Below are 107,100 nucleotides of genomic sequence, written 5' to 3' on the forward strand. Positions count from 1 at the left end.
ATGGTGTTTACGTTGAAATGAGACTCGAAGTCCTTAGCTATCCGTTATACACCAATCGACTGTACTACTACTACATGTACCTGTTTTTATAATACTTTTACTACATTTAATACATTACTACAACCAAAACTAACGATTAAAATAATAATCCTTATATTTATTCTATTTATACTATCTATTATCTAAACCTATTGTAATGCTGCCCTTGGTTGTGTTCTTTGAAGGTTTGACGAACTTTGTCCTTAGCACTATCTGAAATATTAGTGTCTGTTAACCTTGATTTTCGCTAGAATGCAATGCGCATGCGCATCCGGATGTTTAGAATTCCCGAAACTAAACTCCTCGCTGCAAGTTGTAAAATATCTCAAAACTCCGTTATAAGAGTTTATATTCCGTGACAACAATGTATGCATATTCTTTATTATATATTTATTAGTTCCTAATGCCACAACAATATAAAGCCAATAGTCTTGTATGAAAATGTACATCTCAAATCGGCATGATATTAGTTTCTTACCCCACCCACCTGAGGCTAGATAAAACTGTTGTGGAACTTGTTATCGTAATTTTCAGGCATTTAATGGCCACACTCCAGCTGCTATTGTTTCTGTTTTCATGTCCTCTGTCACAGATAACAATAAAAATATAATATCTAAACACAAATTAAAAACATACAAAGGTACATCACGTATTTCCTTAAAAATATGCAAAAAAAGTCACCGAAAAAGTATGTCTTAAGTCGTTTTTTGAAAGTGTCTATTGAAGTACATTGTCTGAAACTCAAAGGTAGGTTGTTCCATAGTTTTGGACCTACAGTACTAAAGCTTCTATCACTTAATGATCTTTTCTTTTTGAAAGGTACATTAAAACAGCCTATTGATGATGCTGATGATCTAAGATTACGTTTAGAAATCAGAGTGGATAGAAGTTCGGTCAAATAGGCAGGGGCATTACCAATTGAACAGTTAAACATGTATGTAAGAGTTTTGAATTTGATTCTAGCCTTGATTGGCAGCCATTGCAGGTCATAAAGTGATTGTTTTGAACTTTCACTTTTTCTACGGCTCAAAACCAATTTTGCGCACATATTTTGAATACACTGTAGTTTTGCCAGTTCACTCTTGGAGATGCCGTACAAAATAACGTTGCAATCGTCCGAATGGGAAATGACTAAAGAAAGAACTAGTGTTTGTGTGGCTTCTTGTGTTAAGTATTTACGAATGCTTTTTATTTTGAAATAATTTAACATTGCAGATCTACACTTTCTCTTAACGTGTTCCTTAAAGTTCAGGGTTTCGTCCAAAAATGCGCCCAAATATCTTATGCTACTTTGTCGCTTGATCTTGTCACCACATACATCAATGTCCTGAGTGTTACACTTGTTTAATTGAGGGCGACTTCCAAACACTATGTATTCAGTTTTTGAAGCGTTCATTTTGAGCTTGTTACTGTTCATCCAATTGTTTATTTCTTGTGTACAATCTTCTAGTTCGTTGATGGCTTCAGTTTCTTCCGATATAAACAGATCCTACACTAAAAAAAATAATTCCCGACCTACCAACCCTCATTTTTTTGAGCCCGTAACCTAAAACAAACACTTTTTTTAGGCCTTATTGACAATTTTGTTGCTTGAAGGCTGGTATTTTCAACTCCTCCTAAACAAGGGGGGAGGGGGTCTTAGATGGACTTAAAAACAGACATTTCCACTGCAACAAGTTTTTGCAGAATTTTGCCCCTTTGTCAGTTTTTCCGCAATGTCATTTGTATCTGTTGAATTTGATCCAGCTCTCATAATGAATACTCTGAAGATTTGTAAGTGAAAAGATAAAAAACATGTTCCATATGTCAATCAATAGTTGAATGTCATTTCTTGCACATACCTACACAAACAGGATTTGAATTTCAATACTTTGATAAATTAATTGCTAGATTTAGCTCAAAGCATCCACCAGCTTATAGTAAACATGTACATGCATCAGTGTCTGAGGCACATTCCTAGCTTTCATTCATATTGCTTTATATTAATACATGTGTGTTCGGGGTATTTTTCATCACTTATGTGACAAGCTCTAGTTTTGTTACATGTAACAAGATTGTATGTGCCAGTCTTGTTAAGATGTTGTGAATCATGTAATGATTTACTCTACAATATGTTGGAAAATTTACAAATGATAATTAAAATTTCTTGTGAAAGGCATCATTTATATGAAAGTAATTACAAGCAAACATAATTTGTTAAATTTTTTCTTGAGCATTATATTTTTTTTGTTTAAAGGGGATGTAAAGATTTAGCAAGGGCAAGAAGAGATTTCCAATTATCAAGCTCCAAAGGCAAAAAAAAATGAAAATTTTACACCATGGCCTTTGTTGTTATTATTTATTATTTTCTCTCAGCCCATTTGTTATTAATATTGTGTAAATAACAGCCTTTCCATACAATTTACAATTGCTAAGAAAGTTTGTTTTCGTGACAGTGTTTTAAAGAATATCTCATTAATTTGTTGGAACATGAAGATTAACACATTTTTTCTGAAAATGTCTATCCATTCGTGGGAATTTCTAATTGAAAACACAAAAATGATCTAAATTATATTTATATACTTTGTTAGATATAATTGAAATAAAATTAAGATATAAAAATCTACAGAAATTGTTTATTTTTATTTATTATGCCCCCCTTCGAAGAAGAGGGGGTATATTGTTTTGCATATGTCGGTCGGTCCGTCCACCAGATGGTTTCCGGATGATAACTCAAGAACGCTTAGGCCTAGGATCATGAAACTTCATAGGTGCATTGATCATGACTGGCAGATGACCCCCATTGATTTTCAGGTCACTAGGTTAAAGGTCAAGGTCACAGTGACTCAAAATAGTAAAATAGTTTCCGGATGATAACTCAAGAGTGCTTAGGCCTAGGATCATGAAACTTCATAGGTACATTGATCATGACTGGCAGATGACCCCTATTGATTTTCAGGTCACTAGGTCAAAGGTCAAGGTCACAGTGACTCGAAATAGTAAAATGGTTTCCGGATTATAACTCAAGAATGCTTACGCCTAGGATCATGAGACTTCATAGGAACATTGATCATGACTGACCGATAACCCGTATCGATTTTCAGGTCAATTGGTTAAAGGTCAAGGTCACAGTGACTCGAAACAGTAAAATGGTTTCCGGATGATAACTCAAGAATGCTTACGCCTAGGATCATGAAACTTCATAGGTGCATTGATCATGACTGGCAGATGACCCCTATTGATTTTCAGGTCACTAGGTCAAAGGTCAAGGTCACAGTGACTCAAAATAGTAAAATGGTTTCGAGATGATAACTCAAGAATGCTTACGCCTAGGATTATGAAACTTCATAGGTACATTGATCATGACTGTCAGATGACCATTTTTCAGGTCACTAGGTCAAAGGTCAAGGTCACAGTGACTCGAAACAGTAAAATGGTTTCCTGATGATGACTAAAGAATAATTAGGCCTAGGATCATGAAACTTTATAGGTACATTGATCATTACTGGCAGATGACCCCTATTGATTTTCAGGTCACTATGTCAAAGGTCAAGGTCACAGTGACAAAAAACGTATTCACACAATGGCTGCCACTACAACTGACAGCCCATATGGGGGGCATGCATGTTTTACAAACAGCCCTTGTTTTTTATCAAATTGGGAATTTTGTTTAACCTTTTTGCTTTGGGAAAATAACTTGAAAGCAAATGGCTACTATCCTAAGACGGTGAGTGCCACTGTCTCCCTACCTGTTATGTCATACTTAACCTCAAAATATATGTATTACACACAAGTCTTGTGCCCCTTAGACCAAAGGTCAAGGTTGTACTAAAGAACAATGGTCAAATATGTTGATATTACAGTTCTTTAAATAACAATAGACTCAATATTTTGCAGAGATGCATCTAGCCTTATTTTGCAGACCAACAGGTCACCCCAAAAGCTATGTGTTTATTGTTTAATTGTTTTAGTTTAGTTTAAACCTATTTATTTTAGCTCGATTGCGTCGAAAGCCTTAGGCTTATATAAACGCTCTCGAGTCCGTTTCCTGGGCCTAGAACCAGTACTTGGTGTCTTTGGGGGAATCTAAAGAACGCTCCCACGGTGGGGATCGAACCCGTGACCTCCCGGTCGCAAGGCGGACACCATATCCATTACACCACGGCGACCTTTAAATTTTAATTGTTTTAAGTCAGACGTTATATATTCATGAGTTGCTTAACATTGCTTCTTTATTAATTGATATTATATCATTTTCTGAGACAAATTCTGGGGCAATACCTGAGACATAAGACTCTTTATATTTTACAGAACAAAAAGACTATGGATATGTCTTGAATACCCACTAACCAACTGAACAGCACAATGACAGATGACACTCCACCTAGTTTACCACCCAGAGTAAGACAGCACATCACCGGCCATGGGGACCCTTCAGCACTGCAGCAGCAGCAAGATATGCATATGTGGCAGCACATCTCACTGTCACAGCCACAGACCGCACCAGGCATCCAGGCATTGCCCATCGGCATGGGCTTCAACAGTCGCCCACAGCAGCAGGTTTGGCAAGATCACACTTCAGCATTTTCCCAAAGGGGCTGGCAGCCATTCCCACACGCCCACACACAGCAGAGTCCACAGGAACCACAAGACTTGACTAGATCTCAGCCACAGAGTTGGGCTGGTGGCGATATGAACCGTACTCCAACTGTACAGCAGCTGCAGCAGCTGGTATTCTTGCAGCAACAGCAGACCTTGCAGATGCAGCAGCAACAGCATCAGCAACACCATCTCACTCACGAACAGGGACTTCATCATTTAGACCCACTTGTTCAGCATGATGACCGTCAGCACGATAAATTTACAAAGTCTCCATCACCACAGATTGAAGAGAATCGGAATTCCCCAGCCGTTGGTCGACCCTTCATGCATAACATGACAAGCCCCCAGCAGCCTGCCTGGCAACCAGTGTTGCATCAGTATGACCTACCACATGCAGAGCCACAGCACTCTCAGGCATTTTCCTCAGTGTCCCATCATCAGCCCCTGTTTGCACAACAGCAGTATGTACATCAGCCCGTATGGCAACACACACCCTACAGCCAGCTTCCAGTGCAACATATTAGACAAAATACCCAGCCCATGCAGCAACAGCCATTGCAGCAGCAGTTTCTGTGGCAGCAACAGCAGCAATCACAGCTTCAGCAGCACCAACTTCAGCAGCCCCAACGACAACCACTAGCTCACCCTGCGCTCTCGCAACCAGATCCACAGCCACCATACTCTCCCCAATCATCCTCTTCTAGCAGTTTCACGGACAGACCTACCAGCTTTGAAAAGAAAGATCCTGACTCTCAAGCCAACCATGCAAGCATGTTTAACAGAATGCCAACCAATGATCACATCAGCATTCTAAGTAGGAAAGACAGACTCAATCCTGCAGATTCTAGCACCGGACTTAGTCCACTGAACTCACATGTAAGTATGAACTCAAACTCACCAAAACCACCAATCAGAATATTGAGTAAATCGCACCAAAATGGTGAACAATTGCCTGGATTTAACCATTCTCCAAAACAAGTGGAGCAGAACTCACCCTCCATAAGTATTGCACAGAATATAGTACAGAGACCAGTACATGGTGTCGGTTCTGGATTGAACAATACCCAGATGAGTATGCAAAGTGCATTGAAACCACAGAACTTCAACCCCAATCCAAATACAAGTCCATACCAAAGCATGACCTCTCCTAGCCCAATGCCAAAGGGTGTGGGAGTTCACGGGAATCAACAGTCTCATCCAAGATTCCAGTCTCCTGGTAAAGAACAGCCATCGGGTCCCAGACCGAACCAGTACAGGCCCCGGTCCCCAGCAGCTGTGGTTAGAAGCCATCAGCCTCAGGGTGTGGTCATTAATAACATCTACCAGAGAACCGGTCCTGTATCCAACACTGGTAAGTTACTTGCATGCAATATGTTTTTTATGCGCCCGGTAGATTGGCATATTGCATTTGAACTGTCTGTCCGTCCGTCCGTCTGTCCGAAAACTTTAACATTGGCCATAACTTTTGCAATATTGAAGATAACAACTTTATATTTGGCATGCATGTGTATCTCATGGAGCTGCACATTTTGGGTGGTGAAAGACTGAAAGGTCAAGGTCATCCTTCAAGGTCAAATGTCAAAAAACAAAATCCAAGGGAAGTAACAAGCTTTTAAGGGAGATAATTTATATTTTATATCATTTGGCAGGTACAGATCATTTTCACAAGGGAAGTAATAATTTTTTAAAGAAATACGGTCAAACCTGAATTCAGCGGTCAGTCAAGGGAAATGACCAAAGTGACCGTTATCCACAGGTGACCGTTGAATTCGGATCACAATTTTAAGATGCTTGGTCAGTTGGTAGTATTGCTAAGTCGTTACCCCACCCAGTCGTTTGCATACAGTGTAAAACAAATGCTCATTGTCGTTAACCAGGGCTTTCCTTTGACCCGAGCTCCCGGGTTTTGACGCTTGAAAATTACAGGAGACCCCTTTTTGACTCTTGAGAAAATTATGTCATGCGTCACATTTGATCCGGGGGAATATACCAACTTGCGTCAACGAGATCAAAAGTTGTTAAGACTAAGCGATAATTGGCTCGGGGCGGAGTATCTCATTTAGTAGACGCTAATTGTTAACGCCCGCTTCCAATCATCGAAGCACAAGTCCACCCAGTAGGCGGAGTTTGGTTAATTGAGACATCTAGTATTGACCAATTAAAACACTGCTGGTTCGATGACGTGTGTATTAACTTTCCATTATTTATCATAGCCTTTGTTATCAGCTGTTTGAGGAAAAGACGTGTATTAAACCTACCTAGTTGTAATAATCCAACTCCCAGGTATTGACCCTCTGAGCTGTACGTATGTACTCATAAAAGCTCAGAGTATTTAAGAAGAACTATAAACCCCCCAAAACAGAATGGACTCATCCGCGTCAGTTTTAATAATATTCAATATAAAATAATAACATCCATATCCACAGTACACTGTAAAGCATATTTTGAGATATTTCCAGAGTATGTCAGAATGTATTTCCAAAGCTGAATGCACCCATCACTGCTTTACTTCATGTTTGCTCAATTCAAAGGCGCGCGAAAGTTATGCTGTCATATGTCTACAATGTCAAATTACACGCTTTGCATCAAAGTTGCTAAAAATAACTATAGAACCGATATAACTTACCTTGTGGCAAAGTGACAATTTTCGCATGTGCTAATTGATTACAAAATACATGTAGGCGTAATAATTGGCCGTTTGAGAAGGCATAGAAAATGGCGTGTTTGTCGCACGTCTTCAGTGAAGATGGCACATGAAATCATTAAAGGGTGTTGGAATTTTTAATGGGATTAAATACGGAGGCACCTTTATCGGTGAGTAGAAATAATTTCCTTTTATAGTTTACCGATTTATATAGGCTATTGTGTTAAGGTGCCACCCGTATGTTTTTTTGTGATAGCCAGCGGAAATGTGTTTTTTTAACATTTTGTATTTCATTCTTAATTTAATAGTCAAGCGAAACGGTCAAACAAAGTTATTGGATCCCAGAATCTGTTATTCCATCCCAGAATGTGCTGCGCAGGTTTCAGGACATGTGCAAGAGAAGAAAGTGATAGTTTGCTTGTTTTATGCTAGTTGTGTGTGTGTGTAGTCATAGTGTTGTTTTATTACCTTTTCTTTACTAGGGGCACCCATTTGAGATCACTCTTTAAATGCATGAATGATTTATTTATTTGCTCAAATGATTGTTAGTTTGTAGGACATATGTCATATTGTTTTGCTGTATACATGAAGTAAATGTTGTATTAGAATACATATTTTGTATGCAATCTTTGAGATGTTTTGTAGGACATATGACATATTGCTCTCTGAGATGTTGTGTAAGACATGATATGACATATTACTCTTTGAGATGTTGCTTACAACATATGACATATTACTCTGCGGTATACATGAAGTAAATGTTGTATTAGAATACATGTTTTGTATTTATTTATCATTGAGATATTGTGTTTAAATGCACAGTGTTGTAGTGACAGTACAATGTAAGAAATAAATGTTAACATATCTTTTGATTTGTTGCTTTTTACATATTATATCTCAGTAATTTGCTTAAATTGCAAAAAATCATTGACTCTCCTGGGTTATTATTAGGACTCTTATAAGTTTGATTTTGACTCTTGAAAATATGGTCCCAAGAGTCCTTGACTCTTGAGATTTGAGGTCTAAGGAAAGCCCTGGTTAACTAAGCATAATAACAGAATTTACTTCCATTGAATAATACTGAATAATATCTTATAGATTGATTTAATTTCATATTGTTAAACTAAAGCAATGACTTTATCAACGCTAGTATAACTGTTCACTCATGCATCTCGTTCATTCAGTAAATAAAGCTTGTCACGTGCCATTGACGTCACATCCGTACAATTCTAAAAAGCGGATTCGCTGTCATAAACCGATAGTACGGTCTAACTGTACCGTTCTCATTCAAAGAAAAACACGCAAAAAATTTGTTAAAATTTATTCGTTCGCAAACATCACACAAACAGCATTTTCATTCAACAACCTCATTTAAAGTACAAACATTCATTCATTCTTTATAACAAAAAAAAAACATAGCACATCATGCACAAAAAAACAAGATAACTTATCATGCGAAAAACTTCAAAACACATACAACAATTATCACTCGCAACAATCAAAACAATTCACTCCACGCTAAAAATCTCGCTAATTTTCTTTTATATACTAGAACACTTGGCCCGGTGCGCAAAGAATTCATCTTGAAATTTCATGATTGAGTCAAGCATTACCTGGTTATTCCTTGACAAAGCAACGTTCTTAAAGCGATCGATGCACTGTCACGTTTCGCTGACGGTGCTGACGGTGCTGGATGGTGGAAGTGCAGAGTACTAATTAGCAGTCATTTAATTGGCGATAATTACTTTAAACGTGTCACAAACGCTGACATATTTTCTTTTGAAGATACCCCCACAATTATCCCTGGAAAACAAATCTTCTCAACACCTTATTATTTGTTTACTCGCAGCGGGCCGCCTTTATTATATCAAAGGCAATAACCGCTATCAGACGCTTTAAGCGCAAAATAGACGGACAAATGATGGGCTGTGTTTTTAAATTTTGCGACTCGAGACGGCTGATGCCTGACCGTTTATTTCAGTTCAAACATGAATTTCGGAGTGGAATATAGAGGCCATTGGCCATTATGGACAGGTGGCCGTTATTTTCAAGTGTAATATAGTGTTTTTCGTCGGGGGATTCCAGACTGACCGTTGTCTGCAGGTGGCCGTTAGGTCAGTTTCAACTGCATTATTAAAAAAATAATAATTAAGCGGCGAAGTAGGGGGCATTGTGTTTTTTGACAAACACATCTCTTGTTAAATTCTTATTATGCCCCCCTTTGAAGAAGAGGGGGTATATTGCTTTGCACATGTCGGTCTGTCGGTCGGTCTGTCGGTCCGTCCAACAGGTGGTTTCCGGATGATAACTCAAGAAGCCTTGGGCCTAGGATCATGAAACTTCATAGGTACATTGATCATGACTCGCAGAATACCCCTTTTGGTTTTGAGGTCACTAGGTCAAAGGTCAAGGTCACGGTGACTCGAAATAGTAAAATGGTTTCCGGATGATAACTCAAGAACGCATACGCCTAGGATCATGAAACTTCATAGGTAGATTGATCATGACTCGCAGATGACCCCTATTGATTTTGAGGTTACTAGGTCCAAGGTCACGGTGACCCGAAATAGTAAAATGATTTTCGGATGATAACTCAAGAACGCATTCTCCTAGGATTATGAAACTTCATAGGTAGATTGATCATGACTCGCAGATGACCCCTATTGATTTTGAGGTCACTAGGTCAAAGGTCAAGGTCACAGTGACCCGAAATAGTAAAATGGTTTTCGGATGATAACTCACGAACGCATATGCCTAGGATCATGAAACTTCATGGGTAGATTGATCATGACTCGCAGATTACCCCTATTGATTTTGAGGTCACTAGGTAAAAGGTCAAGGTCACGGTGACCCGAAATAGTAAAATGGTTTTCGGATGATAACTCAAGAACGCATATGCCTAGGATCATGAAACTTCATGGGTAGATTGATCATGACTCGCAGATGACCCCTATTGATTTTGAGGTCACTAGGTCAAAGGTCAAGGTCATGGTGACCCGAAATAGTTGAATGGTTTCCGGATGATAACTCAAGAACGCTTACGCCTAGGATCATGAAACTTCATAGGTACATTGATCATGACTCGCACATGACCCATATTGATTTTCAGGTCACTAGGTCAAAGGTCAAGGTCATGGTGACCCGAAACAGTAAATTTGTTTCCGGATGATAACTCAAGTACACTTTTGCCTAGGATCATGACACTTCATAGGAACATTGATCATGACTCGAAGATGACCCCTATTGATTTTCAGGTAACTAGGTCAATGGTCAAGGTCACAGTGACAAAAAACGTATTCACATAATGGCTGCCACTACAACGGACAGCCCAAATGGGGGGCATGCATGTTTTTCAAACAGCCCTTGTTTGAAATATAGTCCTATATGTTAGTCTTTTTGCTGAATAGTTCAATTAATATAGCACAGATGTAATTTACTTCACAAATTTCTGTGGTGCACTAATATATCAGTGTCTGTCATTCTGTCAGTCTCTCTGTAACTCTTGTGTCCACTTTATCTGCTATACTCTCCAACGGATTGTCATGAATGATGAAACTTATTTAAAATGGTTAGAGCATTAAGACGATGTGCCGAAGCTATGATTATGCCTGCTCAAGGTCAAAGTTTTATTTAAAGTTAAATGATTTCAGCTTTCATCGTTGTGTTCACTCCAGATCTCTGATTCCCTTTGAAGGATTTTCCTGAATCTTGCATCAAATGTTAAGGGACTTAAGTGGATGTGAAAAGCGTCGGGATATTGTGGTTATCTCCGCTGTCCGTCCCTCTGTCTGTCCGTCCTGGCTACTATCTCCTCCTACACTATAAGCACTAGAACCTTGAAACTTACACACATGGTAGCTATGAGCATATGTGCGACCCTGCACTATTTGGAATTTTGATCTGACCCCTGGGTCAAAAGTTATGGGGGTTGGGGTGGGGCCGGGTCAGAGATTTTCACTCATTTTTTATGTTATTTTACATTTACTTCTTCATTTCTGCACCGATTTACTTCAAATTGATACTGAACCTCTCTTATGACAATACGGTCAATCTCAACTATGCATGCCCCCATTACCCACCCTGGGGCGCCCCGCCTACATAGACCACACCCACCCAAAATTGCCTTTTACTATATTTTCTTCATTTCTACACCGATTCACTTCAAATTGATACTGAAATTCTCTTATGACAATACGGTCAATCTCAACTATGCATGACAATACGGTCAGTCTCAACTATGTATGGCCCCATTATCAACCCTGAGGTGCCCCACCTACATAGGCCACACCCACCCAAAATTGCCTTTTACTATAATTTCTTCATTTCTACACTGATTCACTTCTAATTGATACTGAACTTATCTTATTACAATACAGTCAATTTCAACTATGCATGGCCCAATCACCAACCCTGGGGCGCTTGTCCAAATAGGCCACACATACACAAAATTGCCTTTTACTATAATTTCTTCATTTTTACACTGATTCACTTCTAATTGATACTGAACTATTCTTATGACAATACGGTCAATCTCAACTATGCATAGCCCCATTACCAAGCCTGGGGTGCCCGCCCACATAGGCCACACCCACCCAAAATTTCCTTATACTTAACTTCTTCATTTCTACACTGATTCACTTCTAATTGATACTTAACTTCTCTTATGACAATACGGTCAATCTCAACTATGCATGGCCCCATTACAAACCCTGGGGCGCCCCTGGGTCAAACATGCGGCGTGGGGATACGCGTCGGCCTCTGCCGCGCCATTTCTAGTTGATACAGAAGTTGTATTTTCAAATGAACAGCAAAATTTTACCAATGGCTACTGTTTGTATGTCTGGCAACTAAATGAGTGGCGTCTAACACAGAGCTTTATATTTAATATGCAGAACTGAAATGTGGCAAGCAATGGGAACATACAGACCATGGAAATCCTTGTTCTTTCAAAGCGTTTATAATATGACTTTATGTTGATGAAAAATATTTTGTGCAAAATGAAAATTATTGTATGTAAAAATATTTCAGATTTGTGAATTTTGATATAGTCAAGGGTTTTTATCTGATTTTGGGGAAAGGGCCTGGCCTTTTTTGAGGGGAAAAAAATCGCGTGAAACGCCGGATTTTAGAGGGAAAAAATCACACGAAACGCCGGATTTTGGGGGAAAATAAGGAAAGTCTTAAATAATCAATTAAGCATATTTTACTGTTTTTAAAACAAATTCAAGGAAACAGAAAATTTAATTATGCAATATTTTTCTATTGTCTACACTGGATCAGGTTAACTTATATATTTAAAGGTTAAAAAAAAAAAAAAAAAAAATTTTTTTTTTTTTAGGGGAAAATGAAATCTAGGGGAAAATTTACCAGCTGAGGGGAGCAAAAAATCGGAGGGGAAAGGGCTGATTTTTCGGCGGGTCACAAAGAAGGAAAAAAAAACTGATAGTGTTTCAACTATTTTAATTGTAGTCATGCAATGGAATAATGCAATTATTTTGCCTTCTCTTAATTTTCTTTATAAATGTGCAGTACTGTAAATAAATCAAGTTTTGTCTAGATTGCATTTGTGCTATTTTGTGAGTTTGTCATAGTATTTCAAAACCGTGGCTCTAAGTAATTACCAGCCATGGTTAGTGGTTTATAGTGTATACAGCAACTGAAATTTATGCCATACGTCCTTATTCATTGACTTTTTTTCCCAATTAGGAAAAGTACTAGTACCAGCCCATTTGGGAAACTAGAAATGGCGCGGCAGAGGCCGACGCGTATGTCATAACAGATGTTCAGTATCAATTTGAAGTAAATGGGTGTTGAGTTGAAGAAGTAAATGTAAAATAACCTAAAAAAATGAGTGAAAATCTCTGACCCTGCCCCACCTCAACCCCCATTACTTTTGACCCAAGGGTCAGATCAAAACTCAAAATAGTGCACTGTGGCACATACGGTATGCTCATACCTACCATGTGTGTAAGTTTCAAGGTTCAAGTGCTAATAGTGTAGGAGGAGATTGATGCCAGGATGGACAGACAGACGGCGGAGATAACCACATACTAGATTTTAAAACCTAAACGCGGACCCTAAGGTCAAGGTCACAGTGGTAAAATATTTCATGCGCATGGAAAGGTCTTGTCCAGATACACAATGCATACCAAATAAGAAAGCAATATCTGAAGGGACACAGCAGGTATGAGCCTTTTTGGAATCGCAGTCGCAGATTTCTAAACCTGAATGCTGACCTCAAGGTCAAGGTCACAGGGGTCAAAAATTGTATGCGCATGGAAAGGTGTTGTCCAGATACACATGAATACCAAATATGAAAGCAATATCTGAAGGGACACAGAAGTTATGAGCCTTTTTCGAATCGCGGTCGCAGATTTCAAAACCTGAAAACTGGCGTCAAGGTCAAGGTCACAGGGGTAACAATTTTTATGCCCATGGAAAGGTGTTGTCTAGATACACATACATACCAAATATGAAATCAATATCTGAAGGGACACAGTAGATATTAGCCTTTTTCGAATCGCGGTCGCAGATTTTGAAAACTTAAAACTGATCCAAAGTTCAAGGTCAATGTCATAAGGGTAAAAAATTGTGTGCGCATGGATAAGTGTTGTCTAGATAGACATGCATACCAAATATGAAAGCAATATCTGAAGGAACACAGTAGTTATGAGCCTTTTTCGAATCGCGGTCGCAGATTTGGAAACCATGACAACTGACCCCAAGTTCAAGGTCAAGGTCACAGGGGTAAAAAAAATTATGCGCATGGAAAGGTGTTGTCCAGATACACATGCTTACCAAATATGAAAGCAATATCTGAAGGGAAACAGTAGTTATGAGCCTTTTTCAAATCGCAGTCGCAGATTTCGAAACCTGAAAACTTACCCCAAGTTCAAGGTCAAGGTCATAGGGGTAATAAATTGTGTGCGCATGGATAGGTGTTGTCTAGATGCACATGCATACCAAATATGAAATCAATATCTGAAGGGACACAGTAGTTATGAACCTTTTTCGAATCACGGTCGCAGATTTCGAAACCTTAAAACTGACCCCAAAGTACAAGGTCAAGGTCACAGGGGTAAAAAATTGTATGAGCATGGATAGGTGTTGTCTAGATACACATGCATACTAAATATGAAAGCAATATCTGAAGGAACACAGTAGTTATGAGCCTTTTTCGAATCACGGTCACAGGAAAATCTCTGACCTGGCCCCACCCTAACCCCCATAACTTTTGACCAAGGGGTCAGATCAAAATTCAGTCGCTTTCACCGTCGCTCATATGCTCATAGCTACCATGTGTGTAAGTTTCAAGGTTCTAGTGCTAATAGTGTAGGAGGAGAAATTGGCCAGGACGGACGGCGGAGATAACCACACAATCCCCACTTTTTCTCCGAAAAACGTGGGGATAAAAAAAAATCAGTTCATCTTTCTATCCAGCTCTATGAGTTGAATCTTATCAAAGATAATACTGAATATGATTTTGTTCTTAATTTTTAAGTATATGTTTATAAAACAACCAACACCGATTACCCAAAATTAGTTAAAGTGATGAGTTTTTGCCCCAATCCAAAAGGGCTAGGCCCCGTTCCCAAATTAAAAAAAAACACTGCAACATCATTAGTGTTTCAGAATAATAGGAATTTTCATTATTTTATTGTTACATGCTTGAATGCAGTTATATAATATGCATTGTTTGGCTTGACAAACACCTTGACAATTTTGTTTCACTCTTTTAGTCTTTAATTTGATCTTATGGTATGCATCTTGTTAACCTGGTGCTACTGCAAGGATATAAATTACCATGAACCTGTGAGCCATTGCCCATAAAATAAGATAAAAACTCATAGAGATCTATACAAAAACTTTGTATTCCCCTAATATCAACTTAATCAGGACAAAAACATACAGCAAATGAATTAAATATAGATGTAAATTACTTATTAATTTCATTGTTGTTTGCCAGTAGACCATTTTGTGTAATATGTAGTTATTTCATGTTCAACCTTAATTGGTGCCAACTAACTCCTGCTATAAATGAAGATTCTGGGAACTCCAAAAATTAAATTTGTAATAAGCTTCCTTGTTTTGTCCTGTGGTATTACCATTTGTAGTGTGTTGTTGCGAGGAGTGTCTACCTGGGGTTAAGTTGTGTAAAAGAATTGTTTTGTGATTTAAGTGTGATCTGTTCATAGTAGTCCTCAATGTGATAAAGTTTGTGCTTACTTTAGAGAAATGTTAGAAGGTAAATAACTTGTTTCTTGAATTTTCATACCTTTATTCATGAATTATTTTGTTAATATCAGTTAGTGGTAGGAAACATTCAGATGTGTAAATGTTGATTGATTTCTTTCTAATGCTTATGCTAGATAATAAAAAACACCTGTCCAGTTGTAAAGGACATGCTCACAGGTATTTGTATATGTAGTTAGAGTATGGAAACATGTAGAAGCAATTGATATACAAAAATTATTTGCATTAGATATTCAAATCATAGTCATCATTCAACCATTCAATTATTTGCTCTAGTAGCATAATTAGATCAATAACAGTATTGAAATACCAGTATAACATTTTGTGACAGTGTCTTATGTTTATTGATCAAAATTAGACTTCAGAATGAGCTAGATGTTGGAAAGTAGAACAACACACATTTACCTTGGCTGACATTTTAAATAATATGTCTTATTAACTATCAGGGCTTTCCTTTGACCGGAGCTCCCGGGTTTTGACGCTTGAAAATTACAGAATACCCTAGTTTGATTCTTGAGAAAATTACGTCATGTGTCACATTTGACCCGGGGGAATGTACCGACTTGCGGCAAAGAGATCAAAAGTTGTTAAGAGTAATCGATAATTGGCTTGGGGCGGAGTATCTTTTGGTAGATGCTAACCGTTATCGACTGTTTCCAATCATTGAAGCACAAGTCCGCCCAGTAGGCGGAGTTTTGCTCCTTGAGAAATCTAGTAATGACCAATTAAAACACTGCTGTTTCGATGACGCGTGTATCAACGTTCCATTATTTATCTGAGCGTTTGTTATCAGCTGTTTGCAGAAACGACATGTATTAAACCCACTAAAACAGAATGGACTCACCCGCGTCAGTTTTAATAATATCCAATATATAATTATAACATCCATATCCACAATATTTTGAGAAATACTTCCACAATATGTCAGAAGGTATTTTCAATGCTGAATACAGTGTACCCAACCCTGTTTTATTCCATGTTAACTCCGTTCAAAGACGCGCGAAAGTTATGTACTGTCTGCAACGTCAATTTACACGCTTTGCATCTGAGTTGCTAAAAATAACCATAGAACTGGTATAACTGACCGTGTGGCAAAGTGACAAATTTGGATGCTGCATGTGCTAATTGATTACAACATAGGTGTAATAATTGACCATTTGAGACAGCATAGAAAATCGGCGTGTTTGTCGCACGTCTTCGGTAAAGATGGCACATGAAATAACTAAATCCAGATTTGAGCCGTCCAGGGTCGATTTTGAGATAAATGTAAATCCAATTAGTTAGTTTAAAGAGGTATTTTGATGGTAAACGGCTGGCACTGACATGAGCAGTAACTGACGAAACATCTTCGCTACTCTCCGAAAACCGTACCATTCTACGAACGTTGCTAATGTCCGTCAACTAATAATTATCTATTAGCAAAGTAAAGCACTGCAATATCATACTTAAAACAATATGTCAACCGAATTATATATTCATTGCGTTTTTGCTAGGTTACTTATTAGTTATTACTGGCTTTCATTTTTTGCAGACAAACAAAACACATTTTATTTCATTCGCAAACGATGTATCTCTACCTGTTTTCAGACAGTCGTTTTCAGATACGGTATGGTTCGTCGATTTTAATTTATTTCCAACATTCTTGATAACATTTTTTATAGAATGACGAATACACATGCGGTGTTACGGATGGTCTGATTGATAAAATTTTGCTTTGTACTCACAAAAAATTGCGCATAGAAAGAAAATAAAGAATAACAATAAGCAAGGGCTCGAGGGGCTCTGTCCTCTATTCCCTTTATCCTACGGTCTCTGAATCTCTGCTTAATTTTCCGTATGTCGAATTTGGGACAATTGACACCCCTGATAAATATTATGTCACTACAAGTGCGAGTGTTTTTTTCGTATTGATTTCACTATGCTTTCAATGTTGGTCACAATGTATGTTTACATTATCTCTTTTATTGACTGGAATATAAGAAATAAATGTTTAGATATTTGTAAATTTGTTGCTTTTTATATATTATATCTCAGTAATTTGCTTAAAGTACAAAAGATCATTGACTCTCCTGCGTTAAAATTATGACTCGTACAAATTTGATTTTGACTCTTGAAAATTTGGTCCTAAGAGTCATTGACTCTTGAGATTTGAGGTCTAAGGAAAGCCCTGACTATAAATATACAAAACGACCATTAACTCTTAATTGATGTCAACATTTTTATATCCTTGGCAGCAATTTGTTTTTTTATGCCCCCGGATCGAATGATCAGGGGTATATTGTTTTTGGCCTGTCTGTCATTCTGTCCCAAAACTTTAACCTTGGTAAAGTTTTGCGATACCTTTTGCAATATTGAAGATAGCAACTTGCAGGGCTTAACACTAAGGCACGTCCGAACGACATTCACTGCCTGTACCTAGGTCCGGGCTAGCCAATGTCCCAGTAACATGCCCGACCGGTCGTGTGTATTTTTGGCGGGATTATGTGTTCTATATCAATAAACTGCATTTTAAATAAGCTTTTGAAAGATGCAAAAATCTTAATACAGTATGATCAGATGACAATTAAATCCCAGAGTGAAGTCGGAGACTACAAACAGATCGTTACTCGAAATAGATTTGGAACCCCCTGATTGCAATCAAAAAGAGGCCGCCAATTCAGAAAATCCCCGGCGGTTTTCCTGGTAAAACACGTCAGTACCTATTTTTAAACAGAATTCCGCTAGATACGGTTTTGATTGGTTTCCTCGAAGTGAAGTGTTTTCTCGATAAAAATACATTTTTAACTAAAAGCCGGGATCGCCCAGGATTGTCCGGGATCGATGAAGGTATAAAACTCGACATTAACACAAATTTAATATAAAATTATTATTGATTTATCAATTTTAAATAATTTTAATTTGTTTGATCGATTAGAAGTGTTTTGACAATCTTTTTTACGCAATTCATTTGGCAAAACTAATATTAATGGTCGATCCCAGCTTTTAGTAAAGAGTTAACCTTGTACAATTGTTACGACTACCGTAACACAATATTTGTTATTTTGCGATACCTAAGATTCTATTACCGTTTGTTGTCAGACGGCAACCGCGGCAATCAATGTAAAAAGGTTTTAATGTTCATGTGGTTGTTTAAGTTTGGCTTTACAGGTGGAAATGGGGGTTCTTCGGATAAGAAAAGAAAAGGGAAGGAGGAAAGTAAAAGAAAGTATGAGGAAAAAAAAACAAGGAAATTTCTCCCGAAATGGCGTGAAGATTACAAATAGATGTCTTAAGTAGATGAATATTGAATTCATTAGCATCAGTTAAGTAAGGCAAGCTGATAAGAATGATTGAACCATAATTGCACATCTCCACGCATAAGAAAATACAAGTTAAATGATAAATATTTAGGTTTTGATGATACTTTGGTCAGGGCACATGAAAGATTGGTCAGGGCTAGTAGGTTCTGCATTTACTAGCCCGAATGGGCTAGTTGAAAAAAAAGTTAGTGTTAAGCCCTGACTTGATATTTGGCATGCATGTGTATCTCATGGAGCTGCACATTTTGAGTAGTGAAAGGTCAATGTCATCCTTCAAGGTCAAAAGTCAAATATATGGCTTCAAAGAGGCGCAATAGGGGGCATTGTGGAAATGTACCTATATGTACACTAATTGGGAAAAGTTAGCGAGAAAAACCCTGAAATTGGGGACATTTGTGTCATGAAATTTTCAGATTGTTTTTTTTAATTGCTTGGTAAAAATTGCTTAAACAATTCAATTATTCATTCACATGCATTTTGGCTTGAAATTCAGAGCTCAATTCATTTGTTCACTTGCTGATAATGCACTTTTGGAACAAATTGACAATATTTTCCCTCAATGTGGAAATCTTTCAGATGGCAATTTTTGGAATTGCGTATTTTTTCCTCATTTGGGAAAGTACTTATACATGCACTTTAATATGAAGAAGGGAAAAATCACTGCATGAATAAGATGGGTTTTTCCATAGTTTATACCCATGGTTTTACCAAAGATTGTAGGATCCCAATTACATCTCATGTATACTTGTTATAATTTAAGATTATCGATCAATAATAATAAAAAATCTCATTATTGACTGTTCTTCATAGTGCCTGAAGGATGATCAAGTTGGGTTTTCAAAATTGCGAGCTGTGTTTCACAATATTATCAATTAATTATTGTGTAGCATAATTTTGCATGCATGCTTTCAACAACATGTAAAGACAAGGGGGATTATTTCATAAGAAGCTTAAAAGGGCCTTTTCATGTTTTGATAATTCACAAAATAAAAAATAAAAATTTCAGATTCGCAAATTTTTGTTGTGGTTATGATAATTGTGAGGAAATTATAATACTTAACATTTACCATGCTCTAAAATATCCATTACTTGTATATGCATCTTTTGTCGATTTAAAAACCTACAAACCTAATATCTCAGACGCGTATAGTCAGGTCATTCTGCATCAGTGATTTTCGAGGGAGTTATTTGCATTTGTATAATAACTTGTTTGCATATAATATCTCGGACTTATATCATTGAAATTTGAAATTGTTGTATTATGCAAAGGCTAGACATGCAAATCTTGTCACATTATTCTCCCAATGTCAGGTCAACGTCATTTTTTCAGTCTGCTGATCTTTCAATAAGTTATTGTTTCCAATGTCTTCTTGCTTTCATGTTACCCATTAATTCACAAAGCGCATCAACAGGGAGATTTTATAAGTTTCAAACTGGCCCAACTTGCTTAGTTGGCAGAGGGCTGGACTACAAGATCATGGGTTTGATCCCAAGCCCCGCCATTTTCAACTTCCTGTGATTCAAGGGCCGTTGTCAGTTCATGGCATCATTATGTGCATTTAGCACTGATGACCCAGCTGCCCTAGGAAAAGTGCAAGTTGGTCAACTGACTGCCATCTTATGACTGAAATACTTTTGGAAATGGCAAAAAATCTAACAAAACAAACCAAACCAACCAACAGTTTCACTGATATTCTGTCTATTTATTATGCCCCCCTTCGAAGAAGAGGGGGTATATTGTTTTGCGCCTGTCGGTCGGTCAGTCCCTCCGTCTGTCGGTCCATCCACCAGATGGCTTCCGGATGATAACTCAAGAAAGCTTAGGCCTAGGGTCATGAAACTTCATAGGTACATTGATCATGACTGGTAGATGACCCCTATTGATTTTAAGGTCACTAGGTCAAGGTCACAGTGACTAGAAATAGTAAAATGGTTTCCGGATTATAACTCAAGAATGCTTAGGCCTAGGATCATGAAACTTCATAGGTACATTGATCATGACTGGCAGATGACCCCTATTGATTTTCAGGTCACTAGGTCAAAGGTCAAGGTCACATTGACTAGAAATAGTAAAATGGTTTCCGGATTATGACTCAAGAATGCTTATGCCTAGGATCATGAAACTTCATAGGTACATTGATCATGACTGGCAAATGACCCCTATTGATTTTCAGGTCACTTGGTTAAAGGTCAAGGTCACAGTGACTCAAAACAGTAAAATGGTTTCCGGATAATAACTCAAGAATGCTTACGCCTAGGATCATGAAACTTCATAGGTACATTGATCATGACTGGCAGATGACCCCTATTGATTCTCAGGTCACTAGGTCAAGGGTCAAGGTCACAGTGACTTGAATCAGTAAAATGGTTTCCGGATGATAACTCAAGAATGCTTACGCCTAGGATCATGAAACTTCATAGGTTCATTGATCATGACTGGCACATGACCCCTTTTTATTTTCAGGTCACTAGGTCAAAGGTCAAGGTCACAGTGACTCAAGGCAGTTTTATGGTTTCCTGATGATAACTCAAGAATAATTAGGCCTAGGATCATGAAACTTCATAGGTACATTGATCATGACTGGCAGATGACCCCTATTGATTTCAGGTCACTAGGTCAAAGGTCAAGGTCACAATGACAAAAAACTTATTCACACAATGGCTGCCACTATAACTGACAGCCCATATGGGGGGCATGCATGTTTTACAAACAGCCCTTGTTACTCTTATGTTATACAGCTTGATTAGTTTTATGAGGATCAAGTCTCTTTAAGCTTTTATCAAAATGGGACTGATATGAACCTTTAGAACTTTATGATGTGATTTTATAAATAAAGCTGATACCTTGTTCAGTTATTATGCTTCCCCAAAATTTTTTGGGGGAGCATATAGTCGCCGCTTTGTCTGTCCGTGTGTCCGTCCGTCCGTGCACAATTTTTGTCCGGGCTATTTCTCAGCAATTAATGACCGGAATTTAATGAAACTTTATGGGAAGCTTCACTACCAACAGGAGATGTGCATATTATCAGCCGGTTATGGTCGGATGATTTTTCACAGAGTTATGGCCCTTTGAAATTTTCCATTGTACATATAGTGCAATTCTTGTCCCCCCAACTACTGACCGGAATTCAATGAAGCTTTATGGGAAGCTTAACTACCTTGAGGAGATGAGTATGTTATTTGTGGGTTCTGGTTAGATGATTTATTTAGAGAGTTATGGCCCTTTGAAAATTAATTATTTTGTCCAAAGTTATGCCCCTCAAGACATTTCCTTTTATCTGAATATATAGTGAAATATTGTGACAAAAAAAACCTTTGGGGAGCATCACCCGTCTCCGACGGTTTCTTGTGTGAAATAAAGTGTTTGTGTTCTACTGTCATTTCATTTTACTTTGTCTTTGCTTGATTGAAAATCTTCTTAATATATGACAATGTTCTAACTTAACATTTTCTTGTCCTTAGGTTCCAATTTCCACCGGATGGAGAACATGGTTGTGTATGCGTTTGTGCAAGGTCTGGACCCCCGTACTCAGGCAGAGAGCATCCGTAACTACTTTGAGATTGTTGGCAAGCCGACAGCTGTCCAGGACAATATACTGTTCAGCCTTGACCACACAGAAGCTCTTGTTGTCTTTACGCAGAAACCAGGTCAGGTGAAATGTGGCATGCAGGCTGTCATAGTGTTGTTCGTTTATCTAACGGCTGTGAATGTGTACATGTGCTCATTTTGTAGAAGGAAATTCTCAGGTTAATAGGTCATCTTATTATTTTCAAGAGTTACATGAATTAAACAATTTGTTGCCACTGTGGTATACATGTAGGTATACTCAAACTTAAGTTTCTGTAACATTCTTTTTTTGCCCCCTTTCGAAGAAAAGGGGGTATATAGTTTTCACACTGTCCGTGTGTCTGTCATTCTGTCACACTTTTCGTGTCTGCTCTCTAATTCAAATAGTTTTCATCCGATCTTTACAAAACTTGGTCAGAAGTTGTATCTAGACAATATCTAGGTCAAGTTCGAATATGGATCATGACGGGTCAAAAACTAGGTCAAGGGGTCGAAAAAACAAATCCAAGGGATGTAATAAGCTTTAAATGGACATAATTATCTGACCTGCCAAATTATATATTTTTGTTAAATAAATCAAAGTGGCGCAGTAGGCAACATTGTGTTTCTGACAAACACATCGTGGAAATATGTCAAGGTCAAGGTTATCCTTCAAGGTCTAAGGTCAAAAATACAAATCCAAGGGAAGTAATAAGCTTTAAAGGGAGATAATAATTCAATATTGAACATAGCAACTTGATATTTGGCATGCATGTGTATCTCATGGAGCTGCACATTTTGAGTGGTGAATCTACAGTCACGGTAGTGGCTTTTAATTATTTGCTACTAAAAATAGAGATTTGTTAGAGACAATTATTTTCAAGGGAAGTAATTTATATAATTATAAATCTCAGATTATATATTTCCTTACCAAGAATTTAAGTTCTTTTCACAGTTACTGTACAGATATTTTATTTTGATTATTTATAACTCAAATGATTGATTTGTCAAAGGTTTTTTAAGCTCACCTGATTGCTCAGGTGAGCTTTAATGACCGGTTTTTGTCTGTCGTTTGTCCGTCCTTCCGTCCGTAAACATTTGCTGGTAAACACTCTAGAGGCCACATTTCTTGTCGCATCTTCATGAAACTTGGTCTGAAGATTGGTCCAATGAAATCTCGGCCAAGTTTGAAACTGGGTTGTGCCGGGTCAAAAACTAGGTCACTAGGTCAAAGAAAGAAGAACCTTGTAAACACTGTAAAAGTCACATTTCATGCCCAATCCTTATGTTACTTTGTCAAAATATTTGTCTTAATGATGTCTTGGTTGAGTTCAGAAGTGGTTCCGATCCGTTGAAAAACATGGCCGCCAGTGGGCAGTCAGTTTTCCTTATTTGGCTATAGAGAAACCTTGTAAACACTCTATATGTCACAATTTTTGCCCAATCATCATGAAAATTGGTCAAAACATTGGTTTAATTGATGTCTCGGACGAGTTCCGAAATGGTTGAGATCGGTGAAAATACATGGCCGCCAGTGGGCGGGGCATTTTTCTCTATATGTATATAGTGGCAGTTTTCCCTATTTGGCTATAGAGATCCCTTGTAAACACTCAAGAAGTCACAATTTTTGCCCAATCATCATGAAAGTTGGTCAAAGCATTGGCTTTATTGATATCTCGGACGAATTTGAAAATGGTGGGGATCGGTGAAAAAACATGGCGCCAGTGGGCGGGGCATCTTGGCCCTCTTGTTTAAATGATTTAATTATCATTTCTTTCCTGTACTAATTTGTGAATAGTAGGGTTCATTACACACCTGTGGACCCCCCCCCCCCCCCCCCCAATTAAGATGAAGAAAAGATATATTTCCATACAGTACAACTTTTTACTGATAAAAACCTTTAAAATAGTAAAAATAGAAGAATTATGCCATAGTAAGGCAAATTTGGCTGACAAAATTTTAAGCCAGGCAAATACCTGCCAATATTTTTGTGTTTACACTGTCTTGTAGACACAATGAAATCTTTGTAAGCATTTGTGTTTAACAAGATTTTCAAAACGCATATTTTCATGAAAACTTCATTTAGAAATGGGGAGACTGAAACAAAACGTGCATAACCGTAAGCTAGATGGCAAGACCTTAGAGGTGTGTGAGATGCCAGCGCCTACAGCAAAATACATGGCCGCCAGTGGGCGGGGCATTTTTCTCTATATGTATATAGTGGCAGTTTTCCCTATTTGGCTATAGAGAAACCTTGTAAACACTCAAGAAGTCACAATTTTTGCCCAATCATCATGAAAGTTGGTCAAAACATTGGCTTTATTTATATCTTGGACGAATTTGAAAATGGTTGGGATCGGTGAAAAACATGGCGCCAGTGGGCGGGGCATTTTTATCCCCCGCCAGAGGCGGAGGGATATTGTTTTTTATCCCCCGCCAGAGGCAGAGGGATATTGTTTTGGCGTTGTCCGTCCGTCCGGCTGTCCGTCCATCCGTCCAGCTGTCCGTCCGTCCGGCACTTTTGTGTCCGGAGCCATATCTTGGAAGTTCTTTGGTGGATTTCATTTAAACTTGGTATGAGTATATATATGCATAAGAGGATGATGCACGCCAAATGGCATTGTACACCATCTGTTAAAAACAGACTTATGGCCCTTTGTATCTTGAAAAAATGCTTTTTAGTGTCCGGAGCCATATCTTGGAAGTTCTTTGGCGGATTTCATTGAAACTTGGTATGAGTATATATATGCATAAGAGGATGATGCACGCCAAATGGCATTGTACACCATCTGTTAAAAACAGGCTTATGGCCCTTTGTATCTTGAAAAAATGCTTTTTACTATAGGCACTTTTGTGTCCGGAGCCATATCTTGGAAGTGCTTTGGCGGATTTCATTTAAACTTGGTATGAGTATATATATGCATAAGAGGATGATGCACACCAAATGGCATTGTACACCATCTGTTAAAAACAGACTTATGGCCCTTTGTATCTTGAAAAAATGCTTTTTACTATAGGCATTTTTGTGTCCGGAGCCATATCCAGGGCTCGAATTTAACTTTTTTTTCTACTCGCAAAACATTGCGAGTAGCTTTTACACCAACTCGCAAAATCAAAAGGGTACTCGCAAATTTTGCTAGAAACATAAAAAAGCAAGTTTGGACATTAGTTTTGTACTATTACAACAACATAATAAGTACTTAACATACACATTTTATTTATCAACAATCATACAAAGATATCATTCAGTTCCTTGGACCATAAGGACCCACATCAGGTCTTTTGGGTCTCTGTCCACTTTGGATTGAACTCTTCACCCTTGCCAGTAATTTTTATCCGCATAAGCTGGTCCATGCGTTCGCTACTCAGGGAGTACCTCCAGTCATTCTTCATGTGTTTCATGATCGAGAAGGCACGTTCACATGATGCATTACTTAGTGGATATAAACTGGTCAAATGAATGACAAGCATAATGTTTGTGTACTCTTCCCTCCCAATGTCTTCGTGGCTAACTCGTTGGTAGATATTAAATGGGTTTTGTCCCTTAAAATGTTCTCCTCTTCCAATATAAAATTTCAGATCCTTCCATTCCGACATCGCTGAATCTATATCACAACCCGCATTTAACAATGGAGATTTGAAATGATCTAACAATAACTTTATGCTGTCATTACCATATAAAAGTATTTTTTGGTCAGCTACACAAGGCCAATTCTTCGGATCTAAAACGAGGCAGCTCAAATATAGCGGGTCACTGTCAATATTATTAAGTCTACTCTGTAAACAATCAATAACTAACTGCACGAGTCGTCCCTTTTCATTGTCAAGTGTCTCAAAATTTATAACATTTTTCAAAGTTTCATCTTCATACTGGTCCCCATTTAGTTTGATTTTAAAGTCCTTCAGACTATCGCCATCATTGTCAGCAAGATGACGCAACAATTCATTAGATGTTTGCAGTTTATTAACTACACTTGATAGGATTAGATCTTCTTTCTGAAATTGAAGTGAAACCTTGGCTATTTCAGTTAACAAGTCTTTCATAAAATGAATAAACCAAATAAATTTAAATTGCATCATTTTTTTAAGGATTCCTTGAGCTTTTGCGCGATATTGACCAGCATTGCTATCGTCCTGGCTGTAACTCATCATATCCATGACAAGGATTTTCCAGTTTGTGACGAGTTTTGATATTGCCCTCAGCTTGTGGTCCACCCAACGTGTTCCATTGCATCGCTCCGGCTTTGTAAAGTGTGTATCCATAAGATCAGCTATTTCCTCCGCTTCCCTGTTTCTTTTGGCTGAACCCCTGTAGAAATAGTAAACACTGGTTAGTACTTCAATAACAGTGTCTAAATATTCTTCCTTAAAACTGTCTTTTAAAGACAGTTCTAACCTGTGAGCTGAACACCAGACAGACAAGATCCATGGAGAAGGTCCCTGATCTTTTATTTGCTGTATTACACCTTGCTTATTCCCCATCATCACTGATGCTCCATCAGAGCAAAACCCGACAGTTTTTTGCTTATAATCCGGCATTTCAAATTCATCAAAAGCCAAGTTGATGGCAGAAACAATGCCATCAGCTTTGGTATTAGGGGGTTCTTTTAGTTTTAGGTAGCAAATTTTGGGATAAAAGTCATCAAGTATTTTCACTAGTAGGACCTCCTTCTCTGAATTGGAATTGTCAGTGCTTCCATCACAGTATATGCTTATGAATGGAGACTTATATAGTTTTGTTTTCAGGTCATCAAACAAACATCCTTCAATGTGGCCAATAAAATCAAAACAAGCCTTGTCATTCAGATATGTGTCACCTAAACTTAGGCCATTGTCAATTTGAAGTTTACACAATCCTTAAAATCAGTAAAGGGCTTAGCATTATAAGCAATATAAAAAGCAGTTCTAAAAAGTTTCTCCATTTTTTCAATTTGAACTTCATCAAGTTTCATCAGGCCTTTAATTAAAGAACTTGGTGCGCCACTTTTTTCTTTTTCCTGGGCTGCTTTTGAATCAATGGACCTTTGATGAATGACCGAATCCCTGTGATACTTGACAGACTCCTTCTTGATTGATGTGCATCCAGTCACAAACTGAAATTTAAGTTTAAAATAAATTATATGCAGCATTTTGAATTATTTTCCAACGAATTTATTTATGCCGGTGCATTACAAAGTCCAAATGGCAGTGTCTTATACTCGAAAATCACTCGTTCATTTTTTATACGATAGGGTCGCGTTTATTAGGGTGGATGCGTTTATTAGGATAAAGACGGTATTTGGAAACGTCTTCTATACTCCGATTTATTTAAGGCTATTCTAGGAAATAGGAGTGTGACGTCATCAAAATACAGATCATACTACGTCACCAAAATACATATCATACTTGACACCCGTGACGTTCTTTTTCAATGCAAGCCATATAATTCTTAGCAGCTCAATTACAACAATGACATGAATTATTAATTATGTATAAACAATAAGTACTTCTCGATATATTATTACATACCGATGACGTCTGGTCAGGCATAAACTGCACACAATCCTCGCAGAACATTTGATTGACGTGATCATCTTCATCAACAACTAGTTTAAGTTTAATATTAAGTTCTTTCTCCCACTTTTTAACGGTTTTCATTGAAGGATTTAATTTCGTTTTTTTTTGTGACTCAACGGTTAAGTCTGAGGATTCGTTTGTATCGTTATTATTGTTATCCGTTGGCAAAAAGAAACTCGTTATTTTTCGCTTCGCCATATTTGTTCTAGTTCAATGAACACGTGTAAATAAAATGTGTATTAAGTATACCAGTCTACATACAAGCTGCGCGCTTCCGCATACGGGTATTCGGCCGTCCTATAAATAGACCTACAGTTTAGCGTTCACGATGTCGAGCGCATTAAGCATTTTTACTCGTTTTTTTTCACTTTTTCTTTACTCGCAAAAAAATACTAGTGGCTTAAAACTTAACTCGCAATCGGTATTTTTCACTCGCATTTTGCGAGTGTGCGAGTGTTAATTTCGAGCCCTGATATCTTGGAAGCGCGTTTTTGTGAAAACTCACGACTTATTAATTCACCTAAATAAATTGTGAAGGCTTAAGAACCTTCCTTTGACTTAGTTTTGTGTTATTGTCCTCCGTCTGTCCATCTATCATTGTGTTCATCCGTCCAATTTGCACCCATCCTCAAACAAAGCATATGTTGCGGGGGATACCTTGGGCCTTTCAGGCCCTCTTGTTCTCTATATGTATTTTGTGAAAACATGTGAACACAGTGGAAGTCACATTTTTGGCCCAATTTTCATGAAATTTGCTCAGAACATTTGTTTCCTTGATAAGAGAGTTGAGTTCAAAAATGGTTCCGGTCAGTGGCTGCTGAGAGGGGGGCAGTTTTCTCATTATGCCCCCCCCCCCCCCCTTTACAAAGATGAGGGGGTATATTGTTTTGCTCATGTCGGTCGGTCCGTCCACCAGATGGTTTCCGGATGATAACTCAAGACACTTATGCCAAGGATCATGAAACTTCATAGGTACATTGATCATGACTCGCAGATGACCCCTATTGATTTTCAGGTCATTAGTCAAAGGTCAAGGTCACGATGACCCGAAATAGTAAAATGGTTTCCGGATGATACTCAAAAACACTAATGCCTAGAATCATGAAACTTCATAGATACATTGATCATGACTCACAGATGACCCCTATTGATTTTTAGGTCACTAGGTCAAAGGTCAAGATCACAGTGACCCGAAGCAGTAAAATGGTTTCCGGATGATAACTCAAAAACGCTTATGCCTAGGATCATGAAACTTCATAGATACATTGATCATGACTCGCAGATAAAGCCTATTGATTCTCAGGTCACTAGGTCAAAGGTCAAGGCCACGATGACCCGAAATAGTAAAATGGTTTCCGGATGATAACTCAAGAACGCTTATGCCTAGGATCATGAAAGGTCATAGGTACAATGATCATGACTTGCAGATGACCCCTATTGATTTTCAGGTCACAAGGTCAAAGGTCAAGGTCACGGTGACCTGAAATAGTAAAATGGTTTCTGGATGATAACTCAAGAACGCTTATGCCTAGGATCATGAAACTTCATAGGTACAATGATCATTACAGATGACTCCTATTGATTTTGATGTCACTAGGTCAAAGGTCATGGTGACCTGAAATAGTAAAATGGTTTCTGGATGATAACTCAAGAACTCTTATGCCTAGGTTCATGAAACTACATAGGTATATTTATCATGACTCGCAGATGACCACTATTGATTATCAGGTCACTAGGTCAAAGGTCAAGGTCACAGTGCCAAAAAACGTATTCACACAATGGCTGTCAAGGTCACGGTGACTAAACTTAGAAAAATGGTTTCAGGATGATAACTCAAGAATGCTTACGTCTAGGATCATGAAACTTCATAGGTACATTGATCATGACTCTCAGATGAAATAATGATGAAACTTGACCAGGATGTTTGTCTGGACAATATCTAGGTCAAGTTTGACATTTGGTAAAGATTGAATGATCCGACTCCTCTCAGGTGAGCGAACTAGGGCCATCTTGGCCCTCTTGTTTAAATGATTTAATTATCATTTCTTTCCTGTACTAATTTGTGAATAGTAGGGTTCATTACACACCTGTGGACCCCCCCCCCCCTCGTTGGATTGGACAAAATCCAAGGGAAGTAATAAGCTTTAAAGGGATATAATTTCTATACCTGCCAAATGATAAATAGAAATTTTATTTCAAAGCTGCGCAGTAGGGGGCATTGTGTTTTTTACAAACACATCTCTTATTTACAATAGTTAGAGCTTTCTCTGCCATACGTCAAATTGCTACAAATAGGCCAATTAGGATGAAGAAAAGATATATTTCCATACAGTACAACTTTTTACTGATAAAAACCTTTAAAATAGTAAAAATAGAAGAATTATGCCATAGTAAGGCGAATTTGGCTGACAAAATTTTAAGCCAGGCAAATACCTGCCAATATTTTTGTGTTTACACTGTCTTGTAGACACAATGAAATCTTTGTAAGCATTTGTGTTTTACAAGATTTTCAAAACGCATATTTTCATGAAAACTTCATTTAGAAATGGGGAGACTGAAACAAAACGTGCGTAACCGTAAGCTAGATGGCAAGACCTTAGAGGTGTGTGAGATGCCAGCGCCTACAGCAATAGTGGTGAGCAGTGATCACCAGATACGCAGCACTGAGACGCTCAAGCACTACTTTGAGCGTGACGTGGTCGGGGGGCCCTTGAAGAAGAACCGTGTGGAGGAGACAGAGGACGGGTGCCTGCTGCTGGAGTTCCAGAGTGAGAAATGTAAGACTATGGTAGAGTGAGCTGCTGGAGTTCCAGAGTGAGAAATGTAAGACTAGGGTAGAGTGAGCTGCTAGAGTTCCAGAGTGAGAAATGTAAGACTAGGGTAGAGTGAGCTGCTGGAATGTAAGCGTCCAAAATGTAGGAATGGGGGCTGTGAGCGTCCAAAATGTAAGAGTGGGGGTTGTAAGTGAGGGGACAGAATGTAAGAGAGGGGGTTGTAATTGAGAGGACAGAATGTAAGAGAGGGGTTTTAAGTCGGATTACAGAATGTAAGAGAGGGGTTTGTAAGAGTACACAATTTCATAGAGGGGGCTGTAACAGTACAAAATGTAAGACTAGGGTGTTCTGTGTGCCAGATGTAAGAGAGGAGGTTGTAAGTATGAGTCAAACATGCAAGGGGGGGGGGGGGGTAGGTAAAGGTGCAAAATATTAGAGAGGGGTGTTCAGTGAGTGTAAAATGGTGGTTGTAGGTGAGAGTCCAAAATGTAAGAGTGGGAGTTTTAGTGAAGGTGCAAAATGAAAGAGTTGGGACTGTACGTGAGAATCCATGATGTAAGAGAGGAGTTGTGAGAGTCCATAATGTAAGAGAGGAGTTGTGAGAGTCCATAATGTAAGAGAGGAGTTGTGAGAGTCCTAAATGTAAAAGAGGAGGGTGTAAGTGAGGTGGGGGTCTTAAATGTAAGAGAGGAGTCTGTAAGTGAGGTGAGGGTCTGAAATGTAAGAGAGGAGTCTGTTAGTGAGGCGAGGGTCTGAAATGTAAGAGAGGAGTCTGTAAGTGAGGTGAGGGTCTGAAATGTAAGAAATGAGGCTGCAACTGAGGTGAGGGTCTGAAATGTAAGAGATGAGGCTGTAAGTGAGGTGAGGGTCTGAAATGTAAGAGAGGAAGCTGTAAGTGAAGTGCGGGTCTGAAATGTAAGAGGGGAGTCTGTAAGTGAGGTGATGGTATGAAATGTAAGAGAGGAGTCTGTAAGTGAGGTGAGGGTCTGAAATGTAAGAGAGGAGGCTGTAAGTGAAGTGAGGGTCTGAAATGTAAGAGAGGAGTCTGTTAGTGAAGTGAGGGTCTGAAATGTAAGAGATGAGGCTGTAAGTGAGGTGAGGGCCTGAAATGTAAGAGAGGAGGGTGTAAGTGAAGTGACGGTCTGAAATGTAAGAGAGGAGTCTGTAAGTGAGGTGAGGGTCTGAAATGTAAGAGAGGAGGGTGTAAGTGAGGTGAGGGTCTGAAATGTAAGAGAGGAGGCTGTAAGTGAAGTGAGGGTCTGAAATGTAAGAGAGGAGTCTGTTAGTGAGGCAATGAGGCTGTAAGTGAGGTGAGGGTCTGAAATGTAAGAGAGGAGGCTGTAAGTGAAGTGAGGGTCTGAAATGTAAGAGGGGAGTCTGTAAGTGAGGTGATGGTCTTAAATGTAAGAGAGGAGTCTGTAAGTGGGTTGAGGGTCTGAAATGATAGAGAGGATGGTGTACGTGAGGTGAGGGTCTGAAATGTAAGAGAGGAGGCTGTAAGTGAAGTGAGGGTCTGAAATGTAAGAGAGGAGCCTGTAAGTGAGGTGAGGGCCTGAAATGTAAGAGAGGAGGGTGTAAGTGAAGTGAGGGTCTGAACTGTAAGAGAGGAGTCTGTAAGTGAGGTGAGGGTCTGAAATGTAAGAGAGGAGGCTGTAAGTGAGGGTCTGAAATTTAAGAGAGGAGTCTGTAAGTGAGAGAGTCCAAAGTGAAATAGAGGAGGTTGTAAGTGAGAACCCACGATATAAGAGAGCGCATTGTAATTGAGAGTACAACATTGAAGAATGGGGATTGTAAGTGAGGGTCTCAAGTGTGAAAGGTGGTGTTTTAAATGAGGGTCCAAAATATAAGAGAGGATGTTGTATGTAAGAGTACAAAATGGAAAAATGGTGGTTGTGAGGGTCCAAAATGTAAGAGTGGTGCTTGAAATTGAGAGTCTAAAATGTATGAGATGAGAGTTGAAAATGAGAATCCATAATGTAAGATGTGGTGCTTGTAATTGAGAATTCAAAATGTAAAAGCTGGATGTTGAAAGTGAGATTCCATAATGTTATAGTGTGGGAAGTAAGTGAGAGAAAAAATGTAAAAGTGGTGATTGTAATTGAGGGTCCAAAATGTGTAATTGAGGGTCCAAAATGTAAGAGATGGGAGTTGAAGGTGAGAATCCACAATGTAAGATGCAGTGCTTGTAATTGAGAATTCAAAATGTTAAAGGTGGAAGTTAGGGTCCAAAATAGAAGAGTGGAGTTGTAAGTCAGAGTTACAAATGGAAGAATGGGGGTCGTAAGTGAAGGTCCAAAATGGGAGGTGGGAGGTGAAACTCTGAATCCAAAATGTAAGATTTGGGGCAGTAAGTGAGAGTACAAATGTAAGAGTGGGTGTTGTAATTGAGAGTACAAATGTAACATTGATCATAGTAATTAAGAGTACAAATGTAACATTGGGCATTGTAATTGAGAGTACAAATGTAACATTGGGCATTGTAATTGAGAGTACAAATGTAACATTGGGCATTGTAATTGAGAGTACAAATGTAACATTGGGCATTGTAATTGAGAGTACAAATGTAACATTGGGCATTGTAATTGAGAGTACAAATGTAAGAGTGGGTGTTGTAATTGAGAGTACAAATGTAACATTGATCATAGTAATTGAGAGTACAAATGTAACATTGATCATAGTAATTGAGAGTACAAATGTAACATTGGGCATTGTAATTGAGAGTACAAATGTAACATTGGGCATTGTAATTGAGAGTACAAATGTATCATTGATCACTGTAGTTGAGAGTACAAATTAATGTAACATTGTGCATTGTAATTGAGAGTACAAATGTAACATTGGGCATTGTAATTGAGAGTACAAAATAATGTAACAGTGGGCATTGTAATTGAGAGTACAAATGTAAAATTGGGCATTGTAATTGAGAGTACAAATGTAACATTGGGCATTGTAATTGAGAGTACAAATGATACAGTGGGCATTGTAATTGAGAGTACAAATGTAACATTGGGCATTGTAATTGGGAGTACAAATATAACAGTGGGCGTTATAATTGAGAGTACAAATGCAAGAGTGGGTGTTGTAATTGTGAGTAAAAGTGGGGGTTACTGAAGTTTGGTTTGTAAGTGAGAGTACAAAATGTTAGAGGTGGTGTTGTGAGAGTCCAGAATGTTGAGAGGTGGTGTTGTGAGGGTCCAAAATATAAGAATGGGGGCTTCTTACTTGATGTGGCTTAGCCTCTTGTGAGAACTTAAGAGATTACATATTGTTCTTCTGTTTTTAGTAGGTGCTTTGTCATGTAAAAATGGATCCTATGCCATATGCGGCCTGTGTCCTCTTATAAGACCACAAAACTCTGCGTAACTTTATAGCAGACAGGGTAACTTCTGGCAAGACTGCTTGACTGAGCAGGCTGGTCTGAAGTTATGCTTACATCATGTGGCTGACATGGCTGTTATGTTTAAAACTGTGCTACAGTAGAATTGCAATAACTTGAGCTGGTGATTTCTCGTAAACTGGCGATTACTCGAGCATTAAAGAAAGTCCCTAGCATTTTCCTTTAGTTTCTATATAAAAATACCCGCGATAACTCAAACATGCGATTTTTGATAACTCGAGGTCGTGTGCCGGTCCCTGAAAGGCATTTCTCACCTAATTAACTGGCAATTATTCGAGGACGCTTTCTCGCCTGGTCGGTGCTAAAAATATTCGAGTTGTGAAAACAGCGCAATCAAGCAGACAAACGACGCTCGATTAGGTGTGAAGTTAGTTGCAGTTTGAGAAACACTGCAAATTGTCATCCTTTGAGAAGCAGATCAAAGCTACACAGTTTTAATGATAATTTAATAAGTACCAGCAATCGATAATTATCGCGAAACGTCTTCCGCCATCAGTTCTGGGAAGCTAATGGGTTGCAACAATCTTCAATCATTGACTTTGCGCAACACAAGTCTGACTAATGTACATAAAATGCAAAGTGTGTAGTGATTATATTGTTTTCATTGTGTTTTTTTTTTCATGCGCGTGTGCTTTTTAAAAATAATGTACAGTGAATATTGATGAGGTTTTTCTGATTATATTTATGTTTTGTGTGTATGTTGAAATACTTGAATCAATTAACGATCATCTTAATTGTTTTGTTTATTATACTGCAACCTTAAGCGATTTTTACAAAGCCTTTCTTTCTCTAGCACCGTCTTAAATGTAAATAAAGCATTTGTGGTAAGAAGTTAGCATTATCAACCGAGACAGTGAAAACAAATAATACCATGGATTACTCGAAACCTGCGATTACTCGAGCATCGATGTCGGTCCTGTGCTTCCTCGAGTTATCGCAGTTCTACTGTATACGTATTTCAGCTGTCCAGCATATCTGCTCTCATCAGGGTGGCCACAAGGTGGATGGTGTCGTGCTGCGTGTGTCCCCCTACTACCAGTGTGCTGCAGGGGCCATATGGGACACAAACCTGCATGTCGTGCCCATACCCAAACCTGTCAACATACAGATACTACCAGATCAACTGGAGTTTGTCAAAGCGTAAGTAGTCTCTAAGAAACAGTTCACTCAGTAATAAATTTTTAATCAAATTATGTGGCTGTAAAAAGATAAAATAAAATACATTTGCTTTATCAGTTAAATTAATATGTTACAATAGAAAGCATATTTACAGAAATATAATATTAACATGTTAGGTTGATGACTATGTTTTCTTCAAGTTTTTGTTGCATCAATATGTTGTTTGCTTTGTACATTTTATGGTTTACCATTACATCTTAACATTTGTATTCTTGCTGAATTTAGGTTAGGTTAGAATAAAGCAAGAAACTTTTGTATCTGTAACTGAAATGTAAAGCATATTAGGCAGTTTTTTTGTGCTAAACTCTCTCACTGAATTGGACATGAAGTTATTTGAAACTTGGTATTGTAATGACTTCAATAGGCCAGCAAGCCTAGTTGTTAGAGCGCTGGACTGCTTGTATCCTAGCTTGACCACTTGCAGCAGATATTTCTACATCCATTCTCCCCCAACCTCTCATTCAAGTAGTGCATTTGTCAGATTTTGGAATAAGTAGGTGCCCTTGTAAAATCTGAGGAGGTAACTGTTTGCCATATGATTAAAATACTGTTTAAATAGTAAAAGATCAACACAAACAAACTTAGTAAATTTCTGTATTTAACAGTTATAGTCAGCCACAGTTTGCATCACGGCTGCGCGACAAGCATGCTGATATCTCATTCTCGAAGGATCACGTCACGGTCACATGCGTTCTTCACCAGAAGATGCCCAAGTATCGCCAGCTGGTTCGTTGCTGGGAGACTGGCATTCAGGAGGCTGTTGCCACATTCCTTGCCGAGAATATTGACCAGACAGACATACGGGTGCCGGAGAATGTGTGGGATAAAATGTGCGACTTCTTGAATTCAGGTTGGTGGTTGTAGAGAATATGTACGTTAAGTAAGGGTTTGAAAGCCAGAGTCATGATGAAGTTATTGTAATGTTTGACATTGCTTTGTCCCAGCAATTCTGACATAAAACTTTTCCATCGGGTTTTATTTTGACGCTGTAAATATGATCATTGAATGAACTGTGCTTCTTGTTACATTGAACAACTATACTAAAGCCAGCTTATTTCTTCTTGCAAACTAAATTAAAGTTGTTTTTGGCATAAAATGCACTAAATTGAAATATTTTCATCTGATTGCTGTTTTAAATTTTCACTCTATACAAAGCTAAATTTATTAAACCTTTGCTCCATTTTGCGGGAAGTTATTGCAGTATTACATCAATTCTTGATAAGGTTGTAAGAAATCAACCTATATCTCACCTCCTACAAAAATTACCTTATCCAATTGGCTGAGAGCGGTCACGTGCCCATGGAGTATATTCCATACACTCCGACTAATTTCCATACTACCCGAGTAATCAAGTAGTCGGTTGAGATATAAGCGTTACTCTGTTAGTAACTGGCGGTGTATGGGATATACACCCTCAGTTTTTCATACCATACGCGAGCGAAGCTGTAACTTATAATACTAGACTTCATATTGGTAAATTTTACTGGGCTTCATTGTAATACTAATCTTATGTATTCAGTCTGCATCGTCTGTTAATATAAGGAATAAGGAGGGATTTGGACATTCTCATATATTGAGACATATATTGCTTGGCAATAGTCTTGTTATATATTGCTAACTGTGTTTTAAAGGGAGACAGGAGCTTAAAGACATGCTGATAAAACCAAACAGGGACAGAAAATCTCTCAAGCTTGTTGGCTTCAAGAAGAAAGATAATGTACGAAGTGCTCAAAAAATTATAGAGGAACAAATTGAATCGCTATCTCGAGCAATGAGACGAAAAACTGAGATGCGAAAAGTGAAAACCGAGGAGTACATGAAAGTGCTCCATTATCAGGGAACATTTGCAGCCATTTGCAAAAAATTTGCTGATCTCGACATTAACGTGAAAGGTAATGAGGTGACAGTGGATGGTGATCCAGATGATATACAAAAAGCTTTCATCGAAATGTACAGCGAATGTGATAAAATTGAACCTACTACCTTCAAGCATTCTAGATCAAGAGAATGGGTGCAGTTTTTGAAACATGATTCCGTGAAAGAAAGTATTAACAAAAAACTTGAGCAGCAGAAACTGAATGGCACTTGGACAGTAAATGGCAAAGAAATTATTGTGTTTGTTCCTGAAGGAGTTAAAGCTGATGCTATCAAAGACACGGTCTATGTTACTGTTTTGGAAACGGATGTTCCAGTGGACCCTGCATCGAAGGAGTTGTTACAATCAGAGGTATGGAGTGTATTTCAAGCTGATCTGTTAAGTCGGCAACAGGAAAAAGTGGATTTTTTCACCAAAAATGATCATGAAGTAACTGTTGTTGGATTGGAGGATGCAGTTCCTAGTGTTGTGAAACAGATAGAAGATTTCCTCAACTCTAAGGCAGAGAAAACAGTGACTGTTCCATGTGAATCAGCAAAAATGGACTTTATTTACAGATGCTGGACTGCAGAAGACTTCAAAGAATTCGAGGATATTGGTGCAGTTCTTCAAAAGACAGGTTGATGCTTTTCCTATATGAAATTCGTTCATTAAAAATATACTAAAAATACTCATATCAAACGATTTGTATGCCCCCAGATCGAATGATTGGGGGCATATTGTTTTTGGCCTGTCTGTCTGTCATTGTATGTGTGTGCCCCAAAACTTTAACCTTCGTTAAAGTTTGATAAAAAAAAAATTTTGAATATTGAAGATAGCAACTTGATATTTGGCATGCATGTGTATCTCATGGAGCGGCACATTTTGAGTGGTGAAAGGTCAAGGTCATCCTTCAAGGTCAAAGGGCAAATATAGTGCTTCAAAGCGGCGCAATAGGGCGCATTGTGTTTCTGTCAAACACATCTCTTGTTTAAATTTCATATGATGCTTATGCAATTTACCTTAGATTATTTATCTTTTAATAGGATTTTACTTTTATTAAGAAAAAGTGAACTTGTACATTCAATCCAGTGTTATTGTTTTTTTTTACAATCTTATTTAAATGACAATTGTGTTCAAAGGAATGATAGATGAATTTTAATTAAAATTCTTTTACATTGAAGATCATAGATATTAAGATTAAGCTCGGTCTACTATTGCTTGAATTTTCTTAAAATTTGAAAGGAATTGCATGATTCATAATTTTGTTAATGCAGTTCTATTTTACAGTGCATGGCATTAAACTGACTGGTCTGGCAGACAACCTCATATCTGCAAAACAGAAATTTGATGAAAAACTGAAGACCATCACTTGTAAAAAACACACCTTGAAGAAATTGGGTGTGTGCTCAGTATTGCGCACGGCTAAGCTGTCTGGAACAATCACTACGTTGGAGAAGTCTCACAGGTGTGTCATCAAGTTGCCACAAGAGCTGGAGAACACGGACACCTTTCTTAGGAGCACATATGAGATTGTGGAGCCAGAAATAATATGTGGTAAAAAATTTACACTTAGTTACTTTAAATTCTGTTTATATATTAAAATTACTGAATTTTGATGTGTATTTCAACAGCACTTGTTTTCATAATTTGTATGATTTTTTTGCAAAAAATTCCAAGTATAAAGAGAAAGGGGAGCAATATCTACCAGTATTAGCCTCTTTGTTAATTATAGCCCTCACTAGGTTTTTAAATGATAAATTACTCAGTATACAGGTATGTTGTTTAATGGTGTTTTATCTTGTTTCTATGTTCTATTATTAAAAGTTTCAAAAGAAGTTCGCGCATTGCATGGTGCTAATACCAATGAAACAAAGGCAACTTCTTTTCAATTTTTATGATACCAAATTGGAGTGGATATGAACAAACTGTACTTTCGTATGTCTGCAACTGATGTGTATTCTCTGATATAGTTTTCCCTGTTTCATTTTCACATTTTTGACTAGCAAAGTAATATTTCGTCAGGCTTTAAAAAAAGCTGTGATTCATAAAATGGATCTCATGGTCAAAACAAATTACAATACCTTGTGCAGGGAAGGCTGCAGGGGTGTAATATAAGTTAACGGTCCCCTGCTCGCTTTGGCAACCGTATTTTAGCCTCGGGCGAATGGAATCTCCAAAATACTCGCCCGACTGGGCGACCGCATAACTAGATCAGCCAGTGCTTTGATTATGTAACAGGTGCTAGTCTGGTTGTTATGTTAATTGACTGTGCGGTCGTTAAATAACGGTAGAAATGCTGCGCTTTATGCTGGAACTGTAACCAGTCTGCAGTGCGCGTGGGGTAATGTTTATCGGGACACTGTTTATATTCCGGTATTATAATGTCGTCGTCAAAATAAATCCGACAATCGTAACTTTTTAGGAACGAATAATTGTAAAGATAATAAAGATAGTGATGCACCAAAATCCGACCAAATAAACAAACGAAAGCTAGAACAAAGGAATTATATGAGAAGTCAAAAAGTTAAAGTATCAAATTAGGGGAACATATAAGCATTTATATAGATTTAGACTTATGAATTATAAAGAGGCAAATATTGATTAACACAGCCAAAAAAAAACAAAGATCTAAAACAAAACCAAAAAACCCTACTTACCAACCCATATATGTTGTGCAACATGTAACTTGAAATGAACATTGTTTGGGCCTATGATTTTATAAATAAATTGATGAAAATTAAAGTTTGCAAAATACAGGTTAATGAGGTCTAATCATGCTTGAAAAAATCCTTCTAAATATGATGCAATCAACATAACCAGGCCATATAAGTGTCTGTTTTTTCAGGAGACGAGACTGCTGGTACTCATGGATCAAAGGTTTTCCAAACTCGGAAACTTAAAATTAAAATCCATCTGATCCAGGCAGAGGTTTCCAATATCAAGGTTAATATCATTGATATGTTTTTGGACTTCAACGATCTGAACATTTCTGTCTCTTCCATAACTAATAACATAATATATTTATTGATTTTGAAACAACTTGGTAAAAATGTAACTACCATTTTTACTACTATTTTTATGAAAAAAATACCATAACTTTATAATATCTTTATTGATTTTATGGACACATGCCTTAACAAGAAAATTTTGTATAGAAACACAACTTTGGATTTCTGTCCATTTCCTATGACGCAACTCATATGTATTGCACAGTAACTGGAATATTATGAGCTGTTGTATGTATTTAATGATTTCAGTAGACTGACATGTTTTTATACATTCTGTTGTACTGAAAAAAAATAAAGAAGACAAAGACTTTACATTAAAAAAGATTGTATATTAAAATTTGCATTACTGTGACAGTGAAAGTGCTCATTAATTGGCAAAAGTTAGTCTGTAAAGCATTTTTAGCTCACCTCAGATGAGCTTTTGTGACCGGTCTTTGTCCATCGTCCGTCCGTCCACATTTGTTCGTAAACACTCTTGAGGCCACATTTATTGTCCGATCTTCATGAAACTTGGTCAGAAGATTTGTCCCAATGATATCTCGATCGAGTTCGAAACTGGGTCATGCTGGGTCAAAAACTAGGTCACTAGGTCAAAAAAAAAGAAAAACCTTGTAAACACTGTAGAAGTCACATTTCATGCCCAATCTTCATGTAACTTTGTAAATGTTTGCCTTAATGATATGTTGGTTGAGTTCAAAAGTGGTTCCGGTCCGTTGGCAGTTTTCCTTATTTGGCTATAGAGAAACCTTGTAAACACTCTAGAAGTCACAATTTTTGCCCAATCATCATGAAAGTTGGTCAAAAGATTGGTTTTATTGATATCTCGGATGAGTTCGAAAATGGTCCAGATCGGTGAAAAAACATGGCCGCCAGTGGGCGGGGCATTTTTCTCTATATGTATATAGTGAAAACGTGAACACTCTAGAAGTCACATTTTTGGCCCAAGTTTCATGAAATTTGGTCAAAATGTTTGCCTTAATGATATGTTGGTTGAGTTCAAAAGTGATTCCGGTCTGTTAAAAAACATGGCCACCAGTGTGCTGGGCAGTTTTCCGTATTTTGCTATAGAAAAACCTTGTAAACACTCTAGAAGTCACAATTTTTGCCCAATCATCATGAAAGTTGGTCAAAACATTGTTTTTATTGATATCTCTGATGAGATTGAAAATGGTCCAGATTGGTAAAAAAACATTGACGCCAGTGGGCAGGGCATTTTTCTCTATATGTATATAGTGAAAACATGTGAACACTCTAGAAGTCACATTTTTGGCCCAATTTTCATGACATTTGGTCAGAACATTTGTTTCCTTGATACAAGAGCTGAGTTCGAAAATGGTTCCGGTCAGTTGAATAACATGGCTGCAGGGGAGGGGGGGGGGGGGCAGTTTTCTTATATTTATATAGTAAAAAAAGCTTGTGAACACTCTAGAAGTCACATTATTTGCCCAATCATCATGAAACTTGGTGAAAAGATTGGTTTTATATATATCTCATATGAGTTCGCAAATAGTCCGGATCGGTAAAAAAACATGGCCGCCAGGGGGGGGGGGCAGTTTTCCTTATGTGACTCAAGAGAAACCTTGTGATCGAACACTATAGAAGTCACATTTTTTGCCTAATCATCGTGAAACTAAGTCAATACATTGGTTTTTAGCTCACCTGAGCGATAGCTCGGGGTGAGCTATTGTGATCACTCGGCGTCCGGCGTCCGTCCGTCCGTCTGTCTGTAAACAATTTGTAAACATCTTTCTCTACTAAACCATTGAGCCAATTTCAACTAAATTTCATGCGGAGCATCCCTGGGACAAAAGAATTGTTAAAAAAAAAAAGATCACATAACCAAGATGGCCGCCATGACCATATATGGTAAAATCTTCTTGTCAGAAACCGCTCATCAGATTTTCAAAATATTTCACAGGGATGACCTTTGAAGGCTACCCTGAAAAAGTTGTTCAAAGAAATTTGATTCGTCAAAAAACATGGCCGCAGGAGCTCGTTGAACTTTGCATGTTTATTTGTTTTTGCTTATTTTGTGAAAACTTTCAAAAATCTTCCACATTTTTTGTCCGATCCTTTCCAAATTTGCACAGTGTCTTTATATCAATGAGGACACGAACCCTACAAAAAATGAGCATTATTGGTCCATGAAGTACAGAATTACCTCCCCTTGAATTGAGAAAATGGTGTTTATGCAATAAAGTCCAAATTTTTCATCCAATTCTTTCCAAACTTGTAAGGATTTAGCATGGTTCAAACAAGGGAAACAACTACGGTTTATGCATGTTCTTTTTATTACAGATTTGCCTCCCTTTAATTCATTCAAAATCTCATTTTACAGCAGAGATTCCAAATCTGACCTGTAAATGAGCCCCATATTTACTGCCAGTGCTAGGTTACCTTTTCTCATTGATCATTCTTAAGTATTGGTCTTGTAATGCGTGCTACTGCTTCGGCTACTGCTACTGCTACTGCTACTACTACTACTACTACTACTACTACTACTACTACTACTACTACTACTACTTCTACTACTAATACTACTACTTCTTCTACTCTACTACTACTACTACTTCTACTACTACTACTACTACTACTACTACGACTACTACTACTACACTACTACTACTACTACTACTACTACTTCTACTACTACTACTAGTACACTACTACTACCACCACCACCACCACACCACGTCTACTATTACTACGTCTACTACTACTGCCACTACTACTACTACTTTTACCACTACTACTACTACCACTACTACTACTACTACTACTACTACGACTACTACTACTACTACTACTACTACTACTACTACTTACTACTACTACTACTACTACTACTACGACTTCTACTATACTACTACTACTACTACTACTACTACTACTACTACTACTACTACTACTACTACTACTACTACTACTACTACTACACCACCACCACCACCATTCACAGTGACAAAAAACGTATTCACACAATGGCTGCTACTACAACTTATAGCCCATATAGGGGGGCATGCATGTTTTACCAACAGCCCTTGTTTCTATGGGATTTTAACCACAACTGTTCATGTTTATCTCCGACATATATTTTTAGGTCACCTGTCATGAAGTGACACGGTGAGCTTATGTGATCATGTGATGTCCGGCGTCCGTTGTGCGTGCCTGCGTGCATCCAATCTTGATGAAATTTGGTCAAAATGTTTATCTTGATGAAATCCGGTTTGGGATTGTATTTGGGTCATCTGGGGTCAAAAACAAGGTCACTAGGTCAAATAATAGAACAACCTTCTGTAGACAATAGAGGTCACAGTTTTCATCCAATCTTTATGAAATTTGGTCAGAATGTTTATCTTGATGAAATCTGGGTTGGGATTTTATTTGGGTCATCTGGGGTCAAAAACTAGGTCACTAGGTCAAATAATAGAAAAACCTTGTGTAGACATTAGAGATCAGTTTTTATCCAACCTTTATGAAATTTGGTCAGAATTCTTGATGAAATCTGGGTGGGATTGTATTTGGGTCATCTGGGGTAAAAATCTAGGTCAAATAAATAGAAAAACCTTGTGTTGACAATAGAGGTCACAGTTTTCATCCAATATTTATGAACTGTGGTCAGAATGTTTATCTTGATGAAATCTGGATTGGGATTGTATTTGGGTCATCTAGAGTCAGGAACTAGGTCACTAGGTCAAATCATAGAAAAACAAATTTTCTTAAGTAAAATTCATTTTAATTATTAAATACTTACCTGTTATCTCTAGCTTACCCCTTTCCAAGGGAGTTATTTCATCCGGAAAATATTCAAGCGCTGGGAATCGTCCACCTCTATAAGAATCCAAATCAGGTTAAACATAGTACAATGCAACCTAACAGGAAATCAAGAACCACAACTCATCTTTCCTTTACGCAAACATAAAAAGGCGATGAGCGGGGTGGGAGGTGGGACTTACCGATAACAGGTAAGTATTTAATAATTAAAATGAATTTTACTTAAGAAAATTTGTTTTAATATCATAAATACGTTACCTGTTATCTCTAGCTGATTTTGCAGCTGCGGCGGGAAGGTTCGCATATTTTTTCCCATCACAGCAAAACCCATATAGAGGGTTTACAGCCAGAGATAGTAGAATCAAGTCCTCTTATAATCTTTGTTAGTACAGTATAGTACTTAATTCTCGGATGGCACCAGTGTACTTACGCCATAGAAGAAACTACAGTTTGAGCCACTACAAGAGGACCCAACTTATACAAATTGTCTTGTTGGCACTCAAGAGAACGAAGATAAAAAGAGGAGAAGGTGGTCGGATTCCTCCAGAAAGCAGCTTGAAGCACTTCAGATAGTGGGGTCTGATTAATATAAGCCCACGAAGCCGAAAGAGCTCTTAATTCATGCGGTCTTATCTTAAACAGGGATAAATCCCTCGATGAAAGAGAAGAATAAGCTTTCCTTATAGTCGAGGCTATCCAACGAGAAATAGAAGCCGCAGACACATCGCCCCCCCCCTTTTAATGGAATGAAAAGTCTCTTGCGAGAACCTCGAATAGACTTTACCTTTTTAAGGTAGAACTTCAAAGCCCTGACCGGGCAAAGGAGTCTATCATCATCTTCATGTCCACAAGTTCTAGATAGACTTGGAACTTTGAAGGGTTTGGAAGCCATAGAGGGGAGTTGATTTTTAGCAAGGAATCCTGACTGACACAACAATGTAACAGAACCATCAGAAGAGTCAAAACGAAGATGACTATCCTCGATAGAAAGAGCATGAATTTCACTTCTCCGTTTGGCTGAAGCCATAGTAAGAAGGAAAACGGTCTTCCATGTTAGGAATTGTAATGAAGCCTGATCAAGAGGTTCATAGGGAGCCTTAATAAGGGAACCAAGCACACAAGCTAAATCCCATTTAGGAGCAAGTGTACGAGATACAGGACGACTAAGTTCCATAGCTCGAACAAGTTCTGAAATAGCTGGATCAGCACAGACTTGTGAAGACTTAGTGAAAGCCAATGTATGCGAAATCATAGATCTGTATCCTTTGATGGAACTAAGAGAAAGTTTCTTATCATCAAAAAGATAAATGAGAAAATCCGCTATTCGTCTAGCAGAGGGATTGAGGGGATTAATTTTCCCTCGAAAACACCAATTGGAGAAGAGTTTCCAACGAGCATCATAGACTGCTCTGGTGGATTTTCTCCTTGCCGAAGCAACGAGGGTTGAAGCCCTGACAGAAAAACATTTCTTCTGCAAAGATTGCCTGATAACGGCCAGACGTGTAAGTGGAACATTTTTGGGTCCGCATGTAGTCTGCCGCTTTGAGACAGAAGATCTGACCTGTGAGGAAGATTCCTGGGATAATCGTACAGGAGACTGAGAAGATCGTTGAACCAAGATCTTCTGGGCCACCAAGGGGCAATCAGGAGTATCCTGCAAGAGCTCACCCTGATTTTTCCCAATATTTGGGGAATTAGAATGGGTGGGGGATAGGCGTAAGCGTCCAGTTGGTCCCATGCGAACGAAAGCGCGTCGATTGCCCACGCTGCTGGATCGTAAACTGGACTCACATACAGAGGAAGTCTGTGATTGTGTCTGGTTGCAAATAGATCGACCAGGGGATAACCGAACTTGAAAAAGATCTGGTTGGTCACTTCTTGATGAAGTGTCCACTCCGATGGAAGTAACTGGTGTTTGCGAGACAAACCATCCGCCAGGGCGTTGAGGCGACCTGGTATATATTTTGCCAGCAGATGAATGTTGAGTGTTTTGCAAAGAACAAGTAATTTTCTGGTTTCCAGATACAGGGATTGAGAATGTGTTCCCCCCTGTGCCTGGATGTAAGCCACCACAGATGTGTTGTCTGTTGACACCATCACACAAGAGTCTCGAAGATGTGATTGGAAATGAGATACAGCTAGAAATACTGCTCGCATTTCTAGATTGTTGATATGAAGGTGAGATTCCTGATGAGACCACAACCCTGAAATTATCAGACTGAGAGGTTCCAGGTGAGCACCCCACCCTTCCTTGCTCGCATCCGTTATTAGATATAATGACGGTTGCGGGGGAAGAAGGGGTACTCCTGCCAACAGAGTCTCCTCGTCTAGCCACCACTGAAGATGAGACCTTAAGGAGGGAAGGATTGGAATCTGTGTTAATAGATTGCCTGGAGACCATTTCCAACAAGCTGAGAGATAGTGCTGAAGAGGACGTAGGAAGAGACGTCCCAACTGCACAAAGTCTGCTACTGAGCTCAGGATACCGTTGAGAGAGAGGAATTCTTGAGCTGTTATATGAGATTGGGACAAAACCCAGTTGACCTTCATCAGAAGGTCTGATATACGTTGAATAGACACTCTGACCCGATTGATGTGGGTCAAGAAATTCATTCCCACAAACGTAAAGTCCTGTGAAGGAATGAGGTCTGATTTGTCTGCATTGAGAAGGAGCCCTAACGAGAGGAGCTCCTTCCAAGAGAATTCTAGGTTGTACAGAAGCAATTGACGATCGAGCTGGTGTAAGAGCCAGTCGTCGAAATACTGAAGAAGAATAATCTCGTGAACTCTGAGGTGTGATCCGACTGCCGACATTAGTTTGGTAAAAACTCGTGGGGCTGTCGCCAACCCGAAAGGCATAGACCGGAACTGGTAGACTTGGCCTTGAAAGGCGAATCGCAAGTACTTTCGGTAGTTGGGATGTATAGGAACATGGAAGTAAGCATCTTCCAGATCCAAAGACACCCCCCAGTGCAGGGGTTTGATGGATTCCCGTATGAAAGAAGGAGTCTCCATTTTGAAAGTTGGTTTGAGGAGATACATGTTGAACACTTTTAAATCTATTACTGGTCTCCAGGAACCATTTTTCTTTTGAACAAGAAAAAGACGACTGTAAAATCCTGGAGAATAAGGATCTTGAACCCTTTCTACCGCCTGTTTTTCCAAGAGCCCGAGAATGGACTCTGGAATATGTGGATGCCGAGATACCAGCTCTATAGGGACGCGAGAAAGTGGAGGCCTTTTTTCGAATTGAAAAGTCAGGCCTTTTGTCACAAGAGAATGAACCCATGCGTCTGAAGTAATTTGAAGCCATCGATTTGAGAAGTGGAAAAGTCTGGCCCCGACTGGTATTTCTGGCATCGGAGGTTGTGGCGGTAGAAAGGGAAGGGACCTAGGGCTGATAAGCAGGAGGTGCGCCCCTGCCGGTAGAAGGTTTGAAATTCCTCTGTCCCGGCTTGGGTTTGCCCTTTTTCCCAGAATCTTTATTAGAAGACTTGTGTGACAAAGAAGGTCTGTTATAGGAAGACTGCCTATTAGGACCTGACCGTGGATTAAAAGAAGGCTTTTTAGAGAAAAGGTTATTTCTCTTAGCCGTCTTGAATGCTGGAACTGCTGGTGGCCTAGAAGCAGGATGCTTAAAGACCCCTTGGCGTTGTCCAGAGTTGTTTCTAGCTAAAGAAGCATGAAGTTGGTCATCCTTGTCAGCTGTGATTGCTTCTTGTATCCTTCCACCAAAAAGAAACCCTGATGTGAGAGGAGCTGTTCTGAGCGAGTTCATACCAGGTTCCAACAGAAAATCTTTAGGTAAAGAAGTAAGGATAAGATCTCTACGAATCCTTAGCATCTCGGACATTGAAGAAGCAGAAGTGTGAGATAAGGCCAGTGTGGTCCGTGAGAGATGAATTAACAAATCACGGAGTTCCTCCGGAACAGATTCCGACCAATCACACACCATTTGTAAAATTGTCGCTAGCATGAAGTCAATTTGGTTAGTCAAACCTAATGATCTACGTTCCCTCATTTCCCAAGTTTCCAACATTGAAAATGGAACAGAAACTGAATTGGAACCACTTGGCATTACAAGAGATAGCTTGCTTATGTCCGGATCTGGAACCGGAAGTTTTGAAAAATCCAACCCAGATGTTGCATGTGGTACAGGAGGTTTGTAACTTTTACTACCTTCCTGGTGTTTTGGATCAGCTAGTTCCTTAGGAATTTTCCATGTTTCTCCTCGTTTTGGAATAGTCTTATTAGCTGATTCCAATGATTGAAGAACAGATAGAACAGTAGAACCAATGGGAAGTCGTGGGTCAGGACGAGCCGTCGACTTAATAACCCTGTTGGGATCAAATGTACGAAAAAGTTGTTCTGTCACAGAAATCGTCGCATTTGAAGACAGTTCAGCAGGTCTTGGACAGTAATCTTCACCAAGAGTACGAAACATCAGTTCATAGATCTGACCAATCGGAGCTAAATATTGATCCGTCTCAACATTAGATTCTGCATCTGAATCAGCCTCACTCTCTACAACACCAGCGGTTTGTATAGAATCAGCAGGAACAGAAGTGAGAATATCTTGTACCGGATTGTAATTGTCTGGTAACAGCGAATGATCATCCCCGACGTCAGTAAACTGATAATGTAAACCGGAAGAAGGTAAATTATCAGCATTGACCGGTACAAAATGTCCCGCTGAATTCTGTATCCATAGTGTATCAGGATTCGACAGGGTAGCTGTAGGGAGTACACGACTAGATACTGTAGATGATACTCGTGGTGTTGACACTGACGCCGTAGTAGTGAGATGAGCTCCTGAAGATGCAATACGTGTGGCAGTCAACGTTGGAACCGACACATTTGGCATGGAAACATGCGATTCCATAACGGAACACGATGGTGAACGACTATACGTATGGTAAGTCCGATGCTGTCTACGTGAACGTTGCCGACGTCCTCGTTTCCTGCAATGTCGAGATCTGGATCGGCTGCGCTGTCGAGATGTGGATCGGCTGCGATGTGATCGAGATTTTTTGGAATACCGTCTCCGTGAGTGACGACGTGATCGCTTATGAGCGCCGCGACGATGATAACTGCTCTTGTCCATACGTCGTAAGCCCACAAATCGCAAACCGCACATTTGTTATTAAATGTGCACCCGGTACATGCCAAGCAAGTATCGTGGGAATCCCACCTTGCTTTGATATGACCACAAGAACCTCTATCCTGTAAGTTCATTCTGAAATAAAAGAAACAGAAAGAACCTACAAAAAAACAAATTAATGATTATAAATTCAAATAAAAAGTTAAACCACAAAATGTAAACACAAAGAACGCTGTCCAATTGACCTCAATTACTTATTGGGGAATAGGCACGAATTCCTCGTGGTTCACGTGCTCATGACGTCATGTACATGAGTGACGATGCAAACAAAGAAACCCAGCAAAAGCAGAAATATGACAATTACTGCAACAAAAAGTATAGAAATATAAACCGAATGATACAAATAAAAGATAAATAAACTTTATCCTTTTAAACTCCGCCAAAAACACAGTGAAAAGAACACATAAGTCCTGAGCCTAAAATAGGCGTGCACATGGTTTTATCCGGAAAGGAAAGATGAGTTGTGGTTCTTGATTTCCTGTTAGGTTGCATTGTACTATGTTTAACCTGATTTGGATTCTTATAGAGGTGGACGATTCCCAGCGCTTGAATATTTTCCGGATGAAATAACTCCCTTGGAAAGGGGTAAGCTAGAGATAACAGGTAACGTATTTATGATATTAAAACATTGTGTAGACAATAGAGGTCATAGTTTTCATCTGATCTTAATGAGTCAGGTAAACGATTCAGGGCCATCATGGCCCTCTTGTATTGATTTCTCGGGCAATTTGAAAAATTGCTCAGATCGGTGAAACACACTTTTTAGCTCACCTGATTGCTCAGGTGAGGTTTTAGGATTGGTCTTTGTCCGCTGTCCGTCCGTCCGTCCACATTTGGTTTGTAAACACTCTAGCATTCACATTTCTCAAGCATTCTTTATCAAAGTTGCTGAAAGATCTCAGTCAAGTTTGATAATGAGCAAAATCACAGAATTATAGCTACAAATAAATATCTCTTTAAATGCAAATTATCTAACTCAAATCTGTGTGACTTCTGCAGTGAAAACATTGAAACTATAGAACATCTTTTTTGGGAGTGCAAACACATCCAGCCTATTTGGAATCAATTAATATCTTGTCTTGAACAACAGCAACTAAACGTTAAACTATCTTTCTTAATTGTAAGTTTCGGAATTAACTCATTGAAATCAATAGACGGTAATAATATTGTGAATTTTATGGTTATATTGATGAAATATTTTTTTTTAAACATGAAGTACAAAAAACAAGTACCAAATTTTAATTGTTTTGTCCATAGTCTTAAACTAAAAATCCAGATTGAGAAAGAAATAGCCCTCAGTAATGACACATTACAAATCTTTGAACAAAAACGGAATCGGATTAAATTCTCATAATGTTTTGTCCACTTTTATACATTTCACTCTAATGTTAGTTTATCTTTCTAAAATAGTTTTTGTTTATTTTTTTTTAAACATGAAGTACAAAAAACAAGTACCAAATTTTAATTGTTTTGTCCATAGTCTTAAACTTAAAATCCAGATTGAGAAAGAAATAGCCCTCAGTAATGACACATTACAAATCTTTGAACAAAAATGGAATCGGATTAAATTCTCATAATGTTTTGTCCACTTTTATACATTTCACTCTAATGTTAGTTTATCTTTCTAAAATAGTTTTGTTTATTTTTTTTCAATCTGACAAGATCATTGTGAATATAAAACAAAACACACAAGTCCAGTATGCTTTCTTCCGACTTTATACAACTCATCATTTTTCATAACTATTCCTCTGTTGTTCTTTTCTTTTCTCTCTAAAAAAATATATATTAGCATATCTTGTATAACATGTCTGAACTTTATTGCTTTGTACAATCACTATGTTGTATGATCATACACATGTTTACATTGTATGTATGATATTGAATAAAAAAATAAAATAAAAAATGCCGTAATTATTGCCCTTAGATTGTCCAAATTTTCATTATATTATACAAAATCCTTGTAAACACTCTAGAGGTCACAATTTTGTTTCAGAATTTATGAATCTTGGTCATATTTATTTTTGTAAGCAAAGTTTGATGTTTGGTTAGGGGGGTCAACTCAAAATATAGGTAACCAGGTCAAATCTTACAATAATAAAAACACTCCATGCGCCAGAGTTTTGGTTCAATAATGATGAAACTTGACCAGGATGTTTGTCTGGACAATATCTAGGTAAAGTTTGACATTTGGTAAAGATTGAATGAACCGACTCCTCTCAGGTGAGCGAACTAGGGCCATCTTGGCCCTCTTGTTGTATAGATATTAGGTCACAGATAAGCCGGTGCAGTCCGAACAGGCTAACTATGAATAGCACTTTGGCTTTTGAAGTCTCGTCTAAATGAAAATCCAGTCTAGGTGGAAAGGATTATTCATCTCAAATGCAATTGTTCTACTACAGACTGACATCCTCGTCTTCTGCACGTCACCCAAGCTGAACCTAAAGGGTGGGCCGGCCACCCAGGCCCTGTTGAAGGCGGGGGGCCAACAGCTGCAGACAGACTGTGACAGGCTGTACCCCAAGGGCATCAAGGAGGGCGAACTTGCCATCATAGGCGGGGGCCAGCTCAAATGTGAGCAGATCTACCTCACCACTCTACCTACCTGGAAAGAAGCTAGCAGCAATGGATGCAAAGTAAGTAGTGTCGGGCTTTGTTCATGTAATCAATTTGAAGTTTTAATACCCATATGTGTCTTTATCAGTCAATGAACTATGATTACCTTTATTTGTTGTAATTATAGAGCATGATTGTAAATGCCCATCCACCACAAAATTATGTTATACTATCATTTCAATGAATCAATTGATAAGGTTTTGTAGGTCAAAAAGCCCCAGTTAAGCTAAACCCTAGAAAATGTTAACTCGCCATTAAACCAAGGAATGAAAAAAATCTTCAGTATATCATTCTTGTACTGTTTGCTGCATAAGGTGCTGCGAGATTTCATGCTGGAGTGTTTGCGGAAGGCGGACCGACATTCCAAGAAGTCCATTGTGTTTACGAGCATGGGCACAGGTGGTTACCTTGGTTACCCGCGTGAGACGGTGGCCAGCCTCATGTACGGGACTGTGGTGGAGTTTGACAGCAGCTATACGGCAACCAGTCTCCAGGAGGTCAACATTCTGCTCTACAGCAAGGACACCGACACAGTCAAGGTGGGTACTGGGAGTAAGACTAAAGATATTCCCCTAATAGCATTGGAAAAGGTGTGCGGTGGCAGTTGTACGGAAGGTTTCCCCTAATGGTGCTAAGATAAGATGGGAGTATACACAAAAGCAATCAAGAAGGGTACCTGGTATGAAGTTTAACAGGAAGTTGTATTAAAGCTTTGTATTGGACAGCGATTTGATCAAATGCGATCGGACACAAAGATAATCTTGATGAGTATGGAATTACTTGAGAGTGTATTGAAGAAATTTTTCTGATAGGGATTGTATAAAATTAGATAGAACACAAATACAACCAAAGATGTGTGGGGAAAAATGAGAGGAATACGGAAGCTATTCCTGGTGATTTGATGAGATGAAATGCGACACAGCCACAATAAAGGTGATATTTAAGTTTCAAAGTTTCTGGATGAAAAATATTTAATGTCAGGTAAATATTTATATAAACTGTACACTATTCGCAAAGACAACTAGAATGGTAAAAAAACACATACTTCTAAGTGTACAGGATATATATTTATTTTAGGGAACATATCTTTAGTTGTTTCGACATCAACATAAAAATTTATGTCTTACATCAACATAACAATTTATGTCTAACATCAACATAACAATTTATGTCTTTCAGGCCTTTGAGGAACACGAGCGTATGCGACTGTATGGCAGTGCTAGTCAGGGACCTCTCTCAACAGGTGACTATAGGCTACATCCAATTTCTATTTTATTCCATTTCTATTCTTAATAAACCTACATATAGACTATACATGTTTTAAAGGATCTGAACACACTCTTGGCTGTTAATCAATATTATGTCTCATGTAAAGAAACAATCAGTATATGTGCAGCATCATGAACAAATGGGTCTTATGCCATTCACATAAGCGTAGTCTGGTCAGGAACTACTTGGTCTATTAATGAGATTATTAAACATAGCCTGATTTTTCAGCAGACAGCAAAGCGCCTGACAAGACTGCAAATGCACAGGCTGGGCAAGAGCTATGCTGGCTACTTATGGCATATGTCCTATTTTTGTAAAAAGAATTAGTTTAGCATTCAGTTTTCTGTTGTTATTTTAGAAGGCTGGTTTTTGTTAGTGGAAAAAGTATTGTGATGCATACAGGCAGTTTGTTCTTATTCTCTTTTACCTGAGACTATCTATTATATAATCTTTGTAGGGATTGAAACATTGCGTTGTTGTTGTTCTATTGCAGATTTTTTGAATGGTGGAATGAAAATAGAGCTGGTTGTTGAAGATCTATCAACACAAAAGGTAAGAAGCTTTATCCAGTCAGGGTTTTTGTAAGATTCAGGGAAGGGGCTCTAGCCTTCAAATATTATAAAAATATGTGTCTGAAAACCAAATTTCAGATAACTTACTCATAATGTAACTGAAAGGTGTAAATTCTATATTTTTTTAAAAACTGCATCAATGAAAGAAATTTTCTGAGGTGATTTAACCCGTCTACACTGCTAGAATTAAAAAATGCCTTGCCGGTGACTATTCATATGAGTATGCTATTTGTACAGGTAAGTTCACCATAGATTGTCATCTGTTCTGTTATATCTAAACTGTGAAATGTACTATATTTTACTGATTGTGAAAACACTGACTGTATAATAGTGGAGCCCTCATAGTTTTCCCTCAGATGAAATTTAATCACACATGTCCAAATAGTGTCATGTAAAATTTTGAAAGCTTCTCCATGCATTAATGCTCAGTAATGTTGATTAAAATAAAACAAGCCCTTTTTGTCTGGATATAAGCAATTTGGTCTATGAGTTGCAGAAACCCCTGTTTCACAATACCAGTCATAATTTCTTAGTTGTAGAAAAAAAACATCAAATTTTTTCTTCCATATTGGTGTATTGTTTTGTTTTCCCAGGTGGATTCCCTGTTATGTACGGTGTCCTCTGATATGAACCTCACCCGCAGTGAAATATGCAAGTCTCTCCTACAGAATGGTGGACCATCTCTCCAGGTAAGGCAGAATTGCATGCCTTTTAAAATAGATGTTGGCTGTTCTGCAAAATTTGATAGATAATTTGCCCTATGAATGTCCTTTGTACACAATGACAGATCATCTTGTCGAATGGAATGTGCATAGAGAGCATTTGTTGAGAGTGCTTTAGTGTTGACTAAGCAAAAACATATGATTGCCAATATGTTAAGTTATTTAGAAAAACTGTGATGCCTGTTGGTCAGAGATGTATTTCTGGACATGTTATATTTTGAATCATTTTCAGCATGAAGATTTTTATGCCCCCGGATCGAAAGATTGGGGGCATATTGTTTTTGGCCTGTCTGTCTGTCATTCATTGTGTGTGTCCCAAAACTTTAACCTTGGTTAAAGTTTTGCGATAACTTTTGCAATATTGAAGATAGCAACTTGATATTTGGCATGCATGTGTATCTCATGAAGCTGCACATTTTGAGTGGTGAAAGGTCAAGGTCATCCTTCAAGGTCAAAGGTCAAATATATGGCTTCAAAGCGGCGCAATAGGGGGCATTGTGTTTCTCACAAACACATCTCTTGTTCAAAATTGCTTCTTAAGAACATAATAGCTGTTTTTTAAAGAAGACCACACCAAATTAAAACTAGAAATGGCGCAGCCGTGGCCGACGCGTATCCCCACGCCGCAGCTTTTGACCCAGGGGTCAGATCAAAATTCCAAATAGTGCACTGTCGCACATATGCTCATAGCTACCAATGAGCTTACGTTTCAAGGTTCTAAGGACGGACAGACAGACGGCGGAAATAACCACATAATTCCCCCCCTCCAATTTGGAGTGTGGGGATAAAAACAGAAATGGACTATGGTCTTTACAGAATACCATTGAAATAATTAGAATACTCTTTAATCAAAATAGTTTTTTTAAGTCGACTATAACCTGAATGGTACGAGCTGTTCTTCTCACCCACATGTCTGTATTTGCTTCTAAGTAATGCTCTGGTTAAGGTAAATGTGCAACATTGCTTTTTCACTATTTCCGCTACAGGTATTCAATTGAAACTTCACACTTGTGTTCGGAGTCATAATGTGAGATAACTGACTAAAGTCCATATTTCTGGTCAGCAATTTTGCAGATTTATACCTCCTTTCTGTACTTAAAAATTTGGTTGACATAAAAGTGCGAGATCTGTATGCCACTGTTTCTACTTCAGGTTTTCACATGAAACTTCACTTGTGTGTTCGGGTTATTTTAAGTTACTGACAAAGTTTGCATATTTTTTGCCTGCAATTTAGCAGAATTATTCCCCATTTTCCTACTTTGACAATGCTGGATATTATTTGTGTTCAACGACTTCATGTATCTATATATTTACTTACTTGCATACAGCAAAGACTTATTTCTGTAACTACGACATAAATTCAATGAAATCTTAACACATTCTTTCGGATCCTCATGGGAGGTCACTGACCAAGAAACATAACTCTTACCTGCAGAATTATGCCTTTAAATCAGGGTTCCCAGCCAACCTGAAAATCTTGGAAAACCTGGAAAAATACTTTTACTTTTTCCAGTCAGGGAATTTGGGAAAAAATCAGGGAATTTTGTTTGGTCAGACTTTCCCGACTTGTGTTGAGAAGTCCATACAATTAAAACAGCAAATCGATTCCTCTGCTTGGCTATGGTGGCTTTGTAGTATACATGTAGCTTAGTTATGTCTGCAACTGCTATTTATTGAGGGTGTCTAAAACAAGAAATAGGGCGAAATTATGATCCTGGGATTTTTATTTTCCATGAGGGAAAAATCAGGGAATTTTGTTCATAAAAAAAGCTTGGAACCCTGCTTTAAATGTACTTTGTGTACTTGGAAATTCAGGTAAGCATTTGTTGCCACACCTCCTATACTTAGCTGACCTAGCATGGGAATGCATTTTGGGTGCAGTTCTGTCAAGGTGCTTTTGTTTAAAATAGATAAATCATTTGGCTAACTTTAAAAAAAAAATAGAAAAGTGTTTCAGCCTGAAATTTTGTTTTTATGTACAATGTACATGCAGACCAGGGGTTGGATTGCATTTTGGCCAGTTGGTTTTAGGTCATTTAAACTGAAAATAGAAAAAAAAATCCACTTAATAACTTGAATTTAGGAGGTATTGTGCTGTAACTGTGTGTGTAGTGGCTTACATGCAGATATTGCATTAAAATTAAATGAATTCAGCTAAATTAAGTGGTAATTAGTTGTTGTAATTAGTTGAAAATCAGGTTTCTTGGCAAAATTACATATTTAGTTATACTTTACCATTTTTCAGTTTTATGTTTACAAAAAACTGAATGACTACCACAGTTATTCAACTTCAACGTCTTTGGGATCATTACATTCGATGACTGACTGAAAATTAAGATTATACATCAAAGCGGAAGAATAATCGAGCGCCTCAGCTTGAGCCAGCTCTTTTGGAAAATTACAAATTAATAAAATGTTCTTGCTTTACAGAATGATTGTAAGCAGAAGTACAACAATGAGCTTCAAGTGGGCAAGATTGCTGATATCTCTGGAGGCAAGCTGCCTTGCAAGACAGTGTTCCTGACCGTACTGCCAAGATATGAGGAGATGTCTACTGCTGAAAAGGTACTGGCTTTGTAGTTTGAATTTAATATGGTGAACTTTGTTAGATATATTTGGTGTAAACTGCTTGTAACAGATTAATTAACATTAAGACATCAAAAACATGGATGGAATAATGTGATTTAAAGCATTTGTTCATCTGTTTGTTTTATCTCCAGCAGCTTACTTTTAGTACATTGTAATAATTAAATGAAATGAATCTCATATAAACATTAGCTATGTCTATTAGCATACATGCCATAAATTTTCAGACCGATTCCGGGACATTGAGCTCAATTTTCCGGGACATTTGCCGATTTTCCGGGACATGTATACATATAGCGATATATAAAGACATATATTATGCATTTTTTGGTACGAATTTTTTGTCTCATCGTAAATTGAGTACATTACTAATAAATATGTTGTTAGCATCTAAAACGATTTTATGCATCGTTGATTATCACAGGCATTAGTATTTTCTTAGTGTACAATCTCCATCGTTAAATCGATCTTTATATGCCATTTTTGCCGAGTCACAATTTATTTTCTTTAAAGCCATCGTGATGAAATGATGTAAGCGGCCGGTGCGCCTAGCAACATAAAATCTTTTAATATATCTGCCTAATAGGCGATTCGAATTATGTTTTATTAGTATATGTTACAGTAATTGTTTCAATAATTAATTATCTTAAAGACGACAAAGATACACATTGTGTGTTGTTGTTTTTGTAATTTAATCTCGCGTAAAAAATAATGTTTTGATATAACCAAATTATGCATGAAATGCACAATTTCAACGAGGACAACATCGATGTTTTCATCAAAAGTCTCCGAAGTAACTGTCCACGATTTTATCGTGGGGGAGTACACAATAAGGACCGATAAGTTTGCTTGGAATAACACAGCCACTGAAGCTATAGATTGATATTTACACGGGGTTATTCACGCATGACTAATTTACAACCGCACGAATCTTCAGATATGTGAACAACTCCTTTGCCCTTACGCAGAGGGAAATTATAACGTAGTATATTGAAGCCAATTAACAACCACATTAAACAATGCCGTCTTTTCGGTTTGACTGCGAACATGAGACAATCGATATGATTACAGGACCCCTGTTAATTGATCGATTTTGACACATACATGTAGTGTAGTCACCTATTCGAGTAAGCATTGTCATGGAGACGCTGCAGATTAGTGGGAACACAGACTACATGTACAGTTAAGCCTATGAAAAGGTACATGTATTTATGAATTTTGTAAAATCCGGGACATTTGACAAATTTCCTGGACTGCGGGACACGATCTTCTTTTCCGGGACAATCCCGGACAATGCGGGACATATGGCATGTATGCTATTAGCTCGACTATTCACAAAATAGTCAGATGTACACTCTTCACCTAAATATCAGCGTCAACAACTGCATAATGCTTTTGGAATAGTTACAGTATGCTAAATTTGCTTGCAAAGTAAATTTAATTCACCTAAATTTATTCAGAATCAGAATTATTTTCATGGTTACATTTCTTGTTTTATTTAATAGATTTTCAGCTTTAAGTTTCCATTTAAAATGTTTAAAATGTCCTGTATGACTGCTATATATGTTCAATTTACAATTGTGTGGTCATTTTATGAGGTGACGAATACTTACACTATCAAGCAGAAGAACAGTTGAGCTTGTCTTTATACTGCTCTTGTTTTATATACCTTAATAACTTTAAATTACTTTTTTGACATTTTAATTTTGCGTATACTGTATGTGGCTTACTAAACAGTTAGTATACAACTTTCTAATTGTTATCGGATATTGTTTTGGCGTTGTCCGTCTGTCCCTCCGTCTTTCCGTTCGTCCGGAGCCATATCTTGGAAGTGCTTTGGCGGATTTCATTGAAACTTGGTATGAGTTTGTATATGCAGGGCTCGCGCTGTTGTTCGCCACTTGAGCCATTTGCGAAAATATTGAGAATTTGGCTCAAGAAAAATCCGATTGGAAAATGCTAAAATCTCGTACAATTTCATTGAAAACCGCCGCCATTTTAACCCGAAACTGGTTTTCTATATTTTTCTCTTTGTTTCGATGAAAGTATTCGCAATTTGAACAGTGAACGAAAACCGGTCTGCACCTGTATCGAGACATCGCTTATTGTTATTGAAGTGCACATGGTAGCTGGCCAATCAAAACTGAGTTCGCTTACACATGAAATGACGTTGTTGAATGAAACGTAAAAATGGGTGGAGCTTTGAATACACAGTTAATATTGTCGTCTGCAAACAAAATAGCGGCCGGTCGCAAATGTCGTATTATAAGATTAAAAATGAAAATAAGCGTGACCATAAATTAATTATTTCCAGGCTGACTATCGATCTAAATTAAAGAGTGATAATTAAATAATTAGTTCTATGTCGTTGATGTTACAACTTTCTGCCGATGAAAAGGTGATTATTAATTAATTTGATCGTTTTACTCACACACTATGCTTACTAACAGCGGCGTATTTTAATCAAAGGAAAACGTGAACAACACGCGCGGTTTAATTGCAATTAAAGTTTAATTAAAGTTACGAATTTGTAACACATAGGAACAGTAATTCATATCGTCTACAAAATTTGGAACATCTCATGAAAATCTCAATTGAAGGAAAAGACTGCAAAGATGTTGACTTTAAAGTGATCTACAAACTGTATCCTTGTAAAAAACAGCGCAGAATAATAATGATATAATAATGATACATGTCATGACTTTGTTCTCTGTGTATAGCAGGATTTGTTTGCAATGTATTTTGTGAATGAAATGTATGCTTGTATTTTACATGCCATTCATCATGTTGTTAAAAATGTGCGGTATGAAAATATCTCTATAACTATGAAAATTGTGATGTGCTGTATATTATTAGATGTGACATGTGCTTGTATATATTGTTATTTTAAACAAACAAAAACTGGTTGGCAATAGGCCCAAAACGCACCACAGATAATCCAGGATCCAAAAATTTTTCGGGGGGGCATGCCCCCGGACCCCCCTAGATCTGGGTGGCTCAAAGATATTTTGGGCCAGCGCTAGCCCTGATATGGATAAGAGGATGATGCACGCCAAATGGCATTGTACACCATCAGTAAATAACAGAGTTATGACCCTTGTATCTTGAAAAAATGCTTTTTGTGTGTGTCCGGAGCCATATCTTGGAAGTGCTTTGGCGGATTTCATTGAAACTTGGTATGAGTATGTATATGGATAAGAGGATGATGCACGTCAAATGGCATTGTACACCATCAGTTAATAACAGAGTTATGGCCCTTTGTATCTTGAAAAGATGCTTTTTGTGTGTGTCCGGAGCCATATCTTGGACGTGCTTTGGCGGATTTCATTGAAACTTGGTATGAGTATATATATGGATAAGAGGATGATGCACCCCAAATGGCATTGTACACCATCTGTTAATAACGGAGTCATGTATCTTGAAAAAATGCTTTTTTGAGTGTCAAATACACTGCAACGGCGATATATCGCGGTTGTTGGGGTCCAAAGATCGCGAGCGCGATATATCTGGCGCGCGATATAACTCGAGAAATGTCTAACTAAATTGTTTTGCGGTTAATTTGTCAAATTTCCCCAGTGTTTTCATTTTATATACGGCGCTACTACATATTTGTATAGTGATAATTGCAAACCAATTCTACAATAAACATTTTTCATAACTACATATGTATCTTTATTTATCATAAAAACCAAAATGTAAATTATATTTTTCATTTTCATGTACGATCGCTCGTGAAACAGTTCAAAACAAGAATTCTTGCTGTAAAAAAAAACGTATAAAATATAATTGTGCATATATTCGAATTTACGCTTATAAATAGTCCTTATGAAGGAACTGAAACAGCGTAATGGTAACGATACAGCGTGTTTGAATTATATTTTATTAAGAGGAAATGTCAATGCCACATAATTCGCGAGATACCGCAGTACTTTAGTTGAAATTTACAACGAAACTTTTAATGGAAATAAAATTATCTCAATGTTGTACCCGCTACGAAACTTTTGTTTAGAAATAAATACACCCAAGCCAATTTTCGCGCGCTTTTTATCAGAACAAAGACATTCATGACCAGTACCGAAATTTAACGATTTATATACCAGTAAACTGCCATTATTACCTTTGAAATGACACTAATTGGTTATTTGTTAAGTGTTAAAAACAACCCCAGCCGTGTGTACACAACACTGTCACTTATCGACTTTTTCACGCTTAGTAAGCCGCGACATATAGGGTGTTAATACTAGCTAGAACCGGTTTTTTGCTTAAGTTAGCGAATTCTCAGATTAAAACATGTCATTTAGTGATCATGCTCGTCGGATTTTCGGGAGCCATAGCCAAAGCTGGATATATTGGACAGCGCGATATAACAGTCCGCGATATATCGGCGTTGCAGTGTATAATACTTTTGTGTCCAGAAGCATATTGGCGGGGGATATCAATTCAACGAATTTGCTTGTTATATTTACCATGCCATGATGTACATTTGTTGATATCTTTCAGGATCTCATAGACACACTTCAACGTGTGTTAAAGCTGGCCAATTCCAAGAACCTCCGCTCAATTGCCATACCAGCCCTCGGCACTGGATACCTCAACTACCCCAAGAACATAACAGCCAAGTGCATGTACGACACCGTGCTGGACTGGGCGGCCAACAACCCCAAGGCTTCCCTCAGGCATGTCCGCTTTGTCATGTACAGCAAGGATACTGAGGCACAACAGGTACTCACCATGACAAACACTTGGCATTATACCCACTATCAAATTATGCCCTCCATCAAATTACATATGTATACCAACCATCAAATTATGCCCACCATCAAATTTCACAGGTATTTTACCAAACTTCAATTAAATAAAAGAGCAAAATGTCATTTAAGGTCTTGTGCACTACTATTGCCAATTTGTTTGTAAAATGAAATGCACCCAAGTACTTCCACTAACTGATTAGTTTCTGTCAAACAGAATTAAGTTAACCATCACATTTTGGAAAGAAAAAAATAATTGGTAGACAATACTGTTTTAAATGATCTTACTATTCAAAAGTTATTTTATTTATTGAAATTTTTTACTTTTTCACTGTGGAATGACATTATGACATCATAGAAAAATTTCCACAACATGAACATGTAATAAAAAATTTAATCAATTAAAAATGTACTGTAAGTGGAAAAGCATGAAATGAAAAGAAAATATGTAAGTTTAGATAGATTATCAAATATTCTCTCAATTTTAATAATAGAAGCTGATTAAAAGTGAGGGCCTATTAATGTATGCCCAGCTTCTGAAGTCTCAATGAAGCCCCTGACATTACATTAAAGCCTGTATATTGTTATTGCAGGCCTACAGGATGTGTCACCAGGGCCCGTATTCACCAACCGATTCTTAGACTTAAGAATAAAGAATAGACTTAGAACAAGAAAAAATGTGTTAAGTTTTTGAATATATACAGGCCTCCACTAGAGCTGTAACGATTCACCCTTCATTCGATTCGATTTCGATACCAAATGGTCCGATACGATTATTTTCGATTCGATTCAAATTAAACTATTTGATGCTTATTTTGCAAACTATTTCATGTTTGGTTTGTCCAGAGCATGAATTAATATGTTTGGTATTTGTTATAAACTTATTATGTTGTACATTTAAAGTGTTTAATTTTTAAATAAAATTTAAAAACGCAAACATTGTTTTTAAGTAACAATTTTATTGAACAAATCTTCCTGTGGAGTTATTCTTAAATAACATAAAATGCACAATGTATCACATGTGTTTACCAGCAAAAAAAACAGAACAAAACAGGTAAGTATATAAACAACTTCCAGTTGACTTCTTAACAGAATGCACACAGTTAAGTGAACAAACCAAATGGGTAACTTACGTCAACAAAACAAGTTTTGCAAGTTGCCTTTGCATCAGAACCTTCGCGAAACCCAAAATGTTCCCATACTTTTTATTTTAATGTTGACGGTGCGTCTTATTCGTGGTTGAAGAAGCCATTTTACCGGCTGATGTAATGCTCAGCATGTTATTCATTCATTCATTGGATGCCATATTTGCTATTGACCAATCACAAGACGTATTACAAATGACGAGAACGTTTAGACCACGGATTTGGAAAGTAAGGTTTAAAATGCGGATCAATCGGGATTGCAGTGAATCGAATCGAAATTGGCCGTATAGGTATCGAAATCGAATTGGCGGCGTTGAACCGGTTTTTCGATGCATCGAACCGAATCGTTACATCTCTAGCCTCCACTGGTGATTATGTCATTAATACAATGTTCTATATGAAGAATAATATAGATAGAGATGTTTACTGTAGAGTTTGACTCATAGTTAAAGAAATTCTTGAATATTCTAATTTTAAGAATTTTCTTTATTCTAAGACTTAAGTCTAAGAATTGTTTGGTAAATACGGGCCCTGAAGCCCCTGACATTACATTAAAGCCTGTACATTGTTATGGCAGGCCTACAGGATGTGTCACCAGAAGCCTCTGACATTACATTAAAGCCTTACATTGTTATGGCAGGCCTACAGGATGTGTCACCTGAAGCCCCTGACATTACATTAAAGTCTGTACATTGTTATGGCAGGACTACAGGATGTCTCACCTGCAGCCCCTGACATTACATTAAAGCCTGTACATTGTTATGGCAGGCCTACAGGATGTGTCACCTGAAGCCCCTGACATTACATTAAAGCTTGTACATTGTTATGGCAGGCCTACAGGATGTGTCACCTGAAAGCCCAGGGAAGGGAGGCAAGGTTGAACAGAAACTTCCAGAATGACGGCGCAGCTGCCTCACCATCTGACGATGGAGCAAAGTACAAGATGGTTAAAGATGGTACGCAATTTTCAATTAAATAGTAGACAAACATAGATTGCTATGCATTTCTCATGTTGTTTTTTTATGCTCCCCCAAAATAGAGCATATAGTCGCCGCTTGGTCTGTCCGTGTGTGTGTCTGTCTGTCCGTCCGTGCACAATTTTTGTCCGGGCTATTTCTCAGCAACTAATGACCGGAATTCAATGAAACTTATGGGGAAGCTTCACTACCAAGAGGAAATGTGCCTATTATCAGCGGGTTCTGGTCGGATGATTTTTTACAGAGTTATGGCCCTTTGATATTTTCTATAAAAAAATTCTTGTCCCCCCAACTACTGTGCCCTCAAGACGTTTCCTTTTATCTGAATATATAGTGCAATATTGTGACAAAAAAACCTTTGGGGAGCATCACCCGTCTTCGACGGTTTCTTGTTCAAGTTTGTTTGCATAAGGATTCTAAATGAACAGATTGTACTATGCAGATGTTTTCTATAGGTTATCAGTGTAATAATTACCAATAATTGAATCCCTGATCAACAAGTGTTAACTACCGTAAATCTACGAATATAATACGCACTTTTTTACCTGCCGATTTTTTCTTCAAGTAGGGGGTGTGTATAAAATACGAGTTTAGAGCAGAACAAAAATTTTCCTGTGCAAGTTTTCAACTTAATCGCTGTTATTCGCTTCACGGCAGCCATTTTGAACTTCACCATTACATCAAAGGGGTGCAACAGGGCTCGCGCTGTTGTTCGCCATTTGAGTCATTTGCGAAAATATTGAGAATTTGGCTCAATAAAAATCTTATTTGTGAAAATGCAAAAATCTAGTAAAATTTCATTGAAAACATCCGCCATTTATATCAGACTGGTTTTCTATATTTTTCTCTTTGTTTTAATGAAAGTGTTCGCAATTCGAACAGTAAACGAAACCCGGTCTGTACCCGATTATGAGACATCGCTTGACCTTATTGTTATTGAAGTGCGCATGGTAGCTGGCCAATCAACATTGAGCTCGCTTACACATGAAATGACGTCGAATGAAACGTGAGAACGGGAGGAGCTATCGGAAAATATTGGGTCATCCATGCGCAGACACCGTATACTTTGAATACACAGTTAATATCGTCGTCTGCCTACAAAATAGCGACTGGACGCTAAGTCGTATAAAGAGATTAGCAAATGAAAAAAACAACTGACAATACCCGTAAATAAATATTTCTTAGCTGACCACTATTTATCTTTCTACCGCATATTTACCATATCTGAAGTAAAGAGTGGTAATTAAATAATTAGTTTTATGATGCTAATAGAGTCTATTACACCTGTCTTCCGATTGCCTAATTATATTGAAAGGTGATAATTAATTAATTTTTATTTTACTCCCAAACTAGCCTTAATGACAGCAGCGTATTTTAATTAACTAGATCATGAAAAACACGAGCGGTTTAATTGTATTTTAAGTTATATTACAGTATCGAGTTTGTAACTCGAAAAAAGAAAAAGTAATTCATCTAGACAACTATAAAAACGGAAGTAACCATTTTGTCTTCTTATTACTTTATTATTATTATAATTATTATCGTCCCGAATATTGTCAAATTGAATTAAATGTAAAAACAAAAAACAGCGTCTCTGCTTCTTTCTTTTGTAATTATGACTGCTTGACCCGGATGTCAGCAAGGGGCCCGTGATTTATCGGTAACAATCTATGGTAATATAAACAATAGACAGAGATATTTATTATGCAACTGTCATAACAACAGCACTATAACACATCCCGATCAATATACTGGGGTAACAGATAGTTGACAACACCAAATTGATTTGCTATTTTCACAGCACAAAAATATATTGACACATTTTTTCGGAAATGGCCGATTTCGGACACTGATTTTTTTAGTGCGTATTTTACTCGGATTTTCAATTTTTACCTATAAATTTTGACCAAACTCGGGGGTGCGTATTATGCACGAGGGCGTATTATATTCGTGGATTTACGGTAGTCATTTCATGTGTGTGCTGAAACAATTGGTAGTTATATGATTCAATTAATAGCAAATTTACTATTGCAGTATCAGTGTACAAGGTTATGAGATATGCAGCTTTATATATTACCATTTATAAATACTTGTAAGATATTTGGAATACTGGTATCTAATACAGAAGACTGTACTTTCAACATTCTGCTGCATAAGTTGTGAGATGGTGTGAAAGTAATAAGTAATTAGAAATATCAGAAGTCTTCTCATTTAACTCAAGCTCTTTTATGCAAATGAAAATTTTGTTTACTGGCATGTTTATGAAAATAAAATTTCACCTGACTAGAGCAACACAAAAATTGAACATTTATTATTACAAGAATAAATATTTAAATAAGATTACTCTCAGTACTATTTCATTTACTTTAAAGTCATGAGATAAGCTGTTGACCAAGCAAGCCCTAATTATTGATTATTACTTTTCTAAAGAAATTATATAAGCACCACTATGTGAAACCTAGAATTTGGAAAAGCACAGTTATACATTTACTAGTGCAGGGCTAGAGGGATTGTACTTATTTTGATCACTGGAATAAAGAGAACATGGGAGATGATGGCATACCATGTTGTGTTACAGGTTGTGTGTTGGGCCCAGTGCAGCTGAGTGTGTGTATAGGGGACATCCTGAGTACAAAGACTGATGCCATAGTGAACAGTGTTGGGCCCAACTTTGACATGAATGGGGCAGTAGCCCAGGCTCTTGTCAAAAAGTGTCCCAACATCCTCACAGAATGTCAACAGAAGAGTGAGTAGTGTGGGCACTTATTTCAGTTAGATAAATTTGATTGGATGTCTGTTTTGTTCGTGTCTTTTGTTGCTTGTTCTTTGTGTTAAGATAGGAAAAGCAAAAAATGATTTGAAAATTTGTTTGAAATTTTGCTTTTCGTCTCCCCAAAAAATAAATTTTGTGAATGCCTAAATTGACAAATAGCTATTTGATTTGATAAGTATACAGGGTTGCATCGATCCCAAACTTATGACATTTTCCTAAATTCTTATCAAGACATCTTGGTTTAAACCATCCATGCTTTCTTAATAAACTGTGAAACACATTTTTATTAGAAAACTATTGATTGTTCAGTTCTTAAACTTGCCCCTTTACATCAGAGGGAGACCTTCAGAAGGCCGGAGTTGTGATAACAAAGAGCGACGGGCTGGCTGCACCCCAGGTGATCCATGTTGTGTACCAGGACTCACTGTCGGGCTGGCGGGCCAAAATGCTCACGTGTCTGGAGCAGGCAGAGAAATGTCACCTCTCATCCGTAGCATTCCCTCTACTCGGATCAGGTAAAAAAAACTTTTGTTAGTAAGGTGCTTAAATTTTAACCTTTTACCACTCAGAAATGCTTATTGAATCATTTGCAATCTCTTTTAATATTAAATTTAAGACTTTTCTTACAAGATAATGTGTTAAAGGCTTCATTTCTAACCTTAAGATATTTATAAGCAGCAAACAGCATAAAACCTGTAACTCGCAGGCTGTTCTGGTTTTATGCTGTTGAATATAGTCATTTTGTTTTGTGAGTGGGAAAGAGTTAACTTTTGAACATCTGGTTGTCTGGTACAGTTGGTTGAGTGCTGGACTACAAATCTGAGGATTGTGGGTTGGATCCCGGGCCCAGCCTCAAACTTTTTGTGGTGGTGTAGGTCATGTAATCATTTCAATCATCATTCTATCTCAGCCTCTGATTTAAGTCGGTCACTTTTTAGTTATTGGCATAACATGTTCTTGTTGAACTGATAAACTACCTTCTAAATAATATTACTGCCATGTTAAGGCTGAAATATTGTTTTAAACTGCACGATATGGACCCAAGCAAACAAACAAAAATTTGCACAAGCTTGTTAGCGCTAAACAATTTAATAAATTACGTAAATGTATTATTTGTTACCTAAATGACCTTTCTTTAGTTGAAGTAATAAAATAAGCACAAGCTCTACAATCAATATTCTTTAATAATCTGTTTAGTTCTTCATGCGCAAATTAATAAACCTGTATTAAGTACCGTACATTCGCAGCCATAAGTCTATCTCGGCCATAAGTCGAGGGGTATAATGGGGCTAGAAAAACTTAGTTTTTTGCCTTGACTCTGCCATAAGTCAGGGGGTAAGTTTTCTCAATATCTCAGACACGTTTAAGTGACGTTTTAGTCATGGTTCTGAGTGCTTTTGCACAGACAGTTGACATTTATTTGGATACTAATAATAAGAATATAAAACAAAACATGTAACATTTCTATCATTTATTGTCATGAAAAATATATTTTATTGTTCAAAATCATATATATAAAATCATATATCATTCATTATTTAGAACATATTTATTTCACAAATCCAAATGAAACTATCGGTACATTACATAATCGCTTACTTTTTACAGTTCCCTTAAAATCCATTAAAGTCACTCTCATCATCACTGTTGAACAGTTCCTTAAAAATCACTTTTCACAGTTCACTTAAAATCCCTCAAAGTCACTTTCATCATCACTGTTGAACAGTTCCTTGACTTGCTCATCAGTCGAGGCACTGTCATACACATATGAGTCATCAGACTCCACATTTTCTTCATCGACACGTGTACAAGATGATGACGTAAATTCATCATACAGAGCGTCATCCTCACTACCGTCCATAGAGTTGGATATTCCACACTTGAGGAACGCCCTCATCACCATGTCAGATGGAATCTCATTCCAAGCTCTAACAATCCATTCACATACCGTGACAAGACTTGGCCGTTTCAGATTCCCAGCCTTGGTGGTTTCACGGGGGCCGTTTACCATCCATTCATTCCAGCTGGCACGCACATGACCCTTAACCCTTAAACGGTTTATTTAATGACACATCCAATGGTTGCAACAGTGAGGTACACCCTCCGGGAATCACAGCCTGTCGTGTGCCCTTTTCCCTTAGACGGCCTTTTATTTTCTCTGTGAGATGAGCTCGAAACATGTCCCCCACAAGTAACGATCTCTTATTAATAAGGCCTCCAGGCTGAGAAAACCACACATCATTCAACCACTTATCCAAGATGGTCTCATCGACCCAGCCCTTAGGCTGCACGTAAACACATAATCCAGATGGAAATTTTTCCTTTGGCATCGTTTTCCTTTTGAATACTTCTGCCGGTTTTAACTTAGTACCGTCAGCCAAACACGACAGAATGACGGTGAAATGCGATTTCTTGTTGCCAGATGTTTTGATGACACTGTCTTTTCACCAACCCTGTTCACAGTTGCATTCCCTGGTAAGTCAAAAAACATTGGCGTTTAGTCCATATATCCAATTTGTGAGAGTTCAAACTCAAACTCCTTTCGTTCACGTATCACAAATTGATGAAAGGATGTCACATATTTTTCAACGTCCAATGGCAGTTTCTGGGCGTTGTGGGTTCGTTGACGAAAAGTCAGTCCTTTCCTATTCATGAAACGCGAGCACCAACCCGCCGATGCCTTAAAAACGCCATTCTGGATGGAATATTTGGCATCCTTTGCCAAGTGTAACGCCTTAGTCCTAATGGCATTTCTTTTGACAACAAAGCCACCTTCCCGCAACTCCAATAAATATTTGAGAAGATCAGTCTCTAATTCATCATATGGGCTTAAACGAACAACCCGACGTTTCTGACCCTTAGGTCCATCTATAATTCTATCCTTCGACTTACGCCAGTCACGTACAAGTTTTTCACTGACCCCGAACTCACTTTCAGCAGCACAGTTATTTGATGTTTCAGCAAAATTCTATCACCCGAATCTTGAAGGCATTATCGTAAGCAACACGCTTCCATTTTGGCATCTTGATAATCCAAAGTAGATTGTGTATTTATTACGTCCAATCAAACTTTTTAATAATCAAGGGTGAGTGCGTAATTTTATTATAATCAAACAATGAATAAAAACTTCACTCCGATAAGATCTATTTATTTACGAAACGATTATGCGTTAATTATGTGACAGTTGTGAATAAGTCAACAAAACCACACCTTCATCCAATCAAAAAATATACTGTGTGAAGTTGAAAAATAACGATTGGTTGAGGGCGTATCCAACGATCGAGTAATTATTTTTGATTGGTCAGAAGTAGTTTGTAACAGAACCGCTGTGCATATTATTAGCGGATAACTATTTTAGGCGTGACGCAATAAAGACAAATGATCAAAAGGATGCCAACACTACATTGTACACTTTGATCTTAGCAAAAAGACCGATAAGCGATAATTGGTGGCATAAAGACACCTGCACCTGTTGACAGTTTGTATTTACACGGATTAAATTTAAATGGGTACAAGTGTCAGCGGCTTGATTTATCTACCGGTATTGTTCTTAGTAGACAACAGACGATGTGTCAATGCAACTAATTGCTGTGTATGATTTTCGCCACTTTACCGTATGTCACAAATGTTTAATATTTATGAAGTTATTTATACATGTTTTTATTTGGACTTCTTACGAAGATTAATAAATTAAAAACAAATGGAAACATGAGTATTTTGTTATTGGCGGATGTAAGTAAAAGACGAGTCGGCTTTACCGTAAACAGTCATAAAATTCCTCCGCTCCGGAGATTTTATACTTAAAAAAAAAACAGTCCGAAATATGGATTTTTATTTTTTAATTTAGTACCACACCCATAAGTCGAGTTTACTTTTAAGGTCAATTTTGGGAGCGTTTTAAGGTCAATTTATGGCAGGGAATGTACGGTATAAATTTTTGTACAAGCTTGTAAGCCCTACACTGTAAGTCCATTTTTACTTTGATTGCTAAAATTCTTAGTTTTGTATTGCAATATTTTCTTGCCGACTTACAATAAATCAGGCTCACCAGACAAAATGTCATGATGTTATGACTAAATTATTTAATATAAATGAATTGTAACAGCTAATATTCCTATGGCTTATATAGTTTTTAGCTCACCTGTCACGAAGTGACATGGTGAGCTTATGTGACCGTGTGATGTCTGGCGTCCGGTGTGTGTGCGTGTGTGCATCCTTCAACAATTTGTTAATGTAGACAGTAGAGGTCACAGTTTTCATCCAATCTTTATGAAATTTGCTCAGAATGTTTATCTTGATGAAATCTGGATTGGGATTGTATTTGGGTCATCTGGGGTCAAAAACTAGGTCACTTGGTCAAATAATAGAAAAACCTTGTGTAGACAATGGAGGTCACAGTTTTCATCCAATCTTTATGAAATTTGATCAAAATGTTTATCTTGATGAAATCTGGGTTTGGATTGTATTTGGGTCATCTGGGGTCAAAAACTAGGTCACTAGGTCAAATAATAGAAAAACTTTGTGTAGACAATAGAGGTCACATTTTTCATCCAATCTTTATGAAATTTGGTCAGAATGTTTGTCTTGATGAAATCTGGGTTTGGATTGTATATGGGTCATCTGGGGTCAAAAACTAGGTCACTAGGTCAAATAATAGAAAAACATTTAACAGCATAATTAATTGTTTTTCACTAAGTGTATTATAATAATTTATATATGAGATTAAAGAGAATAAAATTTTCTTTATTATGGTTTTTATTTCATGAAAATCCATAAAGGATAAGTGTTACTAATCGTTGCTAAATTATTGAACAATGCGAATTATCGGTATTGATTTTTTTCCTGACATGCCGTCCCAGATATTAACCGCTTTCAGCTGTAGACTGTGCTTCAATACATCGCCGTGTTATTGATACGCAGTGGGCATTAACACCAGTCATCGAGACAAATTACTGATGTGAAAACAAATCGTACATCGTAGCGGCTTAAATAAACAATTACATCTGATTAAAGATTAAAGATTGCTGCCGATTTAAATCAATTTGAGTTTTTTTTTCGTATATTTAATGCCGAATGGGAAGCTGTGTTTAGACTTAAGTTGAGAAAAATGGCAACGAGATACTTGCCTGTTGGATATAAGGTGAAAGATCTTGAAGGTGCATAATTTAAGTGGCGCTGGGAATGGTTACACGAGAAAGACTACGCTGTAGTCTACGGGCGGGGAGTGAACTGGTTGAGAAAATTGGAAGCTTGTGGAAAAGCGGTTTGAGAAGTTTGTAAGAAAACCCTGAATTATCAGTCTTGTGGGAAGAAGGCATTTCGTCTCCACGCAGAGGACCCTAATCACATAAAGAATATAATAACCATCAAGACCAACCAGGTAGGGTTTTTATTTTTTTAAACTAACACCCCGAATTTGGTCGTATTTTCTGTTGCTAAAGTTTACTGTTTAGGTTGTTTTGCATCAAAAATCGGCAAGATAGATCTAGCAAATTTACCAATTTTTTTTATTAATAACGTATGATTCATTGATTGTGAGCTTTTAAAACATTTTGACCTTTGAATAAAGCATAAAACAGGAAAAGAATTTTAACAGTACACTTCAACACCGTTATTTCGAACACCGATAATCCGAAGTCACCGTTATTTCGATGTATTTTTCCGGTCCCGAATTTGGTTCTTCTTTGTTTAATGTAAAATTTCATTGTTAATCCGAACTTCGTTAAACCGAAAAATTCGTTAATTCGAAGTGATTCTGTCGGTCCCGACAATATAATTCGCACCAAATCATCAATCTTTAATCCGAAGTCAAAGCTGCAAAACGGTAAGCAAAATTTCACACCTTTGTCGTCTGGGCGTGGCGCGTCAAAAGCTGATAATTACTCCTTTGTCGTCTGCGCGTAGACGTTAATTTTATAATGTCGTCAAAAGCCGATAATTACTATTTATGTAGTTTTGCATTCTTTAGTAACAAATTAACGTGTTACATTTGGTCTGAGTAAATGTGGTCCAATGAAATTCACCTTATATAAACTCTACCTTCTGCGAGCAAACACGGGCGAAAGTGAGTGCCTCAATGTCCTTGACACATTGGAGAAATATGTTACACGCGTCCAGTTTAGTGCTGCTAAGTCTAGTGTTCAGAGAGACATCGCGTCTTATTTTCAAAAAATGTTAATACATTTCCGAAAATGTATTCATCTGTATTTACATTTATGACAATTTGTGCTATTCGTTATATTTTATATGTTCTGATTATAAGTGCATATTCATTATATTTAATATGTTCTGTACTCAGAGAACAAACATAAAAAGAGGAACAAGAATCGTTTTATTCCTTCGTTTGTTACAAGTAGAAATCTATTGCCATCTGACTAGTTTACGTTTTTAAGTAAAACAATTATTAATAGTAGCGTGCAACCGAACCATGCGAATTCCACAACTTTTATTATTACAGAATCAAAGAAGTCGTCAGTCAAATGTTTATTTCAAATTATCGTTAATCCGAAGTTTTTTTAACGGTCCCGACGACTTCGAAATAACGGTGTTGAAGTGTAATTAAAAATACGATCAAATACGCCATTTTTGCTGACTGGGACAGGTCTTTTTTAGTTAAATAAAATGTTTTATTGTCCCCAACATATTAGCCCAGCAGCAAGAAATGTTTTTTTTTAATTTTTGTAATACAAATATGGGCAACCTACCGTAACCCAAATTCAACGACACCTAAATTCGACGATGTTCTATGTTTATCGATAAAATGGATGATTATTGTCTTGGAATTTCAAAGTAATACAGCCGAGTTTAAAATTATTATTTTTTGCTATTAAACATTTCATTATTTCTTTAATTATTTGCTAAATGTTGCTTCATGTAACCGTTACAACGTCAAATTTGGGTCACACCGGGATACAATTATTTAGCATTCAAACAAAACGATTGGGATAAAAACTAGGGGAACCCATGCTGAAATTTTCAATTTTAACTGTTGAGCAGAAGCCACCATACCCAATTTTCTTAGGTGTATGTGGAGGCTTCTGGCAGCATGATTCTGTGAATATAAATGGTGACAAACATTTGATTCTGAATTTATTAAACATGTATTATTGACTTTTAAAAGTATGTGTGAAAAATATAATAATTTGTAACGACTGTTACAGGTTTAACCGGGTTCTTCAAAAGCAACACCTGCAGTCGAGTCCATGCCAGACAGAGGGTGCATGTGAATGAATTGCCTTTTGACTAACTTTTGTGTGTTCCTTATCAAATACATGAAGATTTTTAAATATATGTGTATGTTGTTTTTTTAAGAAAATAGAATCACCAGAACAGGTACAGGCACCCTTTAAATGCGTCGAGTCCAGGAGCTTCCGGGGGCCGGAGGCCCCCTTGTCTCCTGGACCCACCGAGGGCCCTGCGGCCCCCTGGCCCCCAGCTTTAAGTTCAGGATTTTCAAAATATCCAACTTTGACCCCTGCAAATGCTTTGCTAAAACTTTGGCTACAGTTTCTAAAATTTGGCTTCACAAAATTCCATTTGGCTAAAATGTTGGCTACAGAAATTTTTGGGCCAGGGGAACCCTGTTTGGATTGTATTTGGGTCATCTGGGGTCAGCAACTAGGCACTAGGTCAAATAATAGAAAAACCTTGTGTATACTATAAAGGTCACAGTTTTCATCAGACCTTAATGAAATATAGTCAGAATGTTTGTCTTGTTAAAATCTGGGTTGGGATTGAATTTGGGTCATCTAGGATCAAAAACTAGGTCAGATTAAAAAAAAAACTTTTGTAGACAGTAGAGGTCACAGTTTTCATTAAATCTTTATGAAATTTGGCCAGAATATTAATCTTGATGAAATCTGGGTTGGGATTGTATTAGGGTCATCTGGGGTCAAAAACAAGGTCACTAGGTCAAATCAAAAACTTTGTGAAGACAATAGAGGTCATAGTTTTCATATGATCTTAATGAAATATGGTCAGAATGTTTCTCTTGATAATATCTGATTTTGGATGGTATATGGGTCATCTGGGGTCAAAAATTAGGTCACCGGGCCAATTCTAGTAAAACCTTGTGTAGATGAAAGAGGTAACAGTTTTCATCACGTCTTAATGAAATTTTGTCAGAATGTATTAATTAATGAAATTTGGCTTGGGATTGTATATGTGTCTAATAAAATTTAAGTTCATGAAGCAAGGTTAGTCAGGTGAGCGATTCAGGGCCATCATGGCCCTCTTGTTTGTATTCTTATGGATTTTCCAGTGCTACATGTATTGATTCAGTTTTTTTATTAAAAAAATTGACAATCAATAGTATGCCACTTTTATCATACAGGAGGAGGACGCAAATCCCTGGCAGCTGATACAGTGGCTGAGTGCCTATTTACTGCTATAGATGACTTTATTGGCCACCATAACAGCCCCAGTGTCAAGGAAGTACGTCTGCTCGTCCACTCATCCAAGATCTCCAGTCAACCTGACATCCTCTCTGCTCTGCAGGCCAAAACCTCCGCAGCCATAACAAACATGTCCTCTACTGGGAGAAAGTTGCTGGCCGGTCTGTGTAAGTATCAGGGGTGTGATTACTCCGCCTTTTGGCTGTTTTCCTCCTTATGAATGCCTGGATTGTTGTGCTTATAGTTCTTAAGATAACCAACTATTATAAGATAGATGTTTCTAATATTGACACAAAAAGGCAGTACCAAACAATACAAAAAATGTATGATTAATAAAGAAAAAATTATATGTGTAAAAATGTGCTGACATATGAATATGATGCAAAATTCTGCTACTGATTTATATTCGTAAAGAAAAGATGTAAAATCGAAAATCTTAGATTTCTCAAATCTGTATATTTTGTTTAGATATCATTTCTTGTTTTGCGTTAATAATAACAAATTGAGAACATAAAGCAATAGGCAAGGGAAAATATTAAATTTGGAACCCAAAGAAACCAATTAAGTTTATACACAATATATCTATTGTACAAGCAATAACAGATGTTAAAAAGATTCTGGTGCTATTATGGAAAAAACTTTTTCAAATTAGAGGAAAACCATACTTAAAATATATTTTCTCTTAAAGTACATGGTAAAAGTTTAAATAATGTGTATATACTTATGCTAGTGATACATTGTTATGTATAAAAACATACTTTTATTGGGAACTCTAATACTTTTAATGAGGACTTCTGGTGAACCCAGTAATATAAGAAGAGTATTTTAATGCCCCCGGTAGTGTGGCATAAACCAGTTGAACTGTCTGTCAGTCAGTATGTCAGTTAGTCTGTCCGTCCGTCCGAAAAAACTTTAACATTAGCCATAACTTTTTCACTATTGAAGATAGCATCTTGATAATTGGCATGCATGTGTATCTCATGGAGCTGAACATTTTGAGTGGTGAAAGGTCAAGGTCATCCTTCAAGGTCAAATGTCAAATATATGGCGTCTGTCTGTCCGAAAACTTTAACATTGGCCATAACTTGTTCAATATTGAAGATAGCAACTTGATATTTGGCATGCATGTGCATGGAGCTGCACATTTTGAGTGGTGAAAGGTGAAGGTCAAGGTCATCCTTCAAGGTCAAATGTCTAATATATGGCGTCTGTCGGTCCGTCCCAAAACCTTAAAATTGGCCATAACTTTTTATGCCCTTGGTAGGGTGGCATATAGCAGTTGAATTGTCCATCAGTCAGTATGTCAGTATGTGTGTATGTCAGTCTGTCCGTCCGTCCGAAAAAAAACTTTAACATTGGCCATAACTTTTTCACTATTGAAGATAGCAACTTGATATTTGGCATGCATGTGTATCTCATGGAGCTGAACATTTTAAGTGGTGAAAGGTAAAGGTCAAGGTCATCCTTTAAGGTCAAATGTAAAATATATGGCGTCAGTCCGTCCGAAAACTTAAACATTGGCCAGAACTTTTTCAATATTGAAGAAAGCAACTTGATATTTGGCATGCATGTGTATCTCATGAAGCTGCACATTTTGAGTGGTGAAAGTTAAAGGTCAAGGTCATCCTTCAAGGTCAAAGGTCAAAAAAAAAATTCAAAGCGGTGTTCTCATGAAGCTGCACATTTTGAGTGGTGAAAGGTCAAGGTCATCCTTCAAGGCAAGGTCATCCTTCAAGGTCAAAGGTCAAAAAAAAAATCAAAGTGGCGTTATCATGAAGCTGCACATTTTGAGTGGTGGAAGGTCAAGGTCATCCTTCAAGGTCAAGGTCATCCTTCAAGGAGAAAAGTAAAAAAAAATCAAAGTGGCGTTCTCATGAAGCTGCACATTTTGAGTGGTGGAAGGTCAAGGTCATCCTTCAAGGTCAAAGGTAAAAAAATAAATAAAAATCAAAGCGGCGCAATAGGGTATTGTGTTTCTGACAAACATATCTCTTGTTCACTATTGAAGATAGCAACTTGATATTTGGAATGCATGTTTATCTCATGGAGATGAACATTTTGAGTGGTGAAAGGTGAAAGTGAAGGTCATCCTTCAAGGTCAAATGTCAAATATATGGCGTCTGTCCGTCCGAAAACTTTCACATTGACCATAACTTTTTCAATATTGAAGATAGCAACTTGATATTTGGCATGCATGCACATTTTGAGTGGTGGAAGGTCAACGTCATCCTTCAAGGTCAAAGGTCCCAAAAAAAAAAAATTGAAAGCAGCGTTCTCATGAAGCTGCATATTTTGAGTGGTGGAAGGTCAAGGTCATCCTTCAAGGTTAAAGGTAAAAAAAAAATCAAAGCTGCACAATAGGGGGCATTGTGTTTCTGACGAACACATCTCTTGTTCTCTTTATTATGCATGTTATTCTGTTAGTTAATGTTGTACATTACCTGACTGTTAGTACTATTTCACTAGAGTCTTGCGGGATTTATTTTTGCTTTTCCAAATGTTAGTGGGGGTTATTGGAATAGGCTTTGGCTGGTCAACTGTCTGTCAGTGGGTCAATAACAGGTTAGTGTTTTTTCCATGTTAAGGTTCTTTTGACCATTCAAGGTCACAAGAAATAGGATAGGTTGTTAGATGTCCTTGTTAAGTGTTATTTTGCCTAAATAATTATATTGTCTATTTGTTATTTAGCTGGAGTCATTGATTTTGGTAATATAAAATTCCTTGCACCATACTATTCTCTGGAATTATCTAGATTTGCAATCTTCCATAGTTTTGCAATTAAAAAAGGCATTTTTATTTGCTAAATTAAAATTTAACTTGTATTGCATGGAATAAAGTTAAAATTTTATTTATTGCTGACGTAAAATTAAACTACTTGTATAGACATGGTTTTAATGTTTAATATAAACTGAACTAAAATGAAATAGTCTTGCAATTATACAAATATTTGCTTTTCCACTGCAGTTATCATTATAATCATGATCAAGCTTGATGTATAATCCCTCTCCTTGTATGATTGCACTTTTCTTAAAAAAGGAAAATAACTGCTATTAAAGTTCAGTCTCGCTGTATAACTTGACTCATAATCATAGTAAATTGGTAACAGTGTATTTAAAAATAAATCATTATTGTCCCCTACTGTTGAAACCCGAGGGGACTTATGGTTTGCGCTCTGTCTGTCTGACTGTCAGTCCGTCACACTTTTCTGGATCCTGCAATAACTTTACAAGTTCTTCATATCTTTTCATGAAACTTGAAACATGCATAGATGGCAATATGGAGATTATGGATGTCATTTCATTTTGTTCCTACGTCAAGAATTCTGGTTGCTATGGCAACAAATATACATTTTTTAAATACTGACAATGGTGGAGTTTCACCGGTAGGGGACCATATTGCTTGGCAGTCTCTTGTTAAACATGTAACATCACAAATATAAATATTAACTGCATAATTTTATATATTAGACATACATGCCATACGTCCCGGATTGTCCGGGACAGTCCCTGAAATGAAGAACTTGTCCCGCTGTCCCGGAAATCTGTCAAATGTCCCGGAATTTACAAAATCCATATATACATGTACCTTATCTTAGGCTTAACTGCACCTCGAATCCGTGTATATCTGCAGCGTCTCCATGACAATGCCTACCCGAATAGGCAGACTACGCTACGTGTAAAAATCGATCAATTAACAGGGGTCTTGTTATCATATCGATTGTCTCACGTTAGCGGTCAAACCGAAAAGGCGGCATTGTTTAATGTGGATGTTAATTGACTTTAATCTACTACGTCATTATTTCCCGCTGCGTAAGGGCAAAGGATAGTTGTTCACACATCTGAAGTCCAACAACGCTGAGTAAAAAATTAAAAGCAGTTTATGTTCGCACGTTTAACCACTAATGTGACTGTCCGGATTTTAAGTTGACGATCTACCGGTACTGTTTTGTTGTATTTGTTTTATTGTGATTGGTTGTATGTATTGTGAATCGATTTGAGTTGACGATCTAACGGTACTGTATTGTTGTATTTTTTATTATATAAATGTTATAAATGAATAAAGGCGTATCAACAACAACGCGTTACACACCGGTCTTAATAACAATAACGCAGTGACGTCACCATCTATGTTTAGAACGCTTACACTGAAAACACGTGGCTTGTATCTTGTAACGGAAGTAGTAATGTTTAATTTGATGTTAATAGATCAAGTGTATTTCGGATAAGCTTTCGAACTTTTGCAATTTACGATGCGAAACAAAAAAACGTACCAAAAATGCATATGTCTATAAATATCCCTACATTTTATACATGTCCCGGAAAATCGGCAAAAGTCCCGGACAATTTAACTCAATGTCCCGGAATTGGTCTGAAAAATTATGGCATGTATGTATTAGAATACACAGCTTTTCTTTGTAATTTAGAGATGAACTTTGATTGTAGTATACTGTTAAAAATTGTGTCAAATTAGACTGCCTTCATTATGCAATCTTCCAAAAATATAGATACCTTGTGTGTCACTACTTAATAGCTGCTGTCACCCTAAGAGGTTAAGGAGTTGCTTAGATGATTTCCTCACACATTTAAATGTAATAGGATAATAGTATCTATTTGCATTTTCCTTATAACTTGTTTGCATGTTCGAAAACTAGGAATGTAAGTCAAATCAAGGAAGAAGTTTGTCAACATACTACAAACTTTTTTTATTGCCCAATCTTCATAAAACTTGGTCATAACATTTGTGTTAATGATATCTTTAAGATATCTTGTATCATGTGGGTACAAATTCTAGGTCATTTTGTTAAATTAAAGATGTAAAATGTATTTCCCAATCTCCATGAAACTTGGTCAGTTGCTTCATTGGTATCTCATGAGTTTGAAACTATGTCACAAGAGGTAAAAAAAACAAACTCTGTTAGGCTAGGTAAGATTAAAGGAAACGCTTGAGAGAACTCGGGACACATTAATTGCTTTGTCTACATGAAACTTTGTCAGAACATTCATCCCAATTATACCTTGGATGAATTTTAAACTGAATCTTTTGGGGTCAAAAAACTAGTTCACTAGGTCAAATTTAACCTTTAATGGCTAAATTTAAATCTCTGGAAGCCACATATTTGACACACTTATCGTAGTACTTACTAAAAATATTCAAGAATTGCATGGTTATGATATTTGGGCCAAGATAGACAATAATGGTTTATTAAATAACTGCCATGTGTTTCGACCATTTTCTCAAAAGTCTATTTTCAAACCTTGTTATTACTTCCTGCTAAGTACAGTTTAGTTCTTTAGTGTCCCAGGTGAAATTAGTAGGTCGTTTGGCCCTCTTGCTGTCAAAGTTGCATGGCATTATTTTAGCATTAAATTAGGATGGCAAAATTATAAGACTGTTACAGTTCTTTGTAAAATACAGCCATTTAGTATATCTGTGATTCCACTGTACAGTAAATTTAAATTGTAACAAATTGGCTAAGAGCCTTAAGACTCAAACAACAAAGCAGAATGCATGGTCCCTGCTTGGTGGCCATTTATGTAAACATTTGTTAGTAAGTAATGACTCGTAAACTAATCTCAATGATATTTAACCAGGTTTTTAACCAGGTTTTCCGAAGGAAAAAACTGGTTATAAGATTGGCGAATGCGGGCGGGCTGGCTGGCGGGCGGGCGGAACAAGCTTGTCCGGGCCATAACTATGTCGTTCATTGTCAGATTTTAAAATCATTTGGCACATTTGTTCACCATCATTGGACAGTGTGTCGCGCGAAATAATTACGTCGATATCTCCAAGGTCAAGGTCACACTTTGAGTTCAAAGGTCAAAAATGGCCATAAATGAGCTTGTCCTGGCCATAACTATGTCATTCATTGTGAGATTTTGAAATCATTTGGCACATTTGTTCACCATCATGGGACGGTGTGTCGCACGAAAGAATCACGTCAATATCTCCAATGTCAAGGTAGCCACGACTAAAAATAGATTTTTTTTAAAAACAAACTTACAAAGGGGGTTAATTTTGTTTGTTCATTTCAAAAGTTCAGTTTGAGTTTTCTCCCTTTATCAGATTTTTTTTCACAATGAAAACCTGGTTTTGTGACAATTTTGTCTCTTGTTTGAAACATGAATTATTAAATTGTAAAAATCTCAACTGGTTTTAATTATAGGTAGCTAAAAGGTGCCTTTTGAAATGGTCTGTTTATCCCATTTAAAATTGCATTGTTTGTAATATGTTCAAAATTGCAGTGGAGAAGCTTAAAGGAGTAGGCAGCAAGCCAAAGGTTAACACAAAAGACATTAAAAGCCAGGCCCAGAGAGTCCCAGAGACAGTGCAGGTATCTGTACACTCGGATGCTGCCTCCAACATTGACCAGTGCATACAGGCTCTTGAAGATACTATAGGTCTCGGCTACACGAAGAAGGTCATTGAGCTGGACAAGGATGTCTTCAGCGAAATGTCTGATAGTGAGGTATAGTGAGTCCTTTGTCTTAAAACATTCCCTCATATTGTCATCACTCAGTAAGTGTTTATGCATAAAATGTATGTCAAAAAAACTTCTTTGACATTTTTCGATGAAGGGATTACATTAAAACTTCATATATATATATTATCACCATTAAGATGTGCAAGACACTTTTCATCCCCGGTCAACTGCTCATTCCTTAAACACAGCTGTCCATAGCTTTACTCTTAGTTCAATTACAGCGTACACTGCAGAGGTCTAACAAAACAAAAGTATGAGACATGTAATAGAAAAACTTGAAACTTGAATCATTACATATGTTTAAAGCGTTGTCCCAGTCTAAACAGGCCATTTAGCACAATTCTTTTCAACCTACAGTGGATTTATGAAAAGATTTAACCCTTATTTTAATGTCATAAATACTGACCTGTTATCGTATGCTTATACTTTCCAAGGGGAAATAACTCATCCGGAATTTTAACTGGGAATCCGCCACCTCAATACCGTAATACAGGCCAGGTTAAACATAGTGCAATGCAACCTAGCCAAAAATCGGTAACCAACCCTCAATATTCTTTCCGGATCAACCAGGTGTATACGTGTCTTTTACAGCTCTGAATTAAAATATTGTTTTTCACTTGGTTGATTGGGGTTTTGAATAGATAAATTGTGTTATTTATCTTTTTATTTCTCATTCGGATTAATTTGTGTGGATTTAATGGATTTTGTTTCATTTGTAAAAGGTAAGCCATGCTTGTTTTTATCGAACAATGGTTTATTTCTACCATGCTGGGTGTTTTCAGGCGCGAACGACCACGTGCAAAACGTGCTCTTATAATACATTGCTAGAACGTGCAAAGCATGTTCTTCTAATGTGTTACGAGATCGTGCAAAGCGTGTTCTTCTATTGACAGATTGTTTATCATTTGCCATTGTGTGCAATAATGATTTTAACGTTTCGTATGACAATCTAATTGATCGTCATTTTATTTTTCATCTGTTTTGAATTAAACTTTTGTTTAATTTATGATCTACGGCAGTATTATTATAATTTTCATTATGGTCAAATAATGATTTTATGTGCCGTATGATAATCTGGTCTGTGACCAGTTTATGGTTGAATATGCTTTGCTCTTGTTTTTATATATATTCGACTACATGATGGTCGCAGAAACAAGAGTGGATAAATACCCGGTGACTTCGCAGATCATGGATGATAGTTGCAGTATCAGTCACCGGGTATCGGGCACGATCGCGACCGTACTATGCTAAGTCTCTTAGACAGTCGGTCAACATCAGACCATATTGCGACACCCGTCAGCCGGTCTTTGCCCGATGGCATTGGTCAAGGACATCAACCAATGCCGGACCATTTGGCATCCGCCATACGGTCATTATCCGGTGACAACACTGGTCATGATATGACCGGTACGTCACCGGGGACGTTGATCACGGACCATTGATCGACGTCTGACCGTCCGGTCACCGGTCATGTCACCGGTCCGGTCCGGTCATTGATCACCGGTCCGGTCATGTCACCGGTCCGGTCATTGATCTCCGGTCATGTCACCGGTCATGTCACCGGTCCGGTCACCGGTCCAGTCATTGATCACCGGTCCGGTCACCGGTCATGTCACCGGTCATGTCACCGGTCCGGTCACCGGTCATGTCACCGGTCCGGTCACCGGTCATGTCACCGGTCCGGTCATGTCAACGGTCCGGTCATTGATCACCCCTCCGGTCACCGGTCAACAGTCATCAGTTAGGCCTGCCACCGATAACACCAGTCACCGGTCAAGAAGAAGAACTCGGTCTTCTTCATTGAATTATTCTCCTATTCTTCGTTGAATACATAGTCTTCATCAAGGATTAGACATCGGACACGCTCTTCTTCGTCGAGCAGTTCTCATCGTCGCGGCTCTCGTAAGCGATCACGTCGTCACTCACGGAGACGTTATTCTAGAAGATCTCGGTCTTATCGCAGCCGATCCACATCTCGGCCGATCCAGATCTCGACATCGCATGAAACGAGGACGTCGTCAACCTTCACGTAGACATCAGCGGACTGCATTGAGCACCACTGGATAGTTATCGAACATACCTCTCCTTCATTGAGCAGTTCTCGGCGTTGATACGCTCGTAAGCGATCATGTCAATGCTCACGGAGACAATATTGTAGAAGACAATATTTCCAGCGTAGCCGAACAATATTTCGGCATCGAAGTTATATGGATGTCACCACTTCTCACGTAGGCGTAAATGAACCTACTGGTCATATCTGCGTTCTCCATTTTATTCCTTTAGGAATATCATGTCTCCATTCCACGTGTGATGGTTCTTCTTATGGCATCTACACATGTTGCAGTCACCGAGCCGTAGTTGTATACGAACACTAGTTCGTTTAACATTCAGGCTTCGGGATAAGCTGTTCTTTTCTCCACTACGACTACAAGGACACTTATGCCAATTAATACTGATAATCTACCGTTGTTTTCCGGTTAACATTATCAGATGACTTCGTAGATGGTCATTCTTCTGCACCAGATATTTCCATTCTGACGCAGTTATATTATACCGGTCCCGATCACCGGACATCGGTCACCATTCATCGGTCATATCACCGATCACTGATCACCGGTCAGAATAAGTGATGTCTCATCGCCATCGGATTGGATTTTTTTGGCATGATCTTCTTTTCCGAGCAGTGCTTGACATTGATAACAGACCATATGGATTCCACCATTTTTCGGTCTTTAACTGGTAACGTCACCGGTCATATTATGACTGGTCCGTTCACCGGGCTACAGTTACCGGTCATTGACCCGTCCGGTTCGGTCACCACTTACCAATTACCGGTATTCCACTGTGTTTTCATCGGTCAATTTTTAGTATCACGGGTATCGTCTACATTACATAGTTGTATACCCCTGGCTATGATTGTATTGAATACTATATTTTATGGATTCAACAATTTACATGACTTTTTGTGTTTTTCAATACTGATGTTCTACTGGCGACGGTTACCAAATCATGCTATATCTGTTATTTGTACTTCTATCTCAACCGGCTACATGCAGACTACTGGTCTTGCAGATAGATCGGCTGAAGTGGGCTCGGAGACTAGCATTGAGGTCGAACATTACTATTTGACCTCTATTAATTTTATGTTCGATACCCGAAGGATGAATTGTTTTAACCGCCTTTACCTGTCGGCTACAGACTTTGCAGTCAGTGTCACGGAACAGTTGGGACACATTAATGACGCTAGCAGGATTAGCAAGACGACATTTGTATCGACTTCTGCTTTTCTATTGCTCCTACGGCAGTGCATATTTTCAAGCTACTGGAATCAACAAGAGTTCTTATACATAGGATTGCCTATCAGATTGATCGCATAGCGGCTACAGTCTTGTAGATGGCTTAGTACCTATTGAACTCAGATCTTAGATCCTAGGATCTGGAGGGACCTCATCTTAAAGTTATTCTTCTATTACACTTCTGGCCATAACAGGCCGTCTTCCTATAACTGGTCGTATTCCTTTTGGAATTCGTCCCGGTTAGAAGTCTTGAAGTAAATGGATTAATCAAGTCAGAATTTAAGACTTCCATGCATTCTACCGGCAAGCGTGGACCCGCTTAAGGTTACCCCTAGGGTTTTCACCTTTTTCTGCCATCACACCTCCGATTCCGGAGGTACCACTATCAATCATATTTCCGTACTTCGCAAATCGATGACTTCGTGACCTGTATTATCCAGGATTTTAAAGGCGCCTGTTATTGGTTCAAGAAGAGGCTATATTCTGTAGATAGGTCATAAACTTATAAGTGTTAAACACTGTCCTATTCTACCAATTTTGAAGTGTGTTTGGAGTGGGAAAGTTCGGCTTGCCGTGGTTTCTTTGCCCACCCATCCTTGACAAATGGTTCCGGTCACCGGTCGGTATTTACCGGTCCGGTCACCGGTCCTTCTGCTGAGACGTCTTTTCTTACGTCCGTTTCAGCTTTATTTTTAAGATAATTGTCTTAATCTCGGGATTATTTAATGACACAGATTTCCATCTTTTTGTCATTATTTACCACTATTCAGTGGTGTCTAGACTAGAAGATTATCTTGGCAAGAATATAGTTTATTCTACCACAACCTTCCTTACATCTTATACAGATGTGAGCAGATAAGGTTATGGACGATCACATAGAACAACGTATCTTGATTTTCTCAATTATGTGGTATCCTAACGAATATCACCTGCACATCTACATCTTGAAAAGCGAAAATTCTTTTTAGCTGTTTTTCATTTACAACACATTTTCACGATTCCTTTGTGATGGTTTCAACTATCACACATCGGTCGTGGTTTACTTACAGACACGGAGGTGATCATATTATCACTCCTTGTAACTGGAAATCAGGAACTTATTCGTTCTTTGCAAGAACAACAAATTTTCTCTATCGTCTTTCTCATACCAGTTCGTCTCAACGCCCTGTTGGACGTTTTGTCCTGCAGTTCTTTCTTTCGAATTATTTTTCCGTTGGGTTCAATAATGTAATTGCGCATGCGCGGCAGTGAAGTTGCAGACGAGTTGCATGGTGTACATAGTATATCAAAGAATGTTGTTTATCATCAAACGCTAGTTATAAGCGTTATGCGATTGTATATCGCAGTGTATACCGGTATGCTGAACAACGTCAACAATGCAGTTCACAGACATCGATCCAGCAGGGTGTGCGATTGTTATACATTCGTCCATTGACATAAACTGGAATATCTTGCCTTCTTGGTGAGTTTTTGCAATAACTGAGTTTTTGCCATAAATTCATGAAATATACTTAATGAACCATGGGATTATGGTTCTACGACCTTTTAAGTCTCCTGTACAATTATTTTCAGGAAACTTCTTCACAGGTCAAATATCATATCTCACTGAGACATATTTTTACTGATCCAAACATGTGCCACTTCATGTCTGGCCATTAATAACTTTTAGTTATCTCTACAGAAGAACTTTTTTCTGTTAGAGTTTCAATCCTTGTTACTTGTGCAAGGATAATTCCATCAGAACTGTATAAAGGTTCTATGGAAATTCATTTTTTACTGGGTAATTGAGAGCATAGTTATTACCTTAATCACTCTGCTAGATACATAGAGGTTTTTCTCATCTTTTTCTTGATGATAAGAAATTTGTTCTTTTCTTCATCAAAGGATAGAGATTATGCTTTCGTATACCTTGTTTTGTGTAAGTCATCGCAACTCTGTGCTGTCTTACCTATTTTGGAACTGATCCAAACTATGGAACGTCAACACTATGTTTTTCGTTCCTTTACCTTCTTAAGCGGTTTTGACTTGTGTAACATGTTGGGATGCTTAATGAGCTCCCTATGAACCTTTTTCATCATGCTTATTAACAGTTCCAATATAATTTTGAGACGGTTTTCCTTCTTATTATGGCTTTTACCATACGGAGAAGTGAAATTCATGCTTTTTCTGTTGAATACGACCAATTCCAGTTGGATCTATTGTCGTTTTCACTTTGTTGTGTCAGCCAGGATTCCTTGCTTAATATCAAGTCCTCTATATGGCTTCTACCTTCAAGTTTCCAAGTTTTCTTAAACTGGTAGTCATGAAGATGAGGATAAACTTCTTTGGGCAATCAGGGCTTTGAAGTTCTATCTCAGCAGTGTTAGTCAGAAGTCCATTCGAGGTTCTCAAAGACACTCTTCATTTCCCCCAAAAAAGGGGGGGAGATGTGTCTGCGGCTTCTATTTCTCGGGGTTTGACCTCGACTAAGGAAAGTTAATCTTATCCTATCTAAGGATTCATTCCTTTTTAGGATCTGACCGCATGAATTAAGAGCTCTGTCTGTTTTGTGGGCATATATTAATCACACCCCACTTTTTGACGTGCTCTAAGCTGTTTACTGGAGGAATCCGACCACCTTGTCATCTTTTTATCTTTTTCTGAAGTGCCAACAATACAATTTGTATACGTTTGGGCTTGTTGTGGTTTCACTAACGGTAGTGTCTTCTTTACGACATAGACATATTACTCTGTCCGGGAGTCATAATTAATACCGTTTTAACGAAGATTACTTGATATCATTAGCTGATAACCCTGTTTATGGGTTCTACTGTGTTGGGAAAATATATACGAACCTTCCCACCGCAGCTGCAAAATCAGCATACGATAACAGGTCAGTATTTATGACATTAAAACAATTTTTTTAAATAAAATTCATTTTAATTATTAAATACTTACCTGTTATCGGTAAGTCCCACCTCCCACCCCGCTATTCGATTAATATTTTTGTAAATATATTAAAAGAATATTGAGGGTTGGTTACCGATTTTTGGCTAGGTTGCATTGCACTATGTTTAACCTGGCCTGTATTACGGTATTGAGGTGGCGGATTCCCAGTTAAAATTCCGGATGAGTTATTTCCCCTTGGAAAGTATAAGCATACGATAACAGGTAAGTATTTAATAATTAAAATGAATTTTATTTAAAAAATTTGTTTTTACTTCTCTGACAAAATTCTGCTGACTGCTTCCAAGAACTTGTTGAATGTTCCGTAACAATAGTTATAATTATGCCATGAGTACATCTTCTTCAAAAACTTCAAAAATAAGGATTGTACAATGCTGTGTATACATTTATGACGTCTTTGAGATTACACCATTATTGTATAAAGATGAAAATCACTATGAAGTCAATTGTACGAAGTGCTATACAACATGTCTATGTATATGTCTGATCATAGATGTTTAGTGGTTTTATGCAAACGGTTGATATGATATTAATTTTGTTTGTTTTATTAGCACCATTTAAGTATTATAAACCATACATTTTAAACGTTAATTTTTAAAAGAATTTGTTCTTGACACAATGTTTTTATTTGAGTTCAAAGAGGTTGCTTAAATGTAGTCTTTTTGGTGTTAAACATATGTGAATGAAAAATTACATTATACACCCACAGGAAGGGTTATTTTGGAGCTAATCCCTCTTCTGGGTAGTTTGTTTGGTTTGTCACAATAAAATGTTGGAAGTTTGTTGAGTGAACCAATGCAACATTTCTCAAGAAACAATTATGAAGCTTATAATATTTTATCACCTGAACGTGCTCGTTAGCGTGTCGTCCCCAGTGATTCACACACTCATGTTTATTTTGCCATGATCATTGCTGACGAAAAATTGCGATATTTAAGTCATGCTTGTTTCAAAGATCTAGATATGACCTGGCCGCCAAGCTCAGTTAGTAAAGTGCTAAAGTACAAATCCAATGATCACTGGTTTGATCCCTTCCCCAGTTACTTAACTTGTGCGAAGATCGGTCATGATATCTTTGCTACGGTTATTCTTTCCCAACCTCTGATTTAAGTAGCGCAGTTTTTAGCTACTTGCACAAGCATTTTCACTTAATAATTGTTACCCAGCTAACCAAGAAAAAGTGTGAGTTGGTAAACTGACAGCCTTAACATGACTGAAATATTGATAAAAATGGCAAAAATATAACTAAACAAACAGAATAGAAATAACAAAGTTTTCCATACGTAATCTTGACTTGTTTCACCAATTTCTCTTTACAGATGGAGGAAATAATTGACCCGAGTATATTAGTGGATGCCAAATTTGACAAGAAAGCAGGTATTGTGACATTGAATGGCCCGTCGAATCAAGTGAGTATTGCTAGTGACTGCATCCACAACAAGATGCGCAAGTTTCAGCATCAGGTCAGCACTAAGGAGCTCGCTAGTCTGCTGTACACGCGTATACGCTGGTGTTGGCTGAGTGAAGACAAGGTCAGTGGAGGTGTGGCAGAAAAACCATACTCAGAACCGGAGAACTATGTGATAGAAACGGCGTACAAGGAGGGGAGGGATGAGGTGGAGCTCAGGGCTGAGCATGATCAGGTGTACGTGATTGACTTTGAGAGACTGCACGAGTATAAGAAAACAAACAAAGCTGACAGCGTGGCAGTTGTCAGGAAGGATATATTGAAAGGTGAGTTGAATGTATGGCGTAGTGTTCATGTGTATATTATGCTTTTCATTAGGAAATGTACTTGACTTCACACTTAGCTAGTATATCGATCATGTAATAGGCTTTGTAGAATGCTCTGTGTGCTTTATACGTGTTTTTGAGGAAAATTTGACTAGAAAATCAATTGTTAAAAAGCTGGGTAGGGTTTTTTGTTCGGATAATGGTTCAGATTAAAGTCTTTAAGCTTCACCTAATGATTTCAACAACTTACAAGCAGCATAAACTAATGAGAAATAAAATAAATCATCTTGTTTAAGCAAATTTCCGATGATTGGATTACAGTTGGTCAAGTGCCTTTGCCTAACAACTGGGAAACCATGGCGACAAGTGAAAATGTCAAGAATGTGTGCCTGCAGAGAAATAAAGAGTTCTCAGACATTGAGAAAGAGTTTGTGACACAGGTGTCTAAAGGACCATATTCACACAAGTACCGCGCACAAAACCTTCAAGTTGTCAAGGTAGGAATAGTTTCAGTCGTCATGAGGAAAAAACATGACTTTGAGATTGCAGTATATTCTCACAGAGTAATAAGGATTATCATACGTGTGTAGACAGGTCACACCATAGTTTTTGTATATACATTTAAGTGCAACTTGGAAATAAATACTGATAACTGGGTACAAAAACTAAATGTCCGACCAGAATTCACAAATAAGATTTAATTTGAAATAGGCAATCAAATAAATGATGGATAAATTGGGAGAAAATAAAGGTTACAAAATCTGAGTTTGATAAATCAAAACTTGAATCAATAGTAGGTGAAATAGCAGTGTCAGCTGTACATATCTAACTGAAAATATATTATGGACACTCACACAAACACTGTTTTGAATGATTCCAATATCCATTTAGTATATAATGAACCAACAATTGAAAAGATTTAGCTTTTTTTCAAAGAACTCATTAACAATCAGTGCATAACAATTTATATGCTAATTTTCACCTATTGTATGACCTTTTATAATGATGTGCTTATGTATCTAGTCCATTCTTATGTGTTATGTATTCGATTCCTATGTGTTTGGTTCATACTGTAGTCAATGTTACTGTTGTTTACAGATTGAGCGCATACAGAACAAAACACTATACCAGCAGTACATGGCAAAGAAGAAGCAGATGGAATCTAAAAAGAAATCAGGCAATCAGCTTGAGAGAACTGTCTGGCATGGCACGGCTCTTGAAAGCATCACCAGTATTGTCAGCAATGGCTTCAACCGCAGTTACTGTGGAAAACATGGTAGGAGGTTTATGGAATGTCTTAAAAAAAGTGGTTTTTAGCTCGGCGTTTTCGGAGAAAACCTGAGGTATTGTCATAGCCAGCTTGTCGAGTCGTCCGCCGTCTGACGTCTGTCGCCCGCGTCAAGCTAAAACCTTAACATTGGCTGTAAAATCTAAGTGCTTCCACCTACAACTTTGATACTTAATATATGTAGATGCACCTTGGTGAGTTCTACATGTCACACCCATTTTGGGGTCACTAGGTCAAAGGTCAAGGTCACTGTGACCTCCAAAAAAAATATCTGACAAGCTTTCATTTATTCAAAACTGCACTCGTAGCCGAGGGTGGCACCCGTTATGCGATGCTCTTGTTTCCTCTGCTCTTAATTTAGTTTACTTAATAAACTAACAAATAATGTCTTAGTGGAAATGATTTATAACAACATGATATTCCTTCGCATGGGTTGAATTTTTTCAAAACATCGGTTATTTGTGCTAATCAAAATAAACGCTATTTTCCATGAAAATCAAAGTTCAAGTTCTATTATATGAAATCAAAGTCTTAACAATTCAAAGTGTGCACGTTTTCTAAGAAAATTAAACACTTTTGCAAATTTATCCTCTTTGAAATGCTTGTGCAGGCAAAATAGTTATAATATTCTGTCACAAAAATTCCTATGCATATGAAATGAAGTTAATATAAAAAATTTACTGCCTTACACAAGTTATGTGTAACCTGAAATATAAAGGAGCCTCGTGTTTGTTAAGTGTCGTCCCAAATTAGCAAGGCTTATCAAGGACCATATTTTGAGCTTTTATGCTATTTTTTTGTCTAAAAAAGTCTCTTCTTAGCAAAGATCAAGTAAAGGTGGAAAGTGTTTTCCCTATTAGCTTGGCTAATCTGGTACAACACTCAACAGATGCATGTGCGTAAAGTGTCGTCTCAGATTAGGCAGTGCAGTCCGAACAGGCTAATCAGGGACAACACTTTCGGCTTAAACATGCATTTAACCCTGTTCCCTAGAGAGAGGCTCCAATGCTTCTTTGGAATTACAAATTCTGATCTCTTGACAGGAACTTACTTTGGCAAAGGTGTCTACTTTGCCGGGGACGCCTCCTACTCTGCACAGGCTTACCTGGCTGGCCAGAACTCTCACCGTCACATGTTCCTGGTGAAAGCCCTAACAGGGGAATACATTAAGGGAAATCGCGACATGCGCCACCTGCCCGCCAAGGACCCTGCCAAACCAGAGGAGCTGTATGACTGTGCTGTGGACGATGTGACAAAGCCGATGGAGTTTGTGATATTCAGTGACACCCAGGCGTATCCGGAGTACTTGGTTACGTATACCTTGTGAGCTTGCAGGCTTAAAGAATGAGGGTCATGATTGGTTTATATCTAATGTCCTAGCAGCAGATTCTTACTGTCATCTTTTCATACTTTCATCACGGATTCACCTGAGCTCAACAACTTAATAATGCAGTTATAAGTCTGATATTTTGTACTGCAGTTATATGTCTGATATTTTGTACTGCAGTTATATGTCTGATATTTTGTACTGCAGTTATAAGGCTTATAATTTGTACTGCTGATAGTGGATCATCCCTTTTCACAAGCTGACAATTGTTTTAACCTAAATTGAAACTTGAGAAATTGTTTTTCATTTGAGTGTCACTTCTGGGGTCCTAACAGGTGCACCTCGGATATATATTTCAATTATAAGCATTTCATGATTAGAGGCCTTACCAGTGAAGTAAACATTTTTCTGATGACCCCTTTAAGTTTTGCCAGTCGCTTGAGATCAATTGTATAGTTTGTATGACTATTTTTTTAATGTGATAAATAAATCCAGAAAATAAACTAATGGTTTTGTTTTATTCCTTAACTTTGATAACATGGCAACTGCAAAACCTTTAAAATATTTTCTAGTCTGAATGATGAAAAAGAAATATTATGTGCTGATTAAACCTTGTGTTTATATATTTGTCATTCATTGTATATTCCTCACCCATGTTCAAATTGTGATTACAAACAGGTTCATTTATTTTTCTTTTGAGCATCATATCTTCAAATTGTACTGTTATAGTCTTTCATAATTGTATAAAAATTGATTTACTGTTAAATTGTATAAGGTTCTTTAGCATTCACGTAAATATATTAATTTGTGTGTATTTTATTCAATAGTATTAATAGTTAACAGGATTCTGTGTATCTATAAATTGTGTTCATAGAAAAGTTCTTAATAAAATAAATGTTAACACAAGTAGGTTTAAATGTCCATTGATGTTAATGCTAGAATGTGAATAGAGAATTAAGTAATTCCTTCAGTTAGGATAAATCAATTCATGAAAGGAGCTGCATCATGCAAATATGGGTCTCGTTCCATATGAGTAGGTCTGGTTATGAGCTCTGTTATTAACTAGTATGGCTACACAAATATGGGCATATAGTGATCGGACCGTCCGTCTGTCTGTCTTTCCGTCACACTTTGCGTTTAGGTTTCGCGTTTAGGTTTTGAAAAATGCTCATAACTTCTATGTCGCTTCAGATAGCAACTTGATATTTGGCATGCATGCGTATCTCATGGAGCTGCACATTTTGAGTGGTGAAAGGTCAAGGTCATTCTTCAAGGTCAAAGGTAATAAAACATATCCAAGGGAAGTAATAAGCTTCAAAGGGAGATAATTATCTGTACTTGCCCAATGATAAAAAAAAATCAAAGTGGTGCAGTAGGGGGCATTGTGTTTCTGACAAACACATCTATTGTTCCTTAATATTTATTTTTAACTTCACTGTTTATGTGATCCGTAATTTACCTGAAAAAAAAGAAGTTTTTACATGTTTTAAGAGAACGTTAATTTTTACATTTGTGTTTTCAAATTATGTGCCAGGACAGTTATTCTCTAGGTAAAAATTATTGAGCAATTATTTCCTTACATCTAAACAGAAAATGTTGTTTAATATTGCTGCGTTTAATATTGCTGCACAACATTGTTGATTGTACATATTTGCCTGTTTTTGAACATGGTTGTATATAATAGGATCACATAATTGTAAATGTTGTACATAGAATATAGGTCGTTAATGCCACAAAGATATGTGGATCACGATTATAATCTAGAGATTTGGTGCATTTATTGTCATACATTTCAATGTCAATGAAAGTGAACTTGAAAATATTTATGCATAAGAACCTAGATTATGTCTCTGAAAAATAAATTCTTAAAGGGATGAAAATATATAAGACTTTGAAAAAAACAGGCTTAATGTGTGTGTGTAATGTGTTGTCTCGGATTAGCTTGTGCTTTCTTTAAAGGCTAACCAGGGACGACTCTTTCTGCCTAGACTGGACCGTCATGCAAGAGAGACTTCATTTTTTCCCAAAAATTCCATAAAAGCACAAACAAAGAATTGTCCCTGATTAGTTAGTGCAAACTGCACTTGCTAATTTGGGACGATACTTCACACTGATGCATCAAGTCTAGTTTTTCCAAGGCACAACTAATGTATATTTACATGAATCAGATTGTATTATGTATGGAATGTAACTTGAAATAGTGTACTTTATGTGTACAGTGTACTTATGTGGCGAACATACTTTTTGTGAATCATTATCTTACTGGAATAAAGGTGGGATCTAAGTAGGTGAAATCTTTTGCTGTATAAACAGCAAGTGTTGTCATCAACGTGCTGTTCATTTGATGAGATGATGGTGATTTAGAAAACAGAAGTTTTAATTGCTCTTCTGTGCTGCAATTTTGCTGACATTGTTTTAAATAACTGCTGCTGTTGTGAAGTTGAACTGTGGAAGTGAACAATTCGTTAGGGAATGAGAAGTTATAATCTGCAGAGTACACAAGCAGACCCATGTTATCCGTTACTTGCTTGGTCATTGTGCAGATCATATGTAGCCATGTTTGGGTTTGTTTGATGTACTCCTATTATTGTTATTGCCTGACTGGTTGTAACATTTGGCAATGACATTGGCAAGTTGTATTTCCAGTCATTTGGAAAGAGGTGCTTTCCTTTCTGTGTTGTGTGGTACAAAGGGTGAATTGTATTTTGAGATATTTGTTTGCAATATCAGGAAAATCAGAAGAGAAATTTTCAATCTGAAGTCTTCAATTGGTACATGTATTGTGGTGTCAGTTGTCTGAACTTGATAAACATATTGCTTTAACAATACGTACAAAATATCATTATGTATATGGATTTTCCCTTTGTATCATGCATCACTCTGTCTTTTGATAATTTTATTGGAAGACATTTATGTTGTCAGAGCATTGGTGGTAAGGTTTAAACATCGGGAATTTATACCTTATGTCCAATGTTCTGGCAATTTGGTGGATATCTTTGTTCAGATCAGATTTTGAACAGTTATTTGAAAGAACAATACCATAAAGTATCAGTATACAAACAATTATTATGTAGTAGTTAATTGTTTTTGTCTGATTTGTGCAAAGATCTCAAATACTGCTAATAAGCAGGTGTAAAACTACATTGGCGAATCGGAAAGTACACAGGGATATATTCTTGGTCACCGAAAGCAATTGAAACTTTTAGACTGGTAATAGATTGAAAATCTTTGTCTACCTGGATTTATGTTAATTTATTGTATGTTAATTAAAATATTCTGTTTCCTGCCTTTTGCTAGGATATTTTAAGTTATTGCTGTAATTAAAATCTACTCGGCAAAGATAACAAGTACTGATTGCAGTTATTCTTTCCTTGATTAAAGTGTACCTCTGTGTACAATCCATACTATAAATGGTGAAAGGAGTCTATTTAGATTTAAGAAAAAGTATATTTTAATGAACTGTGAAGTAAATTTGTCTCGGAAAATGACATGTCATCAGTAATGTTTCTTTTAATTTATCTGGTTTTGTTGAATAGACATTTGTTTAGACTTGTATAACAACCATTTCTACTAGTAATAGTAGTGAGTAAAAGATTTGTGAAAAAATATCTTTGTCTTAGTTCCTTAAGTGTATATTCATTCGTAGATAGTTGCAGATATTTGTAGAAGTGTGGTAGCTTCATAAAACCTTTATTTTTTGTTTTGATCTTTTTTCTTCAATTTAAGCATTGAATCCTGAATGCACCAGCTAAAAACTGACCGCCAGACGGCATACTTCTGCCAGACGGCATAATACACATTAAGATCTGTTAAAAAACATTCAAAGGAACATACTATGTTATAACTGTATAATAACCTGGACATCATTTATAAACATAGGACAGAATGTGTGTTTTAATTTTAACTTATACAAATGTATTAAGAACTAGAAGCTGGAATTAAAGAATCTTTTTGTAACTGTGTAATGTTACATGTTTGTTGGCTTTAAAAACCTGTTTGATCCTGAAGGGCCCGTTCACGAAGTTCTTAGGAAAGAATGTTTGTGCATCACAGAGATAAAGGTAGTTGAAGCACCATTTAATTTTTTTGTAAAGTACAGTGTGAAAATTAAGTACAATGTTGAGTTTAACAAAAAGCAATGTGTTCAATTAAATAGAAGAACAATGTTAAATTCTGATGGAGTACAATTTAAGTCTAAAATGGATTACAATGTTATGTTTAAATTGAATTACAATCTGAAGTTAAACATGAAGAATGATGTAATGTTAAGATGGGAGAATGATTTCAGTTTATAATGAAGTACAATTTAATTTCAAAATGAAGTACAATTAAAGTTCAAAATGAAGTACAATTTAAGTTCAAAATGAAGTTTACTTTAAATATAAAATGAAGTACAGTCTTAAGTTCAAAATCAAGTAAAATCTTAAGTTAAAAATGAAGTACAATCTTAAGTTTTAAAGGAAGTACAATCTTAAGTTTTAAAGGAAGTAAAGTGTAATGTTCAGAGGAAGTACAAATAAAGTTTAGAATGATCGCAATTTAAAATAAAATAAGTACAATGTTAAGTGTTCAATTCAGTACCATGTCCATTAGGTGAGAGCTGTTTCTAAGGAGCTGTGTGCATACGGGCCCAGGTGACCATTGTGTGCATTTTCTTTATTGTTCACCTGTGTTAAGACTGTACCCGTTAGTTGCTTTTGTATTGGTACATAGAATGAATTTCAATATAATTATAGATGTGTTCTTGTGTGCAATATTTTATTTGATTTAAGTAACCATTAACATATTAGTTTTAAGTATTCTTCATTTGAATTCCCTGCAGACAGCTTATACAGTAATTTACTACACTTTTATTGTCCCCTACCGGTTTCACCAAAGGGGACTTATGGTTTGCGCTCTGTGAGTCTGTCTGTCTGTCTGTCTGTCTGTCTGTCTGTCTGTCTGTCTGTCTGTCTGTCTGTCTGTCTGTCTGTCTGTCTGTCTGTCTGTCTGTCTGTCTGTCTGTCTGTCTGTCTGTCTGTCTGTGTCTGTATGTATGTATGTCTGTCTGTCACACGTTTCTGGATCCTACGATAACTTTAAAAGTTCTTCATATTTTTTCATGAAACTTGAAACATGGATTGATGGCAATATGCACATTATGCACGTCATTTCATTTTGTTCCTACGTCAAAAATTCTAGTTGCTATGGCAACAAATAGACTAGAAATACTGCTGAAAAGGTGTTTTTCTGGATCATGCGATAACTTTAAAAGTTCTTTATATTTTTTCATGAAACTTGAAACATGGATAGATGGCAATATGGACATTATGCACGTCATTTCATTTTGTTCCTACGTCAAAAATTATGGTTGCTATGGCAACAAATATATAATAAAAAATCTGACAAAGGTGGAATATCTGACAATGGTGAACCCGGTAGGGGACATATATTGCTTGGCAATAGTCTTGTTCACTATATCTCACCAGACCTTTTAAGTATATGCATCATGTTTGCTAATTACAGCAGTACAAAAGCTAACATGTATTTATGGGTCTTCCTTAATAAGACCCAATATTTTTTCTGATAAGGTACTATATCATATACCTCCGTATGCCTCACCAAGAAATACAAGTAATACATTTTTAAAAAGCATCTAAGTAATTGTTTGTGTATTATTTTGTATGACATGTTATTAAATGAACCCTAGATATTTCTTTCAATTCATTTCAAATGAAGAAGTGTGTAATTCTGTTGAGTACGTATTTAATTACAAACATTTTAACACAAAGCAAGATTTTTTGTATTATTCTTTTTTTGGCCTTTTTGTTTGGTTACATGTTTGATTTCAGTGTTTTCATGTAAATATTTAAATGTGAAAGACTCTTGTTTCTTAAATAACATTGACAGCAAAATGTTTAGTCAACACTTGGAATTTTCAGATGTTAATGAAAACAATTCAAATGGAAAACTGACAACAATTTGTTTGTGTTATTATCACGGTATCTCTCACTTGTTTAGAATGTAAACTGTTAAGAATGTAAACTGTTAAAACTTGTACAAAATTTATATTTAAATGTGTCTCAACATGTACTTAAAAGCTACATGGAGTTAATTGTTAACATAATCTAACGGCTATATGCAAATGTTTGTGACTACTGTTAGGTACAGTAAACTGTGAACACAATCTATTTGCTATGTTCAACGGATTAAAAATACTGTTTAGTACATAAAACTGTGAACACAGTCAAATGGCTATGTTTAATTGTTAGGACTACTGCTATGTACCTTAAACTGAATGCAATCTTATGACTAGGTTTAACTGAATATGAATAATGTTCTTCATATTAAACTGTGAACAAGATCTAATGGCTATGTTTAACTGATTAGGACTACTGCTATGTACATTAAACTGTGAATACAGTCTAATGACTATGTTCAACCGAATAGAAATAATGTTCTTCCCAGTAAACTGTGAACATGATCTGACGGTTATGTTCAACTGTTTTTGACTACTGTAATGAAGTGCTTAGACAGACTTTTTTATGCCCCCCTTCGAAGAAGAGGGGGTATATTGCTTTGCTCATTTCGGTCGGTCGGTCGGTCCGTCCACCAGGTGGTTTCCGGATGATAACTCAAGAACGCATGGGGCTAGGATCATGAAACTTCATAGGTACATTGATCATGACTCGCAGATGACCCCTATTGATTTTGAGGTCACTAGGTCAAAGGTCACAGGTGAAGGTCACAGTTATTGGAAATAGGCATTTAAAGGATTTAGCATGGTTCAAACAAGGGAAACAACAACCGATTATGCATGTTCTTTTTATTACAGCATTTGCCTCCCTTTAATTCATTTAAAATCTCATTTTACAGCAGAGATTCCAAATCTGACCTGTAAATGAGCCCCATATTCACTGCCAGTGCTAGGTTACCTTTTCCCATTTGATCATTCTTAAGTATTGGTATTTGTAATGCTGCTGCTACTGCTACTGCTACTGCTACTACTACTACTACTTCTACTACTACTACTACTACTACTACTACTACTACTTCTACTATTACTACTACTACTACTACTACTACTACTACTACTACTACTACCACCACCACCAACACCACCACCACCACCACCACCACCGTTCACAGTGACATAAAACGTATTCACACAATTGCTGCTACTACAACTTATAGTCCATATAGGGGGGCATGCATGTTTTACAAACAGCCCTTGTTTAACCATGTCTTACTTGATTTTTAAGTTTACCATATGAAATCACTGAAGACCAATAATGATGACTTTAACAATCTTACATAAAAGAAGCATTAGACAATCTACAGAGAACTGCATGTTAATTTAGCTTAAATGAGTAATTGTTCAGGTTCATATTGTTTAATGTTGTTTCTAGGTAAAATATTATATTTCATAAGGTGTTATTAAAAGTATTCTATTAGAACATGTTTATGATGATATTGAAATGCATGCTTTCCTTGATTGTATTATTAATTTTCTGGGGATGTTGCCCTCAAGAATTTTCTATTAAAGATGGCAGAGAATAATGATACAGGGATGGTTAGGAAATCCGTTGGTTGAAAGAGGGACTGATACACGATGCTTGTGTTTGATGTAGCAGACTGAACTCGCCAATCTGAGACCATACTTAATGCACATGCACTAAGCCAGTCTGGCTCACATTTCTTCTGTATTTAATCCAAGGTTCACCATTTTCATGCTGCATGTTAGAGTAAAAGTTAGCTTATAAAAAAAAGGCCATTTGAGTTCAGGTTCTGTATTGCAACATTTGATTGTTATTCCTGTTCTAGGCCACTAAATTTATACAAAGTGTGATTATACCATTTATAAAAAAGTTATAAAAAAATACATGGACGGACATTAATAAAAAAAAGAGTCTTAATATATTTATATGAATGTGTTTCAGAATTTATGTGCATTCTCCATAGTTTCTTTTCACTTGGTGTTGGCGACAGGATTTCATCATTTGTGTATTTGTGTATCATGTACCTACAGGATGTCAGTGTTGGTTTTATATACTGGTTTGTTTTTAATCATGGCAAGCAGGACTGTGTAATTAGTAATTAAACTCACGCTTCAAGTGTAATGGATGTGATTGGTTAACTTTGACACCATATTGCCCTAATTAATCTGCATCTTCCAGTAGTGGGCTGTTTTTTCCTACAGGCTGATTGATTTGCAAAGCAAAATGAGTTTGATGTTCTCAAATATTGATTTAAGATTACTATACGTATTCTGAAATTGACCAAGCATAGACATGCATATATGTATTAATAGTTGCAAAGCAATCAAGCTGAACTTTATGTAGTATCTTATAGCACAGATATGTGCATAAGTATTAATTCCTCGATGTTTATATAGATTTTAAAGTGCTGCTTTCTGTATACATACAAAACATGGTAAAGCCATTGAACTATTGTTAATGGATCAACAATTTAGTGTCTTTCCAAGACTGATGTCATTTAAGAAATCTTCACCATCTTTTTCTAGTTTCTCATAAAATAAAATAATGTCTGTATGCGACAACTATATTATATATTTCTCATTGTTTATTTGCCAATAAACAACATTTTTGGAGTTCTAATCTGTTTGAATCTAATTTCTAAAGCCATGTCTCAGATCAAAACGTTTTTGTTGATTGACCAATAAACAATATTTAATGTCTTTTTATGATTGGACAAATATATGTTGTTACTTTGTTGTTCTCAGGCTAGGTTTGTTTAAATTGTTTATTGAATTATTGAACAACATTGATTTTGTTAAATGTCCTAAATGAGCTAGTTGAATAATCAGGTTAGATATCGAACGTGTCTGCGTCCGTCTTGCAACCAACGGGGATCAGTGGACGGGTCAGCTGTATAAGATGACACAATTATTCTTTCAAAATGAAAAAGTATGCGTTAATAAATTTCATTTTTACTTTATTTCTTATACAGATATGTATGCAATTACTACTTGCAGCCTACGTAATTTTATCTACTAAGTGTAATGAATGATATGCAAATGGTCGCGAATTCGTTCGATGTCCTAAATTTCAACCTTGATGTTATTTAAGGTAATAAATGCAGCAGTCTAACTAGAACATTGTTTTATTTATCTACGGAAAGTTGTAACACTAGTCAATGCAATTGTTTCTTACCCTCAAATGTAATGTTTTTTACAAAAGAATTGATAAAGTGGTAATATTGATACAGGTTATATTGTGTCATCTTATAATCAGTGCCCTGCCCAGGTCAGTTAATTTGGAGATTGTCTTTTCCTCAAACCATTATTTTTGATCACGTTATTATCTTTTGCTATGACATAATAAATGTATTAAATGTTTGTTGCGTATTTTGGTCTCTTTAGCTACAAAATTCTTGCATTTATTAGATACTGATTGTGCGGATCGTTGTATAATAGTTTATGTTGGAACGTGTTGTCAAAACAAATACAATTTGACAGTTATAAATTCACGTCACACACTATTAGACGTAATACAATACCAGGTATACGCACATGTCGGTGATTGCAATTATTACTTAAATGATACTGGTAACTTCTCGATCGGTCCGGATTCTTCACATTATTGAACTCGTTGGTACACGAGAACTGTGTTGTATGTTGCTCTTAAAGTGACTCGTTCACGAAATGACAATGTTCAAACATTATGTCACAAATTCAAGACATTACACTTAGGACCGAAATAATACTAATGATGTAGATCAAACTGTAAATACGCGGACGTTTATGAGTACCGGTAATCATCATTTGAAGTTGGTAATTCAAAGTTTACACACGTCTCACGATAAAATAGTTTGAGTGTTGCTGCTGTTTTCGTAACCTTTATTGATAACTGCAAAACGTGCACTATTTATATTCCTATATAATGGCCTGGATGGTCGAGAGTTGTTGTTTTTTTTGTTCTGTTCAGAATTATTTTGCTGTTATCAACCGGACTTAAGTCATATATATCTTTCAAGATAGGTTACCTACGTGCGCATACTTATAAATGCAAAAAAAAAAACTAAAGAAAAATGTGTCCTTAAATCAGAAGCAAGTGGGGATGGCCGTAGACAAGATTGTATGACAAAAAGTACGCACAAATTACGTAAGAAAAAGTCTCGTGTGTTAGCGCAATTTTAATTTAATGTGATCAAAATGTTCTTATGACTTCACTGCCGAGAAAAATAATGTTTCGGTCCATTGAAAAACATGACCGCAATGAGGCGCAGCAGTTTATTGTTGTGATCTCTGGGCTAATTTTGAGAATTATCGTGGTTTGTTAAAAAAATGGCTGCATGGTGCTGGGTCGGTTTTCCTTACAAGGTTTTTGTTTTAAACATTTGAAACACTACCTGATCATAACACTTCTGTTCCTTGGGGGTCTAAGATGAGTGGCCCTCTAGTAATTATTACACTTCTCTGAAAGCTATTAGTACCGATGTTACATATAGTACATATATCCACTGAATTCATTTAATGAAAAATTATTTAAAAAATATCGTGAACAAGTCACTTTAAAGAGAATGGTGCTCTTGTCTTGACAAGCATTGTGCGGTTTATCTGCAATCGCGTACAAGCAATCTATCGTTCGAATGTTTTCTTTAATCTTAGTGTTGAATTGCCAAAAAGAATGTTCCAGTTGAACGGTACGTTGAACCTGTTTAAAGAAAGTATTAATAATAACAAAGATTTGATAGATCTTTGGTTTAACTACATAATTACTGTGGCTTCGCGGTCATACTTGAGTCTGTTCAAGTGTAAAATATCTTGTTAAAACAACAACCCTCATAATGTGATTCTCCCAAAAAGTCGCGTTATTTTAAATTTACCGAAGTCATAAAACCACGAATGCTACGAAACAATGTCAGCAAGAGGTATTATGTTTAATTTGGTTTGTTAAATGATTATCAATAAAGAGTTCACAATATACATTTAAACAAAACCTCGTGCATGTTTTAATACCCGTCCGGATTGATTCTACATGTTGTTCTGTCTGTTGTTGTTTTCTTTCGACTTGTGTAAAATTAAAAATTTGTAGTGAAAAGTGTTGGATGTCAAACCCAGTACTAACGTACATATTGTGTTGTTAAGGATATTTCTTGTATTTTTTTATTTCGCACGGTACTTCTCTCTTCCTTATTTAAAGATTTTTGCACAGTCAAATGCTCGGGGGACGCCAGGATACCCTACTATTATATAATCCATTTAGCTCCTAACGCCGTTGTGATCGCCAGCCAATGGCCTTCCGCAAGGGACATGGGTAACAATCAATGTCCCGACCACATTCCGTACTAGTGTTCTTGTATTATGTAAGTCATTTATCGTTGCCTGGTGGTGACGCCCTGGCTTCAAACCCCATGGACGGCAAGTTCGCGCACATTTACATCCTTTCCTCCTCACTCCTCTTCAATTGATAATTTACCCAAATTAAGACACAGCTAGATAACGGGCTAATAATACGGCAATCTAAGACACAGTGTCGCACTGAACGTGGCGTCTCCTGTACTTTGCAACTTTCACCGTAACAAAACGTGATCGTGTTTTGGATGCGAAGGGACGATGAAGAGAATCACGGACGACTCGAACAACAAATCTATAGGCATGACATATGCAATCATCGATAATACCAGTATCTGGACATCGCGTCTTACTTTTCAACTTTCGGACTATGATCAGTGGTATATTATCTTTCACCTAAATAACGTGAACGGCTGAAGTACAAATTTGCTACCACTATAAACGATCAATGTTATTTTCTAAGACAACTGTATGAAGCATGCTAAAACTACGTGCTTATTAAAGGCAGATTTGAATAATTATTTTAGATTCACTTTTTTCATATTCACTAGGACTAGTATTTATTATCGCTCGTCTATCACAGCACCGTGCGTTTGCAAAAATGCTATGAGTATGACTGCAGCCTCAGGCCATATCAGTGCCGAGAAAAGTCTCAATTGATTAACCTTTAACTTTTACATTTAATTTTGACATTAAACTTCGACCTTGCAGGCCCGTAGCCAGGGTTTTGATAAGGGGGGTGCGAATTTTTTCCATCGACGATTGTTATTGAGCAACGAAGGGGGTATGTGCGGGTGGGGATGTTCCTCATGCAATCCTCCCCCTAGACAATTTTGAAAATGAAACGTAAACCCCTGCATTCTGGTCACTTTTTGACTGTATTTATAGACTGAAGTTATAGGGCATTTTTATATGAAATTTCACTTTCATTGACCATACTCAGTGACTGATCGACATGAATATGATATAACATACATGTACATGTATACCCCACCACGTTTTTCAATAACCACCTTTTTCGATCAGTCACGGAAATACATCATTTTATACGGTGTTGAACCCGAAACTAGTATGCGCGCACACACTTTGTTTATATATACATGTGTAACAACTAATGTATAGAATGTAAAATCAACAATAAGAACGGTATAAAATATTATTATTTATTGGAGTCTTGGAATCTTGATAAAATTGGTGTGTTTTACCATTCCAACATTCTACCATTCATAAATCGAGCAAATAAAATGGAAATATTTGACTTTTTCAAAACAATTGTTTGCTACTATGGATAGTACCAGAGGTATAGAATTGCTCTACGCGTTCTAATAGTGTATTGTATAACAAGCACCGATTAACACAACTGGGTCTTCTCTTATGTGCATCAATACTAAAAAGGAATCAAAACAGTATAACTGGTTACTTTTTTTATAACTATTCTTAACAAAATATTTATCTTTTTCTAAACGAATTTCAGAAACACATAACACTTAAGGCTTCATTAAGACCCTATATCCGCGAACTACTGGCCCTCTGGTCTCAAATTCCTTAACAATGTATACCAGGACCTTGAAAAAAAAGATGTGCTTATTTGCCCATTATATGCTCAAGATCCGTCACAGTTGATGACAATTAAACGTAAACGTCCATCTGATCATATGTGACAACGTTTTAAATTCATTATAACAACTGTTTAAGAATAGGACATTCCTAGTGTCAAGTTTAACCTATTTAAAACATTGTGGAAAGTTCTGTAAGTGGAGCAGAACAGATGCCATTTAGTGTTGGTAAACTACAAAAAAGCTTCATTGCTTTATTACAATGATTTGTTTTCGTGTTATTCAACAACAAAAAATTATCATGACTTGAGCATAGCTGATAATTTTTGCTGGAAAACCCTTTACGGGATTCACAAATGGTTGTACGAAGATATAACAAAAAGACAACTCAGTTTGTCGAAAATGCTGTGCACAATGTGTATTTGTTATAAATCGTGGTATAATGCAAAGTTATTAACCAGTGACTCATTGGTCTTTCGGCAATAGTCGAGGGTGTCTTTGATTTCAGTCAAGTGAAGATTCAGTTGAAGGCACATAGCATTAACTGGAAAAGAGACACAGCCAATGAATGCTAAGAATTAATTATTTATTTGCTTTGAAGATATCCTATTTAGTTGTAACGAGGGTAATGGGATATTGGAATGAGGCTGATTTAGAAATCACCCATACCAGTATGCTAAAACTTTGCGGTTTTACACAATTTGCATGAACAGCGAAACAAAACGCGTTCTGTATCGTAAGCTTTCGGAAGCTGACATAACATTCCGTCAATTATCCCCTAAAATGTATTCTTTTTATAAGATAATGTATTTATTCAAGTTAATCAAATTGTTTTCCAGCCATTTAGAAAAATTACATTGGTAACACTTAATGCTTACTATGTCCGCTTGGGCTTTTGGCCTTCTTGATGTATTGTTTAATAAACTTAGTAAAAAAAAAGAGTATAAAACGGCATAACGCTCGCCAAAATGCATTTAAAATAGACACTAACACTCTACGAAATATTCAACTTGAATATTTGTAGTTTTTAATTAAGAAATGCTAGTTATAAATGAAAATATTATAGAGAGAGCTAGTTGTGGGACATTTAAGTAGGCTTGGTTTACAAATATTGAGTTTAGATTTCAGTGAAATACATGTAGAGTTATGACCGGCGCTTTCGAAAACCGGGCTTAATGCATGTGTTGTCCCAGATTACGCCGTACAGTCCGCATAGGCTTATCAAAGACGAAATTTTCCGCCTAGACTGGACTTTCGTTTAGAAGAGACTTCCTTAAACAATCGATACAAGCGGAAAGTGTCGTCCTAGATCAGCCTGTGCAGACTGTTGTTATATCATAAGGCCCATTTCAGCTTAACGCAGCGTAATTGGAAATTGAATTGTATTGGAGGGCTTGATGTTCATGTACATACATGTGCGTATATTCAGTTAATATGATCGGATAAGTATCGTGTGCATGAATTATCGAAAAAACACATTAACCGAAGGAATCGTTAATACAGTAGACCCGCTGTAGTCTCAGATGTCTGGATCACGTCCCAGCAGCCCAATATATACTACATCGCTGAACATCGTATTTATGTATTTTGGGAGGTGGAAAAAGAAATACCGTTTCCATTTTACGTATAAATAATGCAAATGCAATCGATGTGTACAAGCATTAAGACTGCTGCAAATGTAGTTGCAGTTGTGGAAATAGAAAAATCAACTTTTGAATGACGCAAGAATCAATACGAATAAAGGCAACATCGAAGAAAGCCAAGAAAAGCAACATACTATTTCATACGAATTGTGAAAGAGGGATGGTCGTTAAAAAGTATTTGATATTGAACTGTTCACCAGTCGTTTAGAGGCATGGCCGTTTGAACAAGGAATTTGCTTTCTATGCAAGTTAATAGTATGATACCCAATGCCGGCGTGTGAGTTACGATAACAAGCTTTATGACACGTTGATTGAAAGGTCGAAGTAAGCGATATAACAAGTTTCATGACGCATCGATTGAAACTCAGGGTCGTAGGATGCGATATTGCAAGCCTCATGGCACGATGCTTGAAAGAAAATGTCGAATTAAGCGATATGTGCCTAAGGCGTTTGAACGAAACTTAACATATTTATCGAAGTTAAATTGTATGGAAAGTCTGTTGAGTCCGTTTTTCCAGAGTAGAATAATTAGTAAATTGTGTCTGTATGAAATCTTGAGATCATGCGCAGAGTGGCGACCCAAGCCAGAATCTCCTGATTGCTTGGCAGAAACCACCTCCATATACCCGTAACCACCGAGACTCGATTTACAAAAGGTTGAAGGA

General features: G+C 37.2%; 2 protein-coding genes across 3 annotated transcripts; one reads left to right on the forward strand and one right to left on the reverse strand.

Annotated features, from left to right (window-relative positions):
* Positions 1-289: 289 nt before the first annotated feature.
* LOC127868755 (protein mono-ADP-ribosyltransferase PARP14-like) lies at positions 290-101,277 on the forward strand. 2 transcript variants are annotated; one of them, XM_052410784.1, is made up of 26 exons: positions 290-405; positions 4,330-5,971; positions 22,279-22,464; positions 30,463-30,696; positions 35,053-35,230; positions 35,875-36,119; positions 36,901-37,764; positions 38,415-38,681; positions 39,973-40,070; positions 51,470-51,703; positions 51,998-52,222; positions 52,863-52,926; positions 53,446-53,504; positions 54,118-54,213; positions 56,677-56,811; positions 61,333-61,554; positions 63,558-63,681; positions 66,281-66,448; positions 66,811-66,990; positions 74,808-75,035; positions 77,557-77,574; positions 81,111-81,334; positions 88,911-89,325; positions 89,647-89,822; positions 90,424-90,601; positions 91,657-101,277. In XM_052410784.1, exons 2-26 carry the CDS (start codon positions 4,384-4,386, stop codon positions 91,938-91,940), a joined length of 6,690 nt encoding a protein of 2,229 aa, XP_052266744.1. In that variant the 5' UTR covers positions 290-405; positions 4,330-4,383; the 3' UTR covers positions 91,941-101,277. The 2 variants fall into 2 exon arrangements, with proteins under 2 accessions (XP_052266744.1, XP_052266746.1); XM_052410786.1 differs by lacking the exon at positions 77,557-77,574.
* Positions 25,561-28,163, reverse strand: LOC127868770 (uncharacterized). Its single transcript, XM_052410826.1, has 4 exons — positions 27,872-28,163; positions 27,386-27,456; positions 26,482-26,672; positions 25,561-26,359 (listed from the first exon to the last, which is right to left on the reverse strand). The coding sequence occupies exons 1-4, from the start codon at positions 28,115-28,117 to the stop codon at positions 26,328-26,330; spliced, it is 540 nt and encodes a 179-aa protein (XP_052266786.1). The 5' UTR covers positions 28,118-28,163; the 3' UTR covers positions 25,561-26,327.
* Positions 101,278-107,100: the final 5,823 nt, after the last annotated feature.

The sequence above is a fragment of the Dreissena polymorpha genome, chromosome 2 (assembly GCF_020536995.1).
Source record: "Dreissena polymorpha isolate Duluth1 chromosome 2, UMN_Dpol_1.0, whole genome shotgun sequence".
NCBI classification, from domain to species: domain Eukaryota; kingdom Metazoa; phylum Mollusca; class Bivalvia; order Myida; family Dreissenidae; genus Dreissena; species Dreissena polymorpha.

Bases quoted from the DNA above. Each gene is read 5' to 3' on its own strand.
- LOC127868755 (XM_052410784.1), top strand. From the start codon at position 4,384: ATGACAGATGACACTCCACCTAGTTTACCACCCAGAGTAAGACAGCAC. The intron at 56,812-61,332 runs GTACTGGCTTTG...GATATCTTTCAG, and splicing joins AGATGTCTACTGCTGAAAAG to GATCTCATAGACACACTTCA. The intron at 66,449-66,810 runs GTGAGTAGTGTG...CCTTTACATCAG, and splicing joins CACAGAATGTCAACAGAAGA to AGGGAGACCTTCAGAAGGCC.
- LOC127868770 (XM_052410826.1), bottom strand. From the start codon at position 28,117: ATGGCGAAGCGAAAAATAACGAGTTTCTTTTTGCCAACGGATAACAAT. The intron at 27,457-27,871 runs GTATGTAATAAT...CTTAAATTTCAG, and splicing joins TGCCTGACCAGACGTCATCG to TTTGTGACTGGATGCACATC. The intron at 26,673-27,385 runs GTCCATTGATTC...CTATTTCTACAG, and splicing joins GATTCGGTCATTCATCAAAG to GGGTTCAGCCAAAAGAAACA.